Source organism: Nicrophorus vespilloides, unplaced genomic scaffold (assembly GCF_001412225.1).
Source record: "Nicrophorus vespilloides isolate i.1.1-1 unplaced genomic scaffold, Nicve_v1.0, whole genome shotgun sequence".
Lineage (NCBI taxonomy): Eukaryota > Metazoa > Arthropoda > Insecta > Coleoptera > Silphidae > Nicrophorus > Nicrophorus vespilloides.
The window spans coordinates 9,740-153,918 of NW_017097649.1; the positions used below are offsets into that span (position 1 = coordinate 9,740).

At 30.1% G+C, this 144,179-nt stretch overlaps 11 protein-coding genes across 19 annotated transcripts; 9 read left to right on the forward strand and 2 right to left on the reverse strand.

Moving 5' to 3' along the window:
* Positions 1-1,072: 1,072 nt before the first annotated feature.
* LOC108560634 lies at positions 1,073-1,664 on the forward strand. Its single transcript, XM_017918266.1, has 2 exons — positions 1,073-1,171; positions 1,256-1,664. Exons 1-2 carry the CDS (start codon positions 1,160-1,162, stop codon positions 1,592-1,594), a joined length of 351 nt encoding a protein of 116 aa, XP_017773755.1. The 5' UTR covers positions 1,073-1,159; the 3' UTR covers positions 1,595-1,664.
* Positions 1,665-4,021: 2,357 nt separating this feature from the next.
* Positions 4,022-4,833, forward strand: LOC108560637 (shematrin-like protein 2). The gene is made up of 3 exons (XM_017918270.1): positions 4,022-4,085; positions 4,364-4,435; positions 4,505-4,833. The coding sequence occupies exons 1-3, from the start codon at positions 4,074-4,076 to the stop codon at positions 4,697-4,699; spliced, it is 279 nt and encodes a 92-aa protein (XP_017773759.1). The 5' UTR covers positions 4,022-4,073; the 3' UTR covers positions 4,700-4,833.
* A 197-nt stretch (positions 4,834-5,030) lies between these two features.
* LOC108560638 (UPF0769 protein C21orf59) lies at positions 5,031-5,960 on the reverse strand. Its single transcript, XM_017918271.1, has 2 exons — positions 5,313-5,960; positions 5,031-5,261 (listed from the first exon to the last, which is right to left on the reverse strand). Exons 1-2 carry the CDS (start codon positions 5,958-5,960, stop codon positions 5,031-5,033), a joined length of 879 nt encoding a protein of 292 aa, XP_017773760.1.
* Positions 5,961-11,015: 5,055 nt separating this feature from the next.
* On the forward strand, positions 11,016-14,861 carry LOC108560628 (protein transport protein SEC24-like). The gene is made up of 2 exons (XM_017918259.1): positions 11,016-11,037; positions 13,980-14,861. Exons 1-2 carry the CDS (start codon positions 11,032-11,034, stop codon positions 14,859-14,861), a joined length of 888 nt encoding a protein of 295 aa, XP_017773748.1. The 5' UTR covers positions 11,016-11,031.
* A 9,869-nt stretch (positions 14,862-24,730) lies between these two features.
* On the forward strand, positions 24,731-28,053 carry LOC108560629 (protein transport protein SEC24-like). Its single transcript, XM_017918261.1, has 2 exons — positions 24,731-24,767; positions 26,986-28,053. Exons 1-2 carry the CDS (start codon positions 24,765-24,767, stop codon positions 28,051-28,053), a joined length of 1,071 nt encoding a protein of 356 aa, XP_017773750.1. The 5' UTR covers positions 24,731-24,764.
* Positions 28,054-37,615: 9,562 nt separating this feature from the next.
* LOC108560630 (ABC transporter G family member 2-like) lies at positions 37,616-60,694 on the forward strand. The gene is made up of 20 exons (XM_017918262.1): positions 37,616-38,278; positions 42,825-42,942; positions 43,999-44,191; positions 44,255-44,400; positions 45,858-46,096; positions 46,153-46,257; positions 46,314-46,456; positions 46,796-46,964; positions 47,026-47,126; positions 47,187-47,339; positions 47,397-47,738; positions 52,532-52,775; positions 56,861-56,978; positions 57,613-57,948; positions 58,009-58,247; positions 58,316-58,447; positions 58,511-58,861; positions 58,917-59,017; positions 59,531-59,686; positions 60,102-60,694. The coding sequence occupies exons 1-20, from the start codon at positions 37,990-37,992 to the stop codon at positions 60,444-60,446; spliced, it is 4,020 nt and encodes a 1,339-aa protein (XP_017773751.1). The 5' UTR covers positions 37,616-37,989; the 3' UTR covers positions 60,447-60,694.
* A 6,555-nt stretch (positions 60,695-67,249) lies between these two features.
* LOC108560641 lies at positions 67,250-73,213 on the forward strand. The gene is made up of 5 exons (XM_017918278.1): positions 67,250-67,454; positions 71,252-71,425; positions 71,848-71,993; positions 72,054-72,296; positions 72,813-73,213. The coding sequence occupies exons 1-5, from the start codon at positions 67,391-67,393 to the stop codon at positions 73,098-73,100; spliced, it is 915 nt and encodes a 304-aa protein (XP_017773767.1). The 5' UTR covers positions 67,250-67,390; the 3' UTR covers positions 73,101-73,213.
* Positions 73,214-74,201: 988 nt separating this feature from the next.
* On the forward strand, positions 74,202-75,481 carry LOC108560636 (spidroin-2-like). Its single transcript, XM_017918269.1, has 2 exons — positions 74,202-74,674; positions 74,738-75,481. Exons 1-2 carry the CDS (start codon positions 74,660-74,662, stop codon positions 75,281-75,283), a joined length of 561 nt encoding a protein of 186 aa, XP_017773758.1. The 5' UTR covers positions 74,202-74,659; the 3' UTR covers positions 75,284-75,481.
* A 472-nt stretch (positions 75,482-75,953) lies between these two features.
* On the reverse strand, positions 75,954-77,373 carry LOC108560631 (60S ribosomal protein L9). Its single transcript, XM_017918263.1, has 3 exons — positions 77,332-77,373; positions 76,654-76,901; positions 75,954-76,321 (listed from the first exon to the last, which is right to left on the reverse strand). Exons 2-3 carry the CDS (start codon positions 76,892-76,894, stop codon positions 75,993-75,995), a joined length of 570 nt encoding a protein of 189 aa, XP_017773752.1. The 5' UTR covers positions 76,895-76,901; positions 77,332-77,373; the 3' UTR covers positions 75,954-75,992.
* Positions 77,374-79,184: 1,811 nt separating this feature from the next.
* On the forward strand, positions 79,185-110,025 carry LOC108560639 (signal-induced proliferation-associated 1-like protein 2). Of its 6 annotated transcripts, none has more exons than XM_017918275.1 (9): positions 79,185-79,519; positions 90,024-90,074; positions 103,723-104,133; positions 105,678-106,410; positions 106,500-107,003; positions 107,062-107,565; positions 107,635-108,453; positions 108,512-109,610; positions 109,665-110,023. In XM_017918275.1, the coding sequence occupies exons 3-9, from the start codon at positions 103,732-103,734 to the stop codon at positions 109,876-109,878; spliced, it is 4,275 nt and encodes a 1,424-aa protein (XP_017773764.1). In that variant the 5' UTR covers positions 79,185-79,519; positions 90,024-90,074; positions 103,723-103,731; the 3' UTR covers positions 109,879-110,023. The 6 variants fall into 6 exon arrangements, with proteins under 6 accessions (XP_017773764.1, XP_017773763.1, XP_017773762.1 ...); XM_017918274.1 differs by lacking the exon at positions 90,024-90,074 and having other exon boundaries at positions 79,185-79,350; positions 79,447-79,519; positions 109,665-110,022; XM_017918273.1 differs by lacking the exon at positions 79,185-79,519 and adding an exon at positions 86,689-86,732 and having other exon boundaries at positions 109,677-110,025.
* A 1,516-nt stretch (positions 110,026-111,541) lies between these two features.
* Positions 111,542-118,174, forward strand: LOC108560642 (galectin-6-like). 4 transcript variants are annotated; one of them, XM_017918279.1, is made up of 5 exons: positions 111,542-111,950; positions 114,859-114,944; positions 115,033-115,435; positions 117,200-117,365; positions 117,701-118,174. In XM_017918279.1, exons 1-5 carry the CDS (start codon positions 111,765-111,767, stop codon positions 118,018-118,020), a joined length of 1,161 nt encoding a protein of 386 aa, XP_017773768.1. In that variant the 5' UTR covers positions 111,542-111,764; the 3' UTR covers positions 118,021-118,174. The 4 variants fall into 4 exon arrangements, with proteins under 4 accessions (XP_017773768.1, XP_017773770.1, XP_017773771.1 ...); XM_017918281.1 differs by having other exon boundaries at positions 111,866-111,950; positions 114,703-114,944; XM_017918282.1 differs by lacking the exon at positions 111,542-111,950 and adding an exon at positions 113,007-113,071 and having other exon boundaries at positions 114,703-114,944.
* The last annotated feature ends 26,005 nt before the right edge of the window (positions 118,175-144,179 follow it).

Consider the following 144,179-nt stretch of genomic DNA (forward strand, 5'->3'; position numbering starts at 1 on the left):
ACTGAAAAATATTTGTTTCTATCCATCGATACATAAATATGAATTACGTTATATTTCCTACATTTAATTGCTCCAAGAGCTCCACCCGTCTGACATGACAATGCACTTGGTCTGTCGACTTTCTCGTCCAATTCAAGGCTCCCTTCTTCATCCGTTTCATACTTCATTTCCCACACCATTTCTGCGACAAATTACCTCTAAACACGTACATTTTTGTGGCTAAATTCAATTATTCAAATTCACTTTTTTACTGTCAAATAATTACATGCTTAATGATCAATTATTGCTTCTTTTGTATAGGTGTCGAAAATAAACTTTTTTTTATAGATTTGGTTATGATTTTACAGCTGTATCCAAATAATGGGTAACATTGAGATGAAATAATAAATATACTAATAACTGTATAATATATAATATATTTTTAGTGGTTAATTTATTTTTTATAAATATAATTTTGGACTAAAAAATAAAATAAACAAAAATGGACATTGATTTCTTGAATAAATGGAATAAAAATTAAATGCACATCTAAATTATTTATGGTCATAATATTTATTACAAAAGTTATAGAAGAAAATAAATTACAAAATGAATGTTATATTTTTAGTATTTCCACAAGTCCAAAACTCAATTATTCGCATATATATCTCGACATTTTATCGATATTAAAATACAAGACTTCCATGAATATTTTAGAAATATGATTTTTTTTTTAATTTTTACTTAAAATTTAGGGTGTAAATGATTCGGTACTAATTTCTTTAGTAAAATATCATGTATTAAAACAGTTTGATATTTAATAAGTATGATAGTATAGATATTTAGTAATATTATATTAAAAAATATATAATTCACTTACTTTAGAATAAGAGCCAAAATTTTTGATTTTTTTGAAGTAAAATATTTTATAATTTAAAAGTAGTTTAAAATCTTCTATAGAGTGTATAAATGATATTATGAATGTAATAGCCGTGTTAATTATGTAATTACAATGACGGGGTATGTAGTACTATGAGTATGGGATGTGAAAAAGGCAATAAAAAAGTGCAAAGTTATTTAAATAATGGGTGCAGTCGAGGCCAGTTTCTAGTATAAAAAGGAGGGTGCTTTAATTATCTGTATCACTTGAAGTGAAGTTCTCATTACAGTGAAAACAATCATGATTAAGACTGTAAGTATTGAGAACCGACTCCAGTTGCAAAAGCAACGGTAAATAATTATTATTCTATTTTTTTTACATCTTTTTAATTTGCAGGTATTGGTAATTTGCGTGGCCGTGGCTGCCGTCAATGCTGGGCTATCAGCTCACATCGTTGGTCCACCGACCAAGGGAATTGTCATCACTGGACCCTCTGCTAAGGGTTCAGTCGTCGGTCCCGATGGAAGCCACATCTCCGCCGTCATCCCCGGTGCTCAAGTGATCGCTCATCCAAAACCAGGTGGTGCTATTGTCGCAGCCGTCGTGCCAGGACATGTCGCCGGACACGGAGTTTGGGGTGGATGGGGTGGAGCCGGTTGGGCCGGTCCAGGAGCTTGGGGTGGTCCAGGTGCTTGGGGACATTGGGATGATGGACACTACGGTGGACACTGGTAATTTCTGAACACATCTCGAGGAACACGTAAACAACAAAGCAAAATAAAAATAAACTCCTGGTTTTAACAAATATTTGGTGACTGACCTCAAAACCCTTTTTATATTCCAACGCATTGTAATTTCTTCTCTTAAAAAAATATGTATATTTGTATATAATAAACCAAGTTATATTTCTAAAAAATAGACTTTGTCTTTTATTTCTTTATCAATTCCATATAAATAAACATATTACTTCGTAAATCGTTATATTAATTAAAATGTTTTTTTTTTAATTAAAATAAATAAATAATATATAATCGTGTCTTTTCATGAAAAACTAATAGAAATGTATATGTTTCGAATCCAATTGTAATAATCTAAATAAGGTAGTAATATGAGTATTTTCAATTTTGTATTTTGGAGATTGCAGATCATTTTAGTAATAATATTATGAATATAAACTGTGATTAAGTTCATCTTTTAAACGGGGAAATCAAATTAAAAACGTTTTATTTAAAATTTTAAAATCTAAAAAAATATACAGATTTAAATCTAATAAGAACTGAATTTATTTATTATAATTAAAAAGTTGTCTTATTCGGTCGATATCGATAAGTATAACTTTCTAAATACAGAAAACTATATTCAATTAAATAATTTTAAAATATTTTTTAAATAAACCAGAATCAGAACAAAATTGAAAATCGACTTGATTCAGTTCACTAATTAAAAACATTATTTTGAATGTTATTGATAATGTCCGAAAGTGCGGATCTTCAAATTTCTAAAAGCATTAATTTAGTAGATGTTCAATTAAAACGCAGGTGTTCAATTAAATAAATTACTCCGGGTAGACTGCGGTCAATAGTCCTTGTGTATGTTCTTATACAATATATTTTGTTTATTATTATATTAAGTTTGCATTTTATTGCATTATATTTTTTACAAAATTATTGGGAAAAAATTTAAACAATTTTCTGCAATTTATTTTGCTAGATTATTAATATTTTCTTTGAGAAAACAATTAACATTTTATTAGATTTAAACAAATTGAGTCTTGTTTTTTTCAATTTCAAGCATTTTCAACTATGTCGAATGAACTCTTTCAAATTTTATATTAAACCTAATTGTTAATTTTGAAAGTGCCATAACTCCATTTGTGGTAAAAAAACACATATTATTCACTTAATAATGATTACTATTTTATAAGAGCTGTAAAGTTAATTTTCTAAGATACACTTAAGCAATGTGACACATTTGTATCCTATACGTATATTTTTAATTTTATTAAATAGCAAACTTTTAAATATTTGAATTTAAATATAATTGGACTTTAGGACACTTTCAAAATGTACAAACAAATATAAATATGAATGAACTGAAATAGTAAACACATTTGATTATATATTAGGATACAATGCATTACAAAATACCGATGTATATATATATAATGTGAATTTCACTTTTGGATCGTGCTGGAGTGAAATGTAATTGATTGAACTATGCCATTAAAACGCGAAATATCTGCTTTATTACAAAGGCGTTAACGCCGCTCGTGACAATACTGTGAAATGCTATTATTTATTTATGTATGTAACTAGTGTAGCAACAACAACACAAAAAAACTTCAGGAAAGAGTAATTGCACATTCAGCCCACCACTGTATGGCACACATATGACCTTGCACATTGGATACGCATCAGCAGGTTGCACATTAGAATGTATTGTGTACATTATTTACATGTCGCAGATTTTTCAAAACTGCACTATTTATTATGTTTTCAATGCAAATGGCACACCTACATCGGTAAATTGATTAATCTGCATTCAAATGTTAATACATCCCAAATTACAGCTCCATTCATTTCCTTAACATTAAAATTTAAAATATGTTTTTGCTTGAATCTAACGTTATTACAATATAAAATGAAGAGGTTTTTTCGAAAATATGAATTATATAACTATTTATTATAATCATAACCGTTTTCTGAGAATAACTTTAAAATCGAAGTAATATGCATTATTTTTGTAAGAAATTAATTATTGTAATATGTGATATTTCATATGTTTGTTTATTATTACATTTTACGATATTTTTAAAATAAAATTCCTATTTTTTTCTAAACCGCAATGCGCAAACCGCAATAATTATATAACTAATTTAAAAGTGTCGAATTATTGCATTAGATACTATATAATAATTCACATAATTTCAGATTGAGAAAAAGAATAAATAAAATCAAAGCAATTATATGATTCACGCAAAACGTTGTATTTTTTTACTTAAATGTTTATAAATAAACGAGTGCGACTATTAAGTTTTTCTATGTATTCTGAGATGATATTTTTTTTTCCTAATGCAGGCTCATCGAAGGACGACCCGTTATTATAATTGAACGATCAATTAAATTTGATTGCGTCTATATAATAATCGAGCGCAATAAAAAACATTAAATTTGCGTTAGTTTGTCGTAACGTTGACTTCGTGTGCACAGTAGAAATGAAGTTCCTGGTAAGTCGTCGATGTCGTTAATAACTATTTATGAGTAAATTATAATGCATATCGAGTGGCGAAGACATCAATTAAACGACGCCGTGAGACTCAGAAAATCCTTAATTAATCATTAACACTTGAAATGTCTTAAAGCGATGCAAACTAATATGTTAATAATAGAGTTGAGATTTAGACCCATAATCAATACTTAATTAATAGTAGTGTTTTCAAATAAACATAAATTTATATTGTTTATTGATGAATACAATAAATAATTATTTTTTCTTCTGTTTTAGGTTGCAGTGTTGACTATTCTTTTATTAACAGGAAACGGAATTTGTAAACCTGCGGCTTCAGCTAAACCTTCTGTAAGTCATGTTTTAAACATATATGAATTACTTATATACGCTAAATATTAACTATTATTTCGTATATAGATTACATCCGCATATGGATACGGCTACGGTCATGGATTATACGGTGGTTACGGAGGTTTAGGATATGGTGGATTAGGTCTGTACGGAGGATACGGAGGATATGGAGGTTTAGGACTTTACGGAGGTTATGGAGGTTACGGAGGGTATGGAGGATGGCATAGCCCATTCGGATATGGATATCCTTTTTATCGTTGATTTAAGAATCAGCAAATGTATCGTATTTTTCAATCTATAAGACGTGCTCCAATTTACCAAAAATTTAAAAAGTATAATTATTCCCAATTTTAAGTTGTTTTCTTTATGTAAAAATGTGCGTCTTATGTTTCGATAAATACTTTTCATAGGATTTTTTTAATTACTCATTTAGAGTTATATAATAATACATACTTCATAATTCTGTGAATTATATTTTTATGAAAGGTGAAAGTAATATACTTTTTATACACATAAAGATATTAAAGAAAATTGAAATATTATCTATCTTTATTTGCAACTATTTGACATTGATACATAAAGTTTTCCCCAATTATTTTCCGGGTCTCCAAGAAATCTTATCCATTCCGTGGAAGGACCTCTTCAAATTTCCGCTGTCGGCCCACTTCGAATTCAAATAGCTGTCATCGTCGTCGGCCATTAATTTCTTCATTTCTTCCTGTTTCCGGTAGGCGTGTAACATTATCTGCTTCCTTTGTTCCTCATTCATAACAGGTTCCCTTCCTGGCGCACCTTGACCGGGTTTCGATATTTTCATAATCACCTAGAAAGCAACGAAGTGCAATAATAAAACGTGACTATTTCCAATTCTTACCTTGCAATTCTCAATCTTTCCAATGTAATCCCCAACGGTTTTACCATCCCTGTACATCTCTTTGCCGCAGAACCAAATTTTGGCTGCTGTAGCATCGATCACGTCTTTGGCGGCTTGCGTCCCCGACAAATCTTCAATATTTTCAAATTCCATCCTGATTACATCGTGCGGTGGTAACTTCATCGGATATACAATGGTGACGGCGCCTTTCAGAAGATTCAAAGCTTCCTGAATGATCTTCATTGTTAAACATTGATTTTGCGCTACTAGATTTTTGGTAATCAAATCTTTGGCTTCTTTTGCCGTGTTATTTAATATATCTTGCATTTCTTTGCGCGGTTGTTTACCATTCCTTCGACCAATAGGATCTTTGTTTTCGCCGAAACCGCCGCTGGGAATGCATTTGTTGCCCCAAGTATCGACCAATTTTAATTCTTCTACTTGCTCTTCCGTGAGACCCATAATCTCAGGTGGATACATTGTACCATAATTAGCTAACTCTGACATTTCGCAGCAAATCCTATCGATCTTCAATCTCCCATTGTAGATGGTAACAACATTATTCACCAAATCGTCTACGGACGTACTTAAAGTTGACTCGCACAGAAATTGGCTCTCATCGTTATGTTTTATATGAATTAACACCATCTTGAGAGGATAAAACAACTGTGACACTTGAATCAAACGTACAAATGTTTTTAGTACAGATTAAAGTTTGTTTGTCGTTGCTAATAGTGACTATTCATAATGTATCGATCAAACAAATAAATTTCAGTATCTCCAAATTCCATAATAATAAGAATCAATAATATCCAAGTTAATTTAGTTAATTTACTTTTTGGTAAATTAATTAAAATACAATATTATTTAAAATAACTAAATTAATTATAATAAGATATTGAGACCTAAAACCAATCTGTAGATCCAAAGTTTTGATTAAACTTTAAAGTTTAATTGTGTTTTTATAATTACGATTCAATTAACGTTTTTTATACTACTTATATAGTCTAGAACCATTAAGATAAATTAATTGTTAATGCTTATATTACAATATATGCAACCAAATACACATGAGTGCAAAATTTATTGACTATATATAAAAAGTAAAGTTATAAGGAATATTATAAGTTAAATATAAAAAAATATCGATAATCGAAGTTTCTCTGCCTTTATCATTTACTGATAAATATTAAATTCAATCATTTATTATATAATTACAACATTTATTGTCCATCCTATCGATTAAAGGCTTATCAACCAAACATTTTTTTTCTAATGTAAAATACATTCCTTCCTTATACCTAAAAAATTACATGTAAAATATGAAGCTACACATATGGGAAGTGAAGAGTTTGAAAAGCATACAGCAAAGGAGAATAAATATCTTAGTTTTCATTATGAGTGTTGTGAAGACGATTATTTGGATGACGCATTTTAGTAAAGATGTGGATGGTAATTATTTATTATTAAGCCTTTAATAAATATTTGTAATTGTATTTTTATACAAAACAATATTTAATTTATATAGTATAGAAAACTAGTATAAGTAGATCATGAAATAATAGATATACAAATACAAAATCTGTCTTAATATAAATTAAGAATTTTAAGTTACTTTTCTCTTCATTTTTTTTAAAATCCAAATGAAAGTGATAAAACATTTACGTTTTGTATATTCGTATATTTTTTATTGTAACAGAATTATGAATTTGCTAAAAAGATGGTAAAATGTCATCGAACAAAATTTATTTTTTGTACAAGAAAATGGATTTTTTGTTTCATACTAAAAAAAACGAAATTTAATTCTTGCCGACTCAAATATCCACTTTTGGTTTCATTCATTCAAACATAAAAATAATAGCTCTTTGTAATAGTTTTAATTTTGAGTTGTTTATACGTGACTGATATAACAAACAAAAAAAAACATTTTCATTCACAACAAGAACAAAACAAAAAATATTAACTGTTGCGAAAAGCTATTAACCAGACCTATGGTTCTGCCAGAATAAATATTATTAATCTTACTATTTTCTTCCAAGTTAGTGAAATTGCAAAAATGATTATATAAGAAAACACGTCTAATGATTAGTTATCATAACGTATATCGTCAATCATTTTGCGAATTAGTGTCAATCAGAACGCAAAATTAAAATACACTTTCGCTGACTGATCTCATATATACAATATATAATATAAATCACAAAAATGATTTCAGACACCTTCCTAAAATTAAGTCAAACAAAATTTTTGCATACTAAATATTCCAAATTTAAATTTACATTTACATTTACATTTATAAACAGACTTTCTATTTAACTGTGTATCAATTCAAATATAGAATAAAACGTTTTCATCGATACATATTTTTTTGTTTTTATTCAAGATCAGTTGTATTAATCTAGTTCATTCTTATTCTCGATAATTTGGATTGTATTCATTCCATCGTCTAGCTAGAGAGTAATAAAAGAAGAAATGTGAGAGGAACTCGGGTTGAACGAATAAAGAATTTGAGGCTACTTTCATCGGCAATAGGAAATATCTAAAATAGCATCACGGATGAATAATTGAGATAATAAATATATCAATTTTCTATTATTATTATTATTCAAAACAATAGCTCTTTTTACTAACGATTCAGTAGTATTTATAGCTATCACATTGTGTTAAACATATTTTTAATGTATATATTTATTACTTTATAATAGCAATTAAATGCATCATTTAAAACTTATATTTTATATCAGTAAATGCTGCGCAAATTATAAAGTAATGAAGTCAAGAGAAGCCTTTCTCTCCCATCAGTTAATGGCATTCGTGCATTATGTGGATGCATCAAATATAAAAAAGCCATCTGAGTACACTTTAATTATTTTATTCTTCTCATGTTCAGTATAATTTTCAATTTCACTTATTCGTTGAACTAAAAATGCACTTTAAAAACTAAAATTAGTATTATTTTTTGAATAATGGAAATAGTAGAAAATCTTGCAAATTGTAAAAGTTTTGTTTCTTTTTTACATAATATTCAAATAAATTAAAACATAATCAATTAATTGTTACACAAATAAGATTATTGCACGTTAAATACAGTAATATTATTTTTGAATATTGCAAATATTCAATAATTTTTAATTTAATTTTAGAAAATGTTGCAAATTGTAAAAGTTTTTGTATTTTTTTTACATAGACTTAAAATCAATTAAAACCCAATTAAAATTATTTTAATTGTTGCAAAAAATAATTGATAATTATTGCAGATTCGCTCTCTTTGCCGGACGATGTCCGTCAATTAAGTACAATTAGCGCACTGCGTATGTCCTAATTAACGACAGTATATGGTGTATTTTATAGCTCCGTTGTTCTTCGAAGCTATAATGCAACTTTGTTCACTAATTCAGAGCGAAACGCAGAATCAGAAGACCATTAACAGTTGACTCTTCCGTTTTGCCAAGTTCTCTAGAAATGTCACATTTACTTTCATTTCCAATTATTTCCGCTGACATTCCATGTTTTAATCTTTTTTGATTATATATAATTAAAACTTACGAAATATCGCGTTACTTTGTTCAGTTTTTGATTCCTAACTGAAACAAAAGGAGCGAAGGAAAGATAAAAAAAGCACTAGTTAAAAACAACATATTTAATTATAGAGAACTTGTATATATGTATTGTGCCACATATTTATAAAGAAAAATAATGTGTATAAATATATTCATTTGTTTTTAGCCTTTCTCTTTATCTTTTAAACTACTCACTCAAATTTTCCAATTAATTAGTATGTAGATAAATGAACTATTCCATTTGATTCTAGTTCCCACTTTTACTCTTAATATATAATTAAAAACAAATTATAAATGAAAATTTTAAGAAAATGTTAGTTATGTCGTTGTTATTCAGTATATTTATTTCTGATTATTTTTTTAACAGTTTTAATGAAAAATTTTCGACAGTGTTCTTAGTCTTACGGTTAACCGAATTATAGTTTTTGAGTTTTTAAGTTTAAATTATATAAATATATTTAAAATGAGAGATTTATTTACAATTTATATTGTTGTATCCTCTCTATTTTCGTTAATATGTTCTTCAAAGTCCACTTTATGAAACAGATAAAATCTTCTGAAACGTCAATTAACTTTAATTACAAAAAATAACATAAATTATGTTTCATGTCTCTTATTCTTAATAAATCCAATTTATATAATTAAAGATTATTGAGTGCAAATAAATTATAATAAACTAAATAATATAGGTTTTGATTTATTTATTATAAGAGTAATATGTAAATATCTTGATACTATTATACAGGAAGACTACGGATTATATTTATAGCATTTTCTCTCTTCCATTTTATAATATAAATTTGCATAGCAAGTGCTTGCATAATAGTTTTCCTGTTAAAGAAAACCTCACAACTAAGTGAAAATTACTCAGTTATAATAAATAATAGCAAATAATACCTGTGAACTCTGCCGTGACAATTCCTAAAGTGCACGGAATTCGGATACAGGAAACTGAGTGAATTGCAATTAATTATAAATAAAAATACATTTACTTGAAATTGTAAAGAATGTTAACTTTCTTCTTCCGGTTGCTCAAATTGCGTAAAATATATAAATTTTTAGAATTTATTTGTTTCGAAATAAATTAAATAATCCAACTCTTATGAAACGTACAACACGTGCAATATGGAGGTTTCTCTGCGTTAATTGCCCGCACAGCATATGGATGGATGACAGCATATTCTTGTCTTCTTAATAGTTGTCTAATCGATAATTTTCTTAGATTATATAAGAACATCATTTATTTCATTCTATACAATATTGTGTTTAAATTCTTCTGTATTTATTACATATAATATTACTAAATTATAGAAGAATTTACATTTGAAGTAATTATAATGATTGCAATTTTTATGTTTTTTAGACAAAGGTGTGTAAAATTACCATTTGATACATTGATTCGTTCCTTCAGATTTATTCGACTAATAGCTGAATGGTTAAGTCGTCCTACCCAAAATTTCGTGAATCCTGGTCAAGCCAGGCGCTTTGTGAGCCTTACAAAAATTTCCTAAAATTTATCAAATATTACTTGGCAAGTTACAAGTAATATTCATATATGTTTATATAAGTAATTGCATCAATCAATCTAATCAATAAAAACATTAATTTTTTGAGACTACTTCTACAAGTACTTCTATAAGTTACTTGGCAAATATTGTTTAGTATATAATTATTTCAATTTAAACATGGAATGAAATGCATTATTTACATATACATTTTTCCATAATTGTTTGAATTTGTAATAATTAATGCTCGTTTCAAAATATTCGAATCGAAACGCAGCATTCTTCATGCGAATATAAAAATGTGTTTAATGTTTGAGATACGCAGTTGTTGCTGCAGCTGATTCTTCGTGACAATTCGCGACGTTTCGCATTTCCGAACAATCGCCTAATTTTTATTACTTTCTTATCTATCAATAATGCAGGTGTTCTCACTGCACTCTTTTCATGTCCAAATATGGATTTGTTTATACGTACGCACCTGCAGCTGTGATGATTCATCGAAACGCAGGCGTGTGCGAAGTTTTATCGTCAAATTTCTATGAAGCGCGCAAATATAGAATTTGAATAATCCGTAAATACAAAAAAATGTTAATAATTACTAAACAGGGTGACTACAAGACGACAACCAAAAAACAAATTAATGATGATTTGATCATGATGGTAACTATCCACCGGGAAATATTATCCATTTAATGTTAACAGCGATCTTCAATTTACTCAATGTTCCCATTGATGAACAGATTGTGAATAAAATTATACGACATAAAAATAAAAAATAAATATTATAAGATTACTAAATATTCCCTTTTGGTTATAATGTTTGAGCAATAAATATGTTAAAATAATATTATAAAAATATTCTTAAAGTAAATTTCATTTGTTAGACAGAATACAAAAGTTAAATAAAACAAATATAAAAAAATGTCTATAATTAATGACAACTGTTATCAATCTAATATTTTAAAAAAATATAAAATAATAATAATAATAATTTATTGGCTAAACATCGATACATAAGAAGAAGAGAAAAAAAAGTACAATTTATACATAAATAAATTTTAACATACAATAAAAATATATATACTAATAGGCTGGCCAAAGGGCAATATAAAATATTATTATGTACTTTCAAATATGTTCTAATATAATAATATATAATATAATTGAAAGTTTTGTAGATAATAAAATATTTTTTTATTTAATTTATAGTAAAGATTAATGAAATTATTATATTTTTTTTTAATGATCATAGAACTAAATATATTTTATTTCATGGTTAATATTATTTGAAAAAAATTGAACAATTGATAGAAATATTTGTGATAGTAATTAGATGATAAAAAGAGACGGCATTAACCTTGAGCGAAAGTTCTTGCGTCTCACCAACATCTCTGGAAGCTCAGCGGTAGGAGGAGGAGGAGGAGTGAAATTTACGTGTCCGTATGTAAAAATACAAACTGGGGCGCCTTTTTTAGAAAAAAGTGGTTGCTGTCTTCCACCACTATATATAATAGTTGAACCTCCGTTTACGAACACGCATTTGTGCTTCCAACAGTGAATGTGACACGATTCGTGGATAATTTCAAAACATTCCAAAAATAATACGATTTCAAATATGAAGACTATTGTAAGTACATTTGTTATTCTTTTTATATTTTAATAAATATAATAAATAACTTATTTTATATTTTATTACAATAGCAAAATATTAAAACTAAACATAATTAAAGCAATTATTTGGTTATAATTTTTTTTTTCATTTAACAGTTTAAAATATCTAATATCTAACTTATTTTATGAAAATTATTATTTTTATTACAATTGGTTAAAAATAATACCGATTATTATTTTACAGTCAAATTCACTAATCAATAATCACTTTAGTAATAATATCTAAATTTTTAAAATGTATTACTAATTAATTCATTCATTATAATAAAATATGTGAACCAATAATAGTAAATTTAATTAATAACACAATTTAAGTAAAACAAATAATATAATTATGAAAAACCGTATTTATTACATGAATTTTGACACTTAAAACTTTTATTTCTTTAAATATATAAATTTAAGTAACAATAATTATGCATTATTGCAAATTTTAAGAATAATATTATTTTACTTGAAGAATTTACTTTCTTACTTAAAAATCTGTAAGGAAGTCCTCTTCGAGACGTTTTTTTATTATTTCTTCTGTTGTTAATACATTGAAATTCAATATTTAGAGATATATTTGTTCTTAGTATGCAACATGTTCGATCAACAATAAATATAGTATCTACGACACATATTGCTTAATTTTTATATGTTAATATTAATTAAGTATACAATCTTTCAGAATCTAAGTATGTTAGATAATACACTATCTTTGAAATATAGACGTGCAAAGACTTGATCAAAATACAAATATCTAAATATATAAAAAAATAAGTAAACAAAGTTAGTATATATATTTCCATGAAAGTAAATTGTAATTTAATTATATTCAAGTATTAAAAAAGTTTCTTGTTTTGAAATATATTTTTATTGTAAATTATATTAAATTAATTTGTTAACTTTGTTATAAACAAAATTATATTCAAGTTTCTGAGAATATATGAAATGCTTAACATTCATCTAATATTATTTTTTTTGAATGACGATAATGGACTTTCTAAAATTTGCAAAAGGATTACCAGCACTTTCAATTAATAATCACTTATACTGATAGATAAAAGCAAGGAAGTGAATTTCTAAAAGCTTTTGCTTGTACAGCATTTCCATGCAGAGATGGATCTTTTTTTTTCTTTTGAGTAAAAGTAAATGCAAAAACGACCAATTTAGTTATGATTCGTTCCGTTTCCTTTCTCTTTGAAATATTCTGCAGTTGTGCAGTTAATAGACGTTCCACTATTTATAGAAAGGCACAAATTAACTGTAACGAAAAATAATCCGCTGAAAAAATAAAATGACACACAAACATGAAAAGCAATCCTTGCTGTAGAATTTAATTAGATTGTTTTTATTTTCACTTTCTACAAATATGTGAACGACTACTTATTTAGAACAAATCATTTGAATGTTTGGTGTGGTTGAGATTGTAATGACGAGATATACAAACAGGACCACTTTCGAATAAATGGGTATTTTGTCATTCCTATTCACGAGCAAAAGCAAACAGGATGGATGCAATATTACGTTACGTTAACGACCTCCTCTTACCGCGACTACAAAACCGGAACAAGTTCATTTAACTTCAGCTAGCAATTCGTAAAATAATGTGAAATTCAACTTAAGAAAACTTTCATTTTATTTTCTCGAATTATAAATGTATGGATTTCGATGAACAGATTTTCAATGTACAGATGGAATTGTTTACGGAAATATCTTTTCTTTTTTTGATGTAAGAATGTTTTAATTATCATCATTTAATTCCGAGAGAAACAAAGTCGATTGTGATGTTCAGCAGCTGTTGAATTAATTACTATAATCGACGATTTGAAAGTAATAAAAGCGTGAACGTTTAACTGATTGTTCATTATTGTTACTTGATTATAAAATTTAGTGTGTAATTATGTGACCATGCAATTAAATAATTATCCTTTTTCTTTTCTTTTTAGATCATCCTTGTGCTTGCTGTGCAATTTGCGCGTGGCGACTCGTCCACATCCGCCGCGCCAACCGAACAACCGACAAAACCGATCACTAAAGGACCTAATTCTATCCCAATTATCGTTCCGAAAGCCCCAACCTATTATGTTCCTCAGCACAGTCCACCGTACGTCCAATATATCCAAAAGCCAGTTTTTTTACCGCACCAACAACCTCAAGCTACCATGTTGATCATAGCTCAACCGGCTTTGGTACCACAGCATTTGGTTTACGGTCCGGCCGCCCAACAACTCTTGCATTACTTCCACACAAATCCACAAGCACGCTACAACCTCTTGCATGCTGCCTTCCAGCCACATCCAACGGTCCAGACTTACGCCCAACCGCAGCATTATCCTCAACCAAGTCCACCACAGAACTACCAGATCATCCCAAGCCCTCAGCATTTGCTCCCGGCGGCTCCACAACCACAACCACAACATCAACCTCAACCACAATTACAACCACAAGCTTACACTCCAGTTCAGTACAACCAACAACAACATCCAACTGATTTGCAACAAATTTCTCATTACGCAAATCTTGCTGCCCAACAATACGCTGGAACACCGATCAAAACTGCTCCACCAATCATCACCGGATTCGAAAATTTCACCCCCGAACAGCAAGCCCAAATCAAGCAACAACTCGGCGCGCATTTTGGAACTAATTTAACTCCAATCAACGGAAACTCGCTTCAAGCTGGTCCACAATTTGGAGCTAAATTTAGTACCGATTATGCGCAACAGGAACAGAAGCAAGAGCCACATCAGCAACAACCGACAGCATCCACGGCAAATTATGGTTCGAGTACCAATGTTTACAGCACTAAACAATACTCGAAAGCCTAATTGTTCTGTTTTGGCTCAGATCTACTTCTGAAACATGATTTATTGTTTTCATAGTACTTTTTACTCTAGTATTTAACAAAGTTGTTTTAACGTGTTTTTTGTTCTGTACATATATCCAAAGATTTCGTTAATTTATTTTTAATATGTTTTGTTATTGTTATTGTTCGTACTTTTATAATAAAACAAGTTTATCTTATTAGTATCTATTATTTATTATTAAATAACATAATTCATTTCGTTCATAAAACATCAGCATTAGCATTTGTATATGCTGATAAAATACCTTTAAATTCAAGTTAAACATAAATTACTTAATTATTATATCTTGCATTAGAAATTGGTGTTTCCAAAATAAATAAAAATCAACGTAAGGAAAGTAGTTTATATTTGTTTAAGAGATAAATGAAAGTTTTCTACTGTTAATCTATACCACTTTTTTATAATCACATTAGTAAACTTTCCTTTACTAGACAGTTATTAAAATTTATTATATAAAGAAAAACTTCAATCTCGAACAATTTTTTTTTATAATCATATTTTTGGAATTAGTAAAAAGCTATTATTAATTAACGTCAATCCTTTAAGTAGAATCCTATAGTAAATTTATTATTTTTAAATTAATAACTAATTGTAACTTAATAATAACGATTCAAATTATTGAATTTATTGTTTCGATCCTGTTTTGTCTATTTGATACAATTGACTATTAGATAAGTAATAAATTATATGAAAAAATATGAATCTCTCATTTTATCATAATTAATTGGATTGTAATCATTAAATTATTTATATTATTTGCATAATTTGCATATAAATTTAAATATATAGCTAAAAAACGTAAACTGTTAATTTATTGTAAACTATTTTGATATTATAAATTGTTATTATTATTCATAAGTATTATTTATAAACTATAAGAAAAAACATGTATGTGTGTGGAGAGTAACATAACATTGTTTATTTGGTTGCCTAGTTTATAACATATAATTTTCTGTTTTGTTGCTGCAAGAACATTCACAATATATCATCTTTATTCGAATCTGATTTGTAAATTAATAAATGACAAAATTCGATAAATTTCACATAAGAATAAAAAAAATAGTTTTATAGTTGAAAATAATTAATTTTCAAAACTTAATTATTAGAATATTATGTTACAATTAATATAATTAAATATATAAATTATAGGCGGATACACCTATAATCAGTAGCATTATTTCACAGATTTTTTGTTATATTTCATGTATGCAATCATTTTTGTAATCGTATTGAAACCGAAGTTAAAAAATATCTAAAAATGATACGAAATAATTAATTTAATATTTAATTTTAATGAAGATACTTTTATTGCTTTAATGATGAAAATAATAATGAAACTTTCTAAATGGTATTGATACATTAATCTTCGAATAATTGAAACACAATTCGATATTAATCATAGCGCAAGACATAAAATTATAATAAAACGAGATCGTGCGAGGTGAAGGCGTGTAATTGCAATTTGCAAAGACGGTGCAAAAACAAACATTAAAAACCATTAATTGCACATCATCCGTATGCATTAATAATGTCTGGTAGCAGAAATAACCAACCCATGTGGAGTAGATTTTTAAAGCAAGTCGCGAACTTTCTTCGCCACTCCAAGACATCGCTTTTTTTTCGTCATGCCTTGACCATTCCCTTTTGCAACAGATTTCACCAGACACATACAACGTCGTTCGCACATAAAGCAAATTGTAACCAAAACAACGAGAGCCACGCATGTTTTTTTCTCCTTCTTTCTTTTGGAGATGAAAAGGCGGCGGCGTTGCGTAAAACGTTGATTCTGTATTATGCCATTGAATCGAATTCAATATTATTGATTTATTCCAGTTGCTTGATTTGCGCGCAGCTCATAATTGGAAAGCTGCATACTGAAAGTAAGGCTTCTCATCAATAGCGGAAGGAAACATAAATTGAGTGTTATTAATCCGGTTTTGCTAAAAAACCAAATGAGATTTAAAGCTCATTAAAAGAAAATTATCTTCCTGCCTCGAAATAAATTAATAAACCGATTAATGAATCTTCTTATGCAGATTCGATTTCAATTTAACATCCAGAATATAAATGCGATTCGTGCATGGAATTAATTACACTCAATTTATCTGTAATGGAAGATTAATTCTATATGCACATGTAAATAAAATCTTCTTTACAGCATGTATTTATATAATAATTTAATTAATTAAAGAACGAAAGTTTTGATTCAAAAATAGTAGACAAGATTATTTTTTATACATAAATAATCAGTTACCACACAGTGCGGTACCAATTACCCGCACTATGCGAGCTATTGCTGTATTTCGTTTTAAATATGCATGATAAATGTAACTTTATTATATTTGTTTAAAGGTTTTCTTAATTAATTATCAGTTAGGAATACTAATGGATCCCCAATTTAAGTAAATATTGCTTAACTTTCATCAATTACGAAACATCAAGTAAATACAGTAAACACACTGAAATGGTTGATTAAACATGAGTGTCTAATTTGCATTGAGGTTTTTAACAGCGTTTGCAGCGTTTACAAACAGCACAAATCGTACGAAACGAAAGGCAGAAGGAATTCCTAATTGAGGTACATTCAAATTATTTCCTGAACAATTTCAATTTTATCTAATCTCGTAGTCGCAAATTCCTCATAAAGATTTGTGTTTTCACTTCCAGTACATAAGTTTTCAAGACCACACCTTCAAAAAATGTACAGAGATGATATATATTTTTTGTATTCGTCTGATCGTAGATTTCGTTTGGCCCAAGGCTGTAGAAAGGAACAAATTTAATTCACAAATCTTCGTCGACGACACAAATTACTTTATACAGAAGATTACACTAAATTAAATTTTAATGAAAGCACGTCACTTACAACATCATATAGAAATTGTGTAAATATATCTTAAAATATATACAGTGGAACCTCGCTTAACGAATTTAATCCGCTCCGAAATTTCCGGATTTTTACTCGTATAGTGAAACATATTCAAAAATACACATAAATTTTTACACAAGTTTTGAAAATGATGTAACTGGCGCGCAATCCGAGACTTCTCTTCTCATCATCACTCGTTATGCGAAACGTCGCTCGTTAAGTGAGTCATTTTTCTTACAATTAATTTTGCTCGTTAAAAGAAATGCTCGTTAAGTGAGGTTCCACTGTTTATTTATTCTCAGTTTTCGAACATAACATGAATTTTAAAAAATGCAATTACGTAAATAAATAATTCCAAATCTTGATGAAATGCTCGCATCGTGTCTGTATAAACATTTGCCAAATATGCTTTTGCAAGTAATTTTCCGAGTCGTACTTACACACCAAGCATACATGACAAGTTACTTGTGCAATCACGTAGCGTTAAAAATTTAAATGAAAAGAATTCCATAAAAAAAAATACTAGACTTTAATTAATGTATGCAGCTTTCTTTTAATATTTCTTATCGTCTAGACTACAGAAGGAATTTTATACTACTACTTTTTTTTTAAACATTTAATTGATTCATTGATTGACCGCGTTCCCAAGAAAAATGTCTACGTTTTTTGATAAATTTATATAAACTCGATGATAGTTTTTTTGACCAAATTATTTTACATCAATTATGTATGCATTAGTTGTATAACATACATTTGTTTAATTGAATTTTACCAAATTTGGCAGTTATTTTTCCAATAGAAAATAGAAGCATATAAGAAAGTGTGTTTTGTTTTAAATTTATAAATTATAAAATGAGAATATTCATATGCATATTTACAATTTAAATGTTGAAACCAAAATTCCATTATATTTACTTTTTGTAAAATAACATTTTTAATTATATATGTAATAAGAACTGTTAACAAATATATATGTTAACTTGTTGATTTGTTTGTATTTTGCATTTTAATGCTTTCCGGTTTACTTTTACTTGTTTAATTAAATTTCCCAATTATTTCAATGCTTCTTTAGAATAATAAATGTTCAGATAATCACATAAACTGCGACGATCGTTACCGATTCTAACGAGTAATTTAGGAAGGATGTGATTCGATTAATTCAAAAAGGAAATGATCTGAGAGAACGGCGAAAAATAATACCTGGCATTATCACGGCATGAAAACATGCAGCGGCCATTAGGAGGTCACGTTATCTCGTGACGATATTGACAGTAAACTTGCAACGTAATTCGAATGGGTAGTGAATGTTAAAAAGGCATTCATTTACCCATCAAATGCTTGAGTTATTCAGCTGCGATTAGCATTCCATCGGATGTTGCTAAATATTCACTAGAGTTAAAATATTCCAAAGAAGGTTATTGAATTGATGAAATGAAAGTAATTTGTATGTTCGGTGAATGTATTTATATAAATGACAACCAAATGCGTTAATTTCATCTGGTTGTTAATATTTGTCATGAACATAGTAGGATGAAAACGAATTAATGTTACATGAAAAATGATTCAAATAATTATGATGATCAAAATAAAGCTAAGCAATAACCAAAAGAGAGCTAATTTAAAAACACGTCTTTCACTTTTGTAATTGCCTTGATTAACTAGAAAAATTATCCGTCATGATGACTAATTCAAGTTTATTTTGTAAAATTATTAGTATAGTAATACTTCGCATAGTACGGCTTCGATCAGTCCGAATTCATTATAATCCGGTTTAAAATTTTTATTTAATTAGAGGAATTTCTGTACATTTGTTAATACTTAAAACAATTCGTTCCACATATGCATATTTACAGATAATGCATCAACTTTCAAAAATGTTTTTTTTGTGTGTGAGTATAGAAAGTCCATTTGAATATAATCCAAAAACTGTATCAATTGTTTCTGATCATAGTGATTCGTGGTTTGCCAGTTCATTGTTTGCGTCCAATTATTTGAATCTCAACATACGATCTAAATGCGTACGTTCATCGAATTTTTAATATAGTGAAACAATTGTGTTTTCTTTTGTAATTATACTTCGAAATAAGCAAAAAATCTTAAATTATCCGTGAAAAACTGAATTTGTTCAAAATGTTTGAATGGCTTGAAATTAGTTTATATAAAGTGTAAAAGTAAAAAAATGTGGTAGATTTTGAAATATTTGCTGTCTCTGTCTTTTAGTTTCCAACAATAAAATAGACACATTATATAGAGAAAAAAATGTAATTATTTCATATTCTTTCCGTGAAGCATTTAGAAAATAATTATAAATATATCTGTTCTCTACGTGAGTATGTTCCATGTATTGAGTATCATAATTGATGTGTTCCACTTAAAATATGTAGTGCACAGGGTGTAGTACATTTAATTAATGGTCCAGTGAGCAGTTTATAATTTGCTTAATGACCTGTATTATCTTCTAGTTGCAAAGCTTAAAATGTCTGCAAAATGTATTTTTTTAAATTTGTATTAACTCTCACAAATAACTTAAAATTTGAACTTTAAATTTATTTTTGAAGTACACATTTTCAAATTCTATATATATATTAGAAATTGGAAAAGTGACACACAAATTCTTGAATCCATAAGTATTTGTAATTTGATGAAAGCAAATCGAAAAGTCCAATTACATCAAACATATTCGTGTTCCAAAAATTGTATGTTTACCTTTGAACTTAATCTTTCCTACTCAATTTTATAATTGCTGCTCAATTATGTCCAGTATTTCTTTTTCTCTTTAAAAAGTATAGTTCAATATCAAATATAAATCTTCTCCTTTTTTTTCTATGACTGCAATTATATCTACATCTAGTAAACCCATTTTTTTTCTTTCTCTAAATAATTTCTCCTGTATATTATTGCGAGTATAATAACACATCAAGATCAATAAGAAAGTAGTAATTTCTAAAATTTGCACGTCATTACACTTAAACTTTATTTCTTCTTTCAATAGCTTCTTTCCTTTCCATTATGCTCCCGTCAGAGGCCGTTTGAAATTACACCGCGCATCAATCCATTTCTTTTTATATAACAACAATTATTTATATAACACGAGATGACCATGATAGAAAAAAGATGTTTACGAGATCCGCCTCCTGAACCAGTTTTACGCGCATTTCACTTTCGTGTCTATACATACAAACACACCCATCGAATCCAGTGGATACATGCAAAATATCCAATAACCATCAATTCTCTATGTCGAAATATTACACTTTCAGTCATTTCTGTCTCGAAGCGACTAACCTTACACCATCAACGAATTAAGATAATTGAATAGTTTAGTAAACATAATTTTTCATGATTTTTATATTTTTCTATCTAAATTTTAATGTAACAAATTTTGTAATAGATTTGTTTCTCTAAAACTATTTACGTATTTTACTATAAATTATAATATAGTAATGTAAATAAAATATTTATTTTAGTATCTATATATTTTATATAAGAAGCACTTACCTTTAATACAAGCTTAACCATTATTTATACAATACATTAAATTTATATAATTACGATGAACAGGAAGACGATCTTAATACACTTGCGGCGAATATACACTTGCAATTAGCATATAAAGTAGAATTGGCTTTTCTGCAAAAACCGTAATGAGCATTGCAATTCTTCAATTTAACTTTCCCATTTGAGTTTGTCATGTTTTTCGTACGGTTTATGCAAACTCTGCTTTTTCCATATATCACACTTAATAGTCGAGATTTTAAGATGAAAGTGACATGATATTTACATACATTTCCTCGAATTTTACGAAACGCTCGTATTTCACGTTTTCACACTTGAAGAACTTCGGCCGAGTGAAAAGTGTAATTTTCTTTTTTTAAAAAAATTGTACGTGCATAAAAATAAGAACTCTCCCCGTATCATTACAGATTTCCAAAAACTCACGTACAGTGGAACGTTGGTGAAAAAACAACGCGAATTTTATTTGCAAATGCATTTGTATTTGATTAAAAAAAACGTATTAGTATTCGAAGCGTGAAAATTAAATAAGCTTAACTTCAAAATACAGCGAGGACAATAGAAATAGAAAGAACTAGTTTTGATTTCATTAAAAGTGTCATTTGGAGTAGATTTATTACGGCCTCATTTCTCGACAATTGTTTCTTTTTTATATAATTTATTTTTATTGTCTCTTATTTACTAATGAAAATTAATGCTGTTTGTGGCACTTGCGAACAGAATTTAGCAACTAATCCTGGCGCAAATAAAAAATTACTCTTATTAGACCGTAACTGAAAGTTAAAAAAAATATGATTGAACGATCATCATGGAACTACCTATGAAAAAAAAGTACATAGAAATGACTCCAATTTTTATTCAACACACATCAGGCGAAATATGAATCAAACCTAATTTTCTAGTCGTAATTTTTTGTTTTTGCTACTTTTTACTATAGAATATTCAATGATGTTAGTAGATAAATTATGGTAAAAAAAATAATGTGTTGTACTTCGAGAAAGTGTAATAAAATGAAGGAAGGAAATGAGTCAAGTAAACGAAGTTCGTCGAAGTAGAAAGTTAAACGGATCTGTAGTCCACCAAGCCCTATTCCTGGAAACCTCAATCACACAGATTATTAAGAAGAATTCATAAAGTGATGAATATTTAACCTATTATTGTAACGCATTTTACTATAAATTATAGCCTTCACATAATATATGCGAGCTAAGAATACATTGTGTGTGTTACAGCAAATTTCACACATTCACCTACAAGACTTTTACAGTATCGAACGTTTCCATTTTACGCTATGCCCAAATTGCAAATTAACGTTTATTTTAATGTAGCTGGTTTTTTTTTGAAGTGTGCATGCGATTTAATTCCATTGTAGAAATTGAAGTTTAATTAATGCTCCGCAATTATTTTGTATTCTCTTTCTCTCATTACGGATCCGAAAAGGGAAAGAGGCACAATTTCGAAATTGTGATGCTCCAGGGAACGTCCGTCGTTTACTTTCAGTGAAATTATCGATTGGAAAGAACGGGCGAAATAAAATAAAGCGAAAAGTAAATTGAATGAAAATAGGATGTGCGTGCAAACAAAGAGCGAAACCACAATCAAATGTAGACAATAGTGCAAAGAGAATGAAACAAATATGTTATTATTAATTGATGTAATAAAAATTCAAAGTAAAGAAAGCGAAAAATGGTACTACGTTTGTTTATATAGCCTTGAGGAGATATAGATTCATTCATTTCCGCTGGCATTAAGATGCCTATTATTTAAATGTCGGACAGGAAATGGCGTTTGTGTTCATTAATTTAATTGTTTATTATGATTTTGTTATAAATGATTTATTCGATTTTTAATATGTGAAAACCGGAACAATCTTGAACATGAAATGCGTTAAAAAATACGTTCATTAAAGACTAATTGTATTAATTGTTAATAATCTTTATGCTTTCAAAAACTATTAATGAAAAAGAAATTAACATTGATTAATTAAATTAGAAAATTTAGAAACAAACTAAATTTTAATTGAGCAAAATAAAAACAAATTCTATTAAATTAGTACACAAAATTAAATTATTCATAAATAAATGTTTTGTTTTTTCGTTTATGCAGTTAATTTGGCGGAATTAAATAAAATCTTCAATTTTACTAAATCATTCTTTAAACTACTTAATATTTGTTATTACTACAAAAGTATGTATGTATCGTTCATTCTACTCTATACAATTATTGTAGTACAAATTATAGTGTATGCAACTTGGTTTAAAATAGTACCATATGTGTGTGTCATACAATTTTCAACTGAATATTTAGAAACAAGCATTGCAAAATATTTACAATCGTAAATCACAAACGCGATATTATGCAAATATACCTCGTTTCCTTTTTCGTTCAATTTACTTGGTTATTAGTAAAGTTCATAATAAAATCGAAACTGGAGAAAAACGAATTCGCTATAAACTATTTAGGTCACATCGCAATGAGTAAGGGCCATGAAATCTGAATAATCGCACTTTCATTTCCTTAATTACACTAAACTCCCATTGATGAATATCATGCATTCTTATTTTATATTTATATATTGTTGTATTTGCTGTCATGCTGCACACATGTCTCATTCACACTTACAATAATTAAAATATTTGATAATAATCACGGAAATAAATAAAAACAGATAAATATTACAACAAAATTATTAAATATGAATATTTTTTTTCATTTTTTATTAATTTTGAACATATATTTTTTTGTGTAATTACAATACAAATGTGTAATTGTATTAGACCTTTTTACTTAGTTTATTTAAAAATTTATTAGAAAATATTTTATCAGCTTAATTTGAAACAAGATTTGAAATATAAATTATTTATTGTAGATATAGATGTTTTTACTAGCACATATTGTATTTTTCATTGATGATATGAACTTCAGTAATAAAGACTATTTTTGAAAACTTAACTAACTATTTGAATCATTTAATTATTAAAACAATAACCAGAAATTAATGTACAAAAACAAATCATTCAATAGGTTGATATTAAATATTTATGATATTGAGATCGTTGCAGAAAAATCTAAATCAATTTGTATTTAATTCCAATGTAAATTAGCTTAGCGAACGCAACTCAAATGATATCGTAAAGCTGATACGTTTCAAGTAGTAAAAGGAAATTTCTAAATCTGAAATTTATGAACGCACTTAAAGCGTGAGTGAACACGGGTCGATGATGTATTTCTCTATTCCTCCTTGATCTTCTTTGAGGACGCGTTGATTCGAAATGCAATAAATCACGAGGAAATGTTCGAAATTCCGGGCGGAGGAGAGAATTAGAGTAGAAGTGGTCATCTTTTGCATTTAGTACCGAAGCGGTAGTAGGGTGGACCCCGTTCACTACGACCGAGACTACAAATGTGCGACCGCTTCAAAACTGATCATCACAACCATTGGAACACTTTACAAACAACTCCTCTTTCAAAACTCTTTTAACATGGTAAGTGAACATACTATTTATTTTATATAAAAACGCATCTAAGAAACTCATCATTTCTCAATTTAAATAACACTTTTTATACACATTAAACCAGTAATTTTAATGCTAGTATTTCTTAATTTAATTTAATAATATTACAATTCATGTAATGCTTCAAAATAAGTTAAACATATTTAGAAATATTTATTCATTCATAGCTTCATGTGCTTCATTTAAAACTTATTTCAATTACATTTTGATTTAATAAAATTTAAACTTTTTTTGAAGCTGTAACAGTAATAATAAAATATATTAATAATTTTATTTATTGCAAAAATTATAAAAAAAATAAGTACTTATTTCCTAGTATTAATTACAGATAAGATAATAATTATTATATAACATATTCTAAAATAAATAAATAAGTTTATACTGCATAATTATGCAAATTAAACAAATAAGAAACTTCATACCATATGTATAGAGAAAACTGGAGTAATTGTTAGCTTATATAATGTTTACAATAATGCATTTAACATGTGAAATATTTAAAACTATTCAAACTAAAGAACAATACGCATATTTAAATAAATCAATTAAACTTGTCGATATTGAAATAATTACATATTTTTATGTTTATTTAAATCTCTTTCATTTATTCATATTTATTTATAAAATTTAACTCGCATGATGTGTTTATTAAGGACATATAAAAAGTCTTTATGGAATTGTACTTTTCATTTCGCACTTTCGCTCATAAATTAACAAACAAATCGTTCCATCATCGTAAATTACAAGTGCAATGAAAACAAGAAAAGAAACTAAAGCAACGATTTCATCCTTAACCATTCCATGTTCGAATTTTCCCTCGGACATTCTTTTGTAATTGTTTTGGAGAGTTAAATTACATAACCGTCATTTCTGAAAAGAATGTTAAACCTTTAAATATTTACTATAACAGTTGTTATGTTAACTAATCAAAGTTTAGAATAAACATTTAATGTTAATAATATTGTTCATTAAACTTCAGGCCAATTTAATTATTTTTTTTTATAAAAAAGGAAAAATTATAAACAATACATCGAGATGTAATAATAATTGCATTTTCTATAGATGCAATTATATGAAAATGGAATCACATCAGTTTTCTATTCTATGTTAGTGCAGAAACTGATGTTATTAGTTCTACTAGGAAATAGATTCTTTTCTTTTCGATATTAATCGCTTTCCTTATAATTTCATCCACCGAGAGAGCACACAGAGTAAATAAAGTGTAATTGCTCTGGTTCAGCGTACAATTTTATTAGAAGATCGTTAATAATCACTGAGCTCCCACATAATTATATACGATCTACTCATTCCACGATGCGGAAACCAAAATTGCAATTTGTTAAAATTTTAATATAATTACCGGCTTCCTCATGTAATTAATGAGGTGTTACATTTAATTGGTAGGAAACTGTTAATGCTTAGTAAATTATTTATTTTTGTGTGAGCATTAATTTGAGAATTTTGTGCGAATTTAATGGATGCATATTATTGAATCGTTCTAATTTGAATGCGTGCTTAACCCGCAGCATTTGCTCCGTAATCTTCGATTTCTCTTCTCCGTGAATTAGATAAATTTCTAGTTAAATCTGCGTTTTATTGAATAACATAATATTAACGTTAATGTAGGAGTATTATGCAATTGAAGTGCATAATTTTCAAATAAAATTTTATATTTACTGTGCGAATCTTAAATAGTTTCAATATAATAACTTTTTTTGTATAAATTAGTAGTGATTGACTAATTATTAGTATTCTGTGAATAAATGGAAGTATTTAATTATAATAAGTTTTTTTTTGTGAAATTGAGTTTGATTATCCAATTATTAGTATAGTGCAAATAATTGTATTAAAATGGTTTTGCGAGTTAAGTCTAACTACTTAATGGTTTAATCGGTTGGATAAATCGGCAATTACTGCAGAAGATTGGCCAGACAGTTTGAGGTGATGGCACAAAAGTACGACCTTAAAGGAAAAAAATAAGCACACAAAGGATAGTGAAAGTGCAAAATCCTGTTAACGCGCGCCTGTCCAATATTTCATCAAAAACTTGTACCGCAAGAAAGAAAGTGAAAGTAAAGCATTTTCTTTCTTCGTATGTATATAAACAAATTTGTATCACTTCCCTTTACATCGAGGAAGAATTTTCTTTAGTGAATTTTAATGAGGTTATTTCAATTTTATTTTATAGAATCCGTCATTGGTGTTTTTGGTTTTGTTGGTGGCGATGGGAGTTGCGGCAAGAGAGAAGCAGATTAAACTGGAAGACATAGAAAGGGACAATTTGCAAAGTGAACGGAAAACGAAAGAGGTGAAGCAATACCTTTCGAGGCCGCAAGCCACGCCGACACCAAAAATGCAATATGGATTTGTGCCAATTAAAGCGCCAGTCAATTACATCCCTCAAGCTTACCAAGAACAACCACAGCAGCAGTATTACCTGGCTCCTCAGGCGTACACACAACCACAAACATTCCCGGGTCCTCCAGCCCAACCACAACCTTACGGTCAAACCAGAACACCGTATCAATATCAACCACAATACTCGGAGGGTTACAGACCGCAAACAAGATATGAGCAAGTGCAGTACGTGCAACCAGGAGTTCAATATGTTGTGGACAATCAAATACAGCAAACGACCCAAGCCCAGAAATATTACCAAGTACCGCAATATTACTACGTTCAACCTTACCAAGCGGCTTCTAACAACATTCAAAGCGTGACCGACAGCAAGGGAAATGTACAGTACGTGATGTACGTACCGGCAAGTTATTTGAAAGATCAAAACTACGCCTCTTTGACGCAACCACAGCAATACGCTACACAACCAGAGCAATATGCCACCCAACCAGAGCAATACGCTACCCAACCACAACAATATGCCACGCAACCTGAACAACCGCAACCTCAGCAAGAAGTTCAATACCAATCCGAACAAAAGTACCAGTATCAACCCGAACCTCAAATCCAAACTCAACCCAAATACACTCAAATCCAATACACCGAGAAACCCAAATACTCAAAACACCCAAAATCCTTGCTCGACTCTTACGTACCATCCGTACTGCAATACCAATTTTACAAGCAGCACCAAGACAACACCAACTCGATCAAGCAAATCCCGAAAATCAGCGTACAACCTAATTTGGGAAAAAGCGAATACGTCAAGAGTTTCAAGACCATCCAGGATGCAGGAAGCCATTTAAATTACAGACTTCACAGTCCCGCAGCATACATACCGCAGAGTGTGAAGCAGTAAGTTTGATTCTAAATTGAAGGGAGTCGAGAAAAATGTACATATTTAATTAATTGCCGATGGTATTTTTATTTTATTTCGGAACGTTAAACAAATAGAAAATAAATTATTAATATAATGTCTTACTTGTAATATTTCTAAGTGTTTTATATATGAAATATAATCATGATTTTTTCATACATTAATGTTTGTGGTTACCAAAAAAAAGTATTTTTCTAAATAAATCTATTTTTATACCTTATATTGTTATACTGTGTATGTTATATACTTGTTTTTTTTTTAATAAAACTTATAAACAAAATATTTGAATTTACTGTTACCTTATAGTCCTCTGGAACACACTGGAAAACAATTTATTTTTATAAATAATGTATACTGAAGTATTCAATGAAATTATTTACAAATGTTCGTTTCTAATAATACTAAGAAACAGCTTTATAAACTAATATAACCAAAATGTTAGTTAAATATCTTCCTAAACTTTAAATTTGAACAACAAAAATCAATTATTACAAATCGAAGTTATAAAATAATAAAATTTAAAAGTAAACAAATATAAATATATATATGTAATTCCAATCATATGAAAAAACATTACACAAGGATAGTGATCATAGATTTTAACGCACTTGGTTTGCAATTTTATGAAATCTATTATTATATGTTTTGTTAATATTAGTAATTTCAACAATTCTATATGAAAACTAGTTAAGTAAGATCTCTTCTTCTTAAAGGCACTTGATTCTTCTTCTTCTTCGAAAATCCAACAGTTCCATCTACAGACGGCGGCGCTACACTACATTTGTCTCATTACTTCCGTTTAAGATATTTTGGAATTCTTATTAAATAATGTTTGGTATATGCAATACCAATTACATAATTGTAATGAATGTTGCATTTCATAATTACTTAATGAGTTATAGAGTTGTCTATATTATTATTAATTATCACGTCCCAATTTCAGTCACTTATTATATGCTTATTGACCACACTATATTTAAAAAAAACTTTAATTAATTTTTGTAGAAGACATTTTGTTATTTTGTGACTAATTATGTTGTTATTAAAATTATACATTTTATCTATAAATGCACAATTCATAAATATATAATTAATATAAACAATATTAAAATTTATAAATACATAACAAATTGGAACGAATAAACTTTGTTTTAATTATAAATGTTATATAATGTTGTGAAGAAAACAAATATTTTAAAATGTTGTACATTGGGTTGCATAGATCGTTGAGATGTATGTATAGTTTTTCAAACAATTATTTAAACATACAAAAGTCGTAATACCAATGATAATAGTAAAACTGTTAATATGCTTTGATTATATCTATTAATATATATTTATATTAATTTAAAAAAAAATACCTTTTGTAGAAGATTCCTTTATAAGGAAACCCCCTGGTTAGAATAACATCCCTTATGTAACCCTATAGGAACGTCATGTTTCGCTTCATGCAGCACTGACCTACCTGCATCCTATCGATTTATATTCTAAAAGTACATGTCAGACATGTTGAATTCCTAAATGAAGTTGTTTATATCAAATATTGTGTATAGAATTGTGTTCTGGAATGTAATTGTATGTTAATTGACGATACAATAATATGGTAAGTTTTAATTACATACGTACGGATGTATTAATTATTATGTGAAATATAAAAATTAACTTTAAAATTAATATAATTTGAATTGAAACGTATATCTGATGTTTCGAATATTCTGTAAGCAATACAAGTTTTTAGTAGAATGGAATATTTTATATTAAATATTTATTTGTGAAAAAAAAACTATAAATACTAATTTGGGGTCAAAATATTTTAACATACCGGTAAACATGTTTATAACTTTAGGTCTGAGAATATTTTGGAAAATTTCATAGAAAAATAATACGTTTAATTAAGTCTGAATAAATTAATTATGTCATTCATTTCTTAAATGGAATTTAGCTCATTTTAGTAATAATGTAATAAAAATAAATAGGATAATAAATATTACTCTATGCATTGTTTCGTCCAATAATTATATAAAGAAATATATTTGTTTATTTAATTTAAAATATTTAATTAATATTGATTCTTATTAGCAACTCAAGTAACTGAATATTATTATTATTAATTATAAGTTCGTTATAAATAATATAAAATGTTTATTATTTAATAAATAATAATTACATAATAAATCACGAACAAAATAAATGTGTATTTTGTGCACGATTTATAGGTCAAGTTTAAATTATTCTGAGAGACAAACAACTGTCTTCTGCAGACTAAACAAATAACACAAAACATTATAATCTTATTATTTTAATAAACAAATGCTTTGTTACTCATAATTGCTTTTAATAATAATAATACATTGTACTAGTCTTATATCATAAATATGACATAAAAAAAATGTTTTTTTTTGTAATTTAATTTATAAGGTTATAATTAGATACATAATCTAATTTAATTACATAAAAAGAGGGCGACTAATAGCCAAATGGTTAAATCGCCCAACCCACGAGCTAGTGGGCGCTGGTTCAAATCCTGGTAAAGCCAGGCCCTTTGTGAGCCCTCTCGGTGCTTGCAGCAATAGGGCCATCGTTCATCACAGATGAACAGTGAAATGGATCTTTAGTCGATGGACGATAGTAGTGTTTTAAAAAAATCATCATAATGGTAACTATCCACCGGAAAAGATTATCCAATTAATGTCAACCGCGATCTTAAATTTATTCAATATTCACAATGATGAACAGATTGTGAATAAAATTATACAACATAAAAAATAATCCTATTTGATATTTGTATGTCATCGGTCTTTGGAACTTGTATGGATTTTGTAACAAATTTTCTCCATTATAAAAAATATGTATTCTAAAGCAAATCAAAAATATCTGTTCTTCTGTTTATACATATAGAGTATTTTTTTTATATTAACCATTAAGATATGACGCACGTATAAGATCTTAGGAGCCCCAAGCCTTGACATAAAGTGAAAAACATTCATTAATTACAAACTAGTTCCGTTCCAAAAAGTTGTTCGTAAGTCGAGGGAATTTTAAAAATTTTAAAATATATTTATTTTTTAATAATTACGTATTACTAACTGCATAAATTTGAAAAATATATTAAAATAAACAAAATACTTACAGATACTTTTCAATGTAGACATCACAATTATTTAATAAAAAACGACAAAAGTGCAACGAAACAGATAGTACATCTTCTAAGGATATTATATTTTGTTAAAGAAATTATCAATTTTTATTCGGACAGTAATCCTATTTGCTAGAGTATTTATATGTCATTGGTTTTTGGAATTTGTATGGATTTTGTATGGATTTTGTAACAAATTTTCTCCATTATAAAAAATATGTATTCTAAAGCAAATAAAAAATGTCTGTCCTTCTCTTTAAACATATAGATTTTTTTTATATTAAGCATTAAGATATGACGCACGTATCAGATCTTAGGAGCCCCAAGCCTTGACATATTCCCTATCGTTTTAAAATAAATTAATGTTTTTAATTAATTTTCATTCTTTTTTTTGCCAGCAACTTCCCAATAAAATTTACATATGCGCTTCAATTATCCTAAATTAGACATTAAATTAAAATATTATAATAATAATAACAACTCTCAAAATAAATAGTTTCGAATTTAATTATGAAACAATAACAATATAGATATGTAAAATGGAAGATTGACGAAAAAAAGCAGGAGTAGGAGAACAAGAGGGTTTTAATTAGGTATTGGATTAGGGATTATGTGGGATATTTAAATTTGGGAAGGATATTTGGGTTTAGAGGGGCACAGAATTTAGAGAGAGAGGCTAAGTTGGACTGTTTGGATTTAAATTTCAAAGAGAGGGAAAGGTATCGGTCGAGGTGAAGGACTATTTTGGTTTTGGAGTAAAGGAGGTCATTAGGAGGATTGTGTAGACTCTACACAATCCTCTACACTGTAGAGGATTAATAGGATGTTGTATTTTGGCGATGATACGAATGGCGGAACGTTCTGATACGGACAGGTTCAAAATATTGTATGTTTACGTATATGATAATAAATCAAGTATTTACAACTATAATTGGTGTTTTCAATCTGATACTTTTATTTCAAAGCTTTTTTTAGTGATCTCTTATAATTACATCTGACAGTATTATTCCGTTGTTTTCCCTGTTGTAGTTAATATGTTATTAATGAAATTTTAAAAATATGTTGTTTAAATCTTGATGCAACAATAATTGATATATTCATTAATAAAATTATTTGTTATGTACATAAGTTATATGTAGGTGTGATTTATTTAAATATTTTAAATTATAATATACGATATTTAAATGTATTATTTCAAAAGAGTTTTTTGTGCCTAAATTTATTGCATTTCTGAGCAAATATGAATGTTATAACAAATAATTTTTTGTTGCTGCATTTTTTTTAAAAGACCCTGACAATTTATAGACGATCAACCAAACGACTTTCTATTTTGTGCTTTACCGATCTTCTATTATATAAAAAAAAGGAACGAAGGATAAGTGGATACGTTTGGTTATCTAAATCAGGATTTCAACGGAACACCTTGTAATTCCTGAAATTCGGGGATAGCTGTATTTTATTCCAGTTGTTCACTTATTATTTTCTCGCGGAACACAGTTTGGGAAACTCTGATCTAAACGATATCTCCGGTATTCAAGTTATTATATACATAGAGAAAGTCTTGCAATGATAGGTTACACGAGAAAATGATATCGTTGTAAAGCTGAAATTTTATTTTGTATTCATTTCTCCGGCGAAAGTCGCATCCTCGATGCACTCAAGTGCATTTTCTTCGTACACTCTCTGCCGAGTCAGTTAGTGCCCTACATGCGTTGAAAACGTACAATAATTTGAGAAACTGGTAAGCTTTTCCTGTTTAAACTGCAAACAGTAATCATTTAATTCTGAAATATTTACAATGCAAATCAATACAATAGCATTGAACTTGGAAGGTTAAGGTCAGCGTTATTATAAAGATAATTGTGTAAACAGATTTCTTAATATTATAATAAATTACACGCAGCGTCAACGACGCATGCAACTCAGTATCAGAGATTAAGTTATACCATATTATTTCATTTATATCATTATAAAAACTTGATGATTTTAATTTTATTGCGACGTTCATAATAGATTACTGTAAAAAAAATAATTAACATGTATATTTTGATTTCGAATTTTAATTATCACATCTCGTTGTTTGCAATGGCGGAACTTTCAATATTTAGCGGGGAGACAGCTAAATATTATTCGGGCCATTGAATTTCGGGGCACAATGCAAACAATTGTTTTTACTCAAACAAGACAAAAATATTTCAGTAGCGTTTGGGAACCGCTCCGCTGCTATTGACTCTATAGTATAGAGTATATAAATTATAGGTTGTTTCTAATAATTATTTTCTAATTTTGTGTAAATTATGGAGCAAACAATATTAATATTAACTATATTAATTTCATGATGATATTCATAATTTATATTCGTTTTCTTAATTCGTAAGATTTTTGACATTGAAAAGTCTTATCTTTAAAGTATAACAGACAAAATACTGTAATTATAAATTACGATAATACTTTTTTCAGACGTATTTTGTGATAGATTATTGATATTAATTGATGAGTCTGCAATAAATTAATAATTACATATATTATTATGTATTCTTCCTCCCCACATTACTAATAATATTTCATTTTTAAACTGTATCTGGCAAGGAGTAAGTAGTTTTGAAAATGTAACAAAATATAACAATAAGCGGAATATTTTCCCATTGGAAACCTTCCAAATTACATAATATAAATAAATATTAATTTTAACAATATAAAGAAATAACTAAAAACGTTCTTCTAATTTTAGCCAGCAAGATCAAACAATCACTGGAAGGAAAAATCTATTGCAGAGAAATATTTTTAGATATTACAAAAGCATTCGACAGTTTTGCACGTTTTTCAACATTAATTATGATTGGAAATTATTTTTTAATAAAACAACTTTACAAAATGATTGATTGTGTATTTGTTTTGACAAGTTTCAAAAAAAAAAAACTTGTATCATATTTTTGTACATTTAATTAACAGAAATAATGAACATCTAGAACATAATTAAATCGCATCAGTTATGTAATTCATCTTATATTTTTTTTATTCAATTCTATTTAGGTCTTTTATGTATTTTTATCAGGATAATTACTATGCACGTGTATAAAATATTATTGTTTATTTATTCAGACTTTAATAGAAATTACATTTTCATGAGCGAAAATTATGCAGTCAATATTCTTAATTTTATTATATATTAATTATTTGTTTATATGGACTATACATGTTAATCTCAAGGTCTGTATTATATATTCTCCTTATTAACCTCAACCTTAAGCAGAAAAGTAACAATTCCACAGTTATATATAAATGTTTGAGTTATTTCTTTCATGTCATATTTACTTTAAAACAAATAAATATATTTTATATACAATATTTTCCATCCAAGAAATATTTAAACAACGTTCTGATAAGTAACTTATAAATATTTTTTTTCATCACATCTCATTTTCTTTATTGTTGTCATACTTGTTTGTACATTTTCACTTGTTTTATAATATTTATATTTTCTCAGAAATTCAGTATTTTCTTATTTACATAATTCCACACAGGTAGACTGTTTTTTTACAAAAAAAAAGTCCTTGTTAAAATTATTTTTATTATTAAATCATGTAAAGCCCCATTAGTAACTAAAATATATGGACTTGTTCAACCATTGAAATGGAAAAACAGGCTCCCTAAATCTACAGGTTTATGATTGTCTAGACTTCACATTTCGTTGAACCTCAAATATATACCCTGTTTGCACTGAGTAAACTCATAATATCTGCAGAGTTAAATAGCTTCAAAATCTCTGTGTACATTGCAAAATCATTTTCATTACTTCAGTTATTGTTATTTAAATCTTTGTTCCCTCAAAAAAAAAAACAATTCTATTACCTATTACTTGCGTCATTTGTATAATTAAAACAACCAATTTAATGTTTATTCATTTACCGAGAGTTGGTCTACTGCATTTAACCAATCACAGACAATATCAACATTAATGTATTGAGAGCATCTAATTTGAATAATATTTATATTTGTTTATGCAGAATTCATACAAAAGAATTTAGTTACCAAAAGGCAGTTGACCGCAAAATTACACAATTGCGGTAAGTAAACATGTTATAATAAATTTTATAAAACAATTTAATGAAAAACAATATACATTGTTACATTAATCTTTATCGAAACAACAAAATGTTATTAATAAAATATTACAATAGGTATTTATCGATACTATGGAGAATTTGTATTATGTCACAGTACAGAGGTGGCCAAACTGTGGCTCGCGAGCCGCATGCGGCTCTTCAAAAGTCTTATTGAGCCACAACAAAACACAAATGTTATATATATTTTATATTATGATTGAGATTTTTTAAAAATTATTATATCAAAAAGTTTAGATGCGGATCTTGCTGCAAAAATTCTGGCCACCCCTATCATAGTATATTTATTTTACAATATATTCCTGCGAACATTATTTAATTCTAATTGCGGTTGGCAATTGTTTTTTTTTGTAAATTTTCCAATGAAAGTTATTACCATTATTTTCTTCTTTTAATTTGTTGATTGGCTGTCGTCTTGTAGGTTAACTTCAGTAGTATATGCTCTGCGATTCCACTAATTCGTTTGACTGTGAATCTGCTGACTGTCATTGTCCATCGACTTTGCTGAAAGTCCATATGCTGAACCTCATTCATTTCACTATGAACGATGATGAACGATGGTCCTATTGCAGTACCGAGGGAGACATGGCCAGGATTCAAACCGGCGTCTACATACGGCCATTAGTCGCCATACTATACAGATATAACAATATTAAATAGAATTAAGTTGAACAAACGAAGCAAAATTAAAACATTCGATAGTATTTGTTTTATTTTGTTTCACTAATTACCAATGAAAATGTCTGATTTTCCGATAACCGTAAATGACTTATACGCGGGACGTTTTCGATAGATTAAAATGGTATTAGCCGAATTTCACTTTCCAGTTTGGACAATCACTTAATTTCTAAAGCCGCATCTAATATGTTGTCAAATTAAAAAAAAATCTTATACAATTTACTTAAAATCCGATCGGAATATATCAAGTTACATCATTCCTGTCTTAAAATATTTTTTTTTGTATAATTGTTAATTGGAATTCCATTACGTATTTAATGGTTGACATTGACAAACATATTTTCTACTATATTTTTGTTGTTATTATGTTAAACATAGTTAATTAATCTATTGACCGAAGTCTTTCCGTATTTTTTTAAAGGAAATTAATTAATAAATTCCTCATTAAAAATGAGTTCGCTTTTTTTTACTTTTACCAACTGAAATTATTTAATTTGTTCTAAAACTGTCCGATCTGCAAAAGTTTCCATGCGTTGGTCTTGCACATTACTCTCACTCTTGGAACTCAATGATAATTTTGTGAAAATTATGGAGCAAACAATATTAATATTAACTATATTAATTCCTTGATGATATTCATAATTTATATTCGTTTTTTTAATTCGTAAGATTTTTGACATTGAAAAGTCTTATCTTCAAAGTATAACAGATAAAATACTGTAATTATAACTTAAGATTGATGAGTCTGCAATACATTAATAATTACATATATTATTATGTATTCTTCCTCGCCACATTACTAATAATATTTCATTTTTAAACTATATAAACTATATAAATATCTGTTAATAAACTTAAAATTTATTATTTTTTTAAATAAATTTATTAGTTACAATCTGCAACAATCTGGCAAGGAGTAAGTAGTTTTGAAAATGTAACAAAATATAACAATCAGCGGAATATTTTCCCATTAGAAACCTTTCAAATTACATAATACAAATAAATATTAATTTTAACAATATAAAGAAAAAACTAAAAACTTTCTTCTAATTTTAGCCAGCAAGATCAGACAATCACTGGAAGAAAAAAGCTATTGCAGAGAAATATTTTTAGATATTACAAAAGCATTCGACAGTTTGGCACGTTTTTCAACATTAATTATGATTGAAAATTATTTTTTTATTAAAACAACTTTACAAAATGATTGATTGTGTAATGTCCGATCTGCAAAAGTTTCGATGCGTTGGTCTTGCACATTACTCTCACTCTTGGAACTCAATGATAATTTTCACTTGTTTGCCTTAATAAAATGCTGAATTCAGATTGCCTTTTTGAATTTGAACAAAAAAATGTAAATAAATTGACCTGTTGCTAGTGGGTTCAGTTAGTGACTATATAATCCCAACCAAATTAAACTGATAATAACGTACAAAAAATGTGAATTAAATTGCATCAATTTAAAAAGGTACAGAAGAAATTGTAAACAAGTGATAAAGTGTTCACGGATGCCAGGCAAGGATCGATAAACATTTTAAGCGAGAAGTTGATTTGATACTTGAACAGTAAATTAATGAAAAAACGTTGCTATTTGGTAGTGATAAACAGTGTTTGGTATATAAAAGTTTAGTATGAAGCGGCGACCGTCAGTCAAGCTCCAAACAGTGGGTAGTGAACACATCGCGGTCTTAACTAGAACCCAACCAAGTAAATACACTACTCATTCATTCGTTATTTGCCGCCAATGTTACGTTATTAAAGGCCTCACATATAAATTCATAGCGCGTCAGTCTAACGAACGCCTCCACACACAACATCGTAGCCATCTAACAAAGTAGTGATCCATTGTTTTCCTCCCCAGAGTAAACCTTAATCAGTGATGACAACAACATGAACTGAGGAAAAATCTTGCCGTTCCTGTTTATTTTCCTTTTTTTTCTTTCACGAGGAATTATTTATAAGTCGAGGGAAGAAGCAGAAGCTATGGCTACAAAGGAGGATAAAAATAAAACGGCAAACAGTCCCTTGAACTGTTGCCAAAGTAACGATTCGCTGACTTCCACTTCGACGGGAAACGATGATGTGAATATCTGTGAGGCAATGAACAATTTCGTGATATCCCCTAAACGCAAGCAGTCCACCAGCAACAACAACATTTTGATGCATAAAAAACTGAACAAGACCTTTCCGAAGCGTGATCCTGTCAATTTGAAATTTGACGATGTCACCTTTACAGCAACGTCTTGGAACTTCAACAAATCCCTACAAAGAGGTAAGCTACTCAAATACTTCTATATCTAGACTAGAATTTCAATATTTCGTATTTAGTTCAATAGAAGAACAAATAACCAGGACCTTGGTTAATATCACCGACATTGCAAAATAATATTTTATTTCTATTAATCAGCAATATTTAGCATAGATCTTTAATGTGAACCTTGAAAACGGTTACGCGATTCTATTCAGATCAATTTGCGACCCAAATTTCACAAGACGTGCATTAAAAAGTGCACCTTGAAAAGGTGATAGATATCTTTTGTTCAAAGTTTATTGCACATCCGTTCAGATAACAATTTTTAATAAGTCATCAAGTTTCTAATCACTGATGAAAATCAAGATCCTTTCTAGTAAAAAGAAGATGATTCAGGAATCTATTTGAATAAATTACGCAGAAAAGAAAGTTTTAATTCGAGATTTAAAAATAAATATATAAATAAAGATCCTTTGTTTAATGAGAATTTAATTATTTGCTATAAAGATGAAATGACAAAGTATCCAATTATTCAATAAATTGTTGGTTAAATATTGCAGACAATAAAATACTGATGGCAAATGAAGCTGTAATAACTAACGAACGTCATTTGACATTTAAAGTTGAGCATCTTCTTATATATACAAAATTGAACAAAACTCACTTTATTAATTTCTAAAATAAATTTTATTGTTGTTGATTCTTAATAAAATTTATTGAATTCTTTAAAAATGAATGCATTACTTGCTGTGATAAATTTATTTTTGTACATTTTAAACTGAGTTTGTTATTGTAGCCAGACCGTAACGAAATTAAGTAAACACAGTTTATTTATTTTTCTGAGATACACCGTGTTAGCTATTATATATCTAAGCTGTATTGCTTGCATGTAGTCGATGTTCTGATACACCTTTAAATATTATGCGTAACAATTTAGATTTTGCTCAAATACTAGATATGATAATCTAATCGAACTCGATGATAAAGACATTACAAATATACAAGTATAATTGTAAAGCACTGCGATATTTTATTATGAATTGTGTTTTTAATATGACAGAATTCAAGGTCATCAGTGTATGTCAATCTGGAGGTAATTTAAATGTAATTAGTATTGGAATCAATCCAAAAATTTGTTTAACAAAAAAAAGCAGTAGAATTGTTTTCTGGATGGTAGCGACGAACATGTTAACTACGTTCCCTCTTTTAATTCGTTCTCAATGCTGTTTTAATTTAACGCTGCACAATCCACAACAATTAGACGTGATATTTGCAGCAGCAGAAAAAACAGTTTTTACATTCTATAATCATTGAATCAGAGGTTTACATGCAAATTATATTCATAATTTCAATATCGAGGTTTCGAAGGTCAGTGTAAAAATAAAAAAAAATACTTAATGAAGAATTTTCTACATTTTCCACATCCTGAATGTCTTTATATCTAGCAGGAAACGTCTGTATTCGTTCGCGATTTTGTATTTTTTAGACAAGACAAAGCCTTGTCCCGTTAACTTTGAATGCGAATAGATGCTTTCCTTTTTTTTTTATACATTTCCATGCGAATAATCCGACTAATTGCAAAAGCAAAACTACGTTCCGCATTACATGGATGTAATTGTAATTTAATGCTCTGTTTTTTCTTCAGTTGATGGTCATTTGTTTGCATTTTTTTTTTGTCTGTGATAGATAACGAAATTTCTATGAAATTAAAATCGGTAGAGGCCATTTGATGTTATGAAATTGCACAAGGATCGCGTTTATAGTAATAAAACAAATATAGTACATACAATAATTTTGTTATTAACGCGTTTGACAAAATTGCAGTCTCATGTCGTGCGTTAATTCTTGCAATTTAATCCAGAATTACATAAAAGTGGACGTGATGCGCATTATGTATTAATTCGATGGAATAATTATTGAATAGCAGGAACGGAAAATCCGATATTGATTGTCTTGATCACATTACGACTTACCTAACTGAGTGAGTCACATTCAATGTCAAGGATTTTGCCCAAGAACGCTTCAACCGTAACCGCTTTTCGCAACTACATTCATCGGTTTCAATTATGTGCAGATTGGACGTTTGGTTCAACGACCAAATCTGACGATGTGAATCGAAGCATTCAAATTGACGGTGGAAAGCCAATGGCGAAATAGAGAAATACAATGTTTTGTTTTGCGGTTTCGCTAAATCTAAGTGTGAGTGGAAACCGATTTATTTTTTGCTTCTCTTATATTTTCACAAAATACAATTTCGTAAGTTGTTTGTTATTTAGAATTGAATAATATTGGTTTTGCTGATAATAAATTACATTATCATTATTACCTTAATCCATTGATAAAATATTACAATATTTAGGACAGCTTTTATAATTAAAATATGTGAATTCTAATTTGGAACAAATATATCGACAGATTGCGTATTCTAAAGTGATTTAAATATTATATTGTATTTTAAGTGAGTGTCAACCTTGGCACATACTATGTACTAAAAGTGTTTGAAGGTTTGTCTCCCTAAATATTATGTTCATATATAATCATAGTTAACAAATGAAGTAAATAAAGACAAAAATAATATGTAAATTTTAAATAACAGAAAACTTAATTTAGTAAACGTATTAATAATCTTTGTTGCATTTAGATATTTCTGTATATTTTTTAATTAAAACTAAGGCATTTGATTTTGAATTTTTGACATTGCACGTTAACTTGTCGAAGGTTTTCCTTTAATGTAGAAACCCAAAATTTCCTAACAGCACATGGTCGAAAAAAAACATATTTAAAACGAAATGAACACTTTTGTGTATCACGTAAATTGTGACCTCTGGCTATTTGCATAACAAAAACATGTTGCCGTTTCTTTGGCCTGCATTTCACCTCTACTAAAACACGATAAAACATCCTCTCGTTTTTGTTCTCTTTTGCAATTAATTAATTTCATTTTTTTAGTGTGATTGTGCAAATTCATTATATAAAAAAATTAAAGCTTATGATATATATTATTTTTAGAATATAATCAAAATGTATATAATCTGTGATTATTGGACTCTTATAAGTACTGATATAATCTTTTTTTATGATTTGTAACTGCACTTATGCAATGACATTTCTATACTTTAACATTAATTAATTGAAGGATTTTCGATAAAAAAACGTACCAAAACTTAAAATGTAATTAAATAAAATTTGCTAAATAACTTAAATAATGTTAGTTTTAGAATAAATTAATAGATAGATGTTATTGATTAAAATTCCATGTATAATTACTAGGTTACATAATATATTATTTTTTTATTTACGGTTTGAATCGACCTCAATGTATGTTGAAAGAAAATTTTTGATCATTGACATGTTATAAACGATTACAGAAATAACTACTAGATCAGTATCTTAACCCATTAATTTAGCCAAAATTCTTGAAATTGTGCAACTACCGTTGTTATTAATAATATTTGAAACCGAAGTTTTGCAACCTAAAGTGTTGTTTTTAATGATCCGAGCTAAATGATTTAATTAAAAAAATAATAAATTTTACATATATTTTTTGTCGCTTTGCTATTTTTATCTCATTTTATAGATTAAATTAGTTTTAACAGTATTTATTTAAATTTGATAAACTGGTTATTCTAATGACATATATTTAAATTATTATTAGCATATTGTTAGCAATCATAGTAGTTACTAAATACTGTTTTTTTTCTTAAATAATCATAATTAACAAAATAACAGATTTATAAAAATGTATTGAAAACTGCTACGTTTTGTTTTCGTTAACAAATATTGTATAAGGAAAATAAATGCAGTTATCATATGCAACAACATGTAGTTCGCATTTAAACTTATTAGTCATATTTTTTTATCTACAGCCACACATTTCATGCTCTCATATCTGCGATTAAACCATTAATTACAGCCATGTGCCGTCATTGAATCACTTTTAAAAGCACTTTTAAAAGCATTGGATTTATGTAAAATTATTAAACTGTAATTTTACTAAATAAATCATTTATTATAAATGTTTTTGACTCGTTATTATATGAAAGTTTCAAGTCCAAAATATTGTTTATAAACATGCATAATAATATACAAAAATGCAACATTAATGTGACTCACATCAAATCAACAATTCTTTGTCCACTTATTACATCTACGCTAATGAACTTAGTCATTGCTTCCAACAATGGGTCGATATTGATGATTGCGTTCGAAATGCAACACTTCTATTATATTCTGAATATTTGAAGCATCCTCCAAAATATTTAGGTTTTGATTTTCCATTGTATTAAACCAGTATTCATATTTTATACGAGAGTGCTTATGCATAAATAAATTGTTATTTAAAAAAAAAACGAAAAGTTAAATTGAACAATGATTCTTTCACATCATAGACATTTCAGCGTTATTATGCAAACGTAGTTTAAAGTGTTCTCGACTCATTATTTCCGCCTCACGTCGAAGATTTTTTTTCGATTGACGGCAGCAATTAGAGATGTAGTCGTGGCTAGAAATTAATGAGTCTTATGTAACTTCATTGTGCGAGTTTCAATTAAACGATGTTGCGTTTCAGAAAGTAAGCAAATTCTGCACGGCGTTTCTGGTGAATTCAAATCAGGAGAATTGACTGTCATCATGGGACCATCCGGAGCCGGAAAAAGTACACTTCTCAATGGATTAGCCGGTTACATGTAAGTATTCACTAGTAGTTGACGAAACGATTAACGTATGTGATGTGCATATATTTATAGAATATTTTGTTATTTATATCTAAAAACATCGAATAATTTTAGAATTTGCATGTATTTATCGATTTAAAATATTCCGTTGATAAAATATTAATATTTCCCAAGTATATTGCTTTTATTTTATTTGTCAAAGTGTACGTATTGGAAGCGAGGTGATCAATTTAAATTTGTTATAGAGTCATTCTAACAGGTTAACGACATTAAATAAAAGTCAACTGATCTTATAAATCGAGTTTATTACTTTTAATTATGATAATGAAAGATCAAATAATATACTTATTATTGACAACTTATCAATAGCCTTAATAATTATTTAAATATGACCGTACTATTTGAACCATAAAACTCATCTTTATGTAAAAAAATTGGCATATATTGTCTTATGTATTTCATATAAAAATTGTATTTAAAAAAAAGAAAAGATAATTGAAAGTAAATATAAGAAACTAATGTAAATGCAAAAACAGAATATTATTGAAAATCACGGAAGTCTAATTACCTAATCCTGAATTATTGAGCTGTTCGTGACACAAACACTTAGCAGCTTGTATACGTGTAACATAATAATACATTGTAAGTGTTACCAAGTCAGTACTTTCATCGATTAATTACAAAATGTCATAGCATCTATGTAACCTTCAGCAAAACGATGTTTCTTGAAGTAATCTTAAAGATGTTTTTACATGTTTGCACTACGTAATTTATCTGTGTACTTCTTAGAACCATACTGTGATAATAAATTATTTAATTTATTATCACAGTATGGTTCTATGTCAATTTGTTTTTACTTTGGAATAATTAGTTATACAATTCCATTTCAGTTCATTTTATTAATATTCGATAGATACGATGTTACTGATGATTGCTTCAAATATCAGTGATTTGTATCAATGTATTTTTTTTTTCTAATTACAAAGAGATGGTTATCCTATACACGTGCAATTTTGACTATAGTTATTACGGTGTTTTTGATGCATTTACCGGTATTTTCATTTACAGCACACGCGGTTTCCATGGGAACGTAATGTATAATGACGAGATTCGCGACGGAAGTCCGAGATTCAAGAAGCTGGTGGCATACATTCCGCAAGATGAGGAGTTGAGACTGTCTTTAACTGTGATCGAGAACATGATGCTCGCAGCCGATCTTAAATTAGGTTACAGCGTTAGCGCGGAGTACAAGCTGCAGCAGGTAAATATTATACAATTCCTCTGAACAAATGTGTGCGATGATTGCGCATTTTGCTTTCGACAGGTCGAAGAACTTCTAGAGATTTTGGGTCTCGAGAGGTGCCACAGCACGTTGACATCGCGCTTATCCGGTGGTCAACGGAAACGTCTTGCCATAGCGTTAGAATTGCTCAGCAATCCGCCTATACTGTTCCTGGATGAGCCAACAACGTAAGTATTATTGGTGTATTTCCTCATTACTTGATAACAGGTTTGTAGAGGAAACTAAATTCTAAAAGTGACCTTCCGTAATCATAATGCAAACATAAATAAACCTGACCCGAACAACGTATCTAATTAAATGTCACTTTTGTTTATTATAGTGCGTTATTTACGCAATATCTGCTATAAATGTAGTATTAGTTAATTACAATACATAACTTTTATTAAGACAACATAATTAATTTTATCGTTACAAATTAATAGCTCAAACATAATTAAGTAATCAATTTGATTATTTATAAACCAAGTACCATTTATTCAAGATTTAATGAAGTTAAGCAAGGCATATTATTGATAGCAATTGAGTGGATGATCAGAAACGTTTACCATTTTGGAACAAATAAAAAGACATCTAATAAAACTGATATGATATTCATTTAAATATATTGATAATATTCATTTAAGTAGTTTAATGCATGCAAAATACGTTTATTATATTTTTTACTTTGGCATTAATTACCAAAGTTTGGTATTGGTAAACAAATTTGTTTCTTCATTCATTCACATACGTATTTTTTTCATTCATTCATAGAGAAAATAAGTCAATAAGTTCGTTAACACTCAATAATACGAAACCTGTTTGTAAAATAACATTTTAAAATCATAATCATTTCAATAAATGGAATTTATATTGGTAAACATATTTTATTTAGTTGACCATATATTTAATAATAAAAAAACTAATAAACTAAAAATCAATTTTATAGTGATCATAAAACAAAGTTCATTGAAAGCATTGCTGTAAGTTTGATTTAATTTGCTCAACATTCTAATTTCAGTTATTATTACATAAACGTTCTTTTTTATCTGTATTTTCACGTTTCTTATCATTTTTGTTATATAATAATTGTGCCTAGATTCGCTCTATGTGCATTTCTTTTTTTATCTGTGCTTCCTGTATAATTTAGTTTCTATACATCAAATGTATGTCACAATTTGCTAGACGATCTTTTATTATCAACACGTAACAAACATTATTTTTAAAATAATTAAATATAGTAACATTTATTTAGAGACAAATTTTTGATTTATTTAATGTAATTAATATTTTTCGAAAAATGACATCAATTGCTTTTGAATAAATTATAATAAAAAACCGGTCCAAAGTGTGCTTAATATTGACATTGACCTCTATAAGATTGCATTCTAATTAATCTTTAATCTTTCCTAAAAGTACAGTTACATTGATTATAGATTATAGAGCGTAGCAAATTGAAAGTTTTCAAGAAAAGAGAAAATAAGCAACTAATAAATATTAATATATTATTTTTTTGTTATTTTTTGATAAGTTTGAAAAAAATAATAACCGATGACCCGTTGACCCAGGTCACCAGTTATAATTTTCTTAAATAAAAATTTTATCTAAATTGACTCTTTATTTAATGTTGTAATACTTTTATTTGCAGTGGTTTGGATAGTTTATCATGTAGTCAATGCATAGCATTATTAAAAAAACTGGCGCAAGAAGGAAGGACGGTCATTTGCACTATCCACCAACCTTCGGCTTTACTATTCGAAATGTTCGACCATTTGTATGTCCTCGCGGAAGGAAAACGTATCTACGATGGAACAATCAAACAACTCTTGCCACACTTATCCAAAGCTGGACTTCAATGCCCATCGTTCCACAACCCGGCAGATTTCTGTACGTTAAAAACACTATAACGTGTTCAACATTCTTAAAGTCTTTTGGAATTTCAGTAATGGAAGTTGCAATTGGTGAATACGGAACCGATGTTAAGATGTTAGTAAAATTAGCTAATGAAAATATACAACGTCCAGAAGTGAGAAACTTGAACGATAAAGGTAAATAGTTAATTTTTATCCTAAATCAAATTGGTAATTTATGTGTTTAATTGCAGAAAAAGAAATGTTGTCAAGTTCAAAATTGATGACACGGAGTATCGAGGAGATAGTGCATTATACTACACCGAAACCTGCGAACAGCCTTATGCAATTTTTACTTCTGTACAAGAGAAATCTGATGATAGCGAAAAGGCAATATGTAAGTAATACATACGTTCAAGGTCCGGTGAAATGCAATTTTTTTTCATTTAGTTGCATTGCAACCTTCAATTCTATTTGGCAATGTTTACTATCTATTAAATGATTTTCAATTCTGTCTGACTAGAGTGACACAAGTGATGTTTGTGCAATGTAATAGGGTTACCTTTAATATTTGCTAGAAATTCTCGACGTCAATGACATATTTTTGTATTTGAAATATGCGAAGATGTAGATATGCAGATGTAAATATTTACAATATTTTCAACAGCTACTGCATCTAAAACCATTGACATTTGCACAGAATTAATGTTTACTGATTAATATATGAATTTTTTAGATGGTTATGATGAATCGATTTATGTCCCATGTACTAATAGCCTTCTTGTTCGGATATTTATACAAAGACGTTGGTTTCAATGCTAATACGATATTAGCCAATTACGTATATTTGTATGGGTCTTTATTATTGGTTGTTTATACTGGTCAAATGTCTGTTACCATATCATGTAAGTTTGATTTTAATATTTTATTTAGTTAAGGTTATTTATTAAATTTCTTCTATTTTAGTTCCACTTGAGATGAAAGTGCTATGTCGAGAACATTTCAATCGGTGGTTCAAACTAACGCCATATCTGTTATCCATGTTATTAATAGAAATACCGTTCCAAGTAAGAATTTAAGAATATATCTAGAAGCCAAATATAAATTACATTTGAATTTATTTGCAGATTGCATGCACTTGGGTTTACGTTGCCATAACGTATTGGCTGACTGGACAACTTGTCGATGAAAGATTGTATTTCTTTATAATCTTTTGCACGCTAGGAACGCTGTGCGCGCAATCATGGGGATACTTCATTGGATCCACAACTCCAATATCCGTAAGCTTCAAACATAGATGGAAACGATAATATTTAACATTCGAACGTTATTTTTAGATTGCAGTATTCGTTGGGCCGGTCTTAGCGTGCTTATTCTCTGTATTCGGATTTTGTATTCGTTACGTAGATACACCAGTACTGTTTAGATGGCTCTACCATCTGAGTTATTTTCGAGCTGGTTTTCATGGACTCACTTATGCCATTTACGGTCTACCCAGAAAAGAGCTTTTTTGTCCAGATGAAGATCTCTACTGCCATTACCAAGATCCAACGAAATTCTTAAGAGAAATGGACGTTGTCGACATTAACCTGTGGACGAACATGTCTATAATTGTGTTGATCACATTCGTAATGCACGCTTCAACGTATGTCACCATTTGGATAAAATTGAATAAGCGTTAAATCTACATATGCAGTAACTTAATTTATTTTTTATTTTAATTATTGAGAGTATTGATTCAGTTATAATATTATATGTTTATAAGCCAGTAGGACTTCAACTACTTTATTGAAGATATTTTTTTTTTGTTGAAAATCTATTTTTTTACTTAACGTACCAAAGAAAATGTGTGTATATTATAGGAAGATATTTAATATCTAGTTTATAAAATATGTATTAATATTTCTATACAACTGATAAAGTTGTCTAATAAAACAAAATATAAATGTTAATATCAGTCTGCATTCTTTCGAATCCCACAATTATAAGTAATACATAATTCATATTAATCGAATTAATCAACAAAATATCCGGGGTTCAAAGTTCAAATAGATCATGTTTATTAACTTACTCATGATTTATATGGATTTTTCAAGAATTCGCGAGTGTTTACTGCGGCTGTGCAATGGTCATTATCTATTCATTATTTCCATTTGCGTATTTAAGCACGCAGTACGATTTATAGTTATACTTTCTTCTAAAACTGATTGATGTTTAATTTTTATACATTTCAGTTATCTTGTTGATAACAAAACATCATATTTTCTTTCAACTTCACTTCCATAATTATTCAGCAGTGGAATAATAAGTTTCCGAAATAAAAAAAAATTAACATGGTAAAGTAAATATGCTATTGCTACTTAGAAAATATACACATTTTGTTCTACCAATATTAAACCAGACAATATGATTTAGCTAAGCAGATTATATAGTACTAATGATGACTTAACCAACTATTAATTAATAATGTTATACTACAGTGGCATTCAAATAAACTTGTAGAAAATCGTGTTAAAAATTACATATTTATTTGATTTTAGAAACATAAATCTCTTCAATTGGAAGTTATACTTAAACTGTCATATAACAGATTAATGAAGTTATAACAATACAAAATATACAAGATAATTATTCCATTAGTAACATTAATTGCAGAGTAACATTAAGATATATGTATTCCCCGATTTAATAACTCCCGGACTTACGAACAAAATTCTAAAAGCTCTAACTTGTTACAAGGAGATATCAAAAAAATTAACGGTCCAAAGAAAAATTGAAAAATTCTTTAATAAAATATATTATTTTTTGGAAGATGTACTATCTGTTTTGTTGCATTTATTGCAATTATTGTGATATCTACATTGAAAAGTATTTGTAGGTAAGTATTTTGTATATTTTAATCTATTTTTTGAAATTTTTGCAAGTCAGTAATACGGAATTTAACATATATTAAAGTAAAAACCATGATAAAATGTGGTACATTATAAGTATATTTTGAAATAATTACAATTTCGTAAGTCGTATATATTTATAAATGTCTTCCAAATATTGTGTTCAAAATATTTTAAATACAAAAGCATTATTAGCAACGTCAAAGTAAGTCTGGTTGCATACGTTTCATACGCTTATTTAAATAATATACGTATATTTTCTTTCACATTAAAAATATATTAATTTGGAAATTCATTTATTCCACTATAACTATTAAAATTCCATTAGTAATTTTATTATATTAAGTTACGTGTAAAACAAGTAAATATTCTTCGATAATTAAGTTATTTAGTTATACAACAAAACTCCAATGTAGCAACAAAAGCATATAGAAAATTGTAGATGCTAAAGAATAATTCCAACAACTTAAGTTATATAAATTAAATGCATTTTTTACAAGTTGTATCATAGCTTAAGATTATAGTGTTCTAAAAAATAGATTCCAAAAGAATGTGTCAGATTCGTTGATAGTTAGGTCAATTTCAGGTCATCTTCTGAGTGGAGAAACCACGCAACTGGGAAATAATGTTCCAAGAAAGTAATATAACAATGTGTCATACATTAGTTACTAATCCTATTACAATGGAAATTTCTATTACTAAAGAATAATTTCAATACTTGTTCTTTACAGCTTTATAAACGTTTTCTAATAATATTATAAATATAAATTTGTTCTAAAATATACTAATAATTAAATCAAACAATGAAATTAATGGAAAATATTGGGCGCGAGTTTTGTAATATATTTCGATAAGATGATATCAAATTGTAAAAAAATTCAAATCTCTTCAATATAAAGTATATTATTTTTTAATATACAGTTATAATGAAATATACAATTGGTTTTTGCAATAACTTAATATCATATATATAAATAAAATGTCTAAATTTTCTGTTTTCGTTTTTTACAATTATTTATACACAAGTTGTTATAATGAAATGCTCCTCTCCCACGCTTATAAATTAAGTCCGACTTTTGAACCTTCCATTGCGACCTCAACAATTGATCTGATAATGAATTGTGTTTCTATGATTGGATTTTTTTTCTCACTGATAACTCGGTACACTGTTGCAAGTGAATGATTCACATACGAAATGTGAAAAATAAAAAAAAGTAGAAAGTCTCGTGGAGTCGCATGGATTTCATTCAAAAATATTTGTGTAATATTCGAACGAGCGTTTCGTGCAGCAGTAGTCTTCGTGGATTGGTTGATGCAGAAGCCACTGTGTAAATGGGAGAGATAATAGTACTTGAACAAAGCCATTGTGTTGCCTACTGCACGAAAAATGAAATCATGTTATCACATAGCGATTATCATTGAATTATCACAACACTGAAACAATGCGGTGAAATGAACTAAAGTGTCGTAGTCCACATCGCACGGAGTGTTTCTGTAAATTCTATTTAAAGTTTTTGGACGTATCTGGAGAAACAAAGTTTATTTTAAAGGTAACTTTTCATATACTTGTTTACAACCTTAGTAAAAATAATCACCAAATAATTATATAATAATTATGTATTTCTTAAGATATTCGTCTGAAAAATTTGTTAATATTACAAGAAAATACATTCTTCATTTCCATATAATCCAAAATCATCTTTCTCTATAAATTATGTACTCCCTTTTCATTGGACTTTGTCCCCATTTTTGCCTTTTGATACATATAAACACCAGTAAGAATAATAGTTTTTTTTTGAATATCTTATATATCATATGTAAATATTTTATTAATATATGTATAAAAAAATTACTCTAATTACGATAATTATTAACTCATTTATAATGATGTATGTTATTTGTTCTGTGACGTACTTTTTTTTATGTAAATTAGAACTTGTTTAGTTTTTAATTAATTTAATATGCAATAATACGTAAATCAATGATTCAAAGTTCTGTTTTAATTTTTAGAATTCAGACTGAAAAATATATTTATCTATTGAATACGAATATTAGCGAAATCGTAATTTTCCACATATTTATAAATCACAAATCACATTCAAAAATACACATAATATGTGTACACATGTTTTAAAAATGATATAACAGGCGCACAATGCGCGACTTCTCTTCTCATAGTCCGTCGTTATAACTTAACTTATTCATTCATCAGAAATTTTATAAAAATATCTTGGATTTCATAGCAATTATATAAAAAAAATAGAAGAACTTCTATATTAGTTTCAAAGTTAAGTGAATTTGAATCTTAATTTTCATTTTATTTAATTATTCAATTATATGCAATAAATTTACTTGATTTTAATGATATGCATATTTCATTTAATTACTTAATTTAGTACAATTTATCAACGTAAATTAAAACCTCATTTATAGGAAAAATATATATAATTAGCACATGTTGAAACTGAATAATATTTACTTCAAGAAATCAAAACTTGTTTAATGTATAATTATTTTTTTTAAAAAGTTGAATAATTGATTTACAATTTTTTCATCTATTTTATAACAGTCAAATAATTATGTTAATTATTAAGAATAAATAAAAAAAAATACGTTTTTTGCCAATGATATTATTTTACTTGATTTAATATTATGAAATAAACTTACTTACATCACCTAAGAAAATTATATTACATGATATCAAGTAATACAGATTAATTTTATATTTTCCAAGGAATAATTTTCTTTGATAAATTGAAAATTTAAAAAAACTTTAATTGAATAAATCAAGGACAAACGGCTACATTTGTTAACGAAAACAACAAACAATGTAGAATTCATTAATTGCAATTTCAAAATAACTGAATTTTGTTGTATCCATTTCAAATTTTCTTTTCCTGTTGTTTAATTTGTATAAATAGTACTTTTTATAATTATATTAAAAAAAAAATAAAAAATATCAAGTATATTTTTGTTTATTTGATGAGTTTTGTTTTTCATGATGATTAAACTTAAATATTAAGTATGAGCGTCAGAAAAACAATTATGATAATTATATGCATTTATAGTATGAAGAAGATATGCTATTTATAAAATAAATATTATTATTACTTAAAAATCTGAATTATATAATATGGTAATGGTAGACAACCATTAATTTTTTTTTGGTACATGAATAAAATTCACAAAAAACACACACATACAAAGTCAGGATCATTTCTCTTAATTGTGGTGTTGAAAACAAAAAAGTAATATCACATACAGCAATACAAAAGTGTAAGAAACAAAGTTTGGAGACCGGTACGCGTCGGTCGCTAATTCTTGACTGGTGTCATTTAGTAGAGACTGCTTGTTGTAACCAAAGTATTTGAGTTTTATTGAGGATATGTTTATAATAATGTTATGCCTTCACATTTTAATAATTACATATGCAATTATTTTGTTGTTTCAGGAAATTGCGGAAAATTGGAGCAAAACTTGGTTTGAAGTTGGATGATGTAGTGCGTGCGAGAGACAATATTAAAAACGGCGGCAAGTAGGGGAGTTTCAAATACGGAGCGCTCGACTAGGATTCTCAGTAGTCGCAGAGAGCGCGGACAGTGAACGTTGTATCCATCCAAAACATGGATGCGGGCTCCTCGTCTAAGGCGGCTGTGCCGCGCATCAAAAATTTGGCAAAAAGGCCAGACTCTCTAAAACTCGAACTTCTTACAATTCACGAGGATTCAGTGAGGAAAAGTTTCACACCCGCACAGAATGACAACGATGTGCACATTGGATTCAGGAATTTGACGTACTCTGTACGAGAAGGACTATTCAAAAACCGTAAGGACATGCCAAAATGAAAATATACGAAATTCAAATCGAATGTCAACTTGACATTCAAATTGTCATTCACTCACTTAAACATTTATTTGAAATTTAGAATTATCAATAGAAATCTATAAATATATTATTAATTTAAGAACACCTTAAGCATATTACTTGAACTTTACAAGTAAATTAAACTCAAGTTTAAATTTGAATCGTCGATGTTCGCGCTTACATTTTCCAATATATTTATTGCTTTCTAATATCAAATTAACTTCTTAGTCATATGTTAAAAAACCATGTTGATGTCTACTTTACTCTATACTATAGTTGACTATAAATTATGAATAAGAAGGTAATACATATATTTCAGCGAAACAATTTATAATTTATAAAAACTTTGCATGAAATGTTAATCATATTGTATTTATTAATATCCATTATTAATAAACAAAGGACACTTTATGAGTATTTTAAAAATATTTACAATATTAAAATACATGAAATCAACAATTTAATACCTTATCATATAATTTATATTTATTACAAAAACTGATTGAAATGAGATTGTAAACATAAATAAATTTATTTTTCTTGTTAAATTCCATAAAAAATCTCTTGCATTGATATAATATGATATGGCAAGAGCTTCGAAATAATTTATTATTTTAAACAAAAGATATAAATTCTTTATATTATCCTTTATATAATTTGGAATAGTTCATTTATTTTCAGTTTATATCTGAGGTTTCTTGTAAGTTTTAATCATAAATAAAATTTGATTGCGATTTATTTTTTGGTTCGAGGAGGAAATAAAATGATCAAAGTACACAAGTGCTTGGTACTTTAAGATGTACAGAACAATGATTATCTAGATGACATTAATACCAATTAAAAAAATATATAATCAGTGAAGGCCTATAAATAACAGTAACCTCTTTAATAAAGATAAAGCCAATAGTTCCCATTGATGTGTGCATAAATACGTTTTGTTTTTCTCTACAGAAATCTGAGGATAATTTTGCTTTTAGTAGGATCAGTGTAAATATACAATTATCGATGGTTTGTTTGATGTGCAGAAGCAGAGTTTAAAGTCCTCAAATATTGACCATGGCTTACGTGATTTTCGTATTATCTGTTTTTTTGAGTCAATCTGTTTCTAGACAGGACATTATCGCAGATCGAAATGACTCTAATCTCGTGTCATCTACACAATACGCAAATTCTTATCAACTTGCCCGCACCTGGTCACAGACCTTATCAGAGAAATAATCCCATTGATTTAGAAAATATCAAGTTCAAAATTAGCATTGAACAAAAGCAAATAACTATATAGATGTTATCTATTAGAAATAAATAATAAATATTGAACCAAAATCTAGTATTTAATCACTTCATATAATCAGTTACAGCACATACACACATTAGTAGTGAAACTTTAAATTTTTTGCTGTTGGACTTGAATTCCATCCTCAGAAGCAGTAAACAGAATCAGCTGTTCGCTTTCATCTCTTTGTCCTCGACGATAAAATTTATCTGCTCTTCGTTGAGTAAACCGAGCCACACGTGTTGTTGAACCAAACAAAGACCATGCGTCATGCCAACATTCAGCATTGAACTTCATTCCAGAGTTTCACGCAGGTCCAGAAGAAACCAAAACCGGTCCAAGCTTATAATAATAATAATCCAATTACGCTTGGCCATCGAATACTAGAAACGTCGGAGTTTCATCTCTCATTTTTTTGTACGAACAATTACGAAACATATTTATTATAAATCTTGGTGAAAACAAGTTGAGTTGAGTAATCGAATTTTAAATAATGCAGCAATGCTCTCTGTATATCATGTTTCAGATTTTTTTTTGTTCACTTGTTATTAAATAATTGAGGTTCTTATTATGGGTAAATCAGTCGCACCAAGCCTCTTCTTAACCTAGTTAGAAATACCATTCATGAAACTTTATTTATTGCCTGGATAGAGCGGAACATGCTAATTTTTTCAGTAGGCTTTATGTAGGATAAAGACTTTTTATTTCAATCACGAGCGGCGGCCGAAGGAGTAAATTGCTGTTTCACAAAGCTTTTCATGAAACGTTTCTCCTATTAAACAATTCATATATTTCCTAATACTTCAACGTCCACTGCTTTTAATCAAATAACTTCAGTACATTTATATTTAGTATACAATAAAGTTACACAGAATGTAGTCAATATTTGATAATTTCATAATATTACATAGATAACCAATACAAAAAGAGATAATACAATAGTTAACTATTATTATTATAATTATTAATCATTGATTTCAAACCTCATATTTTGTTGCCATGTAAAAGTTATCTTTATCTCAATATCATTTAATCCTATATAATAGAATACCTGTACATTAAAAATATATAAAACTATTATATAAAAATTTTGAAATACTTCAATGAATATATATCATAGTAAAACGTAAAATATGATAATAAAGGTAAATTAGAATAGAAAACTCGGAATCCCAATAAAGTGATTTGCAATCAGTAAACTAGAAACAAGTTTTTTGTGATTATGCACGAAATGAAATATCCACTAGGCTTTAGATCATTGAACTATCAATTGAGACAATCATTTGGAAGTAATTATTATTAAATGTATGGTCTGAGTCGTCATCAATTGAGTAGACGAAAACTGTGGGTTTTAAAAAGAGCCGAACTCCATTCGCAGTTTTCTGCATCAAGATACACACTCGTCTACAAATTCAATCAACAAACATGTCCTTAACCCGGCGGCAACTGCTATTGAATGCACACTGAATTCAAATTCCTTTATGTGCTTTAAATGCTAGTAGAGGTTTTGAAATCCTTTCTTTCTATTTAAGTTGATATACTCAAGCCGCTCGTCATAATACAAGTTGGCATTGAATTTTAATTTATTTTCCTCAATTAATCTATGTCCTTTGCTTCCTATCGTCTATACGAGTGTATTCATTAAATAAGCGATTCATTGTATATATTGCGTTTAAATTGAAACCAATGCTACGTAACAAATCATTGTTTTAAATACATACACATTTCTAGTTAATTATCACTTATATTAAACTTTCTTAGCTTTGTGAGTAATTGAAATATAAATTGATATAAAGGCAAGTAATATTTGTTTATATAAATTGTGTGTGTGATGTGTAAGGATTGATGATGGTGCGACGACCTACATACACAAGAAAGACAATAATTTAAGGTCAAATGTTAACAGCTTTAATGGTCATAATTGCCGGCCACAGATATATTGCAATCATAATATAATTTAAATTACACGCAGGCTTACATTTATTAAAACACATTAATATCGATTAGTTTCAACTAATCTAACAATTGTACATCAATTACCGCTTAAGCCGTTAAATTACAACTTCCATATCTCATTGTTTCCATCAAGTATCTTCTACTTCCTTAAGTGAATTAATACTGAAAAAAAAGCCAAGTAAGCTGTTTATTTAATCTGTACTGTATAAGACTATAATTGCAAATCACTAAAGGTTATAATTAAACAGGAAACATATAAATAGAATCAACATACAATAATTTAAAAGTATTACGCTTATATTCATAGTAATGTTAAATTAATCTACATAAATCTACGCAAAATGTGTTTAAACCATTAAAAAATCTAATGAAAATTTGCAATAAACACGATTCAATTAATAAAAAAAAAAAACAAATAATAGAAACTTCTAATAATTTCCGGGAATTAAGTTAATGTTAAAAGATCATGGAATTTCTGCAACGCCAGCTGCGAAATTCAATAAAGTTATTGTAAATCTTTCCTGAATGCGTTTGTATTTTACTTTCAACTGCGAGAAAGTTCGTGATGCATTTCACATTAATCAGTTTCATAACAATAACAAAAACTAGTTTCAATCCATTACATTGTGCGAAGTAAATGTAATATCAAATACAATATTACAATTTATATGCGATCTACTAAAAAAACTATTATTTATAATTTAATTTGTATTTATTTAATGTTTTCAAATTTTGTAGTTGTAGATTTGTAATTAAGATTAATTTTCTAATACTATTCAAAACATGTTTTTTTCTAATTGGATGAATATTGTTTCAGGAAGAAGAAAATTAATTAATGAAATCAATGGAGATTTTTATGCCGGAGAATTAACTGCCATAATGGGTCCATCGGGCTCTGGGAAATCAACACTTATGAACATACTTGCTGGATATACGTAAGTGTAAACTAATATTTCAATGTGTATACATTTTAGCTAAGAAAAAATAGTTTTTTTTTTCAATATTTCTAGACGCAGAATAATAAGCAATTAAATTACAATTAGACATTAGACATTGACCATCGTTTTCATCATGTTTATGAATTCAATTACATTGATTCATAATTTTATTCATGGACAATAAACGTAAATGTTTGAATTAAAAAAGAATATAATTTTTGTTTTTCTAATGAAATGACTGCAATTTTGATTGCATCTAATTATTAACTTAGAAAATGAACAATAAACATGATTTGTTTTGAACTATTTGATTGACACATTTTTAATTGTTTATTTTATCATTCGTTCTGAGAAATATCAATTAACATATTAACAAAGGTGCGTTGGTGTAGTCTGTCGGTGCATGCAAACTTCCTATGCTATTGATTACATTCAAGTACACTTGCACCGAGAATGGCGAGTGCACGCGCACCCGAAGCCAGGTCAAACCACTTCCACTGCATCGGCAGCCGCTAAAACTGGCTTTGCTAATACATTTCATTCCATCTCTCTCTATCTCTCTTTCTCGTAATAAGTACAGCGAATGTTTGTTTTGCATTCTAATTTCATAATAATTTCTTTAATATTCCAGAACGAACGGCGTAGATGGAACGCTCTTAGTCAACGAGGAATTGAGAGAAGAAAATAGCTTTAGGAAAAACTCCTGTTACATAATGCAAGATGATAATCTACAACCACTATTGACTGTGATGGAGGCCATGCTGGTGGCAGCCAATCTTAAACTTAATCCAGAAATTTCACCCAAAGATAAGCAGAAGCGAACGAAGGAAATTCTAGAGGCGATGGGTCTGTGGGAGAGCAGGAAAGTGAGAACGTCCTCGTTATCTGGAGGGCAGAGGAAAAGACTTGCCATAGCTTTAGAATTACTTAAAAACCCTCAGGTCATGTTCTTCGATGAACCAACTAGGTACATACACTCCTTCTTCTTCACTTCTCGACCTCATTTTATATGTTAACCTTTTTGCAGTGGCTTAGACAGTTCGACGACGAAACAATGCATAATGCTTTTGAAGCAATTGGCGCAAGAAGGAAAAACTGTCGTTTGTACAATTCATCAGCCGAGTGCGACGGTTTTCGAAATGTTCGATCATCTTTACGCAATTGCCGATGGAAGCTGCATATACCAAGGATCCATCAAAGGTTTAATACCGTATTTAGATCAATCCGGATTACATTGTCCCTCATACCACAACCCAGCTGATTATTGCAAGTTAAATCTTTTTTTAAAACTTAATATGTTAATAAAACTAATTTTCTCGTTCATGAACCAACAGTACTTGAAGTTGCAACTGGGGAGTACGGATGTCACGTTGAACATCTGATGGGTAAATCCCAGAACGGACTTTGTAACGATTGGAGGAAGTCCCAAAGGGATACCCTGCAAATTCAATCAATAGAACATATAGGTATAAAATTAATTAATTAATTACTTTGCATTTAGAAAATACCACTTATTTCTTTCTGTTCAGATAAGATGATGAAAAATGGACTTTTGACACCGGTGAAAGCGCCGCCAGTAACATTCCCAATGCTCACCATGGTTAAGGAACGCAAGAGCACGACGTGCTTCGATTCCAATTATGAAACATCTTTCATTTACCAACTTTTCGTATTACTTAAGAGGACGTTTCTTATTCTAAGTCGAGATAGGACATTGACATATTCCCGCATATCTACTCATGCAGCTGTAGCGTTGTTTATAGGAATACTTTATTACGGCATCGGCGAAGATGCCTTCAACGTCTTGAACAACTTCAATTACATGTTCTTCTCAGTCATGTTCTTAATGTTAACAGCTTTTAACTGTGTCACAACAACATGTAAGTTATACAACTATCACCTAATTTCTTTATATTATCATTATTTTTCTCTTAGTCCCTTCAGAAATGCCTATCATCATTAGAGAACATTTCAACCGATGGTATTCTTTGAAGGCTTATTATTTAGCGATAACATTAGCCGATATACCAATTCAGGTAAATTATTTTGCAATGTATTATTAAATTCATTAGAAAGACGGATAATTATGGAAAATATACTCACGCAAAGTTCGGAAATAGTTTAATTAAAATTAGAAGTACTAAAAGAAGTAAAAATGTGCAGCGGAAAGCAGATGAAAGAAAGGTGTGAGATATCTAAAAATAGCATAAGAACTTTTTTTGGTTATTCTACGAAAACAACCCCAGTGTTCCAAAGTATAATTAAGTTAAATTTATATTTATAAAGATGATTTCAATACTATACATGTAACCTAAATAAAATAATTCCATTTAAAACAAAACGAAGATTAGAATTATCATACAATTGAATCATCAAGTAACACCACAATTCTGTTGCACGAGATTTTAGTACATGTTTCATATTACGCACTATTTACAATATTTAAATATATATATAAAAACAGATAGCAAATATCAAACAATAAGAAATGGTATATAATTATTAATTCAGTGATATGTATTTTTAAACTCGTGTTTATTCTGTTTCAGATGATATCAACATTTATTTACGTTTTAATAACTTATTATATGACGTCACAACCAGTGGAAACTTTTAGGATGTTACTATTTCTAGTCATGTGTGTATTAGTTTCCTTAGTTTCCCAAAGTTTTGGTTTATTTATTGGAGCATGTATGGATGTTAAGGTAAGAAAATATTTTTTAAGAGTCAGTATTTTTATGAATTTGGACATATTAATAGTAATTATCTAATGGAAACTATGAATGTTCCAAATTTATATTCAAACATAATTTACATGGGATATAAATAACAATTATAACTGAAAGACGAGATACAAATTACTCTTGCACATGTGATTCCTATGTTTATCGCGTGCTTAATAAGTTGCCTATATTAATTCCTTACCTTTTTAATTCTTTTATATTTAAAAATTAAACAAAATTCAAATTAATATCTTCACTAATAATAACATAATTTAAAATATTCTTATTTATTATAAATTAATATACTTTGTATTTTAAATTATGAAGAGTTTATTTTTAATTATTAATGAAATTAATTTTGAAATAATCGAAAATTATAAAATTATTTTGTTTTCAGAATGGTGTGATCTTTGGTCCATTCTGCTTTCTTCCATTCACAATATTTTCTGGATTCTTCGTCCAATTGAACAATGCTCATCCGTACATGCAATGGGTATTCCACATATCGTTCTTAAAATACGGATTCGAAGGACTCGTGTTATCGGTGTTCGGTTACGATCGTGGCAAAATACCTTGCAACGCCGATTACTGCCACTTCGTGTACCCAGAGAAGTTCCTAGACGAGATGGACATGGAGAATGCGGTGTACTCACATTCAGTATACTTTTTAATAGGCTTAGTAATTTTCCTGAGAATTTTGGCCTTCCTTGCACTGTTTGTTCAAATTAGAAGGAAGAGGTGATAAAACGATAACGCCTAAATACCATTAAGACAATATATTTTTCTTAGTATTAATCAAATATTATCGCGGGAAATTAGTACGGATACCATATTTTATATTTGATAAAGAAACACGTGTTCATTGCAAATTATCATCTGCTCAAAACGTAAAGAATTGTGTAACATATCTTAGTGATTAAGACTGTGTCCATTAGACATTAAGAGAAAAATAAAGCATATGTGATTTTATTGAATCAAGACAACATTGTATGCATATATAATATATATTTTACATTAAACATAATATTATTAAGATTTTTATAGTATATTTATATGTACGTCTATAAATGATATGTAGAGGATATAAAGAGGATACGATGGTTACGGGGAGTGTTTTATTTGATCCTAATTAAAATTCTGGAATTTGTATCGAACGCAATCTGAATTTGTCACTGATGATTAATGTGATTTGAATTAACAACAAAATCCCACGCTTCGATGCTACCGTCCAAAGCCCAAGATCGGATTATTTTTCATAGAAAATTACTTAACTATGATACGATTTTTGTTTTGTTGAAATGATTATGTACGATCTGAATCATTCGGAATCGCTCTGCGCGAGTGCGCGACGTGCAAACCGGAAGACCGTAATAATTTTCAATTAAAAAAATCAATTGAAGCGACCTTAGCACACATGCACAATCCAACTACATCCGATGGTTACGGTGAATTTGCACTGTCCGTATTTTAAAACGCAAATACTGCAGATGTTTTATTTATACAGCGATGCCAAAGGAGTAGCAAATTTGAATAACGCGTTACGCCCTCACAGCTACATACTCATCAGCTTTATTGCAATTATATTATAAATCAACTTAATGATTAGTTAAGAAAATAACTTATTTATTCAAATAGAAAAAATGAACATGAAATAAGCGAATAAAAATTTCATGATTTCCATATGTTGTTACATGCGTTTTTCCAATTGTCACGACTAACAATAACTTTCTTTATTGCAGATATTACACAATACATAATAAAATACGTAATTACAAAAACATATTAAAGATTGTATTATCTAATTTATTATATAATTGATAATAATATTCATTTAACCAAATTATACACACATAATAAAAATTTCATTCGAATTTCAAAATACACAGATAACAAATAAATACATTGTTTAAGCTAATTTGTTATTTATTAATTAATGATTAATTAATTAATTTCAATTATACACGTATATCAGAATTATATTTGGAAATTTTATTAATACTTGTTTTTTTTTATTATATCTCTTACAAAGTTTGAACTCCAATTATGGATAAAGGAGTCATCATTCTTTCCACTTATTGTTGTTTTCAGTTTGGGATCATGTCTTTTATGGTTTGCAACCATTTTTAACGTTATCTTACATATCTATTTTAGTACATTTCTACAAGAATAATCCCTCATTAAAATCAGATCTCTTTAAAAACATATTCCTTATGACTTGACCTCTGTGATTTTCCATTGTTTACACTAAAAACTGTGTGTTTAATATGCAACCTGCTGCAGTTTTGTCTACTATTTTAATTAATTTAATTAACATAATTAATTTATTGCAAAAGAATTGATTGCTAGAGCCAAAATATAGTTATTAACCTTGAACTTAAATTTATAAAATAGTAATTATTGATATTTAGTTTACATTACATTTTTTTTTAAAAAATTATTATATAAACTCAATATCATATATTTTGCTTATTAAGTTTTTTTTATTAACTTATTCATTTTTTTATGTGATTAAGTAATTAAGTAATTTGAGATCGTTAATTTACTATGCACTTAGAAATTAGTTTAATGTATCAATTTCGAGAACTATGAACAAAACCATTAGTTTGATGACTTGCAAATTGAACATAAGTTATTCAATTTAAAGTAAATTAATCATAGATGTATTTTCCTAATGAATAACATTTTAAAATGCAAGAAAATCACTCTAAATAAATAACGTTCCTTGACAATTTTACTTAATGCATTCAGTGATGTCACGAAAGTCACGATCTAAGTATTAAATATTTTATAATACTTCCAGGACACTATTAACAGTTGAATACAAAATGTTGCATTACTCTAAATACAATGTAGATCGAGTTGCGGGAAATGCTAAAACAAATAATTGAAATTCTTTAAGTTTTGTGTATACATTTTACTTCCATCAGCTTGAGCAAAAGAAGCAACAAGAGATTGTGTAACTCCGGAGGATGAATTGGAATTTCCAAAGATCAAGAATACAGTATTTTCCCGTGGATAAAACAAACGAAAGATAAAACGAGACATGCTGCGAAGGAGCCTAGTTTGCATTCTTTCGGTTTAGGTTGTTGACGTTTCTCATGACTAACAACAATGTTTCTCTTTCCATTCGTCGAATTATTAATTTCTTAATGGAAAATAAAATAGAAATTCATTTACAAATCATTTGCAATTAGAAATTGCACAATTTATTTTTGAATAAAAAATAAATAAAATGTGAATTGATAGAACAGGATAATTGTAACTTCCAATTGAAAAATACGTTCATAAACTATCGACTAATAACATAACTATTACCAAAGTTGGAGTATCATTGACGTGTCACTATTAATTGAAATTACCTTTAAAAATCAATAAAAAATAAATTCCATTAATTTAAATGAATTCTATACTCAATTGCTAATTAATAATTAATTGTAGTAGAATAAAATATGAACACAATAATATCATTATTAAATATATAATATTTGTACATTAATTTTAGATATTTATTGAAGAGGAAGTAGCGCAGACAAAACTCTTGCGAAAATATGAGTTCCAATATTAACATTTTAAATAAAAATATATATACTGTAGCCAATTGACCTAAACAATAATAATTACATTCGCGTTTTTGTATTTTAAATAATTCATAAATATTTGTTACATAAGCATATAATACGTATTATATTAGAATAATGTGTATTGTTTCCAAAGTTGTTACTTCATACAAATTATACCCGAAAACCAGAATTTTGTCGGTGAGACGCTGCACAACTTTACGTGTTTGATTTGGTAATGAAGTAAGAGAAGAAATGTAAACGGATATGTTTTTTTTTCTGAAATATTGTAAATAAATAAGTGACGATTTATATTAGCTGCATGTAGTATTTAAATGTACGAGATCGATTTGTTTACGGAATGTTTATTGGAAATTTCGGTAGGGCCACATAAATTTTGTCATGTGTCGTTTTGAATGGTTTATTAGTTATTTTGTTACAGCTTTTGTTGTCTATATCCTGGTTCTGACTTATAAGAGACACGCAAACATTTGCGCCCGTGACTCACGTCGCATAAAAGTCGTGGCGATTTTCTAGAACTTTTCCCAAGCATTTGCATATAATCAACGAAGACGATAACAACATACACGAAACCGAATTTTTGATAAACATTTGTATTCCCATATATCTGCAAACCAAAACGAAAATGAATTTATGACTTAATAAACACAGAATTTGAAAATCTTTGAAGGCATTAAATTTTTTTTTTGTACACAACAATTATTATTTCAATGCGCTTCCAAAATGATTCAATCTTCCAAGAACATCAACGACCTCCGTTTTGCATAACGCGTAACGAGATTAGTGTAATTAAGTTAATTCTCTGAAAATGCAATGAACATTCTTATTTATTTGTGTTTGGTATTTCTTAAGCACTTTACGTGCTTAAACAAATCGCGTTGAACTTAAATGTAATTTAATATTACTCTAAAGTGAAGTTGTTCTATAAAATTAAAATTACTTTCCATTCTTGGTAAAATAACAAACATATAAATCAATCCGAAATAATTATTTAAAAAATAAGAATATAAACGTTATGTTTCAATTAAATAGAATGATTCATGTTATATATACTACATAATTTTCCTGCAACAATGGAAATCATAGGATAGTAATTAGTTTTCTTGTAAACTGATTATCATTGCAATAAAAAAAATATATGTTCATGTTTTCCAACTATAATAAGAATCCAAGATTATTCAATGATATAACGAATTTAATTTTATGCAACAACCACAAATAAATATGTTTTGATTATGATACTAGTTTTCCATTGTATGTAATAAACAATTTAATGTAATTATTTATTTCAAATATTATATTTATATGTGAAATTATTTTTCTGTAATTATAATAAGGACTAAACAAATATAATTATAGATATTTTGTGCTTAGTAAATTATAATAAAAACACATCAATTATTCAATATTCTCGTAATTACAATGTATTACGTAATGTAATATTTTCTTGAACTAATTTACTTATTATATTTAACAAAGAAATTTCTAATATTATTATTTTTGGCACAGTTGAGTTACATAATAAATATATTTTTTTACAGTAGGAGAAATACAGAAAACACTTTTCACAAAACTATTTGGAGGGTCCATAGAACCAGTTTCTTTTGTTAACAGATTAAACCTGAATATCGTTTCAACTATGGAGTTAGAGAAGGCCGAGGAGGGAGAAAATGTATTATACATAAGCATTTTTAAATAAAAGCATTGTCGTAGTACGACTGGATCATTGAAGCAGGACTTTTTTTTAAATGATTACCACCCTATTTCTGCCACCCTTCCGGTTATATCGATCCCACAATGTAATGGATTTATTTTTATATCAGCCTGAGTTTTGAACCAATCCCTTCATATTGAAATTTTCAAGTTCAAAACTATAGTATATAATATTGCGCGTGTTTTAAGAAAATATTGACATGTAGTAAATTTTTATTAGTAAAATGTGTTTAATCATTGTGGAAAGTTAATATAACTTCAATTAATGGGTAACGCGTAAAGATTGTTTCAAATTGCGTCAAAGTAATAAATTTGCATCTGTAATAGAAATAATGAATCTCACATTTATAAACAACATGCTTACATTAATATAATTTGTAACATTTTATGAATTGATACATAAGATATAAATATTTATAGATTTATTTTCTCTAGTTACGAAAAGATTTTATAATTTAAAACGTTTCTATATATTATAATATCTATATGAAGTAATATAATACCAATAATAATGTTCATATGTAAATTTTATATGCAAATTCGCAATCTCAAAATGTATAACTCATTTTAGTCTTTGTTAAATCTTATTACATTATCAACATAACAAAAAATATTATAATAATCATAGAAATAAAGTGAATGCAGTTTCAAAATTACAGACAAAATTAATCATACCATAGAAAAACCAAAACATCTCTCCCAGTGAGAACCGAAAGAATAAGGTCACTAACCCTTGAAAGCCCCGTTAGATAAGGTTCTATAACTTCTTTAGTATTATCACTAATCTCAAATTGAGGATATTTTCTATAGAGTAAACGAACCGTTATTTATTCAATTAAATTAATTGATTGAAAAAACAATACATGTTTTTTATAATAAACAATTGAAGCGAGGAAGAAATGATTTATAGCTTGTAACTACCGAAAACTATAAAATACATTGTTATTTTTTTAGTTATGTTATAATTTTATACTTTAACTTTATTTGTTTGACAATAAATGTACTAAAAATAAATTGTAAATAAATACAAGACGATATAGAAAATATCTCTATTAATCACTTGAAGTATTTCAAATATTTCCGGTAGACGTGTTTTTTTGCGAGTATACAAGTCCTTGACCACAGACAGAATCTCTTCTGTAATTAGGAATGTTTGACCGCAAATTTATTTCTTTAATATATTAATTCCAAAAATTAACTTACGTTTTTTATTTAATATCAAACACTAAATCGAATTCACTTTAATAACGTTTGTAACGTCAAAGTGACGCAAATTAATAGTAATTAAAAAAAATGTATATGTCACCCCGGTTACAAAGTTATTCAAACATAACAATCACAGTTTCTGTGATATTTTACAAAACATTTTTTTTAAATTATTCCAAATAAGTTTAATATACATATATTATAAATATTTCGTTTGTTGTTTTATAAATTATTTCGCAAGAAAAATGTTAGTTATTCAATTCAAAGTTGAATCACGTTGTATAGCAAATAATGCACAAAGGGGTGATCTGTGTAAGATGCATACATAATTACTTGCGGTTACATAACATAGCAGTTGTTTTCTTGTAAACGCGAATGCATTTTGTTCTATTGTTTATATTATTAATATATTCAGATTCCTATAGAGTGTAAGTTGTTCCTTATGGCATAATCTGCATCATTTAATTTATTTTTATTTGATTTTCATGTAACAGACACGATGTTCAATAGATGTTCATCATTTAGTGATAAATTGTTATATAGCATAATCTACATTTTCTTTGAACCTGACTCGACATTCAATAGATCTTTCGCTTTAAGAGATAAACGGAGAGTCAATCTAATTCACTGCATGAAAATAGCCATTTCCTCATCGTTCTGGAATTGTGCATTTTCAGAATGCAGTATGCGTTTGTTTCAGTAATCGATTCTGTAAATAATGCATACAAATCCGTTTAAGAAAATGGAGATTACTCGAGTCGCATGGATGATGATGATGATTTCGGACTCGTCGCGTGCGTTCGCGGAAAACTGAATGAATTCATTTGCAAAACGGCCGACGCGTATGTCCACCCACGCACTTCCGGTCGTTAATCATATCGAAAGAATCGTCCGTAGAAGAACCATCGAAGAACACTGAAAATTAGAAGAGTTGAGACGTATTGATGTTGTTTAATAATAAACCGGTTGGGAGTTTTGTACAGCGAGTTTCTCTCCCCACCCCACATGGAGCGTTCAAACGAGTCCTGATGACCGCGCCAACGTAAATATAAAATCACTTGCGTTGAAGATTTTAAATTGTACACGATTACAGAACGCTCGAACGAAAGGACGTGCATCCAACGTACATCAATAATTAGGAAGACAAACACACGCTGATTGCTACAAACTACAAGAAGATTTAGTGAAAATGGAATTCAAACTCTGTGCCCTAGTTCTCCTAGCTATATGCAGTTTCTCTGCTGCTTATCCAGGTAAGATTACTTTTTTTTAAATTATTACTTTTAATATTCAACAAATAACAATTTTAAAGATTTACAAGGGCAGAACGTTAATAATCCTTCGCTATTCAACAACAAATTTTTTAAGAATATTTTTAGAAGTTATCTAACATATTTCTTTCAAAATGTACATACTAATGTTGACTATCTACTAATTTTAATAACAAATATATTGGCATTTTATCACGTTTAACATTCATATGTACATACCAATGACTTTTTTAAACATACGTATACTTAAAAAAAGACTATATTCAAAAACGAATTTCTCATTTTTCATCTAATTATTTAAGTAATGTTAATATTATTGAATGCAAAATTATATTAAAAAATGAATTAATAAATTTTATAAACATGTTTCAATAAGAAGTAAAAGATAAAAAATAATGTGAAGATTAAATTTTTAAATTATGGTGGAAAATGAGATGAATTAGAAGATATTTTATGCGGGAAATATGCTTGTTATAATATATATTATAGAAATGCAAGTAATATAATCTGTATGGGATTATACAGAAAAGATAGATATGTTTTATCGAAGCATTTTAATCCGCATTTATTGGGTGAAAAGAAAACTAATATATTTATGGATTAAATTTCACTAAGAGCTATCAATAATATTCTTTACGCAAATGGGAAGGAATTATTAATTATCAAAAGTTGATTGCTAAAGTAATGTTCTCAAGGTTTAATATAAATGTATGTAATGTGTCAATTATTGTTGTTTGTTAAAGTCAATAATAGCATTATTTTTATGTGTGTCGTAAACAATATTAGTTCATAAAATAAAGTACGTTATTTCTTTTATTATTATTATTATTTTATATATATATTAAGAAAATTCATTTTTTTTAATGTTACGTATCTAAAAATACAGTAAATTTTTTATCTAAACTGTATCCTGTTATAACAAAATTACTTCCTTAAACACAAAAAAAATCTAATTCGAATTAAATCTATTTTAATATAGTCTTCAATGGATACGAAACGAAATGAAGAATAACAGTTTTTATGGCCATTTATGTTAAGTTTAATTCATTAAATAGAAGTTCACCACATTAAAATTTAAAAAAATCTGAGCTTAATTAAATCTATTTTAATATATTCTTCAATGGATACGAACCGAAATGAAGAAAAATCAGTTTTTATGAAAATTTATGTTAAGTTTAATTCATTAAATGGAGTGAAATTCAAATTTAATGGTGTCCTTTTTTGCATATTGTGCCTATTAATAGATGTGGCACGGAATATTTAAATATGAGAGATAATATTTAAGTATTCCGTGCCACTTTGGGGCATAAACTCACTTCTTTTTCAATAAACGTCTTAACCATCTTTCGTTATGTTAGTCACATACTAGATCACGCTTTGAATTGTAGAAGAAATGTTGTCAATTGTTTATTCAAATGAATTATTACATAATCAATAAAAAAAATGATATGTCGATGTTTTTTTTTTTAATTAAATTAATTTAAGCTGTCAAATTTATTATAAAAAAATATTAATTAATTTAGTTATGATACACAAAATTTATAAAAATAGAAATTATGAGGACCTAAAAAATTTAAATATTGCTACTTCAAAGATTACAGAAGGACAAATGAATGAATTCTATTTATAATCTAATTATTTAATGTTTTATTTATATAAGTGGTTTTCGTTAATTAGAAAAGCAATGTTTCTTTAACGGATTTTTTTATCACGTTTGATTTAGAAACCACGATAATTCAGTGATTAAATGTGTAAGCGCAGTAAGTACAATAGATGTTGTCATTATTATTTGTAACAATGTTTCAATCGCAGTTGTATATCTTGTACCGGAAAACCTATTGCTTTATTTGCAGTTTATTACTCTGTTATTGTACACATGACGCATATTGATAAAAAGACATTAATTCGAATGTTTTTCCGTCGATTTAATACCTAAACTAGGTATAAATACGAAGTAAATACGTGTGTTTTCGTAAATAAACATTACACATCCCAATACTGATGAGAAGCCATTCTTGGCAACTTACTCTTAAACTCAGTAAACAAACGGATTCATAAGTGATTCATCTTAGGAATTCCAATAAGTAAATCAAAGTTTGTTAGTTTATAAACATTGCTTTAGGCCTTGAGATGACCTAACAATAAAAAAAAATATCGGATCTGAGTGAAATTTGCGAAAACCGCAAAAGGTCAATTCGTGTGGAAATGAGGTGTCCAAGAACCGATCCTCCATGACACATATCTCAAGAATATCCTGCGGTTTGCGAAAAATCTCGCAGCAAAACCATATTTGCATTAATAATAATAATATAAACAGAAAGCACTTCTGAAACATAACTGTTTAATGTATTATCATGGCCCCATATATGTGTTACACGATGCAGGTATTATATTCATAAGTCATTGAACCTAAGTAGAATACATATAGGAAAGCTTCCTTCAGTTGTACGCGACAAAATTACAGAACAATAGTGTTTTATTATAAAATTCAAAACAAGTCCTTGACCTCTAATCATTTACCATCCTTGAACCACAAACAAATTTTTGCGAATTGAATTTTTGTATTCCTTTTAATATTCTACAAGGGCGGCTACGTAGTAGCAATACAAGGTCATATTGATAATCTAATCCTTATTTATTGCTAATTCCGTACGCATCCCAATTACTAACTTTAACAGCCTTGATTCAACTTATCTACAAGTTTTAATAGGTCACACGTTTGCTTCTTCTTTCCAGTGACAACAAAAATATGATATGTTATATTCATCAAACCGAGTAAACGTTACAATAGTTTCAATAAAATGCGTTAGACTTTGGCCAGATAATTACGCGGAACTGCATAATTTTACAATAAACGTTGTTTACCTATATTTTTCAATGTCATCGCTGTGTTTCATAATAAATTTATTATTTTTGCATCGAATAACGATGATATAGACATCTTGATTTTATTTAATTTAAATTGAACTTCGTGTGTACATGAGGAAGTTGCTTGTGCATTCTTTTATACCTGCATTCGACGAACAATTTATGTATATTTTGAATAGCGAACCTTCGTTATTGTATCAACATTAAATTGTGGTCGTTTGAGTTTCCTGCGGTGCTTATTAAGCGCAAAATACCATACCATTTTAGTTTAGCAGAATAAATCACGGTGGAAGCACAATTCCAATTTCGTAAATGCTTTACTGTTCACATTTTTATTCTCATATTTATTTAAGTATACTTTAACTTATGTATTAAAAATTTCTTTATAATATCAAGGATTTTTTAAAATTTTTAAATGTTTTTACAAAAATCCTCTATTTGGAATGAATTTTAATAATAGCAATTCTATACTAAACAATGCATGCATGAATAGTTTGTATAATTTATTAATTATAGATAATTATTTACAGCAGTATCTAGTATAACTAATGTTTAAAAAATAATTTTATATTTGCTATTTAATTAAATTATTAATATGTATCATAACGCCACGTGGAATTACTTCATATTTGAACTCTAACATGTTACGAAAGTCAGATATAACTTGAATGGATAGTTTATTACACAACAATATTTACACATGTAACTTAATGCGTAAATATTATTGGTTTTGCGTTATGAAATGAATAGGAGTTTTTTTCTATATGTAAATAATTTGTAAGTTAATTCCAAGGCTTCAATTAACAATCAATTACGCGCTTCATTTGATGAATAATTTGTTGATTACTTATACTCGTTTGAAATAAATCTGTATTTAAATTATAAAAGACATTTATTTTTATCGTTTGCAGCTAACATCAAGGACGTGTCAGAAGAAGTGGACATCGTTCCTTTGGAGGGTCGTCGCCCAAGTGCTCACATTCCAGCATATTTCGATGAAGATTTCGACGATGTGGGCGTTGTGGACACCGGCTATTTTCCATCATCCTACAATCCATTTTCAGGATTCTATTCCGGCCTTGAAGGTAATAATCGCTTGAAGAATATGGCAAATGCATTTTTTTAATTGCTGCAAGTGGGTGTGAAAACAGATCCTACTCATTTTTTCAACTAAATATAAATTGAAAGAAAATGCGAAAACTGTTTAGTACGTATCTGAGTTCGGTAGTTAAAATTTTAAGAAAAATAACAAGGTATGGCGTTCCGCTGCATCGAAGGTAAAAGAAACGTTTATTTTAATTGTTTCGTGATTCGATTGTTTGAAAACGTATTGATGTTTCAAATGAAATTTATGAATCATATAGTTGCAAAATAAAGCGATTTGTATTCAAATCCTCATCTCTCGCATCCAATAACACACTCCCTTCCAATGTCGTATTAAATAACAAATCAATGATTTCTTGTATACTTATCATATATGCGTTTGCTTTGTTTGAAATTTTTGCAGCGATGATGAGAAGCATGAGGGAACAATTGGCCTTCATTCTGAATAATTTACCGGCTCGTTCGAATCGCACCGAAGATGGTTTACCTGGACTGGGTGTGTTCGGAAACGTTGATTTGAGCAAAGGAAATACAACATCTGTTACCAAGGTTTGTCATCTAACGACTCTATTACAATGCAAGATAAACACAAAGTTATATGCAAATTAGGTAATCGATGGTCATAAAGTTGTAATAAACGAAACTCAGTACGAAAATAAGGACGAAAACGGCGGATCTTTCTACAAAGTTCGCATCATCAATGTCCTTCCTGATAGCGAAGAAACTACCAACGGAGACAGCGAAGAAACTACCAACGGAGATAGCGAGATTGTACCAGTAACTGAATCTCACAGAGACGTTGAGCCCATCGAGGATAGTTTAGAGAACGAGATTGAGAAGAGCGATAAAGAGGTTCGTAATGAAAATATCCCACAAAAATTGCAGATTCCTAAACAATAATATGCATGCAAAGTAATATTTTTCAACCAGTTATAATCGAAAAATTTGTTTATGACTAAATATTAGAACTTATATCCTATAGAATCGTATGGTATTAATGTTGTAGCCCATGAGGAATTAACTATAATAGAAAAAAAAACATATTAATATATACATAGTTTCTATTTACGAAATAAAGATATTAATTCCGTTCAGTTTAATATTCAATCAGATTATTCAATTTCGGGTTCTTTTAAATGTTTGTCACTAATTGAATTAATTAACCATAAACCATCACTAACAAACTTCTAATCAAAAATTGTATCTCAAGTTAGCTTATAAAAAACTACATCTTTCATTTATCATCATCATCTATTCATAGCTTGTGCATTTCTACTATAGCTTTACATCACAACCACTACACATCTAACATATCAAGCACTGTGTGATTTTATTTCCTCCTGCACAACAACTGTTTCTTTTGCTTAGGGTTCTTCGCGCTCTGACCACATCGAAACCTTCGACGAAGTCGATTCTCTCCCCTCAAAAAAGAATATCGACGGTGAATGGGACGACGCCCAATGGAATGACATTGATCAATACCAAAACGTTCTTAGCAACGACATTGAGAGCGTGGATAATGTCAATCAGAATTTCAGAGATCTGAGTAACGATATTGACGTGAACGAAATATTGGCAAATAACAATGCTCCAATCAATCCGGATGCCGAGTACTTTGTTATTACAGACATGAGGACGCCCCATAAACTACCTTAAACATTCTGATTCTCTATTGTAAAAGTTTCTTGTGATAGCAGATATGAACAAAACATTCATCATAATTCATAATTTTGAACAAAACTAATCGAACACATTTATATTTTTCAAAAAATCGAATGGAAAAATAAAATTAATCGAAATCCTGTAAATATCAAACAAACAACTTCTGTTTTAAATTATTTATTTGTTTAACTTTAATCTAATAGACTGAATTCATTTATGATAACAAATTTAAGGATGTTGTAAAGGGCATGGTTTTTTTACTGAACAACTATCTTGCCAAAGATTTGATTTTAACAACATTTTGTGGCAACATTAAAGACATTTTCATTATTTATTTATTGAAATAAACACGTATTTTTTACATAACTCGTTTTTATTCTTCCCTTAAAACACTTTTTCGCTTCGCTTTATATGTTTCTTATATGTAATCATTTTATTATTGTCTTATTTATTAGAATTTTAAGTTACATCGTGCAATAAAATGCTAAATCACTAAAAAATAAGTATAGTTATATTTATTTTTACAATTCGTCTGCACTTTGATAGAGTAACATTCGTTTTGAGTTGTTTGTGCATCAAAGTATGATATATCACGATTAATAAATTATATTATTAATTTAATTTGGATCTACGTATTATCAAAAATGATCATGTCTTATTTCACGCATAATTTTAATTAAATTTGAACAAGAAGTATAAATAGTGAATCAAATATATAAAATGTAAGAATTTAATAATATTATTGATGAATTCATCGAAAATTCAATATATTTCAATTGAAATGATGTAATACACTTATAACGTTGAATCAACTATGCCGTCACAAAACGAAGGACGAAGCTAACAATATCCGCTACAATTTGGAATTCCCACAACGTGCATTATTAAATTGCGAATCTAATCAAAACTTTTTAACAATTCAGTCGTGATTATTGAAGATCAATCCAATTAACTCTGCGTTCGACTCATCCAAATTACACCACATTGAAAGTATTGTAAAAAATAATTGATTTTTATATATTTTAAATCAAAACCAATAAATCTTAATTATAATTACATTCAGCTTTCATTCGAAATGCTGCAGTTATGTATTACATTTTTGTTTCGATTTTAAGACGAGTTAAGAACAATAAACATCTATGGAAAAAAAATGTTTATGTAATGTCACCGGCGATCAAATATACTGGATAAATTGTAATTAATATTAAGATTTAAAAAAATATAAGTTTCGGGATAGGCTATATCACATTATATGATATTGGTTTGTGCCCACCGCAAATACCACTGAACATTCATGCTTAAAATCTGCATTTTATATAGGTAAGGTGTAGAATGTAATACAAGCAACTTATTGCATGTGTCGCACAATTCAGACGATTGTCTGGAATTTATAAAAATCCATCCACACGTATTTTGCTCTAAGCAACGCCCTTAACGTGGGGGTAGACTAGGAAGCAGTCTCGAGGCCGTTTTAATGGTATAAATAGAAAACATTTATCTAGGTAGAACATACAATCCAAAACACTTTGTGATAAAACACCTATCATTATAAAATGAATACTTTCGTGGTAAGTTTTAAACAATACTTTTATATTCATTATTTACTTATATATTATTATTATTATTACTAGACTTTTGTTTGCGTGGCATTCGTCGCTTCGGCGTCGGCCTCAGTTCTTTTAAATCCAAACTACGGTGGGTCAGTTGGACCTAGTGGAATCGTAACTGGTATTGGGGCAAAAGGGCCTTCGGGATCTGTAACAGGACTTGCTGCTGTCGGACCATCCGGTGTCGTGACTGGTGCTGGAGCCGTTGGACCCACTGGACCTAACGGACACGGAATCGTTGGTTTGGGACCTTTGGGAATTGGAGCTGGAGTTGTCGGACCTGTCGGAGCCGGAATTGTCGGACCTGGTCTTCTCGGACCAGGCATTGTTAGTGCAGGTCTTGTCGGACCAGGCCTTGTTGGTCCAGGTCTTGTTGGACATGTTGGTCCATTAGGTTTAGGATTGGGTTCAGTTGGAATTGTTGGACCTGTAGCACCTGGGGTTGTTGTCAAAGGACCCTCTGCTGCTACTACCATCATCGGACCATCTTCCAGTGTTGTCGTTAAAGGACCTGTTGCTGGAGGTCTGTTGGGATTGAGTTCACTTGGTAAAATTGATGGTTTATGGTAAATAATAAAATCAGCAAACCTGCATAAGCTATGTTTAACGAAAAAATCTATACATTTGAAAGCAAAACAGTCAATTTACTTTTAATTCTTCATGTCAATAATGTATATGTATTTTTTTAAATTTAATTTGTTTATGCTATTATATAAGTTAGTACTTGCTCAATATATTAAGACGATATAGGCCCTGATCATGTAAAAACTCTCATCAATGTATTTATATTTTTAATGTGTTTCGTAAATAAAAATATCAAAAATTAATAATTTTGTTATTGACCCATATTTAGATATTGCTGTATAACAAAAGATTTATGTAATAATAGCAATTATATCATTGGATTCACTTTTCAAGTGTATAAAACCAGTTACTTACTATTAGCTACTTACCAGATATCACATTAGCAGTGCACGTAATAAATCTATGACTTTCATAATAAATTTGTACTTACACATGACTAATAGATTTTGAACAAAATTATACCAATCTTCTTTTTCTAATATTATTTTGAAAATTAATTAGAATGGATAAATCATTAGTCAAAATAAGGTTTAATCTTCAATGTATCAAACATAAACTACTTAATATAAGTAGATAATTGATAACGCAAACGATATTATGTATAAACCATTGCTAATTTGATTGAAATAGAATGTATAAAAGAAATAAAAATATATTGATTTCTTAATTAGAAATTTATTTATAAATGACAAACTTATTCATCCTGCACGACAGTGGTCTTTTCGGACACGTAGAGACCATCCAAGAATTTACGGATATCCTTATTTTTGACTGCAGTAGACTGCTGGATGAGAGCGGCAGATTTGGAAACATCCTCCAGCGAGTTTCCTTCAATGATCAGTTCATCCTTTTGTTTGGGAGAGTTGATGATGGTTACACCAGGAGCCATAGCTACCCTACGAATGAATTTCTCTCCCAAGAAATTACGGATTTCAACAACGCTGTTATTTTGGGTGGTGACGCAGTTGATGGGGAAATGGGCATATACTGCACGCATTTTGTATTGGAATCCCTTGGTTACACCTAAAATAAATGGTTAAGTTTGATTAATAAAATTAAAAATTACAAAAATAACTAATAATCAAATAAGGCAACCACACTTAAATGGATAGAATTGAGTTAAATTAACAAATGAATAAAATTAGTTTAAAATTTTACAGGAACCAGTCTTAAACCTTAATATTTTGGGTGGTAGAAAGGAACGTAAAATTTTACCACTTTATCAAATTAATTAAATTTTTAAAGAAAAATAATATGGATAGAGCTATTGCAACATTTGTTACTTCTATTTAATCAAAAGTTTGCAGAAAAGCCTTCGCAAATTTGGATGCTAGTAAAATATAATGAATGTTTACCTTTGATCATGTTTTCAACATGTGAGCAGACAGTACGGACAGCAGCAAGTTCCTTCTTTTTGCCGAACCATTTCTCTACTTTCAACAACCTAGGGCTAACCATACGAACATCAATTGAAAGATGTTTGAAGTCACGCCTCAAGACTCCCCTGGGTCCTTTGACAGTAACAACCCTGCATCTTGCAGAGACTTGAATGTCCTCAGGGACTTTTACTGTCTGGTTTGAAACAATTTGCTTCATTGTGGTGCTAAAACAAGTAAAAAATAAATTAGGAATATGTTCAAATGAGGTGAAATTGTATAAAGTACATATGTGTTATAAACAGTTATTAACCTCAAATAAAAATAAATTACTGAGATTTTGCAAAGAATTCTTTACATTCAAAATAATAAAATACTAATAAAACAAAGTTAAGAAGCTATAAACAATAGCATACTTAACCAGTTAAAGAGTTTTCATTGAAATTAAACATGACAACATTGAAACATAACCTACATACAAACAACAAATTTTTTAGAAGTTTGAATTTCAGTAAAACACTTATTTTAGTAGCAAAATTTTTTGATAGAATTTTAGAATATAGTTTATTAAATCACTATGTACTTTACAATTTCCAAAAATACTTACGGTATCACAGATGTTTTAAGATTTTAAGAGTTTATGCACTAGAAACCTACCTTTCACGTTGACGTATAGAAGCGGAAGAGGCTTCGGCACGCTGTCACTTTTCTGACTGTAGTTTCCTAAGTAGTCGTATGGCGCCAAATTCAAAAGCAACAACAAAACGCATAAGACAAAATTTTAAAACAATATAGGTTTACTGTATATCTCAATTCCCTAATTTATTGAAAAAATCAATTAGTTTAACTATAAATAATTTTCTTCAAAAGAAATAAAAGAGATATTGTATTTAAAAAATAATTAATAATTAAGCCTATTAATTTATTATTGTACAGCTTACATTTGATATTATTAATGTATCACTAAATTATTAATTCAAAATGCAAAAGGTTATTTATAAATTAAAACAATATAAATATATTTTATAAACATATTTAAGTTTAAATTTACTGTACAAATAACGTGTATCTTAATTAATCTATAATATATGTATATTTCAGTAACATTGTACATTTTAATGTATTTGAATTAAGTTATAAATAAATTGCAAATTACTTTTTAATCGGAGTATATTTGGCTGCCTATAATTTACCTTAAATATATATGCAACCACTTGTTAACACGCAAATAGAATAGTAACGCCGCAACCGCCAGATGGCTGTGGATGAAGGAAGAAGAAGATCAAAATATCTTAGCATTCAGGAAAACTATAGTAATTTTCCCTGATACATGTAAGCATGTAAGAAAGCAGTCTATACTTGTATCATAGATTACTATGATACAAGTATATTATATATTTATATGGTTTATATTTATATTATTTATTTGGTATATATTTAAAAATCCTAGGCATTTTTTGTTTATATTTTAAATTAACAAACAACGATAAATTATCGTTTTACAGAATTCATTAATTATTTAATAATTTGTTTGGTTTGTTTGTTGGATATGCAATAAATTATGTCTAATATTTGTTTATTTATCAAATACGTATAAGTTTATTAGTTTTGGAAGGCAACAATTGAAATTATTACATATTTTCCATCAAATAAATATTTATTCATTTCGTTGCAAAATTATATTTCTGAGATGTTTGTTATGTTAAAATTATACGACTTAAGTCCAAATTGAATGTATGCACTAATGGTAACTAGTCAAAATGTTACTTCATCTATGAACAAATAAATTAAAATTATATAAATATAAAACATTAATAAATAGAATTTCTGCTTAGTCTGTAAATTCAATAATGTTTATAAATACATATATAAAATAGAAAAAAATTATATTTTAAATGGTTATTTTTCTGTAGATGGAGAATGGTAATGTAATGGAGAATTGATATATGGAATAAGTGCAAATATTATTAATGAATGTGTGCACATATTATTGAATAAATTAAGCATAACTGTAATTGTAAGTAGACAATATAAATAGACAATTGCAGGCGTTAATCAAATTAATATGCACATTTATTGCTTAATCATTTACTGTTATTTTAGATAAATTTGTTATAGTATGATCATGTATTACCATAATATTTATTGGAATGTCAAAACGTATAAGACACGTTGCCAAATATTATTTAGATTCAGGAAAACAGTTATTTAAGTGGTAAAAATCTATCAGTCATCATTTTTTTATGGTACCAATAATATATTTGAATGAAACTGCAGTGTAAATATATAATATTGTTACTTCTGTTTGAGAATACTTGAAAAATTCGTATGGAATTCTTGGATCGTTAAAGTATTAAAGGTAGCTGAGGATCAGGCAACATGGCGTTTGCGTTCCGTGCAGTGGCCTTAGTTTCACTTCAGTCCGTATGTAGAATGGTAATAGGATAAAAAATAGCAAGTCAAAGTTTTCAGACTTACGACGACTGGCGGGGGAACTTGTTGACTTTATTCTCCCGTTCATCATTCTCAGTGGTGTAGCGTTGAGTGAAGCATAGGCAATTTCGTTTAAAGGTTGTAAATACCGTAATGTTTTCATTGTTCTGAGGCGTCCTTTAAAAACGTTTTGGAGAGACAGCCAGGATCAGGATCTGTGCAGGTGGATTAAGTGATTAACAGGTTGGAATTAGTGAGCGTCCGTTTTCATGTCGGACCGAGAGTAATTCTCGTGTGTTGTGTTCTCTTCGTGTTCACTTTATGGATATTATTTCCTAGACGGTGGAAGAAAGGCCTTAAGGTGACGTTATTTTGCGTGCCTCGACAAAAACGATCATCTCAGAGCGAAAGCGTAAGTTCATCCTGTAATGATCCTCCCTTGCAGGTTCCCCACATTCATCTGATTACAATATGTTGTACATCTTCAAGAAGCCCCGAATCCAATTCGCGATCGATTCTAATTACGCGAAACCTGTTCGCACTTGAAGCGATAAAGGATATGCAGCAGGACGAACCAGCAATAATTGCAGCTAAAGTCAATACGACCGGAAGTTTGCGTCTCAATTTTATCTTATCAACCGTATTGCAACAGCCTTCAATATTGTCAGAGAGACGATCATTTTTTCTCTGCACGTATTTTTGAGTAACACGAATGGTATTTAATGTAACGTATACATTCCTAAACGAAGCTCACTTGGCGCCCACACTGCGTCCTTTTACATGTTCAATATTTTGTTAGTCTCTCGGTCAACACCTAATGTCATATACACTATTGTTTCCAACCACAGCTTTCCTCGCTAGACGCAACAAAACCCTTTTCACATTCTTCTCGTGCAGTTTAGGTTGCAACAAATGTGTGGAAAGAAAGAAATAAAGAAAGTAGCAGGCTACTACCTTTACGTGACCTGGTTCATTCTGTGCCTTGACTTTAAATCGAAATATCTATTTTATATCAGATAGTTGACCTCTGCCACTATTTCGAATCTTTACATTTACCATTTTTACATTTACCTAGGATTAATGTAACGACATAACTCGCTAAGACCATATGTATAACTAAGTCAAGACTTCATTATAGAAAACGCTTAAATTTATGAATAATATTACATATTTACTGTATATCCGTCAGCTGGTTAACATCGGCTTTTTCCAGTTATGGAATACAATTCCACAATAGCCATAATGATATAACGTGCAATTCTTGGGTTCCCCATTATACATATTGTAATATTATATATGCTTGTACTACATTTAGATTTATCATCACAATGCCGTATTTTTGTTAATACTGTTATTTTTATTTAGTATCAATATATTTGTTTATATTCATTGAAGATATACGGAAAACCACATATCGCTGAGATTCATTCTAGAATAATGTAGGATCGAATCTAGCACACTTCTTATGTAGAATACATGCTGTAGAAATTGTTCTATATTGAATGCTAAAATTCCTTTCACCGAGAAACAAGGATTAGTGTTTCGATGTTACTATTCTCTTTGAGTCACGAATGGTTCACGCAAAATACAACAAATTTCCAGACGTCGATGCTACAAAACACTGCATCATTCTTAATGACTGATCATTTCTTCGCTTTGTCAATAATCAATTTATGTTTTGATATGCTTTATTAACGTTTTTGTGTATTGTTAATTATAATTTTAATAATATTGACATTATTTGACATATTGAAATTATTAATTGTGTTAAATACAAATTAAAGTATTTCCTTTATTTCACTCACATATTTATGTGAAGCATTTTGCACAATATACATAGGACATTTATAACTCATAAAAACACTTGAAACAAAATTTAAATTCATAAATTCTCTATTTGTATTAAAAATATTTCTTGATAATTTCATTAAAAATTATCCGCTAATATTTCATTGTTTTGTATTGTAAAAAATACTTTATAATTATCAGTTTGTCTCCAAATCAATTTTATTGATAAAATGCAATTTATCAAGTATTTATCAATTGCTGAAAATTGTAAACTCCTTATGAGAAAGGGAAGATTTTCAAATTTTGTTTTATTATTGATTTATTACAACAAATGTTTCCCAGTTCAACGTACTCGCAAACAATATTTTATTTAAATTACGTTATTTTGCAATGTTTTATCTTCTAATTATATTATATTTCTATAAATGATTACTGAAATATGTATGATTATCATGCAATAAGATTTGGTTTGATCTTTCTTTAAGTAAATATGTACACACGTTTGTTTCTGTTTGCATTGAAAACATGTAAATTATCGAATATCATTTATACACATGGTTTAATATGTAAATTGGATATGACATATGAGTCACATTCTGAAACTCCTACTAATACACAACATTGTTGTCACACACGTTTATAAAATTCATAAATCAATCGAGGAAATTGTTATGCAATTGATTCAAACAAAATATTCATAATAAAAGAACCATTTATTTTTGTCTGATTTTAATTTCCATGTGTTTTATGGATTTGTTCTTGAATTTTAAATAGTATTTGGACAATCGCAACATCTAAAAATAATTCTGATTTTGTTTAAACTTCTTGCTTCATTTAGTAAATAATTTGAACACACTTGCATCAAAACTCAAATTAATTTAAAGCATCTATGAAGATAACAGTGATGACGGATTTTTTTTCTTAATTAATGTGCGCGAGAAGTTGCTGTAATTAATATGGAGTGAACATGGAAACTTATCACCTCTGAAAACAAGAAACAAGATCTCGAGGTTATTCTGCGGAAGTTGCAACGAGTTTTCAAATTTATTATTATAATTATTTAGGAAAATTGAGGATCGCGGATATGATCTAGTAAATTAATATTACTTTACTTATTTAATTAAAAAATAAACATTGTAGGATAAATAAACTGCGTGTTTGTGTTTTCATCATTGCTTTTTGTCATTGGTAAATCAAAATTTGTTTTTATACATCATCTGATCTTTAAATACATTTTTTCCCGTGAATCAACTATGATTCAGCGTCATTTGCTGAATGGCAAGAGGATATTTTCGTTTTTCTTACTTCGCTTCGCTTCCTTTAGAAGTGTAATTTATCATGTACTTGTTTGTGGAAAATCGTGATTTCGCACAAAGATCTATTTTCAACTACATATTTTTTTTTAATGTAATTGGTTTCATCAATATTTGTGGTTTGTTCTAAAAATATTCCTATTTGAAGATGTTCGAAATGATAATTACTTTAAACTTAATTTGCAACAATGTTAATGATTGTCGATGTATTCCAAGCATTTCCGTCGAAGGGAGAATACTTCGAACACCTGTTGTTATAGAATTGAATGAATCGAGGGTCTTTTCTGAGTGGAACCGAGGGTCGAAAAGGAAGAAGGTACAAACAAGGACCAACTTTTTTTTTCATACTTCTACCGTGCATCTTGCACCTGGTATACCTTGCCACACTCACATTAGAAGAGCGAAGCAAATAAGCACGTATTTGTTAAGCGAACGTATTGAATAACACCCTATCGTGGCACGTAAAATAGTTTAAAATCACGTTTTAATCATGCCAGTTTCTTATTAGTATTTTCACTTGCGTCCGCGTGACCCAGCGACTACCATCAGTTTCAAGGGCTCCAAAAGAAGAAAGAATGAGCTGTGAAGAAAGAAAGAAAAAAACACGGTTTAAAAATAAAATTATTATTTTTTTTTGTACGTTCTGAATTCACAAAGACGTTAAGCACATTGAATATTCAATACGTGTATTCTACACAATGAATATACTTTTCTCAGAATTTTATTTATATTTTTATATATATAATTGCAATACAGCTTCGCTCCGACATTGTTGATCTTGTGAGAACCTCCGGCTTGGCGACATGCGTTATTTTCACATTATTGTATGTCTGCATGGAATCATTGTTATAACCCCAAAGTGAAAGTTTCGAAATGCAACACAATCCATTGGAATATTACAAAACGGAACAAACTGTGTAATTATCACAATGAGCTGTTTAAATTTGTTTCGTAACGATGTTCGGAAATGCACGAAAAGATGAGAAGACACGAAGATATTTTCCTTCTGCGAAATTAATTTCACAGCTATAAAATTTCATTAATTTTAAAATGATGCTATAACAATAAAAAAAAATGATTGAAGCAACAGTATTTCATGTTACATAGAAACAATTGTCCTCTACGATGTGAATTATATTTATATACGGATATCGTGAACAGGAATAATCGCGGTTCGAAATTATTGTTATTTTCTGTTCGCTCTTTTTTTTTATTCACATTGTATAATTCGCTGTGCGTCCTTCGGTGGGTTTCCGTTGCAAGTTTAGCATTTAACTTGAGGCAGATACTACACATATATAGAGGAGAGCCAGTTATATAAAACCTTACATCACGAGCGAGATCACGGCCAATCTTACGATCGTGCTCTTAGTCTTACACTCCAAACTAGATTTTAAATCGAACTCCTTTTATTATTCTTCCTCTTCTCTCATTCAACAATTTACAAGGAAAACTTCTTTTTTTTATATATATATAAAACTCGTATCTATACTTACATGTGAACAATTTATTTAAATGTCTTATTTACAACGTTAATTTATCATTATTCTCACAGAAGTTTGTTTATTAACCTTTTTTTTGTCTTAATTGTTATAAAAAAAGCATTTGTGGACAATTAAAAACGATATATTTGAATACGATTAAAGTGTGTGTCACTGAAATCTAATTATACTATGAAGATTACTTGAGTATCGGAGATTTATGAAAATATGACTGGAAGTTGAGTTTATGACAAGGTTTTAAGGAACTTTATTACTTGTGAAGTATGATTTGTTAGTTCACCTCGCACCTTCTGTGTAACCACATTAAATAGATTATTTACGATTAGTTTACAAGTTTGTCTTTGCAGGAAGTTAAAGTATCAGTAACAACTTAGTAATTACTACACATTGTGATTTTTATTATTTATTTTTCTACTAGATACATTTGTCACAGTAAAATTTCCTTCTTTTATTTGCTTAAAATTGACTAGATACGGAAATAGGAGAAAGATGTATACATCATTTTTCCATTACATTTTAACATGAAACTAGGAGAACAATTTTCTTTTATATTATCTTATGTGTGCAGAAGTAAGTTTTATCAAATTTTTAAAGTTGGATTTTCCACTGTGGAATAAAATTACTGATAAAATGCGGGTGAATAATATAAAATTATTATTTAATATAAAAATACAAATACATAATTACTCTTAGATTATGAGCGGAAATAAGTGGTTTATATTATATATAATTGTTTGTTTTTTTTTTGTTTATGTCTTGTAATAAACCTTGTTATTATATTGGATTAGTGCTTGTATATTGTTGTTTTTGATGCGTTCAACAATATATTGCAATAAATAAACAATGTGAAAAGCAAGCTTCTTCTTTATGATGGACTTCGCATAACACATTTAAGCACTAAAACACTTTTTTATTGACTTTTTTGGAGCGCTTGAAACCAACGCACGAAGTGCTCCGTGCTTACAAAGTAACCAAAATTAAGCTGCGCTCGTGTCCGATTCTCATTACGTCTTGTTGCCTTCCAAGTGGGCCACGAGTACAGTTAATACGTAATTGTTTAATGGTATTGATTGCAAATGGAGCTTAAAACGCGGCTCCTTTTTTTTCTCACTGTTATGCCGATAGTGGGCAATTAATAATACGAATGCTTCCTGCTATAATGAATTGCAGCCTCGTATTTGCTTCCGTTCACTATCTTATCAAAGGAATAACATGCTGGACGCTCGATGAACGCGAATTGATTGATTGTTCTCCTCGAAAGGATGAGCAAGGCTAACTAACACTCGATTCCGTTAATTGTAAATCAATTATTTGTCTTTCAAACCTTCGAATTCGAACTCGTCACTTGCATTTTGATGGTTATTCTACATCGGAATTTGGATCAGATGAATGAGGTGGTATTCCCAAGACGGCGATGCGAACAAACTAGTATAGAATAGATATTTACATGTATATTATTTTGTAAACGGGACGTGGATGTGTTTCGTGGAGAATTTAGTGTTGCAGAGCGGTAATTGCTGGGTAATTAGATAGGCTGGAGGAGAAGATGTGTGTGATTGTCAAGTTCAAAGCCCTTAATAACATCATCATTACTATTTCTAACGATCGTCTCGGGGCAAGCAGATCGTGAAATCGGTTCAGCGGCAGCGGAAACGTGCTTCACTCTGCGTTCCTACGTTGTGTTGAAAATGGAATCGGTAAATTCTCTCTTTTCGTTCGTTATTCCGAGCCACTACTAAAACAGCGGTCACTGCCACCTCTTCTTCGATGATCATGCACATCCAACACACCATGTCTTGTTTATGATTTGATACTACATCATAAACAATTATTGTTAAAACTAATTCTTAACAACAGATCTTATTATAACAATTTATCTATCTGTAAACTATCTTACAATATACGAAATTATTGGAAAAAAATAAATATTTTGTACTGAATTACTCAAAAAATAATTAATGCTTACGCAATTTAATCGATAATTGTTCATTGTTTTGTCGTTTACTGTCAAAATTACAGTTTATTGAATATCTTCATTTTGTATTGTTGATTTTTAAGCTAGTTCTATCAAATCATTTTTAAACAATTTAATCTATAACTTCATTATTTTATCGAGAACTGTTCGAAACAAGGTGGCCTTTAAACTTACTTTAGTTCTAGTATATATTTATATTATCTTTCATTGAATATCGTAATTGTATAATTATTAAGTTAGAAATAAGCCTTATCAATATTTACTGAGGCAATTCAGTCGATAATTATGCACTGTGTGAATCAAGATGTCCTATTTCAGTAGACAATATTATATGAAAAATAGACTAAATATAATAAGTGTGATGATTATAGCTCTCATTTCTGTCGTTAACCTACAATACGCTGATAATATGCTCCGTTGAACTCGACGACTAATTAAGTCGTATAAACAACGGTTAAACACATATAATAATGCTACTTTTGTAGCGATTAATGTTTTCCTCTCTTAATTCGAAACTTTCACATTTGAATTTTGCGAACGCATTCGGATTTATCGGTTCTAGTATGAAGCGAACAATAATATTTATAATTATATTATTTAAAATCATTGCCTTTTGCAGTTAACTTTTTGTTTTGCTTTGGTTTTTATTGTTGAAACAAAGATGATTATTATTTACATTTATCAATATGAAATACGATTTTAATATCGAGCAATAGTACTGTCGTCTCTAATAAACAAAAAATAGTTTAAACTGTGATGTGGGATGTGACAGGAAGTTGCAAGTGCATATAAATGTAGTGGTACGAAGCAAACGTTTATTATTACAACAAAACTCGGAATTGTAATCACGTCACGACGCTCTTACGTTCTTGTTGTTATATTTTAACAACAGGATGTCTGGGAGGATGTGAGCTGTTTCACTTTAACAATTTGCTTCTTTTCATCGAATTTCATGCCTGTTGCATATTATCCGAACGTAATTTGAATTTAATTCAGTCCTTCAGACATTGTTAGCGCATAATGTTGGTTTATCAAAATAAACAGTGCGTAAGTATAATTGCTTCTTTATTAAATATTTTACAATGGGATCATTCTTTATTTGAAAGTGAACTTTTGTTTTTGTCTCGAAAGTAGAGACAAAGAAGATCACCATAGAGATTTAACGCAATTTCGTTTTGTTATGGAACCACCGATATGAAATCTTTTGAAAAGGATGAGGTGAAAACGGAACAAAATTGGAAGCGTAAACAGGAAACATGCGTCCTTTGTTATTTCGGTGAAAGAAGCAGCAAGCTACAGTGAATTTGCATTGAAAGAAGTATAATTGCAACTGTAGGAATTCTTGTACAGATGAGTTGAAAAAAAATGAGATCCATAAAAGAGGGAGACACGGGCAGTAAATTAAATGTTTGTTTACGCAGAGAGTTATTGGGCCATAAATCCAGCAGTCCCGGCGAAACTAAACTTCACAAATAGAACTTTCGACTCCGAAAAAAATAAAAATCCCTCACCGAAAGGCATTCTCGGAAAGCGCCGCATTCTTTGACCAAATAATTGTGAAGCAGGTAGAAAAGAGAATTCCACGCAACGGGTATCCCGGAAATATTAAAATGTCGCTCTTTGAAGAAGCAGAATGAATACGTACAAAAAATATAATCATATATGCGAATTCGTTTCGCTCTCTCGGATAACTATAAATATAAGAGCGTTGCAATTGCGGATAACCTATTTGTTCTTAGGTTTTTCTTTTTCTTTTGACGTTAAAGCTGCGAATCTGAGTAGCTAAGACTTGTTGAATCTGTGTCACCGTTTGTTATTTAACAAAATGAACATGTTCTTGTTTTGCTTTTCAGTTTTGTTTATTATTTTTCGCAGTTGGTTGATGTATTTCAATAGCGGTAATAAGTAGAGGATGAGAAGACGGGTTCTTCCCGCATCAGGAGGTACCGATGGTAGTAATAACCGTTACTTCTTCTCTCATACGGTACCAACTAAAGTCGGTTGCGAGTCGCCCACACACTTGCCTTGATATACCTTTAAATTACACTTGCACACTCATTGGGTGACCCAATCGCCTCAAACGAAAAGACATTCTGTTTTGGCATACTTAAATTCATAATTGTGCCGAAATTTAAATCAATCTCCACGCGAATTCCAGCAAATTCCGACAATATGTGGCTTTTATTTGTAACCAGAAGGTAGTTACTAACTTTATTTTATAACAAATAGTTATTTTGGGTCATTGCTTAAATAGTCCTATCAATTTTTACCTGTAAAGGTACAATCCAATTTTTGATGTCTGGATACAAAAGCTAAAGCAGGTATACTTGGTACTTAAAAGTTTTCAATGGTTGGCTTACTGACCTACGGTTATTTCTAAACAGATTTTCTGAAACCGCTAAAGTAAGACTGCTCATTGAGTTTGTCTCGAACAATGATCATGTGATGCAAATCCTTGCCAAATGCAGTTATAAAACAAAATGCGAAGCATACACGTGTTTCCATTGTTCAATTATTTTTATACTTATTTACTTAATATATTTGTTTAAACACAATGAACGTAATTTTAAAGATATATTACAGTTTTCTTTAATTTATTATTTAACTTTATCAAAAGATGAAATTCTTAGTTTAAAATTGAGGTGACTCTGTTTAAACATATTTTTCTTAAATAATTTATATAATTGAATTGGATTCTCGAGTGTTTGTTTTTTGAGTTCTTCATTTTCGTTCTAAATATGTTCTCAAAATGTGAACCAGATTAGATTATTTGCTGTCTTACGAAAAAGGCGCTTGGCACTTATGTACATAGTCTTTTATCTCTAATTTGTAAAATACACTGTATTTATGTTCACAGTTTCCGTTAGAAAAAGTGTCTAGATTTATTTTAAATATTATAACATAAATAATATAACTGTTTGTAAAAATTAGTGTCTGTTATTTNNCATATGGGATTATAATTATTAATACGTTTATTATCTCCTTTCGTGCGTAGACAATTAATTATTGCGAAAATTAGAAATTCTGCAATTTTTTCAAATAACTATCAATAATTTTCTTTCGACACGTAAATACTATTAATACAGATAAGGATTTTTACACACGCACGATAAGGTAATAAGGCTTTCCATTTATTATCTGCTCTTGATGAAAAAAGAAATTGGCAGTAAATTACTTTCAGTTTGTGTGTTTCGTAGAATTACATGTCGAGACTCTTCGGGAGGGCAACGTTGTTGTGATAAGGAGGTTTCTGCCTGTGGGGAGAAACCGTTAGCAATAACTGTTGATTGAATCATTAAAAATGTCTCGCTGCCGTCCATTTGTTGCCAAGTAATTTAATGCTCTGGGAAACAAAAGCTAAAATTAATCTGTTCAATGCGAGACGCCTACTTTAGATTGTTTCATATGTACATTCTTTTCTTTCCTTTTTACATTCTTTCTTCTCCCGGATGATCTTACGCAGGATATCTATATCATGCTATGCAAATGTTGTATCTTCCAATGTAAACATGTAATCTCTTTAAGACGTTTTGTTATGAGAAATATAGTACGGTGGTGGATCCTCATACTTTGATACTATAATATAAATATTTGTTTCTGAAACAATATTAGATCATAGCATAATTACTAAACATATGATTTTAAATTGTTAAACATATTTTTTTTTTGTTTAATTGTGAATAATGATTAATTGAATGACGATAGCATTCTAATTTTATGGTGTGAAAAAGTAAAGCATCTTTTATAGCGGATAAAACTTGGATTCGTGATTCAAATTTTATACTCTAATTTTGGAGTTAAGAGTTAGAAAAAACTATTATTTAATTTTTTAATTTATATTCAATGTAATTTAAATGATGATGCTAAATATTATTCGTGTAAATTACAGCGTTTGATTTGCATATAATTCGATATTTTGATATTTCAACCTACGACGATTCCCACATGCCAAAAAAACGCCCATTCGATCCTCCTACACGTGCGATCAATCAATTATGCAATATTCGGATTTTGCAAACGTCAAAACATCGCACACTCAAGTCGGAATCATTCAATTTTGAAACGAGTAAAATGCAAACGTTTCCCATATCACAATCTTCTTCATTATTATTACTTTTTTTTTAATCCGTTCCAGTTCCCACATGTAATCTACAAAAGCTAGTTAGTAACTTGTAGGAGAGTCGCATTACGAGAGTAACTCAAAACCTTACATAAAAAGAAGATTGAATAGGAAAAAAAAGACACGTAATGCTGCATATGCGACGAACATAAAATTGAAAATACATATTTTCGTTTTTTTGTGTGATTCTGTTTGATTGTTTTCTTTTTCTGTTGTAGGTAAGTTCCCCAAAATTCTTTCAACGGGTTTTCCGGAGGTCGCATTCAATAGTAAGTGGAGATTGACGGAAATTTGAAGCGTACATGCATATGTCTTATTTCATTTTCATGCAAATATTTCTGGCACAATTTCGTAAACAGCGATTATTTTTGGTTTTGCGATAACGATCCGTCGTTTGTTCTAAACTTAGCGACGAGGAAGTCGCATTTTCAATGCCTCTTCCCTTCTTCCTTCAGGAACTGAATATTTGGGAGAACTAACAAATATTGAATACGGTGTTTATTTAGCTTCCGGTCTAATTAATAGAATCAACACGAGAGAGGTTCGTTCCCTGTTTATCAATGGAAGGTTTATTTTAGTTTTCCCGTGTGCGTGCGTGTGCACTTTTTTCCCTATTCCGTTGATGAAAATTTGTAATGTTTTCCAGTCAGGTGAGACATGATGGGAAGCAGAAAATTCCTCCGCATGTTTTGAGGTCGGAGCAACAACAAAAAAAAAATTAACGCGAGGAATTCGAGTCTATTCATAATTAGCACTTTTGTTATAAGCAATTAGCGCCCCGCGCCGCTGTTTATATAATTAAATTAGTTAAAAGCAATGTTGTGTTTAGACTGCGAACATCTGCCGTCTACTTGAACTCTTTTAATGGAACCAAATACAATGAACGATGCAATTTCCGTTTCAATTGCACGTACACATCTTTAATCTGAAAAGAAAAACGATTTAAATTCAATTCATTTACTAGTTTTGCTGAATGATTCGCTCAAATCATCAAAATTTGTCGTTCTAATTATAAACTTCAGCATTTTCTTTTATTGTGCGAATTGGTGTCTTCCTTTTTATTGTCATTTATCCAAGTGTATCCTTACTTTCTAATTCGCACGTTTTACTAAATCTTGCTGCGATTGTTTTCGTTCGTATGCTTTTTTTTTCATCGCTGTTACAAAAGAAAATGCAAAGAATGAAAAAGGCCACACATCCTGTTCACTTGCATCATATGCACTTTACAACTGGTAAATATGCATCGACTTGTAATGCGTGTTTCAAGTAGCGGCTAACTAAAATCGATACAACACGGAAGTCAATTAGGAAGTTACATGCTACTGATACAATGTTGTTATTGCTTTTGTCTAATAAAGACAGTTAAAATACCCGTTTAGAACTCGAGGTTCATATGAATTTAGTCATGACATGACTTATTATTTGCTTATACCCACTTTTATTATCTATAGGTTTTTTTTTTGTAGTTGATATTTAAAATACTAAAAACAATAGAGCGCTTTCATAATTTTCTTTATCAATGAACGCAAATAATTTGAAACGTGCAACAGCTTTTTTTAGACTTATTTAACCTTGGATGTTGATTATTATAGAATGAATTTAGTTTAATTAATTTATTATACAATATTTACTCGCAATAAGAATTAGTAAAGTATATTAAAGTAATTATAAAAAAATGGTATACAGATTACATGAATTTTGCTGCCTCTGTTTTATTTATATAAAATTTGGTCTATGTTTGCAAATTGATATTTATAAACTGGTTATTTTACTTTTATATTGAGTTGTTGTTTAAATTTGATGAATGGATTTTTCCACGTAATTCTTGCATGCTCAATCGAATGCGCTGCTACCGATTTGCTTACCTAATAGATTTAAGAGCCGTTATAATATGCGTAGATTATTCTACATGAGTATGTGTATGAATAAATATAGCTTTACTCAGATGTGGGTATGCTCAAATGCTGTCAATTATAACGACCGCTCTCTCCAGATCGATAAGTTATGTTCACGAAGTAAACTCTATTCATGTTATGATTCCGTTAAAATATTACCAATTATCTCGTAATGAGTATCTCTGAGAATGGTCGAGGATAATGAAATTAGGACTGAATATCCTTCCGAATAATCAACACAATAATAATATCCATTCTCGTCGCGGACCTCTTGGTGCGAGACCAAGTAAACTTGGGATTACTGCTTATTCTCGTTCGTAAATATCAAGTCGAGGACAAAATTAATTGCGTGTTATAATGATTCAAAGCACGGCCATTTATTTTCAGTGCCCGTCCCCAAGTTTAAACCGCTTCCAAAATAGCAGCAGCACCCTTTCCTAGCCAATCCATTCGAGATTTATAGTGTTTACTTTCCTCGCCTCGGATTTTTTGAAGCACAATGGTTATTTCGGTTTATAAAACGCACCAAAATAATGACTTTGGCTGGTAGCCCATACAACCAAATGTATAATAATACAACATAGATTTAATTTAAGAAAAAAAATAAATAAAACGCACGCATTGTTAAGTAATTTAGAGCGATTCTACTAGTTCCAAGTCAATGTTCTTTCTTTCAATACTCCGATGCGGTCGGACTCTCCGGATAATTGTATACAGTAGATTGAAATCTCGATTCACATAATTTCCTAACCCACATTGAGATCGATGGTTCGCCTCCTTTCTGCTTGCTTTTTCATGTAGAAAAAGTGTTTTTTTGTTATGGTTGTTATTAAACTGCTCCCGTTTTTATTATTATATACTTCTTGTGATTCATACGGACGGGGTGGCATCATAATATGATCCGAGGCCCGCATTGGTCGTTTAATTCTTCTCTTCTCTACACTACAGTTTAATGCAAGCGACATTTGATATGTGAAAAGGAAGCCGAATCCAGATGGCGAATTAGTAGTGTCTGTGGCTCCAATTGTTGTGGGAAATGGTTTCTGTTTGGCGAAACTTCTGTATAACATTACCTGTTGGTCGACCTGCACCAAAAAAAAGATAAACTACATCCGCTCGCATTTCCGACCATTTGCATGCTCACGTAATTATGTAACTAGAACATAATGACAATGTTTTAAATATTCAATTTACATCAGATCTTTAATTTTATTTAATTACTACTTCTTTTATAGACTTAAGACAGTTCCAATTCCAGCACTAAAAAAAAAACGATATATAAAAGATTTTGCAACACATCCAATTTTTTAATAGATTTCTTGAAAGATGCATCTTTTGGTCTTAAAAATGCGATAAGTATTACTTAAAATACACATTTTAGCTCTTGATGAATACAATTATTAACTAAAATTAATAGAGTTTAATTATTATAATGCTGGTATTTTCTATACAAAATGTGGGTCTTTCCTCTACGTTCGTTTTTCAAGCGCAGTTCTATTTTCAACCTGATTTAATACATATGTTGATAATTATTGAAATATTTTAATTTTCCAAGAATACTCCATTCCCGAGCTAACTACGCATGGAATTGATATGATGATAATAATTGCTGTATACCCTGTATGAAACCAGTGGCGTACTCTCCAGAAAATTGGTTGTAATCAGCGTAATTAATTGAACATAGAACGTATTATTCTGCACACAAACATCTATCTTGACCTAAAAAAATTAAAACGCAATAGCAATAATTAAAAAAATAATAATTTGCTTGTGGAGAGCACTCTGCATAAATAAATACATGTACGCTTGTCCTCGACATTATTCATTGCAACAAGCGTTTTTTTTTTCATATAAATGATCTGAAACAAAGGTATATAAATTAGTAACATTTGTATTCTGCAAGAATGAATTCATTATTATTGTTTCAGTTTAATCTTGAATATAATGCTTGGCTAGTGAGAAATATAATATACTTAAATAATTAATAAACACAAACAATAATATCAGATATGATTCTTAACCAATGTGTTTAAGTTAAAATGAGTACAAATTGAGCTTATATTATTGTATTTTAAATCAATTTGCTATTGAAGCGAAGTTTAATTCACAAGCAATAATAGATGTATTGATGAAGGAAGAAGCGGTGCATCTTAAATGATGTCAAAGGCATAGCCTCATGAACTCGATTTCGCGAAGTATGTGTATACAAGTGGTCATTAACACCTAAACAATAAATATTTACTGCAGCCAAGAGATTTTCTCTTGCATTTAATTTGTTAATGACTATCTAGAAATTTTATTTAAATATTTATATCTGCATTACGTTATTTATTATAATTTGCAGCCGACGTGCTGCCACTGAACAGAGATGTAACTGAAGTACGGAGAAAGATAAATAAAAATTACATAAAGTATTACAATCGCGAACAGATGTGTTTGGAAATATGAATCTCTTTGATGGCAGATGGCTCGGGATTTTAAAAGTGTTTAACTATCTCTACATGCATATATAACGCACGGACACATGCACACTATGTGCGTTCGCGTCGTACGTGTGTGTATATAAACCAGTTAGGTTTTGGCCTTTTTGTCTTCATTACCATTATTATTATTCCTCCGCGCAAAGGAAGCCATTCATTTAGAAACTAGTTCCACAATAAAATTCTTACAACTGCATTCAGGCAGGCACTAAATCTCGTACAGCTGGGATTTTATTATGAAAACGCAAATCCATTATACATCTATTGGGGATATTGCTGTACTCATGCATCAATGAAGTTGCATTACGAATGACAAAATTGGATCAAGAGCAGATTCACAAATTAACTACATTATTTCATATTTATTTTTAAAATAAGATAATAGAACGGAAATATCTTATATTTATAACTACATGATACGGGTACATGTAATATTTCCATGTTAATTATATTTCATCTTCATGAAGACATAATTAATCTTGTTGGAGAGACTAGTTCGTAGTTTCTTATATCTTGTTAGGTAACGAAATAATCGAACTTTTTTAAATACCAGTATTGTAATTTATGAACATGGGTTTAAAATAAATTATCAGTAATTTTGTTACCATTTTCTATAAATTTTACCCCTTGTCAAGCGAGAATTTGGAAAAAAATGCGACCTATACCTCCTGCGATGATTTTAATAGCTTTCAGATATTGTCACCAGCGACTGCGATTTTCGAACCATGTGCATGGGTCTTCGCAGTGGGGGATCTTTTAAAAGCCCCATCGGCTTTCCATGAGCAGCAAATAAATAATTTTAAATAATTCCGAAAGTCTTTGGAAAGTTGTATTTATTTTTTATATATTTTCATTAATTTAAATACTTTAAAATAAGATTTTATAGTCTGTAATCGTTGTAACAAGACGATTCTTAACTTTATTTGTTATGTAACCAACATTCTCCAAATGCAACTGGAATTAAGATTAAAGTATTAAGTTTACGGATTTTATATGGTTTATGATTTACTACTTTTAAAATACTTTCTAATTGGTTTAAACAACAGTTATTTCTTGGACTATACGGGAAATACTAGCAATACAAATGACCGAGGATAAATAGATTACCTTGTGTGATCTTTTTTGCAAGGATCTTTCTTTTACAGTTTCACTTAAATACGTTTTCTATATATATTTTTTTATTTTGTCATTTCCTATTGTCTGTTAAAATGTGTGCCAAAGCAAATTATGGCTAAATTAATGGACTTCAGTTAACGGGACGCATATAATCCATAGTGTGCAAATTTTACAGAATTAGTTTCAGTCTAATCAGACTATTTTAACTGATTGCATATCCAAATACAAACGTAACGTTATTTCTTCTGTACGTGATGAGCATTTTTTTTGCGAACTTGTAACCATATTTGCGTGCCCTCCAGGGTCACTGAATCCCGGTCCCTGTTTTGTAGTCTCCTTTTTACATATTCCCATAACCAAAAGTGGCTTTATTACGCTCCTATGCTAATTTAATTATTACAATGCTCGTCTCGTCATCTGCTGATCACAAATTTTAATTCACTCAAGGCACGCACGCAATATGCAACGCGAATTACGGTATGCCGCACTACCTCTTGGGAATTAGCTTGGGTTTGACGATGTTCCATTTTCACGTTTAATTAATTAAAATATCATCCGTGGGACTCTTGCGAGGGTCGTGTTTGCTTTAAAGCAACAAAAAAAAGAATACTCAATGCAAGCTCCCTTCAAAGGTATCTGACTTTTAACTCAATCGTTTTGTGACCTAATGAGTGTGTAAAGCCTTTGTTGTCAATGGAGCTTTCATCAATAGAGGTACCCTCTTTTCATTTTGCTACGTTCCTTTTTCTTTATTGAAAAAGGGAGGCTCAGTGCACGCGAGGCAGCAACAGTTGTTAAACACGCAAGGGTTCTCATGTGAAGGGAATAAATCATGTTTTATAAACACGTTAAGCCTATTAAAGAAAACATCGTTGAGTTCTGTGTGAACAACTACGATTTAAATACTTTTAAATAAATACTTGGTCCCCTGTTTATTCTTGCTGCATGCATGCACAGATGAAGCTAACGTTTTTCTTTGATACCAATTATTTGTGTAATTTTCAAAATTGCATTTGAACAAAATAGAATTGCTTAAGTGGCTTAAGTAAAACTATTTGACTTTGGGTCAATTGGATGCATTTCATGAGCAATTCTTTTTCAAGGCAATCCCTGAATATGTTGGTTGTTATTATTGTTGTTGCCGCTCTTTTCGTGTTCATTTATTTTATGTGACCTACAAAATTAGACGGAAGTATTTAGGCTTTTCGGACTGCGTCAGACTCTGCTCTGTTTTTTTTTACATTTACGTAATGAATTACCCACTTTCTACGCGATTTAACTTAATTAGACATGCAATTCGTTTGATATTTCGACGTTCCCGTTAAAACCGTACCGTTTAGCTAACGACGGTTTTTGCACAATTTCATCCAATTGCGCCAATTTATTAATAGATTAAGAAATTCCAATGAACTCGGAAATTCTTCTGCAATTAAACCGTTGAATTATGTCATTGCTCTCTTTCCTTAAACGTATCCTATTAAATAATTGTAACATTACATAAATTTATACTTCAAAAATAATAAAACATATTTAAAATTATTATTAAAAGTTGATTTAGAGAAATTGAGATGTAAAAATAGAGTAATAAATTGTAATTGGATCAGCATTTAAATAAGTTGTTGGGTGTTACTGCGCGAGAGGTATTTGCGTGTACAAGAAAACCGGATACGACACAATTTTAATGGCTTCAAGAGTATGTAAATTTTCAATACATTCTTGTTGGATATTACGCAAGGCATGATATGGAGGAAGCAGTTATTAAAAGTATTGAAACGAACAAAAAAAATATTTTTATTCAGTAAAATTTAAATGCCTGAGGTCAATAATCTTTCTGCTCCAGATATTTCAAAATATTGCAAATACACAACAAACAAAATGAAAATTTAAAAATATATATATTTCTTTAATTGATGGTTTTATGTAACTTCAATTGCGCTGACTAATATATATAACCATGGTAATTGGGTTGCATAAGCTCAATTACAATTTAATTGATTACGTTCAATTAATGTTTAATTGGGTTGTGAATGATTTACGCTTAGTTTACTATTGACATTACATTTACTTTACTATAGAGATTATGTTATCTTTGTTTCTTGAATATAAGAAAAAATGAAAATGTATTTTTACTTGGAATTTTATTTTCTATTGAATAATTGTAAATTAATGGTATTTTATAATTTGTTTTCCTTTTCGAAATATACCTTCTTCGTTGAACTTTTCGTCTGATGTATGTAATACAACATTCCAGTCGGTCATGCACAATATAACCGGATATTAGCCAAATACCAGACGTGACTTCTGCACGGCGCATCGGTTATTTAACTGAGTTTCTGACATTGACTCAAAGATTACAGAACTGCACATCAGCATATTTTTGTGTGTGTGTGATTCATTATGCATACCTCTGTTCTGTATTTTTGCGCAAAAAAAACGCACCTATGAATTCAAATCGTATTGTTTTATAACTTGCCAATTCAATAAATGCATTAGAAAACTTTTGTAATCGAAATTTAACGGCGATTCTGATACCGAAAAAAATTATTCGTTTTAACGCTCGTTTTCCACGATACAGGAAACAATTTTTTATACGTTTTGGTCCGTGTAACTTATTGTTCCAGTGCTCTGTTCCTATTTTTTTTTGTTGTTGTTCTTTCTTGCCACTGTTGTTTCGAAACAATTTCGCGGAGAGCAATGAAAATGTGAACACGTACCGGAAACGGCCGGACGGAAGTTATACTTGCTCAAGCATATCTCCACCCACATAGTACATGAATAGCATGCATTTACGGCCGGCTAAAGCTAGCATTCACATAAGGTCAACGCAGCAGGCATAGCATTTCTCATATCGAACTTCGAGTATATTAAATATTAACAGAAAATAAATTCACGCACGGCCATTTGATCTACGTGCGCGTGCAACAAGCTATTCACATTGCTCGCAGTATTTCCATTAATCATTGCCTATTACAATAGAATAGAATAGAAATACGTGATTTACTGCATTGGAAGGACATATTATATGAATTTTAGATGAGAGTAGCCTAATGCTCTGGATTTATTAACAGCTGGGACACCTGAAAATATAATTAGTATTTGGTAATCCTTGGATAATTTTTAAGGCATGTAGCAAGTGGTAATCCCTGCAAGATATTTACAACTTCCGAAATATGCTCGAAGAATTATGTGCGGTGGAAAGTAGCGGAGAATGACTTTGTCACAGAAACTCTTAAACTCATCCGGTCGGGGCAGGCGAAATCACGTTTCATGTGAGGAGGAGGACTGGATGGAAGCCGTGTTCAGGAAACGGTTGCGGTTATCTCTGTCTCCGTAGTCGTGTTTTCGGAGTCCTCGTGCTAAAACCAGTCTCGGCACAATGCATAAACTAATAACCCCTGACCTACACATCCTGACCACACAGAAACTTTCTTTCCATTGCACATAAAATCGTAAAATTTGCATCACCTAAATCCACTTTCTATTGACGTCAAAATTGGTTATTATACAGTTTTACATTTTATTGCCTTATCCATCTTAGAATCATCAGAAGATAGAAAGCATTCATATATTTCAACTGACCTCGGCGGATCTAACGTCAAGAGCAATCAATTTGTCATTTAAATTACTGAAAATAGCAATTGACGCAAAAAATGATGGTGCAAGTTTTATTTTACACAGAAACCTTGAATTTTCTATAATGTTGCCAGAAAAATAAACTACTTACACGTTAAACCAAAATATGTGTAGGATACATCGAAAGTTCTTGAACAGAAAGTGTGTTTATTAATATAAAAAAAAGGTAAATCTACAAATTTCATTCATGCACATAACTTGGGAAGTCTAATGTTGCCAAAAATATAAACCCACTTTTGTTTCAACGTAATTTACTATTAATATTTATACTTAAAAAAACTTAAAAAGTAAATTTACAAATTACATAATAACTTTATAAGTGTACTTTTTTAAGCTTGCAATTAATTATGTTTTAGTTTACAAACTAGTTAACTTACATTCATAAACATCATAATTAGATGCTAAAATATATGTTTACCTTATGTTTTTACATATTTTTTCCTAGTTAACAACTTGCGATATACACTTGTAAAAATAAAAGTGCTCGGTTTGTTTCTGAATAAGTTGTGTTTGATTCATACCTTCATTCACTAAACATTTATAAATAAACAGAGTGCTTCATTTATTTATAAATTGTTTTGCGAACAGTAAATATTTTTAACTATATATTCAAATAAATCCTGATAACACGAAATGCGCCTAAAATTTATGTTTATGAATTTAACTTCTGGGTTAAAGGTTGCGTTTATTACTATTAATCATAATTCGAGTTGATATAGCATTATTTACTTTATTTCGTTGTTTTTATTGATATTCTATTTATAAATATACTAAAACTTTGTAATCTAAATAAGGATTTGATGCAAAAACGCATTGACACAGTTAAATATTATTTGATTAGTGATTCAACATCAAAGATTGCCTTGGTATTAATTGATTGAGTGAAATTGGATGTGTTATAATAATAACTGCAATGGAAATGAGTTTAAGTCAATTATTCCGCATAAGAAATAATTGGATTTTGTTTGTGTGTGAAAAGGTAGCGCAATGCATGTAATTATATTATATCTATGTACATACACAGCCAGACACACATTGGCGATTACGCAATTGATAATTATTTCGGAATGGTTTATTTATAATAAGTCGGTTCTCTCATATTCCTTTAAGATCAAAAGACCGTTGATGCAATAGTTAACCTCTGAATGTTAGGGCGATTGCATAAGGTCCGATCCATAGAGCGGTTTTGTGATTTTCATTGTTCGAGCTAGGTTAAATTGCGCAACGGCACTTGCGAAACTAGCACATGCGAACTACTACGAATTAATAATATTAGAGCTCCATGACAAAGGTACGATCAACTAAATATTTTGATCGAACTTATTGCATCGTCTGTCTTCAATATAAATAGACGCTTATTCTGTTACGTCTATTCTTAAGTGGATTAAGACTCGCGACCTGATTACAATGAATTCATGTTAAATTATTATTTTAGAACATCGAGTGTTCAAATTGTAATGAAATAAAATAATAAAAATGTATTTTTTTTTGTATTGATGATTGAATCAATGAAATACGGTTTGTAAAGGCTTAGGTCAATGGTCTATTACGAACAATATCATCAAAGTGAATGAATTGATTGAATGATAACAAAATAAGAGCTTTGTTTACAGACGCGATGATTCGTTCAGATGCATTACATGTTTAATGAAGTTCACGATCTGGCCTTCGTGCGGCATTTTGCAAATCATCAATTATTGAGGAAACGGGAAACGCGCCACACCGGATGATTCATAAAGTCGCTGCACAATTATTCTATACTTGGCATAATTTATTAAGCACCTCGTTCAGGATGCGCTTATGTACGTATTGACGTGCATGCTCGATCCATTATTAGAACATAGTTAAGTTTTGATGCATGGTAACAGCTTGTACGAACTCATTTCATATTTCTCTGCACATCACTAAATAACGACATTAATTGATTAATTACGAAATGCATATAGATTGCGCAATGTGCACTGTGTACGTACCATCAGCAATTATAATATACTTTCTAAAAAGTAACTCGATAATTCATACAGAAGTTCTGTGATTTGAATGTAACAGTGTTTTTAGAACGTGGGCAGAAAGTCAAAAATGGTGTTGTCAAATGTTTTAGCAATAGGTTTGATCGAATCGAGCAGCCGTGCGCATTTAATTATCGCTGTAGCTTAAAACAGAATTAAAAGGTCGTTAATCTGGTCTTAAATTAAAAGTGGATTTAAACGCCTCGCTAAAGCAGCCGTTAGTTACATAATTGATTGATACTTTTGTCCTTGTACGTTTTTTTTTTCTCTGAAATTCTATTAAACCGAGAATCGTGTCACTTCTTTGGTTTCCTGCGGGAACGATCCGCATAAAAGTTCAAGCTGAATTTTATTCGCTTCTAAAATCGGTCTCAAGCACCGAGTATTGTGCAATTTCGGTTTTAACCTCGGCCGGGATTATCGCGCAACGAAAACAGGAAATCCATAGATTATGCGTCGCGCTTCTTTGTTGTTTTCTTCTTTATTTAAATTTATTATTTTGCTTCTGCGAATGTGCGAACATCTCATCTCCCCGTGTGGCATAATTCAATCAATTGACGAGAAGATTTAAAGGCCAGGGATTTTGGGTGTCTTCGGAGGGGCCTCGCGATGCGACAAATTCATTTCCCGTGGGCCGCCGCCGCCGCCACGTTTGGTTTTAGTGCGCTGCGCGTAGTCTTGTCGAGTGGTTCTTTGTCGGTTCAATATCTTCGGATTGCGCAAGCTGATTTATAATATCTTCTCGTGAACGAACGTTACCGGTCTTCGGCATCTTTTCTTGGCCCTTTTGGCGCTGTAAATTGGAGGTGTTGCAAGGCAGTTGATTCATTCATTCGGAACCGGTGATTCACTCTCGAAGCGGTGTTGTCGGTGATCATTTTTGTAGTCGAGTGCAATGAACTGGATCCTTGACCATTATTTGGACTACATGAGACATTCTTGATTCGTCCGGCGCTTTTTTCTTTCAACTGGTAAACAACGTTTCGTTGATTTCCACTGGCATACACCATTTAGGACTATGATATTTAATTCATGTAGATAGAAACGTTTCTAGTTACTTGATTTATCACTTCCTCATTTTAACCACTCAAGAGGATGTATATTAGGGTTTCTGCTACATTATCACATTCTCATAAATAAAGGGACATCTTGTCTTTGATTACTGTAGTGCATTTCGCTTTAATCATCAACAATTGTTGTTGATGATATAACTTACTAAGTAGTCCTATATGCTGTATGTTCTTTTTGATTATTGTTAGAATATTTGACCATAGCTTGCGATGATTAATCCGACCTTTCGAAGTTGATGGTTTACTGTGGTTCAGCTGCCCGTCTATCTCCTGGGCAGCTGTTGGGAGCTCTCCTTTTTTTGTTTCAAACCGGATGGACGTAATTACCTCCTGAGTACCTGAGTTAGCTAATCGATCTGATTGAGGAGAAAACGGAGGAAATTGTAATTAAATCAAAAAGGAAATTGCTTTAATTGATTGCGTTTTAATGCCAAACACTCCCCGTAGATTATTAAAATTGTCTGGCATTGGCAAATAACGTTCGACTAACGTGGGAATGTGTTATTTTTTTATTCACAATTTAATGCTTAAAATATTTTGTTCAATATTTACAACTATCTTTTGGATTTACCTCAAAATTATTATTTATTTACTAAATTAGTGGTTTATTTCGACCAACGACCAAAGTCTTTTTACTCGTCAAAATTAAATTATTTCAAATTCAATAAAGTATATAAACTTAATTAACTTAATTGTTTTATAACAACAATTAGATTATGTACATATATAATTCGATATGCAGATATGGAGAAGATTCTTGAATATATGGATGTTATTTTTAACTGGAAATTGTTATGAATTTATGTTTAAGCATATTTTGGTTGCGTGTTCGACCATGAAAACAGCAACATGTGGCTTAACAATGCCCTCGGATACTCATTTAAGTTTCGAAGGTTCCCTAATTATTAGGTTGTAATTTATATTTAGTTCGTTTTCCAAAGTATAGGAAAATAACACGTGTACGATTTTTGTATACTTTTATTCGATAAACTGCGAGAATCTAAGTCACTGGAAGTACCGAGTTTTAATTTCCGACTCGCTTACGCTTTGCTCTGTTCTATTTTTAAAGCTGCGAGAGGGAATACATTTTTATCACATATCCGTTATGCAACGGATTATATAATGTATCTTTGAGCAAATGAGGCTCAGCGCTGAGTGATTTTTCCAACACTGCAGAGACTCGTCTTATTATAGAGGAATTTATAAACAAAATAAACGTGTTGCTGAAAGACGACCTGTTTTTTTTATATAATAGCCGTCATTAATTTGTAATTGAATCAATTTTGTTTTCTATTTAGGAATATGGTGTTTGCTTTGATTGGATCCGTTTGTATAAGCTGAATTAACTTTTGTTTTGATAACGAATTGAAGGAGCGCGGGGGCTTTAAGAAATTATGAAATGGGTCTGAGCTTTTAGTCTTAATTAAGTTTTGTATGCGAAATCGATTTGAATGTGCGAAGAAGTTTCAATTTGAAATGGGTTTACGATTCAATAAAGATTGTAACGTCTATTTTAAGTGTGTCATTGGATATTCGAGTCTATAATCTTGAGAGGTTTTACATTAGCATGAATAAGATTACTCATGTATTTTATAGTCGATCCTGAGGCAGGGATCAGGGATGATTCATAAATCAAAACGGGGAATCTAATTTTAAAGATCGAAATCTTCTTCGAGACAAGTATATTTATTTTTGGATGTGTTTCTTGTTGCAGCGTGATGGGATGATCGGTTTGCAAGAGTGCGGGCCTGCGCCCCCTCGTGCGCCGGCCTCAAGGGTTCGTGAAAGGGCGGCCCAGGCTGTTGAATACTACAATACCCAACTTCAGAAGGCCCGTGTGAACGCTGGTCTAGCAGCCCCTAGGTCCTCGTACAACGACCGACACCAGCACACTTCAACTTCGACCTCTTCACCTTCGTCTTCCTCGCGACGTCAACGATTGGTTCCCGACGTCCTCTACAGAAGCAACTCGAGCCTTGAGCTCTTGGACAATCAAGGCCGGTGCTCCAACCCCTCGTCGCCGACGTTGAAGAGGGAATACGGAAGTCACGGTTCGATTGATGTCATTGAACGCCCTAGCCACGGCGAATCCTTCTTTGCTATGCTTCAGGATTATAAGCCCACTGTAAGTACTTACTAAGAAAATTGCGGTCATTCTGCTAATACTTTCCCAGAAATCGTTTAATTTTTACGGAAAACTGCAGGTAATGTACTTGAATGCACAACTATCGACTTGCTTGCTTCAGTATTCTGGCCAAATACACGGCGACAGGTGGCGAAAAATTTGCTTTATCGCAGCCGATAATATTACACCGAGTACCTTATATAAACACACTCAGTGGCTTTGATACGAGTGAGATTTGTGCATTCCGAGACTTTATGCCTATATTTTCTTAGGATTCAAAATACTGTAAGTAAAGAAACGTTGTTTATTTCCCAATTATAACTTTGTAAATATTAAAAATCATAAAATGAATAACATTTTTCTAAATGTAATCGTCATTTTTAAAAACAAAATTTTATCTTAAGAAATTATCTTGTTAAATTATAGACAACAATATAATATTGTCATTAATAGATTTCCAGACACAAAAGTAATTATCTTGAGATTATTTATAATAATGGACATGATCCTTATATATATTTAAGCACTTGAATTAATCAGGTTCTAGTGACTTTTTTATTCAAATAATATTCTTTAATTAATATTACTGACCTAGTCTTTAATAAAGAAACCTCGTTTAATTAAAATATATATAGTTTTTTTTTATGTAAGTGAAAATAAATTACAATATAAATATCACTAATTCTTCATACCCTAAGTAAGTTGAATTGTATCATAAATAAAATAAACAAAAATAGTGGCTATCGTACGAAAATAGAATTATAGAGTGCAGCTGTATATATTAAAAAAAAATGCATCGTGTATTTCCTCTTTATCTATAGTATTGCTCGGTGGCTGGATGAAATGTAAATAAGATGTACACAGACAACATCGGTTTCTACAATATTCCGATTATCAATCAAAATCCATTATCATTATCGAACCACATGACTTTTTTACGTATTTTCATTGATAGCGATTTATCGATTTGTTGTATACACCACAATGCCAGTTAGTGTTTGTTCATCAGTGGAAGCAGTTCTAAGTAACTCGTGCGATATATAAATATACTATATAGCAACGCGAAATGTATGAAAATGATTGGCGATTTCCTGGAATGGCAGTGATTTTATAGGAGTCAAATGGTCGTACAGCAGACCCACACAGTCTGGCTGACTGACCTGCAACAAAATCGTCTTCATACATAATAATTAAGTTTTTCAATTGGAGTATAAAAAACGTACAGTTTACTTAATTCATGCGTACATAATAAGGATGTATTATTTTATTGTACGTTTCAACATTTTAGGAATCCAAGTTAGTGTAGAACAGTGTAATAAAGTAATGCGAATGCGCCGCGTTTCATGATAATTAAACGTGAATCACTCATAAAATACCAGAGACAATGTGATGTGTAATGTTGTTAGCAAGTATGGGAAAAAATAACATGCCGTTCGAGAAGTTTTTCAATGTACGTTACTTCTGGTTGTTTGAAAACTGTTATCAGCTTAGATGATAGACATCTGCAAATAATGAATGGAAATGATTATAAATATTTTGTGCAGGTACTCGGAGCAATTTGCACTGATCAGAGGTCCCCTGGGCCATCGGAATATTTACGTGGTATAGTCGAGACGTCGTCTTCAGGTGGCGGCTGCTTGGCGTCGGCGGATGATCCCAATCATACGCCACAAAGTCCAAAAGTTCGTGTCAAAATGCCAAGATTTTGGGGCTCCGGCAGCTTGAATAGTACTTCAATGAAAAACCAAAGACAAACTGTCGACGATAGCGTCGTTAACGCGACAACTTCCTCTCCTGTGGTATCAGCGGAGGCAGAAGAGATCGCTAGACGAAGAGCATTTGCGCATTACGACTGTCAGTCGTTGACTACAAATTTAGGATATGCTGTGAGGTTGAGAAGGAATTTATTGGCGAAAAGAAGGAATACCACGACGGGAGCATCAGCTGCTTCAATGCTGACAAGGATGCCGACCCAAGAAAGCGGCGACGAGGATTATGGAGATGGACATAGCAATGGTTTGGTAAAGAGTTGTCCATATTTCCGGAACGAAATCGGCGGCGAGGAGGAGCGAGTAGTTAGTTTGACGAGACTTCAGAGTAACTCGAGTCGACCACCGTTACACCGGCCATTCTTAGCTTACGGCGTTGCTGTGCTTGAATTTTCCCCCGGAGAAACCCACTGGAGACAATCAACTTGTCCATACCAAAGACTCCCCCGGCCCATAGAAAGCGTCGACCAAGGAGCTTTGTACTATAGGAGATACTTTAAAGATCAAGGTTTGTAAACAAAGCTAATTTCTTTTGCTCCCGTTTCAAAACGTTTTATGAAATTCTCATATATTTTTTTGCTTCTCTCGTTTCTGCAGAACATCAGAACTGGTTTGGTACGGATGAACAACTGGGTCCGGTGGCGATTTCGATACGCAGAGAAAAAGCGTCGCAGCCAGAAAACCAAACGCACTCTATGTTACCAGTATACCAGTATCGCATCGTGATCCGCACTTCGGAACTCATGACCCTTCGCGGCGCAATTCTGGAAGACGCGATTCCGAATATAAAGGTTTCTAGCAGTAACAAATCAAACATGAACACCAAAGAAGTATTAGAATACGTCGCCCCGGAGATCCAGTTAAACTGCCTCAAGCTCGGCGAACAGAACACGCAGGACGAACTCTTAAGATTGGACGAGCAAGGTTTAACCAGTCTATATAAAGTTGGTGTTATGTATTGCAAAGCGGGACAAAGTTCCGAAGAGGAAATGTACAATAACGAGGAAGCTGGTCCGGCATTTACAGAATTTTTAGAAACTATAGGGAAAAAAGTTGAACTTGAAGGCTTCACTAAATACAAAGCCGGATTGGATAATAAATGTAAGTATACTTAACTTCCATATATTTTGATATATTAATAATACATTTACATTTTTAGCAAATTCCACTGGAAAATATTCCGTATATTCAGAATACCAAAACTGTGAAATTATGTTTCATGTATCAACAATGCTTCCATTTACTAAAAACAATAATCAACAGCTGTTGCGCAAGAGACACATTGGAAACGATATTGTTACGATCGTTTTCCAAGAACCAGGCGCGCTTCCGTTTACTCCGAAAGGGATTCGTTCCCAGTTTCAGCACGTCTTCATAGTTGTCCAAGCTATACATCCTTGCACAGAAAACACACATTATAAAGTTGCTGTGAGTAGGTCCAAGCATGTTCAAGTGTTTGGACCACCCATAAAGCAAGGCGCTGTTTATCCAAAGGGCAAGGCCTTCGCCGAATTTCTTCTAGCAAAGGTCGTAAATGCTGAAAATGCGGCTCACAGATCAGAGAAGTTTGAGACGATGGCCACCAGGACCAGACATGAATATTTGAAGGATTTGGTAACTAACCGTTCTACTAATTCCGTTGTCGATTCCGGCCAAAAATTCTGTAAGTATTATTATTATAATTTATTTATATTAAATAAAGTTCAAAATTAATTTGTATTCTCATTTGCAGCGATCTTTAGTAAGAAAAAGGAGAAAATTCGGCCGCGATTTCTTCCTGATGCAAGTCAACGAGGGGCAATCCTTTGGCAGGTCCTATTGGATGACAGCGGACAATCTCAGCAAATTGAATGCTTCTTGGGAATCTCAGCAGACACACTTGTTCTCATCGAGGAACAATCGCGACAAATCGTATTCGTCTCTCCATGCAAATCGATACTAGGATGGTCGCCTCAAACAAATAGTTTGCGCATTTACCATCATCAAGGCGAATGCTTGATAATCCACATAAAGGACAACAATTGCGAAAGGGACGAGTTGATGGAAATTGTTGAACGTTTAAAAGCTGTGACTCAAGGCGTGAAAGTGGAGGAGTTATCCTTGAAGAGAAATATTATGAAGCAGCTTGGATTCCACGTTCAACCTGACGGAATAGTAACTCTTGTCGAAAGCTCCGGTCCGGCTTCGGAACAGGGTTTGAAACAAAACTCTCGTTTAGTGGAGATTTGCAAAGTTGCTGTCTCAACTTTGACTTATGACCAAATGGTCGATCTTTTAAAGACATCAGATATAGTAACTTTGACTGTGATACCTCCGCTTCCTGAAGGTCAACCTAGAAAAGGTTGTACTTTGCAACATTGTAAATATAATGAAGGTAACTATGAGGGCGATTATGAAAATATGGATGAATCTAAAACGAGAAAGGCACCACCTGTACCCCAAGTCGTTGCTGGAAATTATAAGAAACTTTATGAGGACCGCAGTTTTTCTCCACCGAGATCTAGCAATAGCAGCGGATATGGCACTGGAAGTAGCAGTAAATCTTTTCATGGTATGTTGAAATACTTTGTTTCTGATTTGATAAATTTATTTATTTTATTTTTCTATAGGAACTGATTCACGATTTCCGGCGAATAATGAAGGAACTTTGACATCTTCATCTAGTGGACATTCGAATGACGATCAGTGGTATAGTGATATGATTCAGGAAAATTTAGATCATGAACCTTCCAAGCCACATAAATCTTCTCATTCAAATAACACGTATCCTTGCACTCCTAAACGCAATCATATTCCTATGTCGCAATCACATAATCACTTCTCCCAGAGTATGCAGCATGGTAAAATTCAACTAAGCCACTCGTTACCCCTACAACACCAAAATTATAACCAACCTTTGTCCACTGTACATCAACAAAATATGAATGACTATAGCCTGAAATTGGATAAAAATAATATAAACAAGCAACAGAATGACGCGAGATTTCGTCAAGAGTCCGAGTACACCGTCACCAGAGCTCCGAAGGTTGAGTATACAACATTAACTCAACTGAACGGAAACGATGGACATTCTACTGACAGTTCCATTAGTGATAGACTTTATGGAATTGGCAGCGAAGAAGAATTGTCTAATGGAAGCGGTAATATTTCGCCGCGCACGAAACGTGCCAACAAGCATCTCAGTAGCATCGCAAGCAGTAGAAACCAAAGTCCGAGATCCATTAACGGCGAAGCAAAGTTACGTCCAGGAGTGACAGCAAGGTCTTCTAATAGAAATAGCGCCAGTCTATCCAATACTCTGCGAGATGATTTGATCCGTTTGATCAATCCAGATAACATAGAGGCTGCAGAGGCGAAAGAAACTAAAAGTAGAAGTAGAGAGAACATCAATAGTATGAGTCTTTCTGTACATAAAACTCAACCAGAAGTTATCTTAACTTTAGCAAGACCCGCTACCGTTATCTCTAATGCTAGTACTACTTCTAGTCCTTTGCCAGTAGAGTTTAAGAGCAATTCAGTGGATAGATTATCGCCACGCGTCACTAGTCCCAGTAAGGGAAAAGTTGAAGCGCTTCCTTTGCCTGAGAGTGATTGTTGGTCCAGTTTGGTGGATGCAGCGAATAGGGCTACCGAAAACAGGAGTTTAGATGAAAACGAAAGATCTCGTCATTGGGAGGAAGATCCACCTGACGCGTCTTTAACTTCAAAGTAAGAAATATATATGGAGTTTTAGTATTGATTGAATGTACTTTAATTTTGTAGTGTTGCTTCTAGTACCAGTGAACCGGAACTGAGGAACCATGTAAGCGAATTGGAGAGTAGGGTTACAAGAGAGACTAGACGACGGTTATCATTGGAGGAAGAAGTGAGGCGCCTAAAAGACGAAAACCGCAAACTGCAGGATCAAGCTCACGCTGCGATTCAGCAGCTCAGGAAGTTCACGGAATGGTTTTTCAAGAATGTACAGAGCCAATAAATTCTGCTTCTGTTTGTTTATTATTATTATTTTTTATTGTTACATAATTTTCATTTTGTAAATTTATATGAATTTTGAACCAAAAAGTTTTAAGGATGGGTATTTTTAAGATTTTATATTTTGTATAAGTTATAATTGCTATTATTAGTTTAATACTATTATTTTACACACATATACATATATTTAACTTTGTAAATAGTATTCTTTATTTTGGCTACTTTTCGACGAAATATCTACTTTTTTTTTCGTATGCGTTACTTAGTACAAAACTGCTTTTAATAATTTATTACTTTCAACAACCTTTTTGAAAACGATTTATTGGGTCAGTATTTTTGATTTCCAGTTGTATTTAAAAAAATCCATTATGACTAAAGCTGACATTGAATTTGCCGACTGATTTATTTTCTTTTATTGTTTATTTATGCAACAAAAAAAAATGAAAAGAAAAAAGTATTATTTTATTTTCGCTAGAATATAGTTACCATATATTAATATTATGTATTTTTCTTTGTTTCGTTAACTTTTGACAATCAAAAATAATCTCTTTACGTGCACCACGGAACTATAATGCTTCCAAAAATTGAATCAACGATAAAAATCAAACTCGTAAGCTTCCATAGATACAACGAATTATATAAATGTTTATGAAAAGTCTACTTGACTTCAGCCGATTTCAAATTCTATATTATACAGTTATTGAAATTATATTGATAGCTTCCTGTTTGAAAATATCTCAGTTTGTGAGATTTGTTACGTTGCATATGGATATTTTGTTACTACTTGAAATATATATATTATGTATTATAACGAAAACATGGAATAATGAAAAGTATTATGTATTTAGTATATAATAACATATTTCTATTATATAATGAAAATGAAAAAAATTAAACTGTTAACTTGAACACCAAAACTTATCATATTGTTAATACTTAGATTTTAAGATTATTTAATATATTTACTATATTATATTTACATTTTATAATATTTCATTCCCATAAATATTATTACAATTATCTCTATATGTATGTTCTGTCTGTTACTTTGTCAAATTTATTATTATGATATTTATATATAATATATATAAGAAAACACACACTCCACTTTAGTTCTTTTAATCTTAGAACGTTATTTTAAATACAATTATTTCAATTTATATGTTTTTGCACCGATAATAATATTTTCTTCAAAATATAATTATGTATTAATATACTGCGGAGTTTATATTAATGTTTAATAAACAATGTAGATGAGGTGTTAAACAAAGACCTAATTATGCAAATATATTAACTGCGACTGTTGGACATTAATTATTCCTCACAATTGATGAGTTTAGGAATTTATTTTGAAATTTATAAATTACAGTATTCCTAAAAATAAAAAATAAACTTAATACAATAACAAAATTCAACTTCTTAAAAGGGCTAATGACCATAGGTCTTATTGCCCTACAATAATCCTATTAAACTTAAATATTATTTCCTAATACAATTGTCAAAATAACAAATTAGTAGTTAAAAAGTAATTTTAGAATTTTTAATTATATGCTTAAACTTTCACTCATACTTAGGTGTATGAATATCTTAATACACGTTGAGTATTAAAAAGTGAGTTGACAGACAACATAGGAGACCGTTCCCATTTAATATTGAAAATAGAGATAAGCGATTATCTACGAAAGTGTGAGCCGGCGTCGATTGCTATTGCTATTTTATTTAGTTAAGGTCATCGCAGAAAACAGACCACAGCTTTATTATTCTGGTCAGTTTCTTTTGAAATGTGCATAATTATAGATCCTCGTTCCGTAGAGGACTTGTGCCAAACAGAATTTGTGCGTGTCCCGTGCGCTCTCGTAGTCAAGGAAAATAACCAAACACAAAACAACAATGGCGCAAAATGAACAGCAACAGGATAGCGTCCGTAACAACAACAGTAACACGGACAACGAGAAGAAGAAATGTTGCGGTTGTTGTTCTTGTTTCAAAGGCTGGTTTCGATTGAGACGCGCAAGGTCTCAAAATGTCGAATCTCCGGAAAACACAATTGAAGAGGATTTAGAGATCGAATCAGACGTGAGTTTATTATTGATTACTCTCAGCTACAATATTTTTCATTTCATTTTTTTTTAATGGATCATTCTATTTACATGCTTGGTTTATTTTGAGATGTTGATCTCAAAATTGTATCACTGGAAAACTAATCTTTCATTAGACTGTGATTTAAATACCTGTTGTTCTATTTTTGAAAGCACTCATTTTTTTTCACATTTTATTTGTAAATTATTATTAAAAGTCACAATAAATAATAATTTCAACAATTGTACGTGTTTCGTAACCAGTCACGCAGCTTAGTCATCGACAGTCATTCAAATACCTTATTTTCTGACGTAAACAATTTGTTAATGTTTATAAATAGTAATATATAACAAAATAATCATATGTTTGGATTTGTGTACATATTGCTTATATTACATTATCACTTAGAAAGAATTTTACAATCTTATCAACACAAACGAGACAAAAAAATGAGAAAAGGAGTACCTTTTTCTTCAAATAAATATTATAATAATTGAGTGAATTTTGATATTTGGCATTATTACAACTGTCCCATATTTATTTGATAACTGTATTTTTTATCATCCATATTTGTATATCATGATGTTAACATAAATAACGGTTTTATATTTAACAGTAATGTATGCAAGAATATTCTTCAAGTAAATAATTTTAAGATTGGTGTAATCAATTTCCTAGTATTGTTTTAATCAACTGATTTTATTATTATTTTTTATAGAAAAATATACTATAACTAGACAATTGCCATTTTCGGTTTTATATTTATTTAATAAATTTAAATACGTTTTAGTACATTTTAATTATGCAATTAATATATGTAATTGAAACGAATTGGATTCAATTGCACTTGACTTGTACTCTGTATTAAATTTCTGATCAATTCTCAGTAATTTAATACATAGAGAAATATTATCCGACTGAAATTTATTGAAATAGTATAAGTTATGCATGAATAAACAAAGTTGTTTGTTATTTGAAAAATTGTTAGTTACTTCCTATGGATGTTGGCAGCAAATTTAATCAATAAAACCCTATGTCATTTTCATCAGCAGTCTGACGCAGTTTTTCGTTTATTCAGTTGTCCACGTGAACTGTGAACTTTTTAGTTTTATTATATTGTATACAACAAACATGCATTTAATTCATCTGTCTACCTTTAATTAGTTTAATTTCATGCTTTAGTAAGATTGTACCATTGTATTTGTAATTTAGGTCAGCTTGCTTTTAATACATCGTTTACATTTATATTATCGTTACATGTTTTATTCGCTAATTTAAATAAACAAATCCTAATTCAGTTGATGTTTGCTTCATTTATTTACAGACGTACGCAAATAAAAATTCCTTTCATAGCGTAATTTAATTCTAGTATTGAATAGACTGTCTGCGAGTACAGCAGTCTTAACTAGTTGTAACATTTATGTAATGGATATGTCTGTAAGTTGTTTATCGATATAATAATAATAATTACTATTTTTAACATCCATTTCATAATTAATTTACAAATTACTTTAAAAAAAACATATTTGGAACAAAAGACAAATAATTTCATACATTTCTATTTACATCCATGTATGATAAGAATGTGATAAGAACATTATTTATATTTTTTGATTAACGATTAACGTATGAATTTATTTTGATGCTTATTAACTAGAAAATGTTATTTTCAGTGTTTCATATAATTTCAGTATAATTTAGCATAACTTCATAACCAAATAAATGTATCTAAAATCTGAATAATAATTATATTGAAATATATTATAAATATTACATTGCATTGATTTCTTTAAGTTTTCTGTTTTGATAATGTTTATTAATATTAGAAGCAACTAAGCAAATTATATTGAGAATCAATAATAGTAATATTGTTATTATATTTATATACACAAATACAGATGTTCATGGGCGCATATGAAAGAGGAGTTTTCACTTTATGAAGATGCATTTTTTTGCAAAGGAATTCATTATTAAAGGCTTATATTAATAATTTTAGTCTCATTAAATGAAATCGTAAACTTCGATAAAATTTACATTAATAATATTTGTGTTATTGTAGAATAACAAAATAATTTGTTAAAATTTGTTAAATCAATGATAATTTTCTTATTCAAAAATTACCATTAAAGAATCAAATTAAACATGAATTAAAATGAATATTAATTATCGATACTAAAGCAATAAATAAATCATCTTTGTTCTACTGAAATGTCATGTTTCTTGATTATTTGTTTCCATCAAACAAATATTATTAATTAATTTAATTATTAATATTAATAAATCAAATACTTCAGATATTTGTAACTGAACTGGTTTATATTTTTTTTTGTAAACAGAAAATTGATATTGTTATTTCGAATATATTATTATATGAGAAATTAATATACCGCAAAATAATAATTATTTGGAATGCGGGTTTTGTTTCATATTTGTTTGGACGTTTGCACGATGCAAATGTACAATTTCCAGTGGGAAACTTTAACAATTTCTGTAATTAAATCCGTCGACGTATTTTTACGTCGATTTAATTAGCTGTATTAATATAGTTCGCAGTTCGAGCGCGTGTATTTTCGAACGGGACGCAATACGAATTTAAATTTTAATTGAATTATGAAAATATTAATTTGATGACAAATATGTCGGGGTGGCCGTGCATTAATTGTCAGTATAGTTAAATGCTGGGCGAAGCAAAGCAAATATTTCAGGAAATTAATTATCATTCCGACCTCTACATTGTTACATATTCCAGATCCGTTGTTCCGATGATAAGGAATGCGAGCTAGTGAACAAACAAATAAAAAAACATTGAGAATACGTGTGCAATATTAAATAACAAAACTGTGTAGTGCTTTTGGTAATTGTTACCGACATGGCTTTGATAGACGATTTTGTTGTTATCGAGCAGGAGAATCATTACAAGAAGGATTTAAGCGATATCCATCTAGGATCGATGATCTTTCTAACGGGGGTTACGGAATCTAAATGCGTTAGGTACGTTTTGAGTCCATTTGTTTTTTTTTATTAAGTTATGTGTTTGTTTGTTGTTGTGTGTGTAATAATGGAGTGTAAATTGTTGCAGGTTTGCTGTGAATTTTCTGACGGCCACGGGTGATATTGCATTCCATTTCAATCCTCGCCTAGATCGAAGAATCGTCGTGAGGAATAGCAGAGTGGAGGGTAGTTGGGACAAGGAGGAATGCACGTCGATGCTGAAGTTCGGGTTCTCCCTAAACAAACCGTTTTCAATTGGCATCCTATTAACCACGTCCGAGTTTATGGTGTCTGTAGATGGAAAACATCATAGCGCGTATGCCTACAGAATTCCCATGAATACCATCACCACATTAGAGGTGGAGGGACCAGTGAAAATAAACGATTGTAAGATCAAAACGGTTAAGAAGTACCCGGACGTTCCTATCCATAAGCTCCATCACATAGCGATAGACGTGGATATGAGCGAGGAGCACAAGAAGCATTCTATAGTAAGTTTGATTGTTCTCAATGCGCTTCCCAGGTGACTGCGCAATTTGCTCCCGGCGTAAATATCAATTAACAATGCTAATGAAAACGTTCAAACTTTTCGGCGGAGTCGGCGATGGCGTTGGCGCGGCGGCGACAGTGGCGACAAAATTTATTATTAATATTCCGAAATGCCACAATATTATTAAGAAGCCACGTCTTATATACAAGCAGCGTGCAGCACAAACTGAATACTAATTATCTTTGCTCTCTCCTCTCCTCTATGAATATACATCCACTCAACAACCAACGTTTGATGTGGGGCGTGAAATATACTCCGGAATTAACACGGAAATTTGGTTTGCCGGTTACATGCACCTTATTCCCTTTGCTTCTTTTGCATGTCGTCTAATTTAAACCGAGTCCTTTTAAACGTACTAGTTCTACCTTTATGTAACATTCATAATTATGCAAAACTCATACACTGCAGCTCATCCATACAAATATAAATGTATATAGATTACTTATTTAATTTTAAATAATATTTTTTATTTGTTGCCTAATTAACATGAAACATAAATACTTGTCAAAATTGCTAGTATTTACTTATAACTAGTAAATTCTTAATTTAAGAAGTATTTATTTATAGTTATAATCAACAACATAAACTTGTCTTGACTTATTGTTGTAACTAAATAGTTGATTCGGTATGTTGCGAGATGTTACGATTATATTTTCGGAGTTTTAAGGAATTTATACAAATGCTTCCTCGGGGTAATCTCGAAAGTGGACGATTACTATGAAATCTTAAATAGTATTGTTAGGTTGGGGTGCATTTTTGTTAACCTCTGGGAATATATAGGCATATATAAAAAAAAATGTGAATAATTCACCGTCGAATTTACTTTAGGCCCTTCGTAATGGTCGAATGCTTTTTCCTAAGGTAGTGATATTTTACATAGTCAATTGCCTTTTGGGACACAATAGATGAAACCGTAAGTGCAGCCATTCTCCAACATATTTTTTTCTCAATCGCATTTCGGGAGTGAAAATAAAAAAAGGGTGAACCGTTTCATAGGGAAATTTACTATACTTTGTGTCGTCTACTAAATAAATATATTAACAAGATTAAATTAAAGTCTTAATTATTAGAAATTTTGTGTACTAACTTATTATTTATTTTTATCTTCTTAATTAACATTATATTAATATATTATTAAAAAATACGTCTTATAACCAGTTTGGAAGTATTTTACTCGTGGAATTGCGAGACATTAATATATTAAGTGCTATAGAATTTATATGTGAATTGAGACTGCCCTTGTATTTCGTAAATAAACTTATGACCTCTTGGAATGTTTCGACTAAAAGTTTTTGGTGTAGTTTCCTGTTGGTAATATAGCATGGTGCGCCTGCAATTTGTATTTTTTTTTGCCTTCATTGAAATATCTTTGTTCCTCGGATGTTCAAAGCGGAACTGAAAAGTGTAGGTGCTTGCAGCGCACTGAAAGTTGATTATAAATTTCCGCGGCTTAAACGTTCCGTCTTGTAGCTGCAAAACAGAATAAAGAAAAGAGAAAGAAAAAGAAAAAAACGTAACAATTCCAACGACGGTTAAAGGGGTGGCCGTTATCCAATAAAGATTCTCTCTGGCATGATGAAGTGTCGTTTGATGTTCCGGCTGTTTATTATATCTGAGAGGAGTGGAGGATGGAAGAAAGCCGAAATTAATTCCAAAAGTGTAATTAGCTTCGGTAATATACATTTTTTTGCCTTCTGTGTTCCAGAGGACGCCTTTCGTGGGAGTCCTGGCGCATGGATTCAAGACTGGTTGGCAACTTGAAATCTACGGGAAGATTAAAATACTACCACAGTCGTTTTACATAAACTTGCAGGATGGACCGCAGGTTTGGCCGCACCCTGAGATACCTCTGCACATCAACCCCAGATTCAGTAAGTTTCAACGGATGCGGAAATTGCTGTATTTCATTATAATTTCGCACGTTCCACTTTTTGAAACTTTTACCCGAATTAATGTCTTCCTGAAGCTTTAAATACCATCTTCAAATGACTTCGCCGTCGACTGAAGTTGAGTAAAAAGTCACGTGATCGTTCCGTCTTTATTTTACGCGATGATTGCGGAACAGGAACGTAAAGGGAGTCCCGCCTTTAACTTATTGTCCAATTTCATTGTTCCACGAGGAACCTAATTTGAAGCAATTGTAGTGTCGGTGCATTCTATTTTTGTTGTTTTCTTTCCTATTTCTTTATTTTTTTCTCTTTTGCAGATAGTGGAGTCGGGGGGTCAAATATATTCGTCCGCAATGCTTGGCATCGTGGCATATGGCTGAAGGAAGAACGTGCGCCGATATTTCCGTTCGTTCCCGGTTCTCCGTTTTCCTTAATCATTCGCATGGACCGGCAGGGATATTCCGTTTGGGTTGATGGCAAGTTGACCGGAGAATTCGTCTTCCAATCATTGCCCGTCGATATGACTATCAAGTGCGTCTACATCCAAGGGGACATTTTACTAAATCACATCACCATGCGGAGGAAAATTACCGATACTTATTTCCAACACAAAAAAGAACGCTGCGTTAATTTATGAATTATTTATATTTCTGGTTTCCCAGATTGCTGGATTCCTTTATACTGATACTATATTTTACCTTGTCTTTTATACTACTTTGCACTTGTGATATTCTAATTTCGTAGAGGCATTTTATTATATAATATATATAAACTTGTTATTGTTGATGTTGAATTTTCATTTAAATGTTCATGTTGATGATTGAGCTGTTTTTTCAATCAAATACTATTTTATACCTATATATTTTAAACGTATATAACATTGAAATGAAATAATTATGTTATTATTACAATAAACTAATACCAAAAAAAAAAACCATTTTAAATGCGAGCTTTTCAAGTCGACAATACTTTGGCGACTATTACAAATTTGTTATAGATTATCCGGATGTCATAATGGAAGTTCGGAATTCTATTTGAAGTTGTGAATCTCCAACAATGTTCCGACTGTACGAGTTCCGTTATTAATCTGATCCAGGAATTTCAATCTACATTCATAAATGTAAATCTTTGAAAGCGAAATGTATTTAGTTTAATAATCGATTGAAATTAATGTCCCGTTCTATTTGATAATAAATTATTTTTTTAATAATCTTACCACATATATTATTGAAGATATTATTTAAATATGAAATTTAGACATGATATTAATATAAATCATTTTATTTGTTATTCTTATTAGATACTTTCTGCGCCACAGCAAGGAGTGTCTGAAAGGAGCGACAGCCACTTCTATAGTAGGGGTGCAAATAACGCAAGTAATAGGTAATAGTGTTTTTTTTGGTGAAAAATGGGGCGTCAATTAAATATTTGGCACCTTTGCTATCCTGAGGCGGGGGTGCGTACTAGATATATGCAAGATTTTCTTCTGTTCTGGCTACATTGTTATGTAAGTTGCCTATATATACATTTTTTAATAATATTTGAAAAAGATTATATATTATATTAATTGTGAAGTTTCATATAATTTCTGAACAATGCTACAATTACTATATGCTAAATACATTTATCGTAATTTATTGATTATGTAATCATTGTCTACATATTATTGTTCGTGAAATAAACAAATGCAGTGGGTGATCGGTTAACGAACATAAACCGAAGACAATGTTCGTTAAACGATTATCGATTTAGAGAAGTGGCTTAAGCTTAAAATCACCAGTAGTAACGTTACCACAAATAACGCCAAATGGCTGGCAAAATGTCCGTTATCCGAACTTACAAATCTTTCGCAATAGCTTCGAACTGTTCGTTAACCTTTTGTAATTGAGTACATGTATGTGACTAAAATGGTTACTATGTGTACACAATTAGTCATAAAAATTTCATCAGATAATGTGTAATGCATCGATAGTGACAAGCTTTTAGTTGCAAAAAAACAAACTTCACAGACACGGTATTCACATGTTTCATAAAAGGATAAGGTAATGACAGTGATACTGCATTAGAGCTGTCTTTTATTTGTGTGCATCGTGATATTCCTTGCTCAGCGAAGGATTAAACATAGGAGAGAGAGAAAAAAAATCGTTATGAACATAAAAGTATATTATCTGGCAAATTACCAATTTTTATCGGTTTGTGTAACAATTTTTTCCCATTTAAAATCGTTATTGTTACGATCGTCCGCGCTGCCTTGATTCCTATAATAAACATAAACTGCGTTATTTTCGAAAACACAATATCCCGCTTTTGAACTAATTGCTACATAAACAAAACATTATTATTTGTATTGCCAGTATTTCCCGGTATTAAAGAACGTTCCAAACATATTTGACATTTTGCTTTATAATTTATGTTATTTTTCCATAGTTTGCAAAAAAATAGAGATAATGCTATTACGATTTTTTTATGAATGGAAATGTTTATAATTGAATAGAATAATGACTATTATTCATTATTGAAATATGAACAAGGAAATGCTAAATTACAATTCTTTTAAATTTAATTAATAATAATATTTATTTCAACAAATTACCAAAATATAAACTTAACACAATTAAATAATATCATAAAAAAACTGAATTAAACTGCTGCAAAGTGCTATTAACCATAAGTTAATAAATATAATTTTAGTTAAAGTTTCTAATTTAAAGTATTATAGAAGAAAAGGTTGTACTTAATAATATTTATTTCATTCATTTATTGTTATATTATTTTATAATCATTTTATATCATATTCTAAGATGAATAAAGATAATAAAAATTATGTTTTTTTTACAAATTTACATTTTTATTTATAATATTGTTGTTGTCTAATTCCCTTACTACACCTGATGTATGGGATTTCGTGAAAGTCCTTTTCAAAGTAAAGTGGGTCGGAAAAGGGGTTATTTAGAGAGTTTATAAAGCTTAACTCTTAAGGCGGTCCTTTAGATAACATTATTCAGCAATTGCGAGAAATTTCTAACTTGTTTTTTAAGAAACTAAAAAGGAATTACAGATATTACTGTTGTTTATTTTGATTATTATTTTAGTCAAAAGCATATTTTTCTTATTAGTTAATAAAAATTTAGTTACAAAATGATATGAAATGTGAAAGTTAATTGATTTTTGTACAATTTCAATTATTAGTATTTATAAAATATAAAGTTAACTGCTAATAAGGGCTATTGTCCATAGGTCTTTCTGTGTATATCATTTCAAATCAATGAGGACGAATGAAGTATTGATGGATCTTATAAAATTATATCAAATAATAATAAACAAATAAAATAGTTGCATAATAAATGTCATCCATTTACAATATTACGTTTGCGGCACACATGCATTTAGGTAATAAGGGTTGTCAAAATGATGTCCATGTAACATGCATTGCAAACGAAATTACGATATTTCGCGTGTTGCCTTTGAAATAACATGGTATTGCAGGAATATAAAAATGATAACGAACGAAAAAATATGGTAAATTACCTCTAAGTAGTGACCCATCTCGAAGCTGTGCGGCGCCTCACGTTGATACCCTTAAGTAACGTAACCGACATTTAATTATTGCAAATGGCCACTTACCCTCAATTATTGCAGACCGCACGCGGCGCAAATATGCAGATTATTAATTCATACTATCATTCCGAAAACCACCTTTTCCACCCACCCTTAAACCCTCGTTTCTTTCTCCCCCTACCTTTTCTAACATACCTCCTTTCAGCACACGTGACACGCGCACATTCATCTTAACCGCTCTGATAAACTACTCAGATTAGCGTTTTTTGTTTGTAGTGCGGTCGGTAATTATTTTAATAACCTGCAATTTGTTGTTTGAAAATGAGGAAATGTTCCTTGCTCGCTTTGCATATAGATATGTCCATCAGCTATGGAAATTAAATTTTGAAATACTGCTTAAAGTTTAGTAAGTCTTTTTTTTTTCGCTACATAGTACAAATTCCTATAAAATTTGTAATACATTTAGTTCCTATTTGAATAATTAATAAAAATAATCGAATCATAATAAATATAAATTACGAACTCTAAAAAATCAAGCAATTGTTTATAAATTATTATACATTATACAAAAATAACATTTTTTGTTACAAATAAATACATCTGACATTGATGTTTCCGCCCAATTAAATAATTAAAAAAAACTTTATTTCATTCTTTATTATTTTTTATTTGAGTCCTAGAATTTTCACAATTATAATATTATTATGATACAAATGTCTCATAAAAGAAGTATTGCCATTATGTTATGTCAATATTTTTTCTGTTATTTGTATATCAAATTTCATTGCAATTTGATTACGTAATATTCTGAACTATCATTATAAATAATAATTAAAATTAATTTCCTTAATCTGATGTGTGAACTTCATAAGAAAATTAAATATTTTTGATGAAGAATTGTTATTTTGTTGTAAGGATGTCCAATATTTTATTGGATATATTGTATAAAATATTGATGAAAATATTTTTGTTTGTATTTTTTAATTTAAAAGTTGTTTGTAAAAAGAATTATAGTAACGTTTCTTTTTTGACAAAATCCAATTTACTGCATTGGCCCTATGGTGTGATTATTCATCTTTATTACTACAATATCCTTAAATTAGATCTACCCAAGACGTCAACCGCAGCCTACAGTTGGACCGCAAAACAATTTTGGGTAGACCAGATGTAAAGTCAAGGGTATACACTATAAATTGATTACATCTGAAATAAATAAATTGTAATATATAATATTTATGACTAAATTTTTTTTGCAATTTTTTATATATTGTTTAATTTAAGAGCCTTGCAAATAAATTTCATATTGAACTTATTGTTTAATATCACTATTGTAGTATATATTCATAAGTGAGTAAAGCCTTGTTGGTAGGCATCTGTAAATATTCCAAACATAAGAGAAAATATTGTATGGTTAAGTTAATTTGCATATATCTTATTATAGAAACACCCAGCAGGATATGCAGAAATTCGAGGGAGCAGAATGGTATTTGCTATTCAGACCTGCAAACCTAATAAAATCTATATGTATATCTAAATGTAAATTAGTGGAAAACCGTCTGATCCCACGTGTAAACGTGTCTGAAACAAATAACATATCCCGTCGATATCCCGCTTTTATATATATATGAACCAATCCTGAAAATGAGAAAACAAGTAAAACGTGAAACGAAATTAAAAACTATCCGAGACGGACGAAATTAATTAGTACTTTTCGCAGAGAAATTAAAACAAAAATATAATAATTATTGCGGAATTCTCACGGGCAGGGCATTTCGTAAAACATTATTTCCTTTTATAATTATAAAGTCTCATTATTCAGCATGCTTTAAAGAATAATAATAAAAAAAGAAAACAGGGAACGATATAAAATTATTCTATAAGCAGTGAAACGTAATAACGATTTCGGCTGCGAATTTTAGAAGGGTGCGAAAACCGGAAAAATTGTTGCGAGTGCCCATAAAATTTGGTAATTCGCAGGATAATTTAGTTTTATGGTTATTCGTAATGCTTTCTGAAAAAAGTTTTCCTCCTCCCTTGATTTTATGTTACTTATTTGATTTACAACACACGTATAAATGTTTATTGTTGTTTCGATTATAAGCTTCGTTGATTCACCAATAAATGTTAATTTATAATTAAAAAATATTCGATTTAATGAATAAATTATGAATAAATAAGACGTAAATATATAATTTTTTATATTTTATTAAATGCTACATAAAGTATTAATTTATTATTCAGAGAATTTAATAAAAATAACAAGTTTTCCTTCAAAACAGTTGGTGGATTTTCGAATTAAATCATAAAAAAGTGTAAAACTCTACACTAACAATGAATGAAATAATGTTATATAAACGCTATGTAATCTATTAAGTTTCTGAATTTACCATTATGATGTGATTATAATATACATGTGCATTTCCTGCTATGTCTAATATTCAAGGAAAACATATCCTCCGACTTACGAACTAGTTCCGTTAAAAAGTTTGTTCGTGAGTCGAATTTGTTCGTAAGTGGAGGGAATTAAAAAAAAAATCAAAATATACTTATCTTTTCACACTTTATCATGGTTTTTACTTTTATATATGTTAAATTCCGTATTACTGACTACATATTTGATTAAATAGATTAAAATAAACAAAATACTTACTTACAAATACTTTTCAATAGACATCACAATTATTTAATAAAAAACTACAAAGAAACAAATGCAACAAAACAGATAGTACATCTTCCAAAAATATTATATTTTATTAAAGAAATTATCAATTTTGTTTGGACAGATAATTTTTTTTAATACTATATATCTTCTTGTAACAAGTTACTGCTTTTAGAATTTTGTTCGTAAGTCCGGGAGTTCGTAAGTCTGGGGAGACCTGTATAGTAATTCTTAGGATTATTTGTTTTTCTTGGCCATTATTAGTAATGTATAGATTTGTAGTGACTTGAATTTATTATAAACTAAGTATTAATTAGATACAAATAAACTTACATCTTATATTATTATCCATAATTACAAATTGACTTACTTGTTTTAGTCATATAATTTCTAAATAAACTTACGAGTTAACAAGTATTCACTTATTTAATATTAATAAGTATGTATAAAGTATATATAAATAATGATTGTGAATGAATTGCTACAATCGTGTAAGTTCGTTGGCTTCTATCTGCAAAAGTTTCTCAATCGTAGAAGAAACAAATTCTCGCAGCGCTCCGCTCACCGAATTTGAAATTAATAAAAAATTCCATATGCAATAAAAGCAAACAATTGTTGTACGTGTTTTCACTAAAGTTTCGTCCGAGCGAAAGTTGGCTCGAAAATTTTGTATTAAATTTACTGTATTTGTAATTTTATACGCTTGCATTTTACTTTGTGGAGGCGCACAAATGGAGCGCCCCGACGGCAGCTCAATAAATTTTCATGGCAGCAATTTTCTTTTATGAATGTATATGCGAAACGTGAACAACTAACAGTACAAAAAATAGAGAATATCAGATACATACATACGAAGATGCACATTCGTGTAATTTCAATAATATCAAACGAATGGAAAATCATTTTTGTGTTTATTTAGTGCAAATATTTAATTATCTGGACGCGATGAAAATACGTACATACTGAATTGCTTTTGCGTTCGGAATTGATTTTATTTGTATTTTATTCAAATTGAAATTTTATAACGTTTGTTTTCTTTGCGCGATGGTATTTTTGTTGGGAATTGGTTTATTTTCATTAATTTTGAAATTAAAGCGAAACACTTTGGGTTTTGCTTTAAATATAATTTATTTTATGCATCCTGTTACGTTTACTTCATTTGCATATGTGCAGGTGCGTGGAAAATTTATAAATCTGTTGCTCCCCGTAACAATCCCGATTCAATGTATTTATTAAATACATTTTATTTGCATTTTTCAATCAATTTTTCAATGAGTTCAATTTTACATAGAAACATATATTAATTATATACAGAAATTTTAATTTAGAAAAATAAAAATTAATTTTGTCCAAAAATTATCGTATTCATCGATTAGTTCGATTTTAAACAGTCATCATAAAGGTTTCCATTTCTTGCATAATTGTTCTAAATTAAGAAAATCCATTCTTTGTAATTTAGGAACGAGAGCCACAATACTAATTTGTAATTCAGTTGAGTAGTTTTCTTATTTTCAAGATTTTTACAAAACACTATGTTATTTTTAAAAACAATCTAGGTCTAATAGTTTACATTGTTTTCAACAGTGAATATTCATTATATCACAGTTATTTTTCTAAGAATTACGATACAATTGCTGAAATACATCATGAGAAATAATTTCAGACTTGTTAGTCATTTTTTCATGATTTTAAGTTACTTTTCTGTAATTTATTAACTATTTAAATTAAAGACTATGAATTACAAATATAATAAATATAAATAATAGTATGTCAAAAACCGTTCTCAAATTTTTTTTTTGATGGAATTAATGTAAATTAGCTGTCCTATTTGTTTAAATTTAGTTGAATCTTGAAAGATCGTTATTGGATAAAGTGAGGGAAAAGGGAAATTACGTTTTCGGGGATAAAGTAATTTGGCAGATAGATTTTTTTTTGCCTCGCCGTAGTATAAATAAATTAAGCGATAATAAAAAAGGGTCAAAGGATAAAGTCGTTTCTTGGAAGGGAAATCCAGCAGCACCTGTATATAGATAAATATATACATGCAGAAGGCAATCTTGTTTAGCTCATAAACTGCAATATTTGCAATAAGTTGGCCACAGCTGCCGCCAATTTTATCAATTCCCCCGCATATTCCTTCCTCGAAGTACTACGATTTATTTATTTTTTTTTTGCATCCGTCATTCATATTTTTTTAGCAAAATCCTATTTGTCTGTATTGTTCTAATTTCCTGCGGGCTTCGATCGCAGAGCTAAGCATCCGAACTAAATCATTTTCGTCTACTTGGAGGAGGGCCCTGAGGGTAAACACTGCGAACTTGCTGGAATTTGCGCGGGATTCAATCTAGATCTTAATAAATTTCGAAAGTTATATGAGACGCTGCCGGCTGCTGCTGCTGCTTCTGTAATACTATCTCTTTTGTAACTGAAATATTTCTGCGAAGCAATAATTTTGTTTATTTAAGATTAAACTTTTGTGAATATATTAACACGAATTCGCAGCGTCTGTGATAACGTGTTTATTATTAATATTGATGTGATTTCATATAAGATTCTCTAAAATGTTTTAATATTGAAAAATAATATTATATGTTTAAATGTTCATTGCAATTTCTTGAACCATATTTTCTGTTATATGCAAATCAATTGTTAGTATAAAGCTACATCCACACTACGTATTAAAATAGATTTAAAAAATATACTACAACCATTTATAAGATTGTAGTAGTTAGGAGTTAAAATAATTGAAGTTACAGATTTGGACTATTAATTGTTATTTTTTCTTAAAATTGTGAATCAGAAAATAACAAAAACCATTGATTTTGTAAACTGACATTTTATTATTTTTTGATTATACTTATTTCACTATAGGAATAAAGTGTATTGAAAAGTATTGTATTTAATGTATCTTACTCAAATAGTCTGTTGTAACATAAGTAGATACGTTTATTTATTTTTTTCCAGGGAAACATTTCTATTTACTATTTATGAAATGCTTTGTACATTTATTCGTTGGAGGCTACATTTATTCTGCGAAAATGTGTGAATTAATAATTTTTGTGTTCTTTTGTGTGCTTTACTTGAAAGGTTATTGGATGGAATGGCAACAGGCGTAACAAACTCGATAATAATGAAATGAACGCAGGACGTATAGTGATGAATATAATTTAGTATTGTAGTAATAAAGTCATGAGTGTGGAAATCGTTTGCACAGCGTAATAATTTCGAGCATGTCGTCCGGTGTGAAATGCAAACACGGCCCGGTTTGCACTTAACGTTGCGCGTCACTGTGAAATGAATCATTTACATATTCTTTCCCATAAATTCCCGATTTGCATATATGAGTGTGGAAGTGGCAGCAGGACAATGCGGTCCAGGACCACATCTGAATGCGGCCCGGATGACCACAGCTGTGTGAATGACGCACAGAAACGATAGCCATCGGACTGACAAAGCCGCCGTCGATGCCGCCACCACCGCTGCCGCCTCCAGCCGCCCTCCACCTCTGCCTCCACATTCACCTCCACCATAATCCCGCCCCCATCGTTGATGCTCGCCATCGGATCGCGTTCCCAATTTGCAATGCTGCACGATTGGCTTTGTTCTGTTTCCTCTGTTATAATGAGGAATGCTGTTACCAACATATTTTCCTGTATTATTTATATTTAAAATGCATAGCTTCATCGTTATTTTCTCAACTGTCATAGTCCTTTACCAATTCTATACAAATTTAATAGTATAATTGGAAATTCTATTCATCTCAAAACAATCATACGTAACATCATTTAAAATCTTTACAAATATTAATATTATTAGAAATTATTATTATTGATAACACCACCCTCATCCACATAGACTGTCTCATGTTACCTGAGACAGTCTGTTAGGTGTAGCAATTACTATTCAATCCATCCATGGTAATTAGAATAAATTGGTTTACTAGTATATTTTTTCATATTATGATCCGAAATACGGTAATTATTGTTCATGTTTTTCTAGAAATTTTGTAGTGAAATACATTCATTCAAAAATTTGAAATAATATGAACAATTTACTTGTTAATCTTATATAATCCTATATATAATAGAATTTTTAATATAAGTATATAATTGAATTATTACTGAATCTTCTTCAATCAGGACTTATAATGACAGAAATAAATTACTGTATTCAATCAATCCATCAGTATAATACCATTTCTTCATCACCTGTCAATACTGACATTTGTATACTTATATATTAATAATGTTGAGACCTGAATATTTTTATATATCAAATATTCTTATATCTTTGTATATAAATGTTGTCAATTTATTAAATTGGAATTTAGATGGGTTTCAATTCAAATAAGTGGCTTTGATAGAATTTAATATCTGTATACAATTTTTTAATGAATTAAAAAAGATACAAGCAAATTTATATTTGAAAATAAATATTATAATGAAAATGTACGTCAACTGAAGGAAAATTTAGGAGACGGGATATTTGTTGGTATTCAAAACAGAAGACAAAGGATTGGAAAAAGCGAATATTCTAAACGTTGAGTGCGTCCACATGCACGCCTCATTAACTCGACCCAAACAACTGTTGTTCCATGATTATTTATTGGATGTACGTATAGACATACACACACACAGACAGACGTACACATACAAACACATTCAATGTATATTTGTTAAACATGGATCGTCGGGCAGAATAGCATTGCACTGTACCTTTATCAAAAATTACTCTGTTCACTCGTTACAATTGTATTCCAACTCACCCCTCCGAAAAAAAACGACCCACGTTCCGTAACAACCTTTATTGCGTACGCGACAACAGACATTTACTGTTGCTACTGGCTTTGACACTGTATATTGCTTTTGTCTGGACTAATTTATATGCAGCCATACTTTTTTCCGTTTCGCCCGGCGCATCCACAACGATTTTTCATTAATTGGAATTTAGCTTATTACACATACCACACAAACACATATACCATCAATTTCACTTTATTGTAAACATTTATTTGAAGAATTCACATATTTCCGTTATTATTTCCAAATTTCTACATTTAATAACAATTGTTTCATTATTTTATGATTCAGTTCATTTAACAGAAAAAATAAATTTAAAATGATACTAAACAATTCTATATAGTTTCATTTCATTTTCATTTATATAATTTAAATTCCTCGTATAATGCGGTTCCAAATAGTGCTGTAAGACGAATAAAAAATATAAATGTGAAGTATACATTGATTATTTCTGACAATTTATACTTGAAAAAAGTTATTTGGAAATTAATGTATTGTGAAAAATGCATTTTGTATGAAGTTTTAAAGCAAATAATAAAAAATAAGTGTGTAAACATGTAAGTTTGAAAATGATATATGGTTTAATGCAAAATTAAATTTCCTGGCCACAATGGATTAGTTATAATAGATTATATTCTAAGTGTATGAAAGGGGATTGCACACACACACGATCACAATAGAATTTACATTAGCTGCAGAGCTTGTGAGGATATACTTTTTTTTGCATGTGTACGCGACGGTAATATATCATCATCATCATAATGCAAGGGAAAAAAATGTAAATTTCTTTTGTATCTGGGATAATGCAGCGTATTTATATTGCAGCGATTAATATTTATGGACACGAAAATAAGGGAAATAAGAAATAGGTAGTAAAGGAGGAATAAAAGACGGCGACAGCGTGTAATTAATGAATTGATTATTATAACGAATACAGGGACCGACGTGATGTCGCTATCCGGATAAGAAAAAGCAGGGGTTTCCCCCCGATTTGAATTGAAACAGGATGCGGAAATGATTGCGCCCTGACATATGAGGCAATTTAATTATTTAACTTGGAATTCTTGGCTCGTCTCTAGTCTTTCTCCCAGAAGACGGACCTGAAGGATAATTGTGTTTGGCGTAGCAACATGAATACAGAGATACGTGCTGCGCTTCTTTTTCGAGGAGGGCGAACTTAAATAATTGTTACTAATTTGGCGAAAACGTGATTCCATCGAGTATTGGTGTCGAGATGGTAACAGAACGATATTGCCGTTATTTCTTCCACTTCCATCCGCTTCATAAACCCGAAAGAGCGAATTTTCAGGATTATGTCAATTTATGTAGTTTTCTTGAAATTTGCATCGATTCGAAAGCGTCTATTTTTCCTTCGCTTATTTTTCAGTGAAGAAAATGTTGGAGGAAAACATATTTAGAGATTGATTAATTGGTGCGGATTTATCGCCTTTGTCTCTATATATGTGCGAGCTCAGGCGATCGCGATCCTCTGACATGTTTGTTATTAAATTCCGATAAAAAATAATTCGGATGACAGCGTCGCTTAATACGTGTCACCATCAATAATTTTCGACGCGCTCCGAGACCTAATATAAATGACTGCGATGATGTATCGGTTTGCAGCCGATGTATGGCGCATTGTTGGCCCTCAGATCTTGTTTATGCCTGAGATGGAAGTAATGCGTCAAACGCGACGATTCCCTTCTTCAGTTCACTTCTACATTTATCTCACTTCCCTTCTTTCTATCAATTGCAGATCTTTGCACCAGTTTCTATCGACAACTTTTTCAGTCACTTGATTGAAATGATTCCGTAATCATCAGATTATTCTTCACCTAACCATAAAACATACTAACTACTAATTATATTTTATCTTTCCTTTCTGTCATAGATTAACATATTTATTTATTAAGTTTATAAAATCTGACTAACTAACAAGTTGATAAATTTCTTTATAAACACAATCTACTGGAGTATATGCAAATTTTGTCGAAACAAGAAAAAAATGTTTTCTTTCAAAACGAATCAATATTTCATGTAATATACAAGTAACTTTTGAAACAATAAATATGTATTATGTACGACTATTTGACATCTTTCAAAGCATATTTAAAACATATCATTCTTGGTTCATTTTAATATTTACGTTTATTTCCACTCATCATTTGTCCTGTTTTATTTTATATTATTAGAATAATAAATTGCTGAAGTAACGTAATTTATAGACTTACTACAAAAAAATGAAAACAGATAATCAAATTGGGATTTTCAAAAATTACAGTTATATATAATTATATATTTTAAATATATTAATATGTCAATGATTTTGTTGAATCTAGTGTAAAGCATCACAACATGATGAATTAGGTAATGTAAATAAATGGTATTTTTGGAAATAGCAATAATAACATGAAATATTATATAATATGTCTTCATATTCTAAACGAGTTGTAGAATAAAAACACTAGACCGAAAGAAAGACAAAATACTAGGCTTAAGCTTATCAATAGTATTGTTAAGAAACCAGCATCTGTATATATCAGTTTTCCTATTTATAATAATTTGGGAGAGAGGTGAAACATTCGGTAATATAAAGTTCGGTGCTGGGTATTTTTGTCAATTTGTATAAATTCCGTTATTTGTTTCAATATGTTTTGGCGTAGGCTATGCTGTGAGGCACGACTCGTAAAACGCAGATTTGTTTTCATTTGTGCATGCGTCGACGGAACAAAAAAAACATGGTGAAGACGAAGGAGAAGGCACCAAAATTGGAAATAATAGCTTGAGGCCAGAGAACTGATGGAATCGAGTTAAGACAACGTGAGGAAAATACGACCGATCTACCGACGCGCAAAGAAACGCATCTGAAAGAGAGTGAAAGAGAGAACGAAAAAATGAAGTAGATCAAAAAATATATCTACGCCCGCTTTCACACTTCATACTTTGACAGTGTTATGATGAAATATGCTTTGTTAAATTCTATTTTTGTTTTTTTTTATCTGTGATGCTGCGAGGTTTTTTTTTATGATAATATAGTAGACGAAGGAATATTACATGTTACATGTAATATGCAATGCCTTTCCACGCTTTAGTTTCACCGTGAAACGTGTTTATTTGTTAATATCGTGAACCCGTTTATTACAATATTTTACTATACCTGTTTTGTATCTAATAAAATTATTAGAAGGCTTATTTTGATGTAATATAATGTAATAAAAATGTTGAAAAACGTAACTAATCTTATTATCTAATAATTATGTAACATACTTCATATTTAAAAATATTATAACACATATCACAGTTATAGGAGTGAGCTCTCGTCTACTCTTCTGACCTCATCAACCACAAAACTCAAAACTTTGAACTATTACCATGTTTTTTTTTTATATAAAATTATGATTTTATGAAAGGTACATACACTTATTTTTGCACTGGGCCTTTTATAAACATGCAACGTAACAGACAAATGTGTTAAAAAGTAAAATTAAAAAATAATAAAGACGAAAATTTAAAATATATACCACAAAAATTTTACGGATCACCGCTTGACGCTTTACTTTACTTTTATTTAATTATATAAATTTAGTTCCTATTAGTTAAAAAATGAATATATCGAACAAATTTAGGTAAGTTCAAATGAATTACTTCCTGCAATATTAAATATTATTCTCTTATTTGATTTGAAGGGTTCGCTTTGGATTTTTTCCGCATTGGTACAGATATTGACGGTTAATTCATGTATGGAAATGTGTTGGGGGCTTCGGGCAGGTCATGCAGCGTATCGAAATTTAGAGCGTTCGGCCGGAGGCAAATCATAGTAGAAATTGATTAGCAAATGCAAATTGTTATAAAATCGGTTTTGGTTGGGAAGAGACCCTTCGTGTGAACAAACGCAGGCCGCGTCGACCCCCCGGGGGGTCAAAACCCACAGTACTAGGCAGCGGTGGAGGCAGCAGCAGCATTAGCAACCGTCCCCAGCTTAACGCCGCATAATTCGAGTCTCCCCCCAATATAATATTTTCACGCATCCTAATTTATATCTCCCCCAAAAACAGGACACAATTTGCATTCCGGACAATATTCATCAACGCGTCCCTTTCTCGTTATATACTGTCTTTTTTTTTAAGTGTATATATATATATATATTCTCTACGTTGTGTGGCTCGGAAACTGCGATTAAGGCCGTCCGATACATAACAATTCGTGTGTTATTTTTTTAAATTTATGCTTTTTTTTTGTTGGTTGACGTTAATTTTTTACGTGTGCACGTCAATATTTTGCACACACACGACCCAACACTTTCGGTCGGTATTTACAATTGCTAATTCACGAAACGGCTCCTCGGGACGCGCATTTTTCTCTCCCAAAACTCAATTATCGATACGTGCGTTGAATAATAAAATCACATTCTTTGCCTATATATTTACGGAGGAAACGTTATCGAGGGTGTAATTTTGCGGGCAAATATTTGCACAGACAATAATGCTGTATTCGGTAATCTTGTGTGCTTTCTCCAGCTCACTAGATACTGTGGCCATGAATACTGTTTGATATTCTTTCATAGATATTTATTTAACATTCATAAAAGGAAAATGTTTATTCTTATTACTGTTAACAAATATTTTTTTTAAGTCGTATAATTTTATTCACAATCTGTTCATCAGTGTGAACATTGAGTAAATATAAGATCGCGGTTGACATTAAATGGATAATCTTTCCCGGTGGATAGTTAATTTCTTGGTTGGCTGTCGTCTTGTAGATTAATTTCGGTAGTATATTGATGCTCTGCGATTCTACTATTTCCTTGGACTGTGAATCTGCTGCTATCTTTAACACTGTCATTGTCCATATGCTGAACCTCATTCATTTGACTGTCCATCTGTGATGAACGATGGCCCTATTGCTGCAAGCACCGAGAGGGCTCACAAAGGGCCTGGCTTGACCACAAAATCGTGGGTAAGGCGACTTAACCATTCGCCGCTTGATAATTTTTCATTTTATTATTAAGATTGTATAAATATGTTCTAAATTTATGTAACTGTTGTATTAATTATTAAATATATTGAATTTGGTGGATGCGCCGGGTATGTTAGATATTTTACTGCACTGTGTTTGCATTGAAATCTTTCTTATATATTTTTAGTCATTGAAATATTAAAATATTTTAAATTTTAATTATAAAATGTATAATTGGAACTGATTATCATGGATACATGTTCGATAATAATATCCACTGATTATTAAATTTGAATACGCTATGTAATTGTACAATGTAGCATAATAATAATAAATGTAGCGCTGTTGTAATAAAATGTATACATTTTCTGTTGATTGTAATTAATAAAATATTTGCAGTACGAGAGGGAAAGGTGGAGTTATTTGCTTGGAAATAAGCGAACTCAGAACAAGATAAAATGAAATGTGTTTTAAGTCAACGTTGACAAAGCATTGTTTGTAGAATGAATGTAAAATGAAGAGCGTGCTCGTGCACAAAAGCAGTGTTTTTATAATGAGCAATTTGTAGTTGTCTGAATATTTGGAATATTTCCCGCTTTTCTCGTGGTTCTGGCGTGTGCGAATATTAACGAGAAATACACACACACATATATATATAAATAAACTCACATTTCCAACGATCTCAATCGATCCGACCGACATTAGGAATGGATTCATATTAAATGCAATTAAACATTTATTATAACGAACGTTTTTGGGGGAAAATGTTTGAGTTTTATTTCCCCGGGGTGGTAAGGTCCGTTGGAACTTGGGAGGGCGGAGGGTTCGACGAAAGGAAACGAAACGAATGAATAATTCCCGGTGCTTTCTAATTTATTTTTATTGCAAAGGAAGTAAATATGAATTTTTAGTGCGGTGCGGGATTTTCGGATGAAGGGGGTTTGGACTTTGACAGCGCGATTTATGCGCGCTATCCTTGAGCCCGGCGCCTCCGCCCCCATGTCCACGTTGCATAACAAAACAAACTTGATTTTCTGCCATGCAATCAACGGTTCGCATCAGACGTTCTTGTTTCAATATTCTTTTGTTTTTTGTTTCGCATTTTGATAAGTCCAGCATATTACTGCACCGTCATTTCGGAAGCGGTAATCTCTTTAAACATTAGAGACAAATTGCCACTGGATGTGAACCGGCCCGCATTGGCAATGGCAGTACAAGCAAAGCCATTGTTCTTCACTGAAATTATCTCAAAGAGCGGAGAGCCGTTTGAGTTATTGCCAGCTTTATAAATAATATACCGATATTTTATTTGAGGTTTCCGGTGCAACGGACATACCACTTCAGCCGGGGCATTTTTCATACTGTTTCTTCCCCTCATTCTTTTTTTTTGCAACTCCTTTCCACCACTTTGCAGTTTACAAAAGTGTCTGTTGCTACATTAATTACTCAATATCGTACGTTAATTGGTTTCGGAAAACTTGAGCACAAATTTTAATTAAGGAAATTCTATACATTAATTTACAAATGAAATATGTAGTCAATTTAATTTTATCGAAGCCTTGAAATTACATTGAATTCAGTATTTGTTATTTAAAATACATTTTTAATATATATTTTTATATATTTTTATTTTGAATATTTTATTTTGGTCTAAATATTTTGGACACTAAATATTGAATTGAGGCTGACCACTGAATTGAGGCAAGTGGAAACTTAAGCAAACAAGAAGCGAAATGTCTTTAGTAACTTAGGATAGTCGCATGCTTGCTCCTTGATTAAATTTTAAGTTAGTCGCACATAATTACAAACATAATTAGATTGGATTATGAAATACACTCACCTAACTTTAAAGCTATAAATAAATAAATATTCAAGTTATTATTTACATTTTATTATTGGAAACTTTTCAAAAGTAATCTAAATAAATGTTAGCTTTATTTGGTACAAATATCAAACTTTGAAACTTTGGATAAAGATTTTGGAAGAAAATGCTTTACGTATTTATTTATTAAATCTCAAAATTCCTAAAAAAAGACCCAACGTTTTTCAAAGCTATCTTTAAATTAAAACTAAAATTTCATTAAATATACCGTAAATTCTAAACTAATTCTAATTTTAACTTTAATGTTAATATTTAAGAGATATTTCTGAAATTTGTTAAAAAAAATAGTGGATTATTTTGTATTTTTTTAGCGAATAAATTTATTTAATTCGCAAATAGTTATTTTATTCGCAGAAAACGTTCCTTGTAAATCTGGCAAAATAATTTCTTGTCATAAGATAAGTAAGTCAGATTACTTTGTCGATTTTAATTTCTTGTTACCGTAATTATAAACTGCGAACAACAATAAACCGCTTCTCGAGACTCTCCGACTTTTCTTCTCTTTTTCTGCGCAGTTTTCTCATTACAAGTTTGTTTTTCATTTATATTAAAAAGGGTTTAATTTGCGGGGTTGTCATAATCAATAAGTAATATAAACGAAGATGGTTCTGCGATTTCTATGAGCAAACGAAGAGGGTTTTGCTTGGGGGTTGAAGGGAGATATGGGCGTGTAAGGGGGTTACGTTCTCCGTTCATTATTAATAAACGCAACCCGTGGCACGTCCTCGAAAATTTAATAATCGGCACACGTAGATCCCCAGCCAGGAGCATCCAACATCCAGCCACCCCCTGGCAAAGTATCAAAGGAGTCTAATCTCCCTCTTTCAGCCGTCGTTTGTTTTGCAAACCGGGCGCTAATTTGCCCAAAAAACCTAGACCGAACCCTCAGAACCGACCACCCAACCTCCCTCCTATCGCACGCTCATTTATTTAATTAGTTTAATGAAAGTTCTTTGATGGTGGCTCGTTTGCTTTTGCATGTACCGGGGAAATTGTCCCCGGAATGTACACGAACATTGAAAAGCTAATTCCGCATCCACCTTTTGCCTTATGAGTGCGGTCCCAAATTTTAAATTAATTTTTAACCCATGCAAAATATCCTTTTTGTCTATGCAATCAGTGCAGAACTTTGCACAATAGTAATCCGAATAATCGGCTCTATGGACTGCGTCGAAACAGCTCTTAACATCCATTACATAATTCTAAATCTTTCATAGATTATAAATAGAAGACACAATGGGGTGTTTTCCAGTTGAAAATATTTCGCTCGGTTCGGTTTTCACCGTTAATTTCGCTGCAGGTGTTATCGTGTATTAATTAAGCGGACACGCGTCTAGGGTCTGGGATTATTGACATTATTATATCTAGGGACGCATATCGATTAGATTTTAATTAAATTGCCTCTTGATTACCCAGACCGACCGACTATTCCCCAAGAAATACCTGGTCATCTAATTCCAATTATTATCATTAAATTTTGTTCTTACCATTAAACTTGATACGTAAGATCAAAGAAAACATTATATTATTTAAATACAATTAAAATAGTCGAGATATTTGAGATATTTGCGTTTGAATTAATTAAAAGAAATCGTGCTCCATTGAATGATTATAAATATAAAAAGGATAACTGCATCTTACTGAAATTACCATTAACTCATTATTTCCAAAAGTAGACGTTTACCACTTTCAATTTTTTATTTGTACCCACAATTTACACTGAACATTAACTTAATAAATTTGAATTTTCTGAATGTACAAAATACTAGAATATAGGTATGATTGGAAGAATTAAGTAAAAGTTGACAAAGATAAAAAATAAGTAAACTCAGCTAAAGTGTAGGTAATGTGCAATTAATACTATTAATAAGTAGAAAACTTGACTAATAGAGGTAAAGTTGTTAATTAAGTTTTATAGTTGGAAAGCGGTGCTTCAACAAGCTTAAAGCGTGATTACGTTTCACAGGTACCCGCTTTCACCGTATTTAGATAGTATTTCTAAATAGTTAAATGTCGTTGATAAATATTATTATTTATATTCGGTAAATTATATGAAAAGACTTTGTTTGTTTAATTTATGAGCGGAAATGATTAAATATTTAATCATCCTGGATGGGAGAATGCGAGACGAACGAGAGTGAAGAGATGTGACGAAGGGCGTCACTGCGAAAATGCCTTCCCAATTAAGTCTATCTTGACATTAAATCGGTGCAAACTATAGTTAAGACGGGATATAATAGGTGCAAATTAGTATAATTGTCGTCTCAGAAATTCTCGGCATATTGCTGTAATTAGATTTCGGTAATAGTTTCGGTAATGTAGGCAATTACCGTGATGACATGCGACTTTCCACTTGTATAGATTTAATCATCTGCAGGAAACCGGAAATCACTAAACTTCCAGAACTAACGCCAAATATGCGGCGGCCTGCCTCCCAGAAAGTTATAACTAGAAATTGAATAAGTGATGTGGATGAGGAGGAGAATGAGGAAAGACGAGGATTGAGAGTGTGAAGGAAGAGGAGTAAGGTAGCGTTGTTTCAATTTTAAACAATGCTTTTAGAATGCTCGCATTTCGTTTCGTTTCGCCTCGTCTTTCCATTTCTTTTTCCATTATATTGATAGGTGACGTTGCGGGCTGCGTGGGTATGAAAACAGGATGAATATTTTATCCTTGGCTGCATGTTTAAAAGCGTTGAGCTCCGCATTTAGGATTTTGGTGGATGCGGCTAGCGGATGTTGCTGCAAGTGAATACAATATCTCAAGCGTCCTGAATAAGACAGAAAGCAATACCAGGCTACCCTTGTATATATGATACGTGTGTGTAACATCAACATAACGTATATACTTGTTGTATATTCCATGAATAATCCAGGCTATGTAGAAATATGGCCGGCGAACAAAACGAAAGAGCCTGGATAGAGGAGCAAAACTGAGCATAGTAGAAGAAGGCGAAGAACTAAATGGAGAGAATGGAGAGAAAAGGAAGCAGCCTTGACTTAGTATGCCGTCGGCGTTATGTTTTAATGATGGCATAGCAAAGAGGATCCTCACATCTATAATGCACTGCCTCTCGCTGCACTATACTTTGATCCCGTTGCTCATTTTATTTCGCACAATCTTAATTATTATATATTTCAACATTTACTACAAACAAACTTTAATCTACTCTGAAACTTCATGTTTGCCAACATAAAACAAATCCATTAACTGATTATACATTTTTTTTGTTGCTTACATTTTCACATGTAATTGCAGTCATTTATATAAAAAAGAGCCTTTTAATTCAATGCTTTATCTTTTAGATTTATACAATCATGCGTTCCACAAAATTACTTTGTTTAGGGAAACTTTGTTCCTTCATAAAGAAAATGAGCTTTTTGAACAAGAAAAGGTAAACATTCAAAAATTTTATTTTATTCTTCTAGGACAAGTTTTGATTGTCCTTGGCAATAAATTGAAATATATTGATAATGGTTCAGAAGTAACGTTGACCGAAGTATAACTATATTTTGCAAAAAATCCTAGTATATGTCTTTCATGATGTGAATAGAAAATGTTTTGTTATATTATCAAAATTACGAAATTATTATTACTAAAATAATTATATAAATATGTTTACTTTCGTAATACAATATTCATTTGAACTATAAACTATTAACATTTCTCCTTGTTTATTTTAAATTCATATACAAAATAACATTGTTTACACTTGAACTGTTGCCATTATCTTAGGACTGATTATATCATCTTGAACATAGAAACAGTGAACTATTTACACAGGCGCTAAATATTCGCATCAAAGCTACCGAATTTCTGTATACTTAAATGCAAATACGACCTACTACTATTTAATATTATTTCAACATCTCTCTTCATTGCGCATCCTATATAATTTACATATGTATATTTGTTTCACTCCCAAACTCATTCTATTTCCTTGATATTATACCAACATTAAAGTATAACTACAACATTATTACTTTAAAATAATAATAAATTTTCTTTAATTTAATTAATGAAATAAAGAAGCGAAATATATAAATGTTATTGGAATTACATTTGATATTAGTGGACACTTTGCTATAATTGCGGATAAAACTTATAAATTAAATATAAATATACATTGGCGTTTTTTCATTCATTTAATTAATATTTTCTATAAAACAATGTGCATCATACGTAAAAACCTGCATTTCGGTAATGCTTATGAATGGAAAACTCTGAATGTATTTTTTATTCATTCTGAGATTATAAAACTGAAAAACGTTCCTGATTAAGTTCACTAAACATTGATGGAGAGTTATGCCTTTTAAAAACAAAAACAAAAAATATTCGTAGAGACTCAAAACTCAATAAAAATGTGAGAAAGGGATCGAACGAAATATTCGTAGGTATTAAAGTGCCCTTCTTTTTTTTCCATTTCAAGGGAAAAGGTTTAGTTATGTGATAGGATATTCCCACCTTTCGCCTGGTGTAAATAACCATTCGAACAAGTTGAACCGATGCTGCGACGATCTCCCAAAGGTATATACGTATCTATATATATACATACACACTTTTATACAAATACGAATTCCTTCACTTTTTTTTGATACACTGTTACACATCTTCCAGAACTTGAAAGATGCATTTCTTTTGCAATATTCATTGTATTACGAAACTGTTGACATTAAGTTTAATTTTATTATGTTGTTTTGTGTATGTATAGTTTATATGATATAATTCTATTTTTTTAATTTTATACCTTAAATTCATGGTTTAAATTTAAAAAAAATGACCATAAAACAAACATATTATTTTCAACATAAATATTACGACGCGATTTCGTTTTGTTCGTGTTCTTTTTTTTCATCGTGCATTCCTTTTCCGACGTCCAGCCGTCCATTTATTGGCGTAACTTTTTTTTATCGTTGTGGTTGTGCCGAGAGATAAAATTGCTCAATAAAAATGTTATATAAGAAGAGCAGCGCGGGAAATGGACGTATAAAATCGAGGGCGAACCGAACGGCCTTATCGCCGTTCCTCACTCCTCACGCTTTAAAATTAACAACGCGGTGAATTCATAAATGAATACGAATCATATTTCAAATTAACAAAGTTCATTTATTTCAATGATTATTATTTACATTTAGAGACATTTTATCACGAGGTTTTGATTAAAATTGTATAAATAAATAAGAGAATTCTTAAAAGAAAACAAATAAGAATGCATGGAATATCTAAGATTGACTTATTTTATATGAAATTGATATACTACTTGAGCTTTTTTATGTTTATATTAAAATATAAGATATATTTCAAGGGACTATTAACATGTTTATATAATATTCATGAGTTTTATATATAGTATTTTTTAATTTGAAATTTTGTTGAAACTTAAAACTATTAGGCATAGTCAAATAACAGATTTAACATTTATATGTATAATTCATTATCTAATTAGCATGTGCACTTATAGACTAATTAAGTAAAAGGCAAGACGTGGAAAAAAAAATCGTAAAATGACCATATTACTAAATATTAAGTAAGAATAGTTAATAAAAATGCATATACAGTTTTACAGTAAACCAGTCATTCTCCAAAATAATTATTTAAACTATCATTTCCAAATTTGCAACATATTAAATTAATGGAAATTGTACTGTTCAAATTCGAATGATAAATAATGATTTTATTATTATGTAATATAATGTCATGCTTGTTAGAATGTTATTACTTTGATTATATATTTATAATATACAGTGTATTCACAAATTACTATGAATGGTTTTGATTTTCGAATAGGCTTTAGGCACAAATTATGTTTGACAACCTAGATTCCATTGTTTTGGTGGTTAATATAAGGATTGTTATAAAGTCTGCATAAATGTTTCTTTGTTTCATAGTAATTCGATAATTTGTAATTAAATACTTTGAATATGAATATGGCAATACTTAAAGGAAGGTTTACTTGTATTACTTTCATAAAAGAATTATCCATTAGGAAATTGATGCAGCTGTTTATTTACATTTTAGAAAAGATGAAAGGGCATAAGAATATTGGAGTGAGAGACCATCCTCTTACATTCTGCACAGGAAAGGACCTGAACGGAGTGAAGTAAGTCACGAAGTGAAATTTTCATCAGCGAAGAAGGATACGATGTGTTTGTTGTATATGCAACACACCTCGTCGTCCGACTCTGGTGTGTTCGAAATTTAATTTGGCGCCCTTACATAAAACAACACACACACCCCCTAATGCATACACACGGAATGAGTGCGAGCGAGAGAGAGAGAAAGAGGATGAGTTCTTGTTGCAATGGTACGGAGGAGGTAGTTTGGATCAAAGAACATTCTGCGACGTTCGTTGTCTTTCCAATCCATCTAACGCGGCCGACAAACAAATCGAATTACGAAGGGCTCGGCCAAGAAAAGGAACGGACCAAGAACAAGGGAGAGAAGAAAAAAGGAGGAAACGGAAGTACACGTTGGACGGGGTGGACTATCAGATCTAAATTTTTTATGCCGGACGGAACCTCCACTTTCGTTTCGCTAAGAAAGAAAAAATAAGGGTGTATTCCCTATACATTATTTATAGACGCGACAGCATTCAATATACATTTGGCCTTCTCTTCTCTCTATTCTTTTTAATTACCTTTGCGTTATGAGTTCCTCGTTATCGATGCGATGACAAATGGTTTCCGTGTGAGAATACTCGAAGCATTAACAAAATGAATGTAACCTCATAAATTCCGTCCCTTTTATACGATATTATCGATATTAAATATAATATGATCGCACCCAAGTCGTAAATAATTAATAATAGGCAGTTACAGATGGGCGTACGAACCAAAAATATAAGCGAACGAGCGAATTAAGGTAAAATTCCCATGCGAATGTTTCGTCCTATTTAAACATAGACGAAAACGGATTAACAATCGTTACAGTTTCATCCCTTTACAAATTAAAATTTCGGAGGCGGCGCTGATCCGCTTATCCGTTTGCAAGTTTATCTTAATGAGCTTACAAAAGTTAATAATTGGGTTTCGTTATTAAAACGCAACGCAGGCCTTGTCTACTCTCTCTCTCTCTCTTTTTCTCATTTTTTTGTTGTTGTTGTTGTTGCCAAATTACCAAATTTAAAAATGGACTATGATTATAGTCCGGGGGCCGCCGTTTGTGTGCGCTAATGGCATTAACGCTCCCAGTAATTGCAAAAACGCAAATTGCCTTTTTATCCCGTGCACCGCAAATTGTTACAAAAATGTATTCTCTCTTTCTTTTATTTTTTAAATCGTCCTTATCTCGTAATTTTCTAATTAAATTTTCAATTTGTCCGCGCAAAATTGTTTGCTCCAATTTTATTTTATAATAATTAACATTTGAAAAAAGCTTATACTAATTCCTTCGGCTGAGCTGCTGCAGCATCCTTATATTTAATCTTTGAGAGAGGTATACTTAGTTAATCTGATTGGCAATATAAAGTTATCCAGATTTGTAAACTTCCATATCTTCACTTAATTCCAGCGATCCGTTTTTCCTAAGTAATCCTCAATTTATTTCACTTGAATTATAAAAGTATACAAAGATACATTTACAATTTTTTTAATCTATTTTATTGTATTTTATATCTTTTATCGTGAAATCATTGGTAGAATATATTTTTTTAACTATATTAACCTAATTTATTAACAAAACCTAATCATAAAAAAATGATGAAATAAAATTTTCATTTAAATGTAATTTAAAGTGTTAACCATTGGCATTAATCTTTAGTATTAATAAACTATATTGCATTAATGGTCTTCTCCCATTACAATTAACTCTAAATTAATTAGGGAATATTTTATTTAGCGTCGGAATGCCACCAGAGCCACTTACAATTTTTATCGGTACGACTTTAATTAAATTTCCCTGTTTTTCTTCCCTTAATTATAATTGTTCGCTTTCCATAATTATTTTCGAACTGCGAGAGAATTTCATCTCACCCTTAAAATTATATCGCACACTTAGAATTTCAACAACATTTGCAATATTATTTAGTTAATATAACAATTTCAAATCTTATATGAAATTCGGTTATAATAATGTAATAACGTTTCTATCTAACATTGAATGATTGAGAGTAAAACGTCGATCGAGGACAAATCCGACAAATTTCTCATTCCGTCTGTTATTGAAAATTGACCCTCATATTCGTAACCCCCTACTGCGGGGTGCTACGGGGTGGAAGTAATATCATAAATTCTTCATTCGTCTTCCTGAAATAACTTTTAAGATCCGTAGATTCCGTTTATTAGGCGCCATATTGAAAATGTAGTTTTCGGTATTAGAAAATTATTGAAGCTCAAGTCTATTAAATACTTGATTAGAAAGAATATTAAATTAATAAAACTTGGAAATGTTTCTTCTATTTCTTATTTTAGATACAGTTATAAAATACACAATATGAATTTGACATTATTTTTTATTGAGAGAATGGTTTCAGTTTTGGAACAATTCGGTTTAAGAACAAATTTTGTTCGAAATGAAATAGTGAAATCGCAGAGCATCAAGATCTTGTGTTTAAAACGATGAAACTAGAATTTATAATAATATATATTAAATTAAAAAAATAACTTTCGTTTGGTGAATGAATAAGCCCGTAATTAAATCCGGTAATTATTTGTTGGAAACGAATTTCCATCTTCATTAAATAATGCCACCACGTATTTGTATTATTTCGCTTTTTGTTCGTTCGTGATGGATTTTCAGATGCAGAAATGCCCGGATTCGTTTAAATAATAAGTGGGAAATTGTAATGCGGCAAGCGCGAGCTTCGATTATTGTTAGGGTGTGTGGTTTTTGATATTCAGAACATCTCGCGTTCGTAATGCCTCTGTATGCTAGCAATATCCGGATTTAATCGACGTTTAATGCATTTTTATGGCTGCCGGTAACATTTTAGGGAAATGCCCGGT

Bases quoted from the DNA above. Each gene is read 5' to 3' on its own strand.
- LOC108560637 (XM_017918270.1), top strand. The intron at 4,436-4,504 runs GTAAGTCATGTT...TTTCGTATATAG, and splicing joins CGGCTTCAGCTAAACCTTCT to ATTACATCCGCATATGGATA.
- LOC108560638 (XM_017918271.1), bottom strand. From the start codon at position 5,960: ATGGTGTTAATTCATATAAAACATAACGATGAGAGCCAATTTCTGTGC. The intron at 5,262-5,312 runs GTAAGAATTGGA...GTTGCTTTCTAG, and splicing joins GAAAGATTGAGAATTGCAAG to GTGATTATGAAAATATCGAA.
- LOC108560630 (XM_017918262.1), top strand. From the start codon at position 37,990: ATGGCTACAAAGGAGGATAAAAATAAAACGGCAAACAGTCCCTTGAAC. The intron at 38,279-42,824 runs GTAAGCTACTCA...GTTGCGTTTCAG, and splicing joins CAACAAATCCCTACAAAGAG to AAAGTAAGCAAATTCTGCAC. The intron at 42,943-43,998 runs GTAAGTATTCAC...TTTCATTTACAG, and splicing joins AATGGATTAGCCGGTTACAT to CACACGCGGTTTCCATGGGA.
- LOC108560641 (XM_017918278.1), top strand. From the start codon at position 67,391: ATGGAATTCAAACTCTGTGCCCTAGTTCTCCTAGCTATATGCAGTTTC. The intron at 71,426-71,847 runs GTAATAATCGCT...AAATTTTTGCAG, and splicing joins ATTCTATTCCGGCCTTGAAG to CGATGATGAGAAGCATGAGG. The intron at 72,297-72,812 runs GTTCGTAATGAA...TCTTTTGCTTAG, and splicing joins TTGAGAAGAGCGATAAAGAG to GGTTCTTCGCGCTCTGACCA.
- LOC108560631 (XM_017918263.1), bottom strand. From the start codon at position 76,894: ATGAAGCAAATTGTTTCAAACCAGACAGTAAAAGTCCCTGAGGACATT. The intron at 76,322-76,653 runs GTAAACATTCAT...CATTTATTTTAG, and splicing joins TGTTGAAAACATGATCAAAG to GTGTAACCAAGGGATTCCAA.
- LOC108560639 (XM_017918272.1), top strand. From the start codon at position 86,706: ATGTTGGTTTATCAAAATAAACAGTGC. The intron at 104,134-105,677 runs GTAAGTACTTAC...TATTTTGTGCAG, and splicing joins TTCAGGATTATAAGCCCACT to GTACTCGGAGCAATTTGCAC. The intron at 108,454-108,511 runs GTATGTTGAAAT...ATTTTTCTATAG, and splicing joins TAGCAGTAAATCTTTTCATG to GAACTGATTCACGATTTCCG.
- LOC108560642 (XM_017918279.1), top strand. From the start codon at position 111,765: ATGGCGCAAAATGAACAGCAACAGGATAGCGTCCGTAACAACAACAGT. The intron at 111,951-114,858 runs GTGAGTTTATTA...GTTATCGAGCAG, and splicing joins ATTTAGAGATCGAATCAGAC to GAGAATCATTACAAGAAGGA. The intron at 117,366-117,700 runs GTAAGTTTCAAC...TCTCTTTTGCAG, and splicing joins GCACATCAACCCCAGATTCA to ATAGTGGAGTCGGGGGGTCA.